Source organism: Carex rostrata, chromosome 2 (assembly GCF_964058835.1).
Source record: "Carex rostrata chromosome 2, lpCarRost1.2, whole genome shotgun sequence".
Taxonomy (NCBI): domain Eukaryota; kingdom Viridiplantae; phylum Streptophyta; class Magnoliopsida; order Poales; family Cyperaceae; genus Carex; species Carex rostrata.
In genome coordinates, this window is record NC_135919.1 from 9,695,814 (window position 1) to 9,836,155 (window position 140,342).

General features: G+C 34.7%; 9 protein-coding genes, 4 long non-coding RNA genes and 1 other non-coding gene across 17 annotated transcripts in view; 6 read left to right on the plus strand and 8 right to left on the minus strand.

Annotated features, from left to right (window-relative positions):
* LOC144573593 (transcription factor MYB3R-3-like) overlaps positions 1 to 3,850 on the minus strand; it is a 4,428-nt gene extending 578 nt beyond the window's left edge. The window contains exons 1-8 of the mRNA XM_078323380.1: positions 3,520 to 3,850; positions 3,195 to 3,393; positions 2,616 to 2,667; positions 2,446 to 2,503; positions 1,769 to 1,863; positions 1,537 to 1,640; positions 1,290 to 1,418; positions 138 to 1,001 (exon numbers count right to left, since the gene is read on the minus strand). Coding sequence (XP_078179506.1) covers positions 158 to 1,001; positions 1,290 to 1,418; positions 1,537 to 1,640; positions 1,769 to 1,863; positions 2,446 to 2,503; positions 2,616 to 2,667; positions 3,195 to 3,340 — 1,428 coding nt within the window. The 5' untranslated portion in view covers positions 3,341 to 3,393; positions 3,520 to 3,850 and the 3' untranslated portion in view covers positions 138 to 157. The remainder of the gene's footprint in view (positions 1 to 137; positions 1,002 to 1,289; positions 1,419 to 1,536; positions 1,641 to 1,768; positions 1,864 to 2,445; positions 2,504 to 2,615; positions 2,668 to 3,194; positions 3,394 to 3,519) is intronic.
* A 4,848-nt stretch (positions 3,851 to 8,698) lies between these two features.
* LOC144549590 (Pentatricopeptide repeat (PPR-like) superfamily protein) lies at positions 8,699 to 10,912 on the minus strand. Its single transcript, XM_078298372.1, has one exon. The coding sequence runs from the start codon at positions 10,901 to 10,903 to the stop codon at positions 9,392 to 9,394; it is 1,512 nt and encodes a 503-aa protein (XP_078154498.1). The 5' UTR covers positions 10,904 to 10,912; the 3' UTR covers positions 8,699 to 9,391.
* Positions 10,913 to 17,345: 6,433 nt separating this feature from the next.
* LOC144549600 (uncharacterized) lies at positions 17,346 to 18,363 on the plus strand. Its single transcript, XM_078298382.1, has one exon. It carries the CDS (start codon positions 17,433 to 17,435, stop codon positions 18,096 to 18,098), a length of 666 nt encoding a protein of 221 aa, XP_078154508.1. The 5' UTR covers positions 17,346 to 17,432; the 3' UTR covers positions 18,099 to 18,363.
* Positions 18,364 to 27,923: 9,560 nt separating this feature from the next.
* LOC144547647 (ATP binding microtubule motor family protein) lies at positions 27,924 to 33,796 on the plus strand. The gene is made up of 14 exons (XM_078296341.1): positions 27,924 to 28,246; positions 28,332 to 28,497; positions 28,913 to 29,113; positions 29,444 to 29,615; positions 30,775 to 30,980; positions 31,268 to 31,581; positions 31,663 to 31,714; positions 31,800 to 31,875; positions 31,949 to 32,157; positions 32,261 to 32,443; positions 32,563 to 32,619; positions 32,749 to 32,817; positions 32,915 to 32,953; positions 33,508 to 33,796. Exons 1-14 carry the CDS (start codon positions 28,071 to 28,073, stop codon positions 33,550 to 33,552), a joined length of 1,965 nt encoding a protein of 654 aa, XP_078152467.1. The 5' UTR covers positions 27,924 to 28,070; the 3' UTR covers positions 33,553 to 33,796.
* A 757-nt stretch (positions 33,797 to 34,553) lies between these two features.
* TRNAK-CUU (transfer RNA lysine (anticodon CUU)) lies at positions 34,554 to 34,626 on the minus strand. Its single transcript has one exon. It is a non-coding gene; the product is annotated as a tRNA-Lys (tRNA).
* A 6,930-nt stretch (positions 34,627 to 41,556) lies between these two features.
* On the plus strand, positions 41,557 to 47,508 carry LOC144573622 (protein ESMERALDA 1-like). 2 transcript variants are annotated; one of them, XM_078323403.1, is made up of 10 exons: positions 41,557 to 42,195; positions 42,814 to 42,883; positions 42,983 to 43,050; positions 43,155 to 43,243; positions 43,400 to 43,597; positions 43,703 to 43,901; positions 43,999 to 44,166; positions 44,272 to 44,439; positions 46,204 to 46,394; positions 46,763 to 47,508. In XM_078323403.1, exons 1-10 carry the CDS (start codon positions 41,827 to 41,829, stop codon positions 46,926 to 46,928), a joined length of 1,686 nt encoding a protein of 561 aa, XP_078179529.1. In that variant the 5' UTR covers positions 41,557 to 41,826; the 3' UTR covers positions 46,929 to 47,508. The 2 variants fall into 2 exon arrangements, with proteins under 2 accessions (XP_078179529.1, XP_078179532.1); XM_078323406.1 differs by having other exon boundaries at positions 41,569 to 42,195; positions 42,818 to 42,883.
* A 1,257-nt stretch (positions 47,509 to 48,765) lies between these two features.
* Positions 48,766 to 51,128, plus strand: SOS5 (Fasciclin-like arabinogalactan family protein). Its single transcript, XM_078323393.1, has 2 exons — positions 48,766 to 50,098; positions 50,894 to 51,128. Exons 1-2 carry the CDS (start codon positions 48,845 to 48,847, stop codon positions 50,894 to 50,896), a joined length of 1,257 nt encoding a protein of 418 aa, XP_078179519.1. The 5' UTR covers positions 48,766 to 48,844; the 3' UTR covers positions 50,897 to 51,128.
* Positions 51,129 to 63,844: 12,716 nt separating this feature from the next.
* On the minus strand, positions 63,845 to 67,338 carry LOC144573636 (ENTH/VHS family protein). The gene is made up of 4 exons (XM_078323414.1): positions 67,195 to 67,338; positions 66,780 to 66,902; positions 66,099 to 66,260; positions 63,845 to 64,401 (listed from the first exon to the last, which is right to left on the minus strand). Exons 1-4 carry the CDS (start codon positions 67,299 to 67,301, stop codon positions 63,996 to 63,998), a joined length of 798 nt encoding a protein of 265 aa, XP_078179540.1. The 5' UTR covers positions 67,302 to 67,338; the 3' UTR covers positions 63,845 to 63,995.
* Positions 67,339 to 70,173: 2,835 nt separating this feature from the next.
* Positions 70,174 to 92,125, minus strand: LOC144573648 (uncharacterized). 2 transcript variants are annotated; one of them, XR_013518054.1, is made up of 3 exons: positions 91,802 to 92,125; positions 91,249 to 91,426; positions 70,174 to 70,294 (listed from the first exon to the last, which is right to left on the minus strand). It is a non-coding gene; the product is annotated as an uncharacterized LOC144573648 (long non-coding RNA). The 2 variants fall into 2 exon arrangements; XR_013518055.1 differs by having other exon boundaries at positions 91,249 to 91,439.
* Positions 71,843 to 76,155, minus strand: LOC144573641 (uncharacterized). The gene is made up of 3 exons (XR_013518052.1): positions 75,628 to 76,155; positions 73,535 to 73,644; positions 71,843 to 72,101 (listed from the first exon to the last, which is right to left on the minus strand). It is a non-coding gene; the product is annotated as an uncharacterized LOC144573641 (long non-coding RNA).
* LOC144573640 (uncharacterized) lies at positions 80,744 to 85,058 on the minus strand. Its single transcript, XR_013518051.1, has 3 exons — positions 84,529 to 85,058; positions 82,436 to 82,545; positions 80,744 to 81,002 (listed from the first exon to the last, which is right to left on the minus strand). It is a non-coding gene; the product is annotated as an uncharacterized LOC144573640 (long non-coding RNA).
* Positions 92,126 to 94,026: 1,901 nt separating the features above from the next.
* LOC144549610 (60S ribosomal protein L36) lies at positions 94,027 to 94,989 on the plus strand. Its single transcript, XM_078298389.1, has 3 exons — positions 94,027 to 94,127; positions 94,213 to 94,368; positions 94,483 to 94,989. Exons 1-3 carry the CDS (start codon positions 94,116 to 94,118, stop codon positions 94,747 to 94,749), a joined length of 435 nt encoding a protein of 144 aa, XP_078154515.1. The 5' UTR covers positions 94,027 to 94,115; the 3' UTR covers positions 94,750 to 94,989.
* A 4,534-nt stretch (positions 94,990 to 99,523) lies between these two features.
* LOC144549621 (uncharacterized) lies at positions 99,524 to 101,900 on the plus strand. 2 transcript variants are annotated; one of them, XR_013509737.1, is made up of 5 exons: positions 99,524 to 99,822; positions 100,076 to 100,226; positions 100,435 to 100,500; positions 100,622 to 101,489; positions 101,723 to 101,900. It is a non-coding gene; the product is annotated as an uncharacterized LOC144549621 (long non-coding RNA). The 2 variants fall into 2 exon arrangements; XR_013509736.1 differs by having other exon boundaries at positions 99,524 to 100,226.
* A 30,482-nt stretch (positions 101,901 to 132,382) lies between these two features.
* WOX2 (WUSCHEL related homeobox 2) lies at positions 132,383 to 133,751 on the minus strand. Its single transcript, XM_078296361.1, has 2 exons — positions 133,394 to 133,751; positions 132,383 to 132,798 (listed from the first exon to the last, which is right to left on the minus strand). Exons 1-2 carry the CDS (start codon positions 133,749 to 133,751, stop codon positions 132,383 to 132,385), a joined length of 774 nt encoding a protein of 257 aa, XP_078152487.1.
* Positions 133,752 to 140,342: the final 6,591 nt, after the last annotated feature.

Consider the following 140,342-nt stretch of genomic DNA (forward strand, 5'->3'; position numbering starts at 1 on the left):
TTAATGAAGTTTCTTTTACTTTTGTTTTTGTACTATAATGTATAAAGATTTTATTTTCTAAATGACCTTTCAGTGTAACAGTGTTGTAGCAGTCTCAGTGCCTAATTTAGGCTAAAATATTTAATTCCGTAAAGTACCTGAGAACATCACATTATTACTAGCTCACGTCAATAACTGCTTCATTAGTAGCACAAGGACCGCTGCTGACATCATTATTGTTAGTAGCCTCGTCAGATGAAAAATCAAGCATCTTCTCCACCGATCTTAACACCGCTCTCCGTTTTGTGGTCCGTAACCTATAAGGAGGAGACACAAATTTACCATCCTCTCCCTCCTCCAATTCACCTTCTCCTGGGGTATCGCATGGCTCACTAGATACAGGCGTATTTGATGTGGGTGTATTCTCCCTTCTCCTTTTTCGAAGAATCGAGGGCGTATGTGGAAATGTCTTAGCTGCGCTACGTAGAATGGAGTGAATTGTTATTAGTGCATCTTTTGGGGAGGTATTCTCATCAGGCAGTGGGACCACTTCTGAGAAGAGATGAAATTGTGTAGTTCCCATGAGAGGTGGCACATAGCATAGAGAACCTAGTGTAGCTGGGTCATCATAACAATCGTTTTCAATTTGTGCATTTTCTGTTGGAACCTCTGGAACTGTACCAGTCTCATCTCCTTTGGTACCATCTGAGGAGGCCTTTTGGTTTTCCTCCAAATCCATGGTGTGAGATTCGATTGGTGAGGTGACTGGTGCTTTAGGTGGGAGGAGGTGACTAGAGAGAGGTGTGGCAGAGGACGTAGGGTTTGAGATGGGCTTGGGGGTTTCTTGGGTGGTAAAAACCAAAGATAATTTTGTGGAAGGACTTGGCCTAATGATCTCTTTTGCAGAAAGAGAAGAAGATGGTTTGACAACAGGGGTTGGAGGGAGTTCCCCTGTTTTGTCAAAGATCTCTATCCTTTTCTTCAAGGAGCTGTTCCAGTGGTTCTTTATTGAATTGTCGGTCCTGCAAATATTAATATAAATGCCTTATTGCACATGTTATTTTCCTTATTGTTGCAAGTCATATTCTCAGGTTGTCTAATTGTATTTGTATAAAACATGTTATTTGTTATATCCATCGATTTTTAAGAATAGCATCTGCCACCTGTACTGGTACAAATCGAAAATGAAGTAAACCTTCTCAGTAACTTGGGGTCCCTATAATTCTTTCTAGATAACATGTTTAAAAAAGCTTCTTCACGGAAACAAAATTTGGCACTTTGATAATGAGATAGTCAGAGAGAGAGCAAACCTCCCAGGCATAAGCTTGGCAATTTCGGCCCATTTGTTGCCATGCAAACGATGAGCATTAATCAATTGAAGTTCTTCATCTGCAGTCCAAGCATCTTTCCTTATCTCAGGATTTAAATGATTGTGCCATCTAAAAGTTCAACAAAAAGATGGAAATTAAACATCCTATTTTACAAACACTTCACAGTATAACATCATTTTTTTTCTAGTAAGAAAAAAGGCTAACCAGAATATAGTAAGTTCCATACCTCTCACGGCACTGCTTTCCAATTCGTCCGGGCAATTGCTTTGCTATAACTGACCATTTTGTAGGGCCATACTTCTCCACAAGCTCTATTATTTTTTCATCTTCCTAATAAAAAAGCACGAAAAAGAAAGATCACACACAGATTGTACCAGTAAAATTTCAAAATGAAAAATAAAGACAGAGAAAAATTTAGATACTACAATCAATGATGATTTTTTTAATAAGAAACAAACCTCACGATTCCAAGGGCCTTTAATAAGCTCGGGATTGAGAACCTTTTGCCACCGATGAAGGCATTGCACCTCAGTTCTATCAGGGAAATTTGATGCTGCAAAAAAAAGTTACATATAATGAACCCTTCAATAATTTAACATTACAAGTTTCCTCAAGAAAAAAACACAAATTAATTCTTGTCTTAATCACAGAATAAACCCATCTTCCAAAGCTAGGCATCATATCTACATGATTTGCAGAACTGATTTCAGTGCCCATTTAGTAGGTCTTCTTCCAGTATGTACTTACAGTTTTAAGTCTGATTTGAGGGTAATTGAGCCTAATTTGCACAAACTAATAAGGAAACATGTATATTTCCATATGAATACCTACTCCTTGAGGTTGGGATTAATACCAATTACCACTTTACCAGACTAAGACATGCACAAATGAGGGTCAGGCTCGACTTCATAGAGCTTCAATTGTACAAGTGATGTAATTGAGCATAATTTGCACAAACTAACAGCATTAGGAAACCCGTATATTACTGTAAATCACATATAAGTTGAGGTTTCAGATTATTATCAATTACAAGACCTCAATATCCATTGTCCAAATGAAGAAGTAATTGAAACCATAAGCTAACATGTGTAAAATGCAACTAAAATAGTATTACGTTTGTCAAAATGGATATTACCTATTTTCTTCCAACATTTTCCCTTGTTCAATTCAACTGCTTGCCTTAATGTCGCATCCTGGATTAATTAATGAAGGCTTAGTTAGCAGTAAAACAAGAAATGACCATTTACAGGGGCAGTATACACACATTACATAAATAAATAAATAAATAAAGTGTGATATACTAACCTCAGCAGGTGTCCATCCACCCTTTGCTCGCCTAATTGGTCCACTGGTTCGTCTACATAAGTAAGAATTTATAATTAGGTACAAACTCTTAACAAAACCAAGCTTATAAATGAATGTAAACATTAAAAGATTTTGCATACACAATGAACTACAGGTTGATTGACCATCAAGACACAATTAATATGTTAATATGGGAAATAAAAGAATCAAGAACAAATCATCGAACTCTGTTTATAAAATTTTCCTCCATTTTTTTTTTTGCTGTATATTACAAACTAAGCCATGTATGGGATTTATGATTAAACTGGTATTTCAGAGTAACAGGTATATAAAAGAAAAAACCCAATGAAAAAAGATAAATCTTTATTGGGATCTATTCATCAGATAAACTATAATTCAAACTATAATTATTTAGTAAAGCCATTATCAATCGTAACCAGTATCCAACATATTAAATAGAAGATTGGGGCATATTTGGCTATTAGCCTACTACCACTGGTAAGCACAATCCAGAGCCATATCTAAAAGGGGAATAAGAGAAAGGGATAGTTGAAACAAATCAAGTGAGATTAGAGTTACTTGTGTGAGGGGGTCGAATTTACAGGGCTAGAAACAGCTGGGGACATCTTAGCAAATCCATAGCTACCCTCAGATAGAGAAGAGCTCGAAGCAGCTGTTAGTTGCTTGTTCTCCACGCAACTGCTTTCTAATCTCGGAGTATCCATCACCCAAACCTCCTATTATTCTTTAGAAAACTACAACTCCATGCCCCTAAACCCTACAATCAGATCCGGAACAAATTGGGTGAACAACACGTCAAAAGAAAATATTCTAACGGCTAACTCAAGAAATATTAAATAACTGCTCTAGAACAACAAAAATCAAAGGGAAAAGAAGAACAAACCTTCCGCTTGAACAACTGTAGATCGAGAATAACCGAACCGAGTAGGATGAAAGAGCAAATAAAAAATTCAGCGGCGGTTGAAAGAGACGAGATCTCGAGAAACAAACAAATTCGACCGATTAAGGAAGGGATCCAAGGATTAATCGTTCGTATGGCGCGAATTGGAGAAGAAAGGAATTGAAACCCTAAAATTGAAGAAAGGTTTATTTTCTCTCTTTTTCCTCTCTTATTTCTGTCGATAGAGAAGGAGGCGTTCAAATAACCTCGCCCGTTGTAGAAAAGGGTTGAGAGAAGATGATGGGAGAGAGTATTATTTTCTTTTTCTTGTTTTTATTATTTTTGCTTTTTGTTTTTATAGGGAAGGATCGAAGCCAACACAGAAAAGGACACAATGACGGCGCGAAACGGAAGGAAAGATTTTATGTATCCATTTGTATGTATTGTTTCTGTATCAGTTTTAAAGATTATTTAAATCGATCCGCCTCACAGGTTTAGATAAAGACGTAAGACATTGGATAAGGTTTTCGAAGGGGTGACTCGCCAAGTTGTCCCTTGGGAAAAAGGAGAATAAGTTCCGTAGACCAGGTTTAATTTTTAATTTTTTGCACTGCAGTAACTGCTGCTGCAATCTCAATGTCTGATTTTAATGCATGATGATTCCTTAATTTCGATTAGTTATCGAGATGCACCATCATTTGTCAGTTATCTATAACTTAAATCCGTAATATTAGAGCATCTACATTCCTAAAATTCAATCAAGTTTTTAAATAACTGTTAATTTTTTTAGAAACTAAGGTCTCTAAAGTTTCTAACTTTTTATATTACTAAAATTAATTTTAAAGTTTTTATTAAGTCTTGTCAACAACAAATTAAAAAGAAGAAATAATTTGAGCCAATTATTTGTTTGGCATGGAGTTTATAAACAATTTCTTAATAAGAAACTTTACTGTATAGTTTCTAAATAAAAAACTCTCTAACATTTCTGAAATTGAATTAGAAATTACCACATCAGATTAAAAACTAATAGTTTTAGAAATGTAGATGCTCTAACGATGTACTAACAGTTTCTTAGATAATCATGATGTATAAAGGTGTATACTTTTAATGATGATCCAAGTTCATTCAACAACAGGTAATGGAAGAGGTGTAGAAGGTGGGAAACGGTCACTAACGGCGCAGCTGATGTTTGCACACGGAAAAGAGGTTTTGAACCTCAAACGGCACTCTTCTGTCTTCCCTCAACATTTTATGGCGAGGCGTTGCCAACCGTTAATCCTTTGGCGGTTTTATTTCAGCCGTCAGATCGGAATCGAGGGTTTTAATGTAACGTTGCGACAGCGACTAATTTAGCAAACTGCTAATTACGGTTTGATCAGCGAATGGGAACAAAATCTAATCTTACTTTTAAGAATATTATATTTCTCCTTTATTTTCTTTCTAAATTTATTTCATTTTTGTCCAAAAAGGAACAAAATCTAATCTTACTCTAATTATTACACAATAAATCTTTGACTTATTTCTCGTTAAATAATTTAGTAAACTAAATTTACCGTTGGGTTATATTTAGCAATGGATATTTTCTCTATAGCAAAAAATTTACAAATATAGTTCAGGCTATAAAAAAATATGTCAATCATTCCAAGAAGACTTAATCACTCTACCTAAGGGCATGTTCAAATCAGTGTTGTAAATAACGGTATGCAGTTATTGGACGGATAGGATACCGTCAAGCAATTAATCATAAATAATCAAGAATAATTAGAAATAATCGGCTGATTAATCGAAAAAATTTATGACAGTTTGGTTGCTGCCAACGACTAATCGGCTTAAACTGACGTTTTTTACAACACTGATTTAGATCACCAATTTTTCATGGAAATTAGATGAAAATTTAACCCAGTGAGATATAATTTTAAAGAGGTGTTGGGTTGATTGTTGTATAAAGAAAATTGGATTGATTTGCCCAGGCTACATCAGCATTTTCAATTTTTCATGGGAAATTTAATATTCACTTAGACTTCATTATTTTTTTTTTCCACGGTCCAAGAGCATTAATCACATACAATCTAAAGTTTAGACTTCATTATTTTTTTTTTCCACGGTCCAAGAGCATTAATCACATACAATCTACAGTAATATTAAAACAACTTTTAATGAAGAAATAACACCACCACGGAAATGAAGATATAACACACAATCTAGAGTTTATAATTTTCTATGATAATAATCCCCACAATTTAATCAAACAATTAATTTCCGTATAAATCCCATGTTTTTACTCGTGAACTTTTTAAAATTGAGTTTTAAGATCCCATATTCATATACGACACATGGGACGGATTCAAGGTAATTGGTGAGAAATCGACACAAAATACTGAAGTAATTTCATCCAAAATATTAAAAATTGTAATAATAATATTCTTTTACATATAAAAAAAAAAACAAATACAGTAATACCTAGCGTGTTAAAGTCAAGTCAATAATACCTAGCATGTTAAAGTCAAGTCAAGACAATTTGAAAATTGATCTTCATTGAATTCTTGTTGTCAAATTGCCTAATTTTAATACTCTAAAATGTAGAATTTAAGATCAAGATTAATCATCAAAGTACCAAATTATCTAATTGAAAAATTACCAAATTACCAAATTAAAGTACTTGACCAAATTAACATATTACCAAATTACCAAACTATCAAGAAGTCCTTAAAGTTCTCGGTTAATTACCAAATTATCAAATTAATCATAATTCACAAATCATAAAAAAAAAATTAGAAATTGATCATTTACCAAAGAAGAATCAGAAGGAAATTAGAGTCAATGTCAGGGAAGGAAAAGGAGAAGAGACGGGGCAGAGATTCGTCTTGGACAAAATGAGCGGTGGCAATGCAAAACTCTTTCTTCTTTCCAGTGAAACAAATTAATTGTATTATATTTTTCTACTGGCAAACTAAAGTGGAGTAGCGAACCACCTTATTTTTTTTTGGAAAATCAACAATTTTTCTGAGCGGAGAAGAGAACAGAGCATTTTTTTTTTCTTTTCTACAAACCAGTTTGGCTTGATTTTCTTTTGTTAGGCCATGAATTAAATTCAAGAGTAAACATTTTCCTATTCAAGAGTAGGTACAAGTATAAAATACTATTGGGCCTAAAAAATTCATAATTCAAGAGTAAACACTTAACTACTCCTGAGCCTCTTTGGACCAGCCACTGAATCATGTATTATCATGCCTTAATTAAATAGGCACAAGTATAAGATACTTCCGAACTTAAAAAAAAAATCATAATCCAGAAATAAACATCTACTTACTCCTAACATCTCTGGATCCGCCACTGCATCCCATACTATCCTGCATCAACCAAACAGATTCAGATGTTTATAATATTTGTGTATGAAAATTCTAAAAGTGTGTGAGAAAGTATTATTGGCTTGATAATTTTCTCATATTTTAAAAAGTGTGTGGAAGTATTTCCATCCATTTGCAATGATCTTTTTTTAGGGTGACACATAGAAATAACAATTTTAGGATTTTTTTTTTCCAAGAGAAAGCCCATGGAACAAGTCATTTCCTGCTCTTGCAAAAAAAAAAAAAACTAGTAGTGGTGTCACACGTGTATAATAAAGAAGACTTTAATATTTGAGAAGTTGAATGATGTCAATTGATCCATTTGCAAAATATTGATGAATAACTGCTTAACAATGAGGAAGCTAGATTTATAATTGGCAGAATACACAACCTATGTACATTTACACCTTGTTTGGATGGAGAGTAGAGGAAGGGAGAGAATGGAAAGAGATGAAATTTTTTCTTCGAATCATGTTTGGTTGAGAAAATTATATCGGAGATGAAAGGTTTAACCTTGCATGATTATAATTAATAGAATCGATGTCCCTCCTGATTTGGGGTGTTACTGATAGAAATAAATTTTATTGCAAATATTTTCAGAAAAAATTACACAAATGTTCAACTCTATATCTTACCTATATAATTATCATCCAAATTTTTTTTGTCACAAAACTACAACAGCCATTAAATATTTCATTAGCCTTCTAAATTTTAATCAATTAAATGAGTAATAAAAAAAAATTAAATTTATTTTTCTTCATTATTCATCTAAATATAAAAGGATTAAATATATTAATATTCCTTCCTATATATTCATTCCATTTCCTTCTATTCTTCACCTCCCTTCCCTACCTCTACTCTCCATCCAAACAAGGTGTTGGAATTACGAATGAAAGTTGGTTGATCAAAAGTATTTAGCGGCTACAATGCTGAATGCTACTGTTTCACCATTGCAGTGGCTTATATTTCTAATTTAAACATAATAGAAGCCCCATTTTTCAGAACTACAAGGTACCACAGAATAGTAAATGTCAATATATAGATTAATTCCATCGGCTAAGTAGGTCAATAAAACCTTTCACCTCGTGTAACATTTATTTTCGACATAATTTTGTCAACCAAACACAATTCAACGAAAAATTTTATTTTATTTCCATTCCCTCCCTTCCTCTACTCTCCATCCAAACAAGGACAAGGTGTTAGGAAACAATTTGGCGCACTAGTCAACTTAATTTTAAATAATCACTCAATTTAGGAAACCATGTTCTACAATTTAAATTTTTAAGAGAACCAGAATTTTGCCTGAATAGCTACATCATATTTCATTGGAGGAGCTATTTTGAGCTAATGAATTATAATTTTCAGCCTGACACAATTCTTTTGCGTTTATATAAATCTTATCCTTAATAATACTGTCATATTTTGGTTCAATATTGATTAATGCATCGTAAAAAAATGGACGGCTCTGTTTAATTTTGTAAAAAAAAATGCCATATTTTGCGGCTGTTATCCATGCATGCAGAATTGACCAACAAAAATTTGGCAATCTTTATTTTTTTATACTACACAATCTTTACTATCATTCTATTAATATTTCTATTACAATATCAAAAGCAATATAAGTAGGATACCTTTTTTCGATTAAATTGCACATTTGTTATTTTATTAAAGTTTTTCAATTAAATGGAGAATTAAAAATAAGGAACGGCTCTGGTATCTTTTGACAATTATAGAAAGTTCTACAAAAACAAAAACTCAAGGATTTTCTTTTCAATATAAATGTGGGCATGACCCTCAATTTTTACTCAAAAAAACACTCAAGGATTGTTGAGACAGTGAAAAAAAAAAAGCCAAAGAACAGCATCAGTACATGAAAGGCTACATCGATCTCAGTAAAATTGTAATATATCGCTGTATCTAGATGCATGCGGGTTGCGTCCGACGCCCATCGGACTCAAAGATTTGTGTGCATCACTTCAATATCCGTGCGTGTCTGCTTCAAGATTCGTGTCAATCTAACACACATGAATTTAAAGTGGATTGGACGGTAGAGGAATCCATCACACTCAAATTTGAGCCTGATATGCGTCAGATGCAAATTTCTCCCTATGTAGAGTCGTCAGAGATCACACTCCAGTATTTCCAAGACACATTGATCAGCTGCAGTGCTGGTTCCTCCGAAATTTTTTCTGAACTTCTCTCTCGAAATGGAAAAAATGTTGGACAATTAATATGTCTAATTGATGTAGGAAGCTTAGAGAGGTGGATAGTCTGTTGAGTAGAGGCAGAGAAGAGGGTGTACCAGACAGTGGCAGTGAACTGGTATAATTATCGTCAGAGCCTTCATCAGTACTACACTATAGAAGGGGCATGGATTGAAAAGGTGCTCAACTAATTCAAAGTAATCTCTGCACATGTGTAGAACATTTGATAATACTTGTAACAACCAAACCAGAATATCAGAATATAAATTGTGCCACCCAATGAACATAAATTGTGTTATCAGATGCCAAGTAAAACAACTAGCACTAATGCTCATTAGAAGATCCGTCAAGAGGTACTTGGCCAACAGAGATCATTAGTTTTGCATCAGATACCGCTTTCCTAACTGAGCTGCACGGTTCTAGGCCGCATGCTACCATGTCATCTAGTATAAACTCACCTTCTTGTGCCTTCCCTTCATTACATAAAGTACAAATGGTTAGACCATAACTAGCAGCACTCGGTTCCAATCCATTTTTTCTCATCTCCTTGAGCAACCTTTGCGCTCTATGCGAAGTTCCTTCCCTACAATAGCCACAAATCATGGTATCATAAACCAGATTGTTTGGTTTAAATCCCTTCTCAAGCATTTCATCGAACAGTTTATGTGCATCCTTCATATTTCCTTCTGCACACAATCCTTGGATCAAAGGACTATAAGTATAAGTATCCGGTTCTAAACCATCTCTTTTCATTGAACTATAGACCCTAAAGGCACTTGTCAGGTCATTTCCCTTTACAAAAGCATCAATTAAAATTGTACATGTCACTTTAGTAGGAGTCAGACCTCTTTCCTTCATCTCTCTATATATACTTGCAGTTTTTACTAAATCTTTGCCACGAGCAAATCCAGCAAGAAGCGTGTTGTAAGTTATCACACTTGGTAAAATTCCATTGGTTCTCATCTTCTCTAACATCTTCAAAGCATTTGACATCATACTTGCTTTACCATATCCATCAATAAGGAGATTAAATGTAACCAATGTTGGTTTAATTCCATCTCTATTCATACAATCCAACAATCCAATTGCATCTTTCATCTTCTTGCGTCGGCAAAAACCGCCAATCAATATATTATACGTAACAACATTACAGGAAACACCTCTCTCAAGCAATTCATCGAACAGCTTACGAGCAAGATCTAAATGGCCACTTTTACACCACTCATTTAATAGAACATTATATGTATGGAGAGTGGGCATAAGACCATTTCTCAACATTTCTTCGTATAATTCAAATGCTTCTTGCCTAAGACCAATTTTGAAAAAACCATTTATCATGACAGTATAAGTAAATTCATTGGGAACCAAACCTACTTGCACCATTTGATCAAATAAACACCTAGCTGCCTCTGAGTTGCCATCTTGAAAACACCCATGAATCAAACTCGTGAAAACAACCACATTTAATGCATAACCAGATTTCTGCATTCGACACAACAAACACATGGCATTTGCAATCAACCCATTTTCACAGAATGCACGAACCATTATACCAAAAGTATGATTATCCAATGGATTGCTGAATTCGAGGGCTGTGGTGAAGAGATGGTGAGATTCTGAGAAGAGACCTGAATTGAGTAGAGATTGGAGGAGAGTGTTTAAGGTGGTGGGGTCTGGGTTGAGATTTGATTGAAGAGATCGATGCATGTAAAACAAAGCGGGAATCAAGCGGTGACGTTGGATGTATGCTGAGGTGAGATCGCCTAGAAATGAGGCTGGATTTTGTATGGGTTGAGTTTTAATTGTTCGTTGCATCAGATCGAACAGTTTGGTCATCGTGAGAGAAGAGAAAAATAATGGTGGAATTGTTCTCTGTTTTCCTTTTATCTGTGACCGATTAGCTGACAAGTCTACGGCGCTAGATGTGCAGCAACAGGTGTAGCGGGTAATAATACCCGAATAGAACTAGGATGTTCTTAAGTTCACCAAATCCCTTGGTGAACTCAAGTCTAAAATATATCGAATCGGCTTTAAATGACAAATCTAAACCATTGAAATCGAGTTAGGCTGGGATGTTATGGATAGCATAGTGGCCTCTATGCTACGGCTCAATATTCGAGTTTTCAAAATCCAAATGGTCGATCCAAACTGTTCATCTTATTCTCCATATTAATATCTGATTGGAGACCAAATTTTACATTTTTCTGAATTTTTTTACTATTTATTAAGTATTTTACAAAATTGTTGATCCAACGGTGGCTGCACAAAACAGTAAAACCGTTGGATTAGCGATTTTCAAAGTGGCTTAATAAATAGTAAAAAAATTCAGAAAATTATAAAATTTGGTCTCCAAGTAGATATTAATATGGAGAATAAGATGAACGGTTCGGATCGACCGTTTGGATTTTGAAAACTCGAATATTGAGCCGTAGCATAGAGGCCACTATGCTATCCATAGCACCCCAGCCTAACTCATTGAAATCCGTCTATCTTATAAGTGATGCATCTACATGTGAAAATTTTAAATATTCGAATTAATTTAGTATAAAGTCAAGCGGTCAAAATTAGAAGGTTAATAAATTAATTTTAATGCATTCATTTTTTTTAACCTTTTTTGACCACTTGACTCTATGCAAAATTAATTTTAAAAATTTAAAAATTTACATGTAGACGCATCACTAGCAAGGTAGGCGGGTTTCAACGGTTTGGATTCATCATTGTAGCCGATTCGATGAATTTAAGACTTGAGTTTACCAAGAGGCTTGGTGTACTTAAGAACACCCTAGTTCTACTCATAATACCCTACGAATTCTAAGTCCAACACGTTAAGGCTGGCAAAAAAACTCGTGCCCCATGGCCCGCTTGGTATCCACTCGTGACTTGATCGATAACAACTCGTTCGTTAGTGGACCAAGTTAAAATTAGCTCGCTCGCCACAGACTCTGAGCTAGAATTAATGAGTTTGAGTTTGGCTTGGCTCGTCACGAGCCTGCTCGGTCATTAACGAGCTATTTAATATACGTAGTTTAATAGTTTAATCGGATCTGTTCACGTCAGATTGGGGATATTATGGTCTATGGATGTTATAAGCAGTGTTATGGTAATTGCACTTTGGATTATGCTTAAGTTGATTGGTAATTTTGTATGGAATATGTGTGAATTAATTATAAGCTACTAGTTAATTTGTATGAATTTGTTTGATTTGGTATGCATGAATTTATTTTGTGAATATGTTTGTATGAATTTAGGATTCTGATATTTTTTTATGTATGAATTTATTGTAAACTTAATTTATAGTAGTTGATTTGCTTACTTGCAGTTGAATTAAGAGTATTAATTCCTCAATAGTTAGTCATGTAAATATTATTTTGTTTTAGCCATAATTGATAAGATGTGTAATGAAAATTTAAGATAAAATATGAAAGAAAATATACAAATTTATGAATCTTCCAAGCTGGTAACGAGCTAGCTCGGCTCGCTCGGACAAGCCATGAGTCAGTCTTGAGCAGCAATTTCAACTCGGAACCTAAAATTCAAACTCGCTCGCTCAGCTTGATCCATAAACAAATTGATTGTGATTGAGACGTAACTCGCTCTTTAGCAGCTCGTTGTCACCCCTACGACACTTAGCTTTAAAAAAATTAAACAAAAGAGTAACGGTAGAATTATTTATTATAATAACAGTCTATCATAAAACTAAAGAGATGTAAATGTCGACGCACGCAACAAAGATGAAAAAGTCTATCATGTTTTTATCTGATGGAAAATAACTTGAAAATTTCCCCAGCATTGCCTGTTCTTTAATTATCTCGACTCGATGACAATTCGTAGGTTTCTACGGCCAATGCACGTTTGCCATGTGTCCATGTTACTTCCGTTGACTGCTAGGTTTCTCATTTCGGCCTCTTCTCCGGCGACCTCTTCTCTTCACGGAAGCATACTAAAATCAACGCCTTTGTATTATAGCTTGTTTTGATGTTCTACTAGCGGAATCGAGTTGATTCCTTTGTGAAGCCAAGCTGTTCGAGAGAGAAATCCCAAGAAAGGCAACCGGTTGAATTTCATGACAAGTATGTGTTGTTCCTTTCTCTTAATTTTTTCTTGAATTTTAATACATCGTTGCTCATATCCTCCGATCCTTTTCATACATTTTTGGATTAAAATTAAACAAGAGAGAATCTATTCTGTAAAGTGGATTGATGAGATTAGTTATAGATCAAAGGTTAAGTTATCATTTGTTGAGAAACTCAATTTATTTTATTGTCAAATCCTCAAGAAATTGATTTGGTGTGAAGTCATAACAGCAGGTGTGGTGTCTCTTTTGCAAATGATCTTTTTCTCAAACAGAATTCTTTCAAGTCAAGAAAGAAATTTATGTCCTTTATTAAGGTTTTTCTATTATAGATTTATAGCTGATACTGGTACACACTACACACTACACTAGTACCTTGTACCAGTCATGACTGGTAATCTGATTTGTGCCTTTCACAGTATGCCAACCAGTTGGCCATTAATATAATGCCTAACATTTTAATTCTGGTACTGGAATCTGTTATATTAATAGAATCTTATCATGCTGACACTTAATCATGTTTTTTTAGGAAAAGCAAATATTTTGTTATGAAAGAAAAGACCAGTTTAGGCTAAATTAGGGGTGTAAACAGATCGGATATTATCCGATTTTGTCCGGATCTGAATCTGAAAAATTATCTAAATTATCCGATCCGTATCCGTATCTGAAACAAACCGTATCCGTATTCAAAAAATTATAACGGATAAGGATATGGTAAGACTTTTAACTATCCCTATCTGACCGTTTACACTTTTAAACCACAACAAATGTGCTATATGTTCTTAAATTGATTTATTAAATTGCATATTGTACCAATAATTTATTAAATTGCATATAGATATATATTTTGATGAACAATATAAATACTATGACATAATTAGTGACTAATATTTCAATAATATAATAAATATTTTGTAACCAACACGCTAATTATGAAAAATATTTGTATCAATCTGATATTCGATCCGTATCCGAAAAATTATAACGAACACAAATACGGTAAGACCACTATCCGTTTCTGACCGTTTACACCCCTAGGCTAAATAGATTTCTCCATGTAACTTCTTTTAAAATAGGCTAATTTGTATTGGCTCCATAATTTTGAAAATAGTAATCATAGATAAATACGGAAATTAAAACATCGTAATAAATATCTCTAGAAAAATAAAGGACGAATTTCAAGATTAAGGAATGCCGATGTTTGCATACCCTATCTTGCAATAAATATTTTTTCCTTTGAGTATTTTTTTCCAAAAGATTAAATTTTACTGTAAATTTTAGTAAATAATATGACAATAAAAATTAGTTTTGAGTGCCACGTATAACAAAATATATAAATATTTTTCATTAACTATGCCAAATCATCATAGAGAGAAATTCAATTGCCTTTCCATTCTTCAGTCTAAAATCATAAATCATGCATCTTTAATTGGGATCATTTATTTTCTTTCTTATATTTGATTTAGAATATGATTTCCTAACTTACAATTGCTAGTATTCTAGAGGTTGGACCGCATTTTTAATGCCCTGACCCAGTACTTGAAGTTTATAGATCATGTTTGATTAAAGGGTGATGTAAATCTTTTATTTTACACTTAAGTTTTAAATGAGTTGTAAAAGAGAAGATGGAGTTGACACAAAATAAATTGAATTACTTTTTCAAGCGAATTAATTTAGTGCACAACTTCACATATTCTACCGAAATTTTTATTTATACATTCAAAAAAAAAATAAACCAAGAAAATCATGTGGAGATTTCGGAAAACATCCGGACCGTCAAATCAATCTGCGACCCCATTTTTGAGGGGAGGGGACGCAGATTGGCTTGGCGTCCCTCCAAATATCCAAAGATGTACGGTGATATTAAATATATTTAGGTTTTTGAGGGGTCTCTAAGCCAATCTGCCCCCCCTCCCCCCCTAAAAAAAAAATGGAGCTGTAGATCGATTTGGCCGCCCAGGTGTTTTTGAAAATCCTCATAATTTGAGGTGTTTTAGTTATTTTTTTTATTATGGTATAAATAAAAATTTCAGCATATTCTATGAGAGTTCATTGTCATAAATAGATATTTATTTCTTGATTTCTCTTTTTCAGAAAGATTAATTTAAATCATGAATTAAATTATCAAATACAAAAGCAAAACGTGAAGAAATAAAATAAAATAAGCTAACTTCATCTTCAATTTAAACAATCAAAAGAAAATGACCGTTCATTGTCATAGTAGAAAATTACCGTTCTATATAAAAGAATTAAAAAGAATCCCCAATATGACAAAAGAAGTACAATAGGGGCTGGATTTACAAACAACGGTCTTCCTTCCTCAATTTCGAAATTCACCTTTTATTTTCCTATTAATAACGATTTCGTTTCTCTTAAATAAAAAGTTGGCACATGCAGGGTTTTTTTTTTATAAACCATAATTAATTTAATTTTTTTATGAAACCAATATGATTATTTTTTTTTACAAAAATTATAAGAACTGAAATGTCATTTCGGTCCGAATCTTTTTTTTTCAGAACCAAAATGATAATTTAGTCTGAAGTATTTTCACAAGTTTTATAATATAATGTTTTCCAAAATCCGTGAAAACGATTCGGACTAAAATAGCAATTCGGTCTGAAAAAAAATACTTCGGCTCGAATTGGCATCTCGGTTCGTATAGTTTTTATAAAAACCAAAACAATCAAATTAATTAGTTTGGTAAAATTTATTTTTTTACTTATAGTTTCTAAAAAACATTCCATGTGGGGTGTATGACATGTTTAAAATTAGCCGATGTAAATTGAGTAATATTGTACGGGAAGAAAAGAAGTTGGTGAAGTTGTCGGCGCATTACCCATATGGACCCATTAAATTGTTTATAGAACACTAAACCACTTACCTCAATCTCATTATTTTATTTGAAGAATAGATGGTTTACATTTTTAGTAATCGAGATCTTTAGATTGTGCTCCAGGCGGGGACACAGAGGAAGGAAACGATAAATTCATTGTGTGGAGGTGAGAGTCTATGAAATCAGGCTAATCAGATGAGCTCACATGTTTCAGAAGAAGAGAATTAGAAAGGGAGCGAAGAGAAACGAAAGGGAATGAGTATTGTTTGGAGATGAGCGTCACATAGATTTTAGCAAAATATGTCACTTCTAAATCAGAGTATAGGTTTTACTGTTCGGAGAGTTTATTTTCCCCATTACCGTCCCTTCCTTCCCTTTAATAAGTTGTTCTCCCACTTATTATGAAGCACATCCATACTCTCACGTTGACAAAAATTACATATTAGAAGTAAGAGGAGGATCTAAATGCTTTTATTTATTTTTATCATTTATTACACTTTTATTAATATTAAACATTTTAAATACATATTTGTTAAAATAATATCGTTTAATATGATTTATTTGAATAATATCGTTAGATATGATTTTATATGTATATATAAAAATAATATTTATGAGTTTCATTTCATAAGAAAATGGTTGGTTGTTTTTCAACCATTGGTCCATCATCAGCTCGCCACGCTTTTCACGACCCTCCTCCTGGAGCTTGGGGCAAGCTATGCATAAACTACACAGACAGAGTTATTTTATGACTGTGATTGGGTTTTATTTCTAGCTTACTCCAACTTATTTTGTTTGAGACTAAAGGCTTGGTTATTGTTGTTTTATAGAAAAAATAATATAGATCATCTAATAATTTTATTTGAATATTTGAATATTAAATTTTAAGTAATTAAACTTTGTTTAATAAAGATATAACGAGACACAAAAATAAAACATTTGATAATACTCTTAAAGCAAATATGCTTAAAAAAGATGGGTTGAATTTTTACTATTTCGTCAAAACCCAAAACAATTAAAGTTTGGATTATATTACTTTCCAAAATCAGAACCTTAAAAAAGAGTCTAAGCATGAACCCAACTTTTGTCTTCTTTTGTAGGTGGTGTACACTAGGCATAAAAGCAGATGTGTATAACTTGATTCTTTGACACCTCTTCTTCCCACTAACTTATCCAAACAACAAACAACAAAGGAAAGATACAAACAATGGAATAGACAAGGAGAGGAGATCATTCCTTCTATCAATTTGATATATTTCAGTTTCACCACTAATAAAAGACCCACTGTCACACACACACACACACACCAAGTAGTTAGTTGGATCTGACAATCCACCTCATATTTCTCTCTCCATGCTCTCTTCCAGCTGTCTCTCTCTATAACCTTGACCCTCTTCAACTACCAGCCTTTCCCACTATTTTTCTCTTCTATTGTATCCCCCTAACAAACCATAGAAGCCATGTCAGAACAGAGCTCCAAAAATCAGAATAAAATTCAGAAACAAAAATCCAAATCCAAATCCAAATCAAGCACAGATCCTCAATTCAAGCCCAGCAAAGAGGTGAAAGGAATCAGATTCGGCGGCCAATTCATCGTCAAATCCTTCACTGTGCGGCGGGCCACCCCTCTTGAGCTGTTTCGCCTCCTCGACATTCAACCTTCGTATCTCTCTCAATGCTCTAGTCTCCCCTTCCCTTCTACCACTACATACCTCCCCACCAATTTCACAATTCTCGCTCACAATGCATGGCACACGTTGACGCTCGGCCTCGGTACCAAGAAATCAAAAGTGGTACTATTTGTTTTCGAATCAGAATCGATGAAATCGGCCGTGGATCAACTTTGGCCAAGCATGATACCACTTGGTGATGTAAACAAAAAGTTGATCCGAGGGTTGACGGGTAGCGAGATGGCACGGTTTAAGTTTAGAAAAGGGTGTTTGACAATTTATGTGTATGCCGTGAGGCGAGTCGGTGCAGCCGGGTTCTTGTGTGCCGATGATCTACGAAGAATTTTAGAGGCAGTGGTGGAATTGAAGGATTTTCTAGATCACACTGCCATGCTTGCTTTGCCATCTCAGAAGAGCATCTCATTTCAACAACCAGCTGTTAGAGCCGTTGCATAAACAAGTTAAAGCATTTGAATTGGTACCTGAAATTGGTGAGAGATGTAATTTATTTTGTGTTATTTTCTTGTTTAGAAGGATAGATAATTGACTTCTGATGTGATCTGCATTGAGCATTTTTGTAACTGTATAGTAGTGGAAAAAAAAATGATCCTTTTTGAGGGAATTGTTCTGTTTTTTTCTTTTTTAGAGTTTTGTTAGGATAGACAATTCTTTGAATTTGGTTAAATTGTGTAATAAACTAATAATTGTTTGGTTTTCTTAACTTGTGTAAATTAAACTTAATAGAACTCTTTGGAGATTGCTTTTATTAGATAATATTTTTTTCATAGATTTTCTTTGCTTTTTATATAATCTTTTCAGTATAGACAGTTCCAAACAAGTAAAAGTATTGTTAGTGATGGCACCTTAGCTTCTAAAGGCAAGCGAAAGTGATTTAGGCGTAGAAACTTTTTGACAAAGTGGGTATCATGGAAAGAGATGTTAGAATAGTGTGTATTTAATTTCATTTGTCAATGAATGCTTTGATTAATAAGGTATAAATGCCATAATTATAGGCGTAGATGAGCTGGTGGCATCTATAATTGAAAGTAGGTGAATCAAGATTCTTATAGAAGTTGGGGTAATAAATATGGGGAATCACTGTCCTCTGCGTTAATTTCTGAATCGTACTATCAGAATTTCAGATCAATCTGATTCATACCTATAACACACGGAGCTCTTTAATATTAGTGTGGATCTCAATCGGACGGTCCAGATCTTAACTCAAAATTTGAGTTTATCAGGAGGATACGAATTAGAAATATCTCAAAATATTTCCTTAACCTCTTTGGTAGGCATTAAAAGGTATTAAAAAAGTCACGGCACATGTACCGGTTATGTGCCGTAATTCGGGTGTCTCGTGTTATGATCATTTTTGGAAAATTTGATATGTCACGTAAAAGATTTGATAACGGCAGGTATATAATTATGCTAGTCACGTGTATAAATTTTTAATAAACTAATCTAAATTATGAAAAAAAAAATGTTAAATGTGACCAAACGTGACCAGTAATGTGTGGACATGTCACGTGTTGTGATCATTCATGAGTTGTGGCCATTTTTTTTTCAAATTTAGTCACAATACGTATAAATTTGACTTGATCACAGTATGACACGATACGGCACGTAATTAGATCTCTATTCTCTATTTTTTTGTCTTCCAATTTTTGTTATTTTCAGAAGCAATAAGTTATTATATAGCTCTCTTTCATATCAGTGAAGCACCAATAATTATGATAGGTAACAATATAAATTATTGATGAGAGATCACTTGATAATTATATATATTTACAATCTTAACAATTTGTAAAAGAAAAAATTAAAATTAAAATCTAATAAATGTAGGAACGGTCTATATGAAGCATATATCATGTCATAAATCTTGCAATGGTAAGATTTATTATATGTTTTGTCGTACATCAAATGACTTAAAAGTTAAGCGGTTTGCAATTAACGCTTATTTATGTATCTTCAAACAAAATTTAAATTGCATCAAATTTGATTGCTAGTCTGTTTATATGTCCAATAACATACCTACATGTCTAGGTTTAATCTTCAATTCTATTTGAATTTATTTGAAAAATTATCGACAACAGATCTTCGACATAAAAATTGTCGAGTGATCCCATTCAAGTTATTCAAGGAAAAGTTATTGTTATTTTATACCTTTTGTCAAGTTATAGAAATAATTTTAGTTGTTTTAATTTTATGTGAGAAGAAGCTGAAGAGCAATCAGTCTAGTCTAGGACGAAATTTTTATTTTTACCATTTATAAAAAAAATGACAAACTAAATAACTATTAATTTATGAAAATTTTATTTTTGACACGATCACAACAATAAATGATGGATATAAATAGAGTGTTTGCCACGTTAAATAGCGAACAACAACATTTTTCTTTACTAATCAAAGCCGCTGCAGCAGCAAAGTTATTTAACGTGGCAGGTACTCTATTTTTGTTCGCCATTTGATGTATCCATATTGCTTTTTAATTTTTTAAAATATTTATACAGATCATATATTTATTAAAAATATATAAAATTATTATTAAAACATACTAAAGTTCATAATATTTATCTAATTATAATAATGAATAATGGAATTATTTCCAATATATATATTAACTATATATTCAGATACAGATAATTGAATTATAAAACTATATTTGTATCCATATTCACACGGACATTCGAATATCAAATATTCACATCTAATTTTGTTCCATATCAAATACGAATCAGATATTATCCATATTGTTTTTACCCTTATGTGCATCAGAATACCTTAAAATTAATATTGTAATTTGTGATATAAACGGGAACGGACTTATGCACGATGAATGGGGGGTTAAATGACATCAATTTTTTTTTACTTATATATATATATATATATATATATATATATATATTTATATAATTTAAAGTAAAAATATCATGAGTATCGTAAATTAATTCAATTCTTAGCATAAAATTTTTATATATTTGACGTTATTCAAGTTTGATTCTCATAGTTTGAAAATCTGACTCAGAGAGCTATTATAATTCATCATTTTGCTCAACAGGAATTCAGATGAATGAGTGGAGAATATTTTTTTTTACAAAATTAATTAATTGTGAAAGAACGGGCAGAAAACTTGTTTCTTATTATTATTATTTTTTAAATTGCATTATTTAATGCCCGTTCAGAGATGGTACTCATAAATGAAGAATTAAATAAATAAACTTTTCCAGGGTGTTTTATCATTTTTTTTCCTTATACTTGAGGAGAGCTATTTCCAAATATTAAATAAATAAAGAGAAAAAAAAAAGAAACAAACAAGAAGAATAGCTGAATAGAAAAGGGTAGGAAGTGGGACTACTGTTTTTGAATAGAAAACAAGAAGAATAGAAAAGGGTATAAGAAGAATAGAAAACAAGAAGAATAGCTGAATAGAAAAGGGTAGGAAGTGGGACTACTGTTTTTGAATAACAAAAAATTGTAAAGAAAAGAAAGTGGTACTAAAATACAGAGAGATGGTGATGATAGCAAGAGGTGGAGACTGGGCCCCAATTATATCATGACAGGTCTTTTATGGGTCCACATTTTCTATGCAGATAAATTGTGGGCTCCTGGCTCCTTTCCCTGCTTCTCTTGTAAATATTATTTTAGTTATATTTATATATATTTTTTCGAATAAACTCCCATAGCACACAGGAAAATCACTTGATCTGAAAATTATATAACATCAGATCAAGTGATTTTCTACATATCTAAAAAATAATATTTTTTTTTAAATGTAAAATTTGGTTTGCGAGTACATATTCATATGGAGATCATGTTAAACGGTTTGGATCGATCGTTAGAATTTTGAAAATTCAAATATTAAGCCGTTGCACGGAGACTCTCTATGCTACGCGTAGCACCATAGCAAACTCCTTATAAATATATATATATAGAGAGAGAGAGAGAGAGAGAGAGAGAGATGGGCTATGGTGCATTGCAATGCATAGGCCATGGTGTGCATTGAACCATAAATCACAGATTCAAAGTCCAAATGACCGATCCAAACCGTTCATCTTGTTCTCCATATTAATATGTGCTTGGAGACCAAATTTTATATTTTTTGGAATTTTTTTACTATTTATTAAGCCACTTTGAAAATCGCTGATCCAACGGTGACTGTTTGGAACAGTAAAATCAGAAGCCACCGTTGGATCAGCGATTTTCAAAGTGGCTTAATAAATAGTAAAAAAATTCCAAAAAATATAAAATTTGGTCTCCAAGCACATATTAATATGTAGAACAAGATAAACGGTTTGGATCGGTCATTTGGAATTTGAATCAGTGATTTATGGTCCAATGCACACCATGGCCTATGCATTGCAATGCACCATAGCCCATCTCTCTCTCTCTCTCTCTATATATATATAGGATTTGACTAATATGCTATGGGTAGCTAAGAGGCCTCCCGTGCTACGGCTCAATATTAGAATTTTCAAAATCCTAACGGTCGATCCGAACCGTTCATCTTGTTCTCCATATTAATATGTGCTTGGAGACCAAATTTTACATTTTTTGGAAATTTTTTACTATTTTTTTAGATTTATTGAATATCGCTGTTTTTTATGGTCCAGATTTGTCTGAAAAACAGCAAATTTCAATAAATCTAAAAAAATAGTAAAAAATTTCCAAAAAAATGTAAAATCTGGTCTCCAAGCACATATTAATATGGAGAATAAGATGAATGGTTCGGATCGACCGTTAGAATTTTGAAAATTCGAATATTGAGCCGTACCACGGGAGGCCTCTTAGCTACCCATAGCACCGTAGCCAAGTCCTATATATATATATATATATATATAGAGGTTGGCTAAGATCAAAGTGGTAGTTCCTGAACTTTGGTGCTACCAATTCGTTTTTCAATTTTCAAAGTTCAAAATGTCGATCTGAACCGTTCAAGTTGTTCTCCATATTAAATTGTGCTTGGAGACCAAATTTTACATTTTTCTGAATTTTTTTGTTATTTATTAAGCCACTCTGAAAACAGCTGATCCAACGGTGGCTTCTGATTTTACTGTTTTGTTAAGCCACCGTTGGATCAGCGATTTTCAAAGTGGCTTAATAAATAGTAAAAAAATTCAGAAAAATGTAAAATTTGGTCTCCAAACACAATTTAATATGGAGAACAACTTGAACGGTTCGGATCGACGTTTTAAACTTTGAAATTGAAAAACGAATTGGTAGCACCAAAGCTCACGAACTACCACTTTGATCTTAGCCAACCTCTATATATATATATATATATATATATATATATATATATATATATATATATTTGTGTGCTATGGACCTTATGCAAGAGATATGACAGTCTAAGATAAAACCCGATCGTAGTTTATAAAGTTGGATAAAATTTACGCAGTCATTTGATCTGACAAACATTATCCGTTCAAATTTATACTATTCAAATACTCTCTAATTATTTCTTCTTCGATCAATTGGAAGAACTATTCTCAAATATTACCTCAGTGCAGTTCAGAAAACATTTTTTTGGCTTGAAAATAAAAGAAAAAATCAACTCATTAGATGAGATAAAAGATGGAATACTTTTTTCCGATCTAGATGAAATCGAACTCATTAGATGAGAGTCATGTACCAATTGTTAATGTGATAAATTGTGACAATTAATGAGATCAAACCTATTAATTGAGTTCTATTCATTTATTGAGAAAAAAAAAACAATTTATGTTACTTTTGTCAAATTAATTTTTTATTTAAAAAATATATATATTGCATAGAAAAAGGGGAACAATTCCTGGTACAACCCATTTATCTTTAGTCTTGTCTGGGGCCACCTTGCGGTCCCCAGTTAGAAAAAAATAGTGCAGATCAGAACTTTATAATTAGGGGTTCATGTGCGAACACTTATGTTTTGTCATGATTTGTCTAATGTCTTGATCCAAAATTGAGACTGACTGGTGATTTGGTCGTCTGTCGACACTGGATTAAGAAATTGTAATTTCTAATTCAAGCTTCTTAAATTCGTTTCAGTTGCACCAAACACTAGGTTTAATTGCAATATGCATAAAATAAGGCTATTACATGTAATAATAATAATAATATTATTATTATTATTACTACTACTACTAGTAGTCTTATTCTTATTTAAATTTAATCGTTGTTTTTCAAAAGTAGTAGTACAAAGAAGTTTAAAGTTTAACAGATAAAATTAGTTATTCGTTCCGTTCAAGATTTTATACAATAGTTCTTCTTAACAGTTGTTTTAACTTTCTTAATCAAATGTTATACAACTTTAAATACAAACTTACAAAACAAGAATTTATGGAGATTAATTAAGATCTTTGTCTCCTATAATAGGTATTTTGTCAAAATAGTATATATGAAACAAATATTAGAACATTAGCTCTTCAAAATTTGAAATTTTGTCCTGAGTAAGTTCCAATTATGCAAATTATGTACAAACTTATTCTAATTATACATGAATAATCCAAGTACAACTTAGATTTAAATTAAATACAACTAACTTAGCCACAAGTACTTTTCTGAATAACCAAAAGGTAGTAAATTAATATGATTTTAATTTGCAAATTGGAACTAACCTGAAACTACAATTACAGTGTAATTATTAAGTGATATAACTCATTTAGATGCTCATATTAACCAGCTAAGAAACCATATATTGCTAACTTCAAATTTGAAGTTTTTCAACATATATAACAACTGCTTCTTAGTAATACAAGTAAGAATTTGAAAAATAACTTTTTAACATTTACAACATAAAATATGATAGTATAACTAGTTTGCAAAATAACTTCTTTGTTAGTTTTCACCAATACCTCATAATTTTTTTTTGTATATATTAATTGATAAATTTTGTATATATACATAGATAAATAGCACTAACTTGAGATTGAACTTTTAATGCAAAAGCTTTATATATATTAGTTGAAGTATCATATAGAAAGTATTTTCTTTAACAGTAAATCATATTATTCAAATGAAACGAGCATGTATATATATTGCGAGAATGCATGTTACCACTTAACAAATGACGTATGCAAAATATTTTTCATTCTTTAAATTTAATTTTAATTATTCACTTCCATTCAATATGAAACCAAACAAGTATGCATGTAAGAAAGTTTCCACACCTAACATGTGACCACATTCAAAATATTCTTTGATATTTTGATTTATATTTCATCATTATCTTGCAAGCGATATTCTTGAATAATAGTGCCATTATATGCTCAACGAGATTAAATTTTAAGACTAGCTAGTTACATCACCGCATGTATTAGATAGGGGCAGAGTTAGACTTTCGGATTATGGATGTCAAACACACATGAAGATCAATTATATATATATATAGAGAGAGATGGGCTATGGTGCATTGCAATGCATGAACCCTTTTATGCATTGCACTCTAAATCATGGATTTAAAGTCCAAAAGATCAATCCGAACCGTTCATCTTGTTCTTCATATTAATATGTGCTTGGGGACAAAATTTTATATTTTTTGGAATTTTTTTACTATTTATTAAGCAATTTTGAAAGTCGCTGATCTGATGGTCCAGAAAATTTTACTGTTTTTTACTGTTCACAGCAAAACAGCAATTTTCAAAAATGCTTAATAAATAGTAAAAAAATTCTAAAAAATGTAAAATTTGGTCTCCAAGCACATTTCTATATAAAAAATTCCAAAACAGCAATCTTGTTCGGATCGGTCGTTTGGGCTTTAAATCCGTGATTATAGTGCAATGCATAAGGGGATTCATGCATTGCAATGCACCATAGCCCATCTCTCTCTCTCTCTCTCTCTATATATATATATATATATATATTTTTTTTTTTTTTTTTTTTGAAAAAAATAGGGGTCAAGTTTACAGTTTTAAATTATTTTACTGACAATTAATTATATAAAAAAAATCATATATAAATATAATTTTTTTTGAAAAGAAATGAGAGTCAATTAATCCATTTATCATTTCTCACTCCGCCTCTGTATTAGATAGAAAAGATTTTTAAGTAGAAGACGAAGGCCTATTATATTTCATTAATTAAGTAAAAAAAGGCACAACCTATAAATAATTAAAGGTACTTATTTACAGAAATTTTAAAAAATGCAAGAGGAGGTAAATCGACAAAATAAAGAAAAAAGACTTTTATTACATCAATGAATTAAATTAAGATTTCATTGCATTTAAAAATGTGTTTGGTTTGTATTTTGCTCACAAGAAACGATTGTTGCTCTTTAATAAGGCATCATTTGGCAATATATATTGGTGTTGTTTGGTGATTTTTATAAAGCGTATAATTGAAATCGAATAAATATGTGAAATGTGATTCAGGATCTCCACATTCATTTTTTATTCACAAACCTATATTGACACTAAAAAGATATATAACAAAAGAATCAACAAAATCAGCTAAAAAGATCAATATTTAGTTATAAAAGCCTATAAAAGGTTTTATTTATTCATTACTTTAAAATGTATTAAGTTCAAACCACAAAAAACATTTAATTTATTTCCAACATGTTGATTTTTTCTAATCCAAAGCAGTCAATATATTTAGACAAATCACAACAATGGATGATTAAATATGAAGAAATTAAAATTCAGTGATCAAAAACATTTTTTGCTCAAGTTCAACCTCCTATGATATTTAGGTCAAATTTTACAAAACCATCATGGGGAATGATGCTAAAATAAAACTTGTCTATCTTTCATAAAAGAAAAATTGATATCATAAAATCAAACGGCATGGAATCAAATTGAATCAATTTAGGTGGAAAAAATTAACGAATTTGGTTTCTCTTTAGTTTTACAATTTATTAGATTATTAATTTAAGATATACATGGATGTTTCATTCTGCATTATACAATTCAAATATATGTCATTTGACAATATACAAAATAAATCTAAGAATGATAATTAAGAAAGGATGAAAAAGTATTTTTAGAATAGTGCATTTGTTCTTGGCAAAAATAAAATAAAATAAAGGAGTAAAACTAGGGTGCTCTTAACTTTACCAAGTCTTTTTTTGAACTCAATTTTAAAACCCATCAGATTGGTTTCAAATGACGAATCCAAATTATTGAAATTTTTCTACCTTGTGAGTGATGTGACTATATGTGAAAATTTTAAGTTATGATTTAATTTAGTATAAAGTCAAGTGGTCAAACTTAGAAGGTTTATAAATTAATTTTAATATATTCATTGAATGTCTTTTAACCACTTGGCTCTACACAAAATTAATTTAAATTTTTAAAATTTTCGCATGTAGATGCATCACTAGTAAGGTAGAAGGATTTCAACGGTTTAGATTCGTCGTTTGAAATCAATCTGATAAATTTTAGAATTAAGTTCGCAAAAAAACTTGGTGAACTTAGAAACATCATAGTTCTACTCAAAATAAAGGGTATCATTTTATCTCCTCTCTTCTCATTTCTTCAATTACTTCTTTAAAACAACAATAGAGGAGGTGCTTTCTCCTGAACAAATAATTATAAAATATGCTTCTTATACTAGCACCATTTTATTGTTCAACATAATTGTATTAGGATGTCTTGTCCTAAAAATTATTCTAGCACCATTTTAGACGATTAATTTATATAATAGTTAACTAACTAATGCAGAATATTTTTATTATTAGAAGTAATGCTAAAATAAAAATTTGACAAATAGTTCCATTAAGCTCCATCTCTATTATCATAATTCCAGTAGCTTGGATATGCCAGAATTCATATCCTCTGCATTAACTCACCCTCTGTTGATAAATCTGAACCGTCCAAATAAAATCCACACTAATATTAGAAGTCGGTTGGCTCCGATCCTGATTAGACAGCCGATAACTCAAAAAAAATTTGAATAGCTACTTGATCAGAATTTTTGCATTTTCCAATAAAAATTAACGGTCCAGATATACTTAAAACATCATAGAATTCCGTGCAGTTTGAAATGGGAACTGATCTATTTAAAGGGCCGACCAGATGTTCTAATGTACCTCATAAGAAGGGGGCTACTGGGCCGCAGGTTATAGGAGTGCGTATCATCTGAGTCTGAGATATCTCATATTTTGTGTGACCGACGTGTCCGGTGTCTATTCGGGGAAACCGCAAGGGCCAGTATTATTTGAGCTTCGAGATTCGTGCAGAACGTATTTTAACGGTTTTGATTTTCCAGAAAGTCACGCAAAATATGAGATATCTCAGAGGATGCAAATTCGAGGTGATAGTTGCTGGGGGACTACTACCGCAACATTTAATACCTGATGCGTCGCGGATCAGCAGACCGCCTCAGTTCAAATTCGAACCTATTCCCCCCCAACGGCCATATCTAAACTCGCCACGCGATCCATCCGATTCTCTCTCTTTTTTCGTTTTGCTTTCGTTCAACCAAAACCGACACTTTCCCCAGTCTAATTTAATGGCGAATCAGCTCTCATCTTCTCATGTCAGGGTTGTGCTTCGGGTTCGTCCTTTTCTTCCTTCGGAGATCAATCCAGCTTCTGATCCAAAAATCTCTCAGATCCCATGTATATCGATTCTTGATCAGCAGATAACTGGTGAAGTTGCAGTTCGGCTCAAAGATCAGTTCTCCAGGTACTATCAGATCCAAATTATCTAATTCTTGTAATCGGTAATTTATTTCGGTCTCTAAATGTTCCTGTCTAAAATTTCTTTCTAGCCGAAATGAATGCTATAAATTGGATTCTTTCTTTGATCAAGAAGGCCGAGTTGCGCATATTTTCGAGCAGGAGGTCAGCGTACTTATTCCTGGTATCTTTCAAGGAATGAACGCAACTGTGTTTGCTTATGGTGCGACTGGAAGTGGCAAAACCTACACAATGCAGGTGGTAACTGAGTAATTTGAGATTTTTTTTTTTTAAGTTTAACAGCGCTCTATTATATACACAATCCAAGTGCATGAGACGTCCCTTTACTGCCCATTTTTTGCAACAAAATTCATCTCTGTGAAAGACGATCCTGTAATGTTAAGGACTTTAGATCTGCCATAATTATCACAGTATGTATTTGTCTGAAATTTGTAGGTTGTTCACATAAAACAAAATTTAGGTATACAATTCATTTGATACTTTCAAATGTTATTTTCATGACTTATTTCCTAATTGTGGGCATTCAATAAATTTCTTACCCATGTGCATGTCCTATGTATTTTATGATATCTTATGGAATTCATTTGACAATAAATCATTTATATATGTCTCATTTATTAGATTATGATTGGAGACATCTTTCTAGATATAGGGTACAGATGCGGAGCCTGGGATCATACCTTTGGTCATGTCAGCGATATTTTCTATGTGTGAGAACACAAAATACTCGGTTCAAATGTCATATTATGAGGTTTATTTGGATAGATGCTATGATTTATTGGAGCCTAAGGTTAAAGAAGTAATGGCTTTGGATGATAAGGATGGAAAGGTGCAACTTAAGGGTTTATATTGGGTAAGATCATATGTCATTTAATGTAATTTTTCCTAAGTATAAAAACGACATGTATATTGCCATGAAGTTGGAGATTAGGATGTTAACAATTTTTACCACATATAGTTTAACTTGCTCTTATTTTCCTTGTCAAGGCAGAAAAGGTGATTTTGCAATAATGACCATTGCAAAAGCTAAATGAAAAATTAGTAAGCCTCGAAACAGTAATGTGCTATATATTGAAGTTGTGATCTATAACTAGCTCTCTTGTCTTTTTCAATAGTCATACGAATGTGGTTTGTTATTTAAATAGTTCAACAATAATAATGATAATCTTATTATTTTTGATAGGCCTCTGTTAAATCAATGGATGAATTTTTACAAACTTATACAATCGGTGTGCAAAGAAGAAAGGTGGCTCATACTGGTCTAAATGATGTCTCTAGTCGGAGTCACGCAATACTTTCTGTTGCTATATCCAATGGTACTTCTAAAGGAAAGCTTAACCTTATCGACCTTGCTGGTTAGTTTACTCTTACTTTCTTTTTCCTTTTTAGAGGATTACTACATTAACAAGTTCTTATATTGCACATAGCTAGTAGGTTTCAGCTTAATTTTTGGTTGTACATCCTTAGAAGTTGGATTGAAAATATATTTTGTCATCATGCCTAAGCTCACGCTCGTTGTTTATTTTACTAAGCTTTAGGTCTTAGGCAAGATTTTATTTATATTTATGTAAAATTTTAAAGTTACCTACTTACCTACTTCTCTTTGTGCAATTACAAATATTTACTCTCTTTTTTCAATATAAAAACTCTCATATTTATCCTTCTAAAACTGCAAAATATAAATTTCCTCCTCCAAAATAGTAAACATCTTGATCCTTCTAAAACATAAAGACTTTTTATTTTTACCTTATAAAATCTCAAATTTACATATTTCTCTCTCTAAACTTACAAATACCATATTAATACTTGTAAAACATAAACTCTCCAAATAATTTACTCTTTTGCTCGTAATATAAAGCATAAACTCTCCAATTAATTTTAAATCACAAACTATTTGATTCTCATCTAACAATGTTAGGCACAGTAGAAAATATATCGATAGAAGAATAAACTAACTACATGTTAGGACACAATATTTGTAATTTTGTAATTTTCGAACACAAAAATTGCAGAACTCAACATTTCATGTTCTATATTAACTTATTTGCTCTTTTGTCTTTGTATTTCTTAATTGCATCTAACACTGATTGAGGAGAGAGATATGGAGGGGAAAAGTGAGGAAGTGTATAGGAGAATTTTTAGAAGGATATATATGATATTTCTAATTTTAATGGGAAAAATATATAATTTTGATGTTCTGGAAGGATGAATGTGACCGACTATGTGTTTTAGAAGGATACATACCTAATTGCAAATTTGGAGGGTCCGAGTATGTAATTTGAAGTATTAGAAGGGGGTACATAAAATTTTGCCTATATCTTAAGAGCAGGGAACTATTATAATAAATCTAGTATAAGGTAAAAACAAAGAAAGAAGAAAAATATTATCAAGAAGAAGGATATTACAAACATGACCAAAGATGTTTAAGCCGGGCACAAAATATATTGACAATGCAAAAGATTTCTTGTTTAATCTTATCTTTTGGGGATTAATCCAAACTTTGGATCGTGATAGGGAATGAGGATAACAGGAGAACTCAAAATGAAGGGATACGTATGCAAGAGAGTGCCAAGATAAATGAATCCTTATTTGCTCTGTCAAATGTCATATCTGCCCTTAACAATAGGAGGTCATACATACCATACCGGGAAAGCAAACTCACACGTATTCTTCAGGACTCACTAGGTGGTACCAGCCGAGCTCTTATGGTTGCTTGTCTTGTAAGTGTTCTAGACATGTTGATTTAATAGTGACGAACAATTTTGAACAATACAAATTGTCTACTGGGGTTGTCATGTGACCATAAGCGCAAACTAAAAGAAATAAATCAAGTCCAGGTTTGGAAATTGAATAATAAATGTTTGCCACAACATCAGTACACCTAAAATTCTGGTAATTATTTTTATGGCCCCAATTACTGAAGATTATAATTTTTGGCATCTACCCTGTAAATGTTTCGGATTATACTACTCCATTGTATAAACTGTATACTTTTATTATTTTTCAGAATCCCATGTCGTACCAGGAGGCAGTACACACAGTCAGCCTGGCAGCACGATCACGTCAGATAACAAATCACACAGGATCCTCCACAAAGCAGGAGACACCAAAAATAAAGGTCGATATGGAGGCAAAATTACGTGCTTGGCTCGAATCAAAAGGGAAGACTAAAAGTATACAACGATTGGACGGGCTTTTCTCTCCTACTAGGCAAGCTAAAACACCGTCTTCAGTTAATGCGGCAAAAACACAAGGTCTGCTACGGTCATCTCTTAAGAAACGAGACACTACAGAACGAGAGGGGTCGAGAACTAAGAAAAAGTGAGTACAGTATACTTTCATATGCTCTTCTTAAGTGTGTTAATTGACTAAAGTCTAATTACTATTTCCTTTGGATCATAGGATTTCATTTGATTTAAGAATTGAGAGTTCCTCTACTAAGGATGTGGAAAAGGTACATTAACACTTGTCCATTTGTTCTGAATTTACACTTTTTTCATTTGAACATATTAATTGACCCAAATATGAATGTAATATAGTGTGAAAGAGAAGAAGATGGAGGTCTGAATGGCAAAACTCTGAATAAGAATAGTTCGGTTTCCGAAGCTGCTATCTGTAAGTCAGTCACTATGTGTGTAAAAACAATGTAATTCTTCAGAACTCGAAACAAAAACTAATCTTGCTTCAGCTTCCGAATTCTTTCTATATCATTTTGCAGGTGCAACAACACCTTGTAGCAAGGAAAATTTACAATTGGCCCCTTCAAGCCCACCAAAATCGCCAATGCCTGATAACTCTGCTATAAGAAAGGCCCTGTCTCCAATTTCAGCAAACTGTGATCCAGACAAGAGCACAACTCCACTTCTCAAGTTTAATAAGCAAAGTTCAAACCTGAAGGTACTTATTGGTACCAGGCTACCAGCACTTCGTTATTGTATCTGCGTATTATTTATGTTTTAATATTATTTTATACACCAACATCCATCTTCTCAAATGACAGGAATCACTTGTTCAAGATTACCTGCTGCTTTTGAACACTGCTAGCAAGTTAGTGCTTGACCTTATTTCAATCTTATTTCAAATGTATGCTTATAGAAACGCCAAAATTTTCCTTTTCCATCCCTGCAAAACTGGTATAACCTATACATTTTTTTTGCTCCCGTTAGCAGTGCTTCTCAGTCTTGTGCGATTCATGAAGTAATTTAGTTTTCATAGAAAATATGAATTCTAGGATTTATAGACCACAGCATAGTTACTTTTAGAAGGTTGTTAGAAATCCTTTTCCATCATTTACAATAAAAGTCTAACTTGATATATCTTTTTCTCAATGACTACAGGGAAGAGCTTATACAGATAAAGGTACAAGAAAACCAAACTCTTATAATGATTCTCTGATTCTCTGGAACCCCTCTTTCCACTCTGAGTTCAAATTAGATGTCAAAATCAATTGATTTGATTTATTTTAATCGTGGCTGTTTTACTTTTCAGGGCATAGGAGAAAAACGAGCAGAGTACATACTCGAAGAGCGGGAGAACTCACCAGCGCCTTTCAAATCAGTAAGGCGATAAATTTCTCAGCTTTTAGATTAATATAATTTTGTATGTTTGAATATTTCTGAGTTCTCACATTTTGAAAACAACATCAATGTTACAGCTTGTAGACTTGGAGAGGATTGGATTGAGTTCAAAACAGGTAATGCTGCAGTTTTTATTCCCTTTTGAGCTCTAGAAATAATCTACTTGAGTTCTTGGAGTGCATAGGTTGAATTCAATGATAAAATAATGAAATACAGTTTTGAATTCCCATATGGGCCTAGATTCTTTTATTTAATCGATTATTTTGAATTTGGACTTGTATCTGTCCCGGGTTTGATCCACTGACATCCTAATATCCTATCAGCAGCTGATATCTGCAGGGGTGGAACTATGTATTTTACAAACCTTTAATCATGTATATTAAAATTTAATTTAATTTTAATTCTTCTTAAAGTTCCTATATAATTCATCCTCCCTCAAAAAATGTTAAATGTGTGTTTGTAACCTAGTAATTAGAATTCTATTTCGTGTTTGTGGAGACTTGGGTTCAAATCCGAGTAACTACACATATTATGCATTTTACATTTTGACCCCCTTTCTAAATTTTTTAGTTCCACCTCTGAGAATCTGTGATCGGCCTCAACAGTATTGTACATTACCAGATCATGTTTAGATCTTAACCTTTACTGATTCCCTGTGATGTATATCCAGGTTAGGGATCTGTTTCAGCAGGGTGCTCAGCGAATATTTTATTAAGAAAATGAGACTGCGCTTCGGGCTTATATTATTTATGAGTTGCACCTCGCCGCTTAATCCAGTTCAAGTTATTATATTGTACTATATAAATTGATTTATTCAAACCTGTGTGTGATGATAAACTTGCATGTTTCATGTGCTTGTTTTCAGACTATCTGAATTTGATTTATTTGCAGTTCTATTGCGTCTGTAAGGATTAAACTTATTTATGGAATGTGTATGTCATTTGCAATATTTAATAGCTTTTTTTCCAAATGAACCTTTTTGGTTTGTGCTTTTAAAAGGCAATTCCCAGGCATTGTGATTATTGTTAATAACAATCAGAATTGTTACATCTCTCATATAAATCACGTAGATTTGCACTTATCAAGCAAATTCACATCGTTGAAATATTATTATACACCCACGTGTACAATCGGAAATATATATATATATATATATATATATAGAGTACGGCTAACGCGCTTCCTCTAGCATATGGGCCGAAATGCTTCCGGTGAAAATTTGAAATTTCAAAATCCAAAAAGTCGATCTGAACCGTTCATCTCCTTCTACATATTAATATCTGCTTGGAGACCAAATTTTACATTTTTCTGAAATTTTTTACTATTTATTAAGCCACTTTGAAAATCGCTGATCCAACGGTGGCTTAACAAAACAGTAAAACCATTGGATCAACGATTTTCAAAGTGGCTTAATAAATAGTAAAAAATTTCAGAAAAATGTAAAATTTGGTCTCCAAGCAGATATTAATATGGAGAAGGAGATGAACGGTTCAGATCGACTTTTTGGATTTTGAAATTTCAAATTTTCACCGGAAGCATTTCGGCCCATATGCTAGAGGAAGCGCATTAGCCGTACTCTATATATATATTTTTTTTTTTTTATGAAATCCCGTAGTTAAATAGGAAAAAAAAAAAAATTTAATATCATAATCTGCACGAATTCTAATGGCTCTAAACAGGAGGAGGATACCATAATAATAATAAAAATTAATAAATCGCCCACCGTGGGGCTCGAACCCACGACCACAAGGTTAAGAGCCTTGCGCTCTACCAACTGAGCTAGACGGGCTCTCTGATTTGATTTGTTTGAGTATTATTATATTATTATTTATAATGCTTTCTCTATGCATTGATGGTTCAAGTTTGGAGTCTTTTGACGGTGTTTCATCACATTTCCAAAGTTTTGAAGTTGCTACCATCCAGTCAAATTATGGATTGATCGTAAGCTGGCTGGGTTTAATTTCCCTATGTTCTGCAAATGACAAATTTAAATATGAACGCTGTAGACAGTAGGCAAATACTACAAATGACAAATGTACCGTGTAATATTAATTTTCAGACAGCTGAAACTAAATCCGTCATATGTAAAACATTTTATTTTTCGAAAATAGTTCTGTAGTTTTTTCTGTTATAAACTTATAATTGAGTTTAGAATCATTATGCATCATTTCTTTTCTTTATGCCAATGAATCTATTTCGATCAATATACGGGTCCATATAATCATTAAAAGGCCTTCCGCTATCATTTTTAGACTTCAAGTCTTCAATCCATCTGAATTTCAAAAAGTTAAAATCATTCCATTATATCCCCCTGCACCCCTTAAATTCCTTTCAAAAGTTCAGATCATGTTTCGGTCCAGTTCCAAGTTCCAAAACATAAAATCAAAAATTTCAAACTAGGCTCGTAATAAATGAAAGCTCGGCCTTTTTTTAATGTTAAGGTCCTTGAAAACCCAAAACAATTATAACCACACCTCCTAAGGAATTCATATCCTCTACATTAATGGAACGTGCGTTGATCGATCTGAACCGTTCGATTGAATTGGATTGACTTTGATCCTGATCAGACGTCTGAAATGCATTAAACTCAACAGAAGATGCAGACTCCCTCCTAATTAAGCATAGTGACAAGACTCGCGAGAAATTTGCGTTTTATTCTAGTATTATTCGTTTTTTTATATTACCGAACTCCAAATAAAACGCAAAAAAAAAACATATAATGCGTTTTATTCACGAATAAAACGTGAGTAACGGATTATTCACGAGGAAAATGCGAAAAAACGAATTTTTTTAATTATTATTATTATTAATTTTTATTTTTTTTTGGGGGGGGGGGGGGGGGGGGGGGGTGGGTTGGGTTTGCTACTTTAATCTTTATTGTACCAAATCATTCCCGAATTATATCCGAATCATGAATTTTTATTTCCACCAAACCAAACCCGAACTATTCATTTGTCACTATGCTCCTAAGCATTAATACTTTTTATTCATAATATTACAAAAATAAGAAGAAAACAAAGATAAATCCGTAATATCATTTTTTCCAAAATGTTCGAAATAATAAGATCGCAATTATTCGTTGCTTATATGACTGAAGTCAATCTAATACTCTTCAGTTTGTTAGTATCCATTGCTTGTTAGTCTAATTTTAAACATTTTACAAAAACTAATGTTACGAATTTAATTTTTTATTTTTAAAATTTTATAAATATTAAGAAAAATAGCACTGAGCACAATATTTCTGATCTAGTGGTCCATATGATCCACAATACAATTCATCATAGTTTTGACCATAACATCACTTTCGAAGTTACATTAATTCAAAAGCGGATCTAAAACTTAGTCGGATGTGACTTAACCACTTCTTTAATTTCAAAATTTCAGTTTTATATATTGAAATTTAGTTAAATTTTACTTTTAAAGTTTTTTATATAGTCCAATCTCCTTCATGAAATATCAAATATTTACTTAATATTTAGCTGTTAGAGCTCTATCTTATTGGTATAGAAATTTGAGTTCAAATTCCATCTATCATGTATTGTTCGTTTTAAATTTCAGTCACCCTATAAAAAAAAAAAAAAAATTAGTTCCACCAAACACATTGATCAACCATTTTTTTTCAAAAGATGCAAATTACACTTGATACAGTTGTGCACAAAAGAAAAACGATGAATTATTACTTTCAATCAAAAGTGTAAATAGTGTTTATCGCGTCATAACGGAACGGTTAAAAAAGCAACGCTATAACACGATATAACGTTGATAGCACCATAACTTTCATGATAAAAAAAACACTATAGCGCGTTATTTATAACTTTGCTTTCAATCCAAACTAAATGAAGAAAAACATAGCAAGAATAAAAGAGTGAGAACGCGGAGGAGTAGCCTCGCCACTAATTGCGGATTATAGCTCAAGATCAATAAAAGGGTAGAAAAGCAAGGTCCCTGTCGGTTGTTGTTTATTCATCCTAGTTCGTAGTTCCTAGAAAGAAAGGTCCTCTTTTTTTATGCCCCATCGTTTCGATCCAAAATAAATAAGATCGGATCGGATCGGATCGGATCGTATATTCGTATGATGTTACTCCGAAGTCAGAAGAGATGTTTCAGCTTTTAATGTGTGATTTAATCTGTCGTTTACAAATTAAAAGATCCTAATTTGAAAAAAGAAGATGCATAAGAGAGAATGAATCCTGGTGCGGTGCATATTTCGAAATCAAATCTACTGTTCATTTTTTTAGGAAAGTAAGAATATAATTTTTTGAGTGAGTCTATGGTACTATGTATATTACGATTTGTTACTGTGTCACGGCTCTATATTTGAGTTTTCAAATTCTAACGGTCGAGCCAAATCGTTCATCTTGTTCTCCATATTAATATGTGTTTGGAGACCAAATTTTACATTTTTTGAAATTTTTTTTACTATTTTTTTAGATTTATTGAAAATTACTGTTTTTGGATGATCTAGAATTTTCAGATTAAGTGATTTTCTAAATATCTAAAAAAAAGTAAAAAATTTTCAAAAAATGTAAAATTTGGTCTCCAAACACATATTAATATGGAGAACAAGATGAACGGTTCGGATCGACCGTTAGAATTTGAAAACTCGAATATAGAGCCGTAGCACAGTAACAACCCGTGATATGCATAGTACCATAGACTCACTCAAATTTTTTTTTCTCCCAACAGTTCAATTTTTAAAAATTTTAATATTAATATTTCGGATTTGGAGATAAAATCTGTTTATTTTTTTCCTTCTCTTAAGAATGTATGAACAGTTGATTTTTTTTATTTTTATTTTTTATTTTAAGAAAAGCAGATTCTCATCCGTATCCTTCTGATTCAGCTGAAAATGTGTCAATGTATGTAGAATTCGTATCCTCTGCATTAACTCAAAAGAGAATATTTTGAGTTTATAAATCTCAACTGTGTGATTTTAAACATAGTCAATTCAAATTCTGCCTATAACACGGGGCTCTTTAATATTAGTGTAGATATAATTTAAACGAATCTTAAAGCATATTGGACGGCTGAGATTCATTAACTCAAAAGATTTCCTTTTGAGTTAATGCAAAGGATACGCATTCATGTATGTACTACTAGAAATACAGTTATACAGAGAGATTTTTAATTTATAGAAATTATAATAAAATAATAGAGAAAAAGGAAAAGAATACCTCAGAAGTTCCATACACATATGGATCAGAGAAAAAAATTCCGGTTCAAAGTATTGATTCAAACTTTGAACCGAACAAATTTCTTCCAGTAATTTTTTTTTTTTCAGGTTGTTTTGGATCCACTGTGGTCTATGGTAAGTGATCCTACTTCCCATTTTCTATGTAATGTCATTGTCCACATGTTGTACAATTATCAAAGGCCACATAAAATTCAAGACAACTGAAAAAAAATTACTCTTTTGAATCTGAAGAAAATTTTGTTGAAAACTGTGAAGACAAATGTAATGGGTCGAAACCCATTGAACTTTTCACGGATGAAAAAAAGGAAAATTGAAAGATACGGTTTTTGGCTTTCTCCAACTACCACTAATATTACCTAGATTAAGTCTCTTTCTAAATTTTCTCTCTTTTGATCAAATCCATCCACATACATTAGAAAATCTTATAAATTAATGTATGAAATTGTAAAAGAGTTTGAAAGAGAGTGTTATTGACTTGATTAATTATCTCTTATATTGTAAAGACTCATTATAGTAATTTTGCAGTGTGCTCCTGTAGTTTTCTCCCATAAGGTTATGTAAAATCTAATGTTTCTCTTTTATTTTACGTGCTTGATTATTTGTTGTGGTTGCTTTTCTTGTGCATTCGGTATTTTTTTCATTTAGCTGAATATTAGTGTATACCCACAAGGTGTTCTACAAAATTACACCTTTAACGCTTCCACGATGTCATTCTCAGCAATTTTTCTAGTTCATCTATATATTGAAATTTCAAAGTACTCTTTCTCTTACTATCTCTTATTTTGTAATATTTTTTATAAATAAAAAATTACAAAACTAGTAGGGTTTTGGAAAGGCTTGCTTACCTCTGATTATTATTTTTAAATATATATTTGTTGTCATTTACTTCTTCTTTTTTAAAAGTTGCAAAAAATATATGTGTTTAAAATAATTATTACAAAACTAGTAGGGTTTTGGAGAGGCTTGCTTACTACCTCTTATTATTATTTTTAAATATATATTTGTTGTCATTTACTTCCTTTTTTTTAAAAAGTTGCAAAAAATACATGTGTTTAAAATAATTATAGAATAGTGCCCTATCTTATTAATTTTGCATCACCCTTTATAATTTGCTGGCATCGCTACTGAGTCTTGACACGGAAGGAAGCATAGAGCACCGCTTTACGCCTCTATCTACCTCCTACATTAGCAACCACCTAATTAGCAGAGGCGGAATTAGAAAACTTTAATAGAAGTGACTAAAAGTTAAAATACATAATGTGGTGAGTGAGATTTGAATCCAAAACCTCTCAACTAGAGGATAAAGCTTTAACCACTAGACTACAAGTAAACATTTAGTTATTATTAAGGGTCTAGACTATATAGAAAGTTCTGAAAAATTAAAATTCAATTAAATTTAAATATATATAACTAAAATTTTGAAATCATAGAGGTGACTTAGTCACCTTTCCAATACACTGAGATCCGCCTCTGCACCTTAGCTACTAATACCTGACACCCTGATTGAGTGATATCTCACAAAAAATATATGGTTTGTAATGCAGATTTTTCTAGGATAATTGAATGTTCTAATATTGGAAATAAGGGTTTCACCATGGTGTTTTTCTTTTCAGATATATGAATTAATGAGCATTAAATGATGATATATTAACTATTATTGATCTATTATCGCTCCTTTATCAAATTAGTATTTCAGTTTTCAGATAAGAAAAATCAACAACGGAAAAGAACACCATTATATTTTTTTTTTTCTGTACAAGAGAAGTAAGCAAAATAACTCTAAAGAAAAAATTATTATTTGTTTTCTTTTATATTAACTAGTCATATGTATTCAGATATTTTCCAAAAAAAATAAATTGAAGTTAACATTAACCTGTTTTCTGCTATGATAAAACGCTAATTTGAGATTTATATTTATGAATTTTGCTGATTTTGTAATTAAAAAATGAAGCAAAAATTTCCCGGCTAAAATTGATTGTTGGTTATAGGATGAGTAATTAGCGCATACATTTTGTTTTTCTGGTTCAGTTTTTCTCATTGTTCGAACAATGAAATAATTTTATTTTTGTTTATGCTATTTGAATTACTTCGGAGAACTTGTGGCAAGAAAATAGAAAAACATACGAGTTTATGGGGACGAAAGATACACAAAAAAAAAAAGGTCTTTAAAAGAGTTCCACGCTTCTTTAATAAAATCACTAATAAACCAAACTATTTTCAAACTTCATGTGTTTTTTTTTTCTAACAAAAATAATATCGTTGTAATTATATTCAAAATTATTCTTAATTAATTAGTGTCACTTTAGTTGTACCTTGTACGTTACTTACAGGCTCATACAAACTCTAATCCTTTTAGTTTTAAATTCAGAAACAACAATACGTCATAGAAAATTATGGGTGGATGGAAGTTAGAATAGCTAGAATAGTAAAATTTAAGAACAGCGAATGAGAATAGAAAATAAATAGTGATTTTCAGATTAGCATAAAAATGGTGCTATTCGGATTAATAAAAATATTGTTTGAATTGTAATTTGGAATAGTGAATAGCTGTGACCGATAAAGTGTTAACAAGGTGCTAATTAAGAGAAAAATAGACAAGTGGGGTCTCAAATGAATTGTCACGACGTGGGGATAACAAAAGTTATGTCAAATTTATAATTTCGGAACTGTGTTACCGAAAATCCGACATAGAAGTATTTTTTTTTTCTTTCTCTTCACACTTTTGAACAGTAGCTATTCCAACATTTACAAGGAATAGAGAATAACAGCTATTCTAACTATTCCGAATAACAAAAATGTTGTTTGAATGCACATTACTATTCCGAATAGCCCCTAATCTAGAATAGTCCTCTATTCTAACAATTCTCATTTCATTTAAACATAGGTAGATTTAGTTTCTTTTACATTAAATTATTTATTTGATGCTGATTGCACATTCACGGCCTTAAAATAAATGTTTGAATTTGTCAGTTAGTCTACAATTATTCTTACGTACATAGTTTTTAAATTGTCTTATCAGAAAACAGGAATTTTTAATTTCTTTAACAAAACATGACAAAGAATGAAAGAATCGACGCAAAGAATTCCTCTTAGATTCATTATAATATTAGTGCCATGCACATCGTCCTCTCCAGTTCTACGCACTGGAGAGAAACAGGACACCAGCTCCCCCTTCTTCCTGTCTCTCAGCACGGCGGCACGGCGTCAGTACTCACTTTTGAACGAAAGATGGTTGTACAGCCGCGTGCTTAAAACTATTCAATTTCAACGAACTATACACTGATAAAACTTAAAAAGACTAAAAATTCACGAATACCAAAAACTGATATAAGACTAGTGGCAAACAAGTCCATATCCTCTGAGGTAACAGAATATTTCGATTTATATTTCTACCGTCAGATAAACTGGCGCAAGCGTAAAAGAAGATCTAACGGTCCATATTTAAACATAAAGTTTCTGTTACATCAGGGAAATTGAATTCAGTGCGACACTGCAAAGCATATTGTCCTCTCCAATTCGACACACTGGAGAGGAGCTGGCAGTCAGCTTCCTGTCTGTCTCCTTCGTCTCTCTCTCTCAATTCTTGAAGCCCACTGTCCCATTTTTCAACAAAAAAAGGTTGCACAGCCGCATACTCAGAACTATTCAAAACTCAATGAACCAATAAGTTACTAAATTTTGCGAATACCAATAACTGAATAACAAGTCAAAAAACCCTAACCCTCGATTCCAGCCCCAATATTTACACTTCTACATAGACAAATCAGCAAACCCAACTCCTCTCCAGCTCATCCGATGCAACCCAAGTTCAACCGCCTATTGAGCGGGAGTTCCACGCCATCTCCTCCCACGTCGCCGCGGCGTTCCTCGCCAAGAGTTCATCGGAGAACAGCCAAGCTAGGCGGCGCCGTACGCCCGCCTCCGCCTCGGAGTCTGGTACAGCGGGTGGCAGGGGCTGTGCTCTCGCTGCTACTGAGGAGGCAAGCGGTGTTTCTCTTCGCGCCACTGATCTATGTAGGAATGATGATTTTCTGTGTGGGGACGATCTCGCTTGAGAGCATGCCTCGAATCATCTCCAGGCCGGCGCCGGGCTCAGTTTACCGGAGCCCACAGCTGTACCGCCGATTGAAAGCTGACATGGATGCTGATAACTCCACTGATGCAGTATGTGTGTGTGTGTGATTCCTTTAAATTGTTTAAATGTTCTTGATTCAATTATCTGTAATTTTATTGTTATTTTGATTAAGTTGTCTTAGGTTGATTTGGTCTCCTTTAATAAAAGATTGCATCTTTAAATTGGCAATGTGGAGATCCTTTGATGTCGTTAGGTAAAAAAGATCCCTTTTGATATATAGAAAATTATTGAACATAGTGTTTTGGTGAATAGGATATTTCTCAATTAGGTACCCTCCATTGGCTGCCAATTTTTAATAATTAAGGTAAGATCGTGATTGTTGGATGCACAACTGTTTAAATTAGTATATTTGATTTAAGTCAAAACAATCTAAACTGGAAGAAGTTTGCAATGTGGATGATTATATTTTTTCTTGGAAATTAAATAATAAACAGTGCCAATATCTTTCTCTAATTAGGTCAAAGGGGATATAATATTACTTGCACAGCAAGGTAGGATAGAATCATGAAACTTACGCACTAAGCATCAGAAAATTCATGTTCTGTTTTCCCTTTTCTTGTTTTTCATTTACACCTTTTTATTTATGTGATGTTGCCCTTTTCGTGAGTACGTTTTTTGTTTTGTATTAAGTTCTGAAATTTGTGTAGCTAGCAACCATATGGAAGCACTCTTACAAAGGTGGTAGCTGGCGACCATGCATCAATATGAGCACCAATGGTAGTATAATTGTTGCTTTTTATCTCTGATATATTATTTATTATTTGTTATTGACATAACATGGTATATGATTTAACATTCGTCTGTCAATCTTAACAGAATTGCCTGAATCAAATGGTTATATATACATAGAGGCAAACGGAGGCTTGAATCAGCAAAGAACTTCGGTGTGTGTGTTTTTTTTCCATTCCTCACTTTTCTTAGCTGTTAATGATTTCTTTATTTTGGATAATACAATTGTTCTGATTTATATTTCCATTTCTTTATCCAGATATGTAATGCTGTAGCAGTAGCTGGCTTTCTTAATGCAACCCTTGTAATCCCAAATTTCCACTATCACAGCATCTGGAGGGATCCTAGGTACAGAATTTTTTTTTTAAATCCGCTATCGCGATCTTGTTGGTATCTCGGATACCAGATATGTTACTGTTATGTGCATTGGTTTATTTTTGTATAAGCAATAAATTGGTTGTCATAATTTTTTTGTTAATCTATTCTGATTATTTGTTTAAACAGCAAATTTAGAGATATCTATAATGAGGAGTACTTCATCCACTCTCTGAAAAATGATGTCCGCATAGTTGATAAAGTGCCTGAGTTTATAATGGAGAGATTTGGACACAACATGAGCAATGTCTTCAATTTCAAAATCAAAGCTTGGTCTTCCGTTGAATTCTACACCAATTTTGTTCTCCCCAAGTTAATTGAAGAAAAGTAAGTTTATATTTGACGTACCTTTCCTAGGCATATTTGTATCTTAGCTACTTGTTGTTTTTTTTTTTTAAATGAAGCTACTTGTTTTTTTTTTTTTAAATCCAGGCTGGTAAGGATATCTCCGTTTGCAAATAGGCTTTCATTCGATGTACCTTATCCTGTTCAAAGGCTGAGATGCCTTGCAAATTTTGAGGCTCTTCAGTTTTCAAATCCTATCTCTACATTGGCTGACAAATTGATTTCTCGTATGAGAGAGAAAAGTGCCAATGGAAAATATGTAGCTGTGCATCTTCGTTTTGAAGAGGTAACTAAATAAAATTTTCTGTTATTATTTTATTTATTTTTTAATTTATTTTCATCTAATTATGCAGTGGATTAATTTCCTTTGTGAACTCTTGTAGGATATGGTGGCATTTTCATGTTGTATATTTGATGGAGGCGAAGAGGAAAGAGAAGAAATGAATGCAGCACGAGAAAGGGGCTGGAGAGGGAAGTTTACTAAACGGGGCCGTGTCATTCGGCCAGGTGCTATACGTCTAAATGGAAAATGTCCTCTTACACCTTTGGAGGTAAACTATATGATTTCTTATAATGAATTTCCAATCTACTGATATAAAAATTATTCTCTTCTGTCCCTAAGACCCTAACATTATCTCTTGTTTACGATTCTTTAGGTTGGTTTGATGCTTCGTGGTATGGGATTTAGTAACAATACTGCAATTTATCTGGCTTCCGGAAGAATCTATAGAGCTGAGAAGACAATGGGTCCTCTTTTAGAGATGTTTCCTTTTTTGCAAACGAAAGAGTCTTTGGCTTCAGCTGAGGAGCTTCTTCCTTTCAAGGTATATTTGACTTCCACGTAGAATCCATATCCTCTGAGGTAACAGAATGTTCCTGTTTAGATCTGGACCATCCAATCAGAATCCGGGCCAATCTGGCCTGAGTTGGAATGCATGGGCCCCTTTAATATCATGTGGATTCTGATCAGATGGTCCGGATCTAAACAGAAATATTCTGTTACCTTAGGCGATATGAATTCTTGCATGTAGGGGTTAATGATGTCCGGTTGAAAACAGTTGTATACCAACCTGATTATAATTGGCTTGCATCTTGGTACGTTTTCAGGTGAACCCACCCATAAACTCTGACAACCTACCTCTTTCATATGTTTTTTTTTTGTTAATTTTTTGTATTTGTTTTTTGGTATAGCAATTATCACCACAGGTTACAAATTGATAAATGCTACATAATTCAATGGGCAAGCAATTAATATATTTAACTAATGGAAGCAAAATAAGTGCCTCAACTAAATGAAATCAGGATTTACAAAAACAAAAGTATGATGAAAATACTTGAGATTAGGAAGAACTGGATTTGGAAGAACTGCAAAGACTTGAGATTAGGAAGAACTGCAAAGACTTGAGATTAGGAAGTAGGATTTGATGGGAAAAACAAATTCAATAAAACTCTTCTTGTCAATGTAATTATCTATCATCCATTATTGCCAGTTTGAGAGAATTTTGTACATCACAAAGTGAATTATTTAAAGAAGTACATATGTTTGTTTTATGATGGACAAAGAATAAAGTAAAATGTATATATAAATCCATTATCTCTTACTGTTTTATGATAGGTTGTTAAGAAAGGTTTCCACTATCTCTTACTGTTCTAGCACCAACAGAAACGCAAATATTTACTAAACTTTTCTTGCCAAGGATTGGTCAACACAAGGGAAAGAAAAAAGAAAAGAGGACAATACAACTGGAAACTTAATAATTGGTGGTATTGAGGAAAGTGTATTTGCTAACTAAATGAACCGCAATATTTCCGTGTTCAGTTCCATATGATCCTTAATTAAAACAGAAATTTCAATACAGATGGCCTAATCTTTGTAAAATTGCAGTATTGATGTCTCCCTTGCAGTTCTTACTCATACATTGTTAAAAGAGGCTCGGTACTATGCATAGTGCACATTGATCTGTTCAATGAATTGATATCTCTAATTTCAAGGTTCAAATATTCGATCCGAACCACTCAACATGATCTCCATATAATAGTGTACTTGGAGGTCAAATTTTATATTTTATTTTTTTTACTATTTTTTAGATTGGTAGAAAATCATTACTTTCAGATGGTTCAAAATCTTTAGATCAAGCGATTTTCTACCTATCTGAAAAAATAGTAAAAAGAATTCTAAAATAAAATTTGGCATCCGAATACATTTTCATATGGAGATTATTTTGTGCAATTCGGATCGACTATTGGACTTTAAAAATGGGGATATAAATACATAGTACAATTGTACAAACCAATGTGCGCTACGCATAGTACCGTAACCTCACTTTATATTACCTTAAAGAAAACATGTACTGAGGGTTTTCTGCCTGTTTCAGTAAACCTAATATTTGTAATAGAAACAAATCTCTTTTTAATGCACAATTTGCCCCTAATTGTTTTGATGCTAAACAAAAATATCCTGTCCTGGTGGCAGTTATCCATGACAACTGTCTTTGGTAAAAGTATTCTGCACATCTGACACTTGTGGGAGCTTCTACGAGTTATCCAAAAAATTGCCATCTCTAATTTCTTTAAATTTTTGTATGCAGAATTTCTCATCAAGGATGGCGGCTATAGACTACAGTGTGTGTCTACACAGTGAAGTTTTTGTGACTACTCAAGGCGGTAACTTCCCTCAATTTCTAATAGGCCACAGGAGATATTTGTATGCTGGCCATTCTAAAACTATCAAGCCTGACAAGCGAAAATTGGCACTCTTGTTTGACAATAAAAATATCGGGTTTGCTTCACTTTTGATCTCTCTTTTTCTACTTTCCTATGTAGAATATGGTTAATTTAGATAGATTCTCTGTTTGCGACGCCTTCTTTGTGGTGCCCTTGTAAGAGGCCATATTCTGTAACACACCTGATGCAATCACTGGATTTGAGCGGTTGATCTGCATCAAGATCACACTTGCTTGAATCTCAATGCAGACAGATAGCTCAGATTCTGTGAAATAGTGGCATAGTTGATAGGATATTCAAATTCGTCCTTGGAGCTTTCAATATATATCAAACCAGTACTCGTTCTAAACTTGTAGGTGCATTTTGCCTCTTGATCTAACTTGTTTGATCATTATAGAATTTTTGTTCTCTTGTAATAAGCAGATGGAAGGCACTTAAACGGCAGTTACTAAGCATGAGAATGCACAGCGACTCAAAAGGAATAGAGATAAAGAGACCTAATGACTCAATATACTCCTACCCATGCCCTGACTGCATGTGCCGGTATAACAAAACTGAAGCCCTAAGACCACCCCCGCAAAGCAGATAGCATCAACCAAACCCTAATCAAAGTAATAGAAGATCCCCTCTGCAAAACTCCAAGCTGACTTAACCTAATATCTCCATTCAATTCATTCTTTGTGAATGGTGCACACCGATCAGTGTACTATCGACTCTGCTGAGGTGCGTGCAAGTCAAATTCATATGCAAATTTGATCTGACATGACATCCCAGCTATTGGTTTGTATAGAAGGAAAGAGAATAACAAGTTAACAAAAGCTCATGCTCTCAAAGCAGTGACCAGATGTATACTAGGAGCCATGCCAGTAAAAGCCTTTTTTTCTGTGTTTTTTCTTGTTGTCACAGGTAGGTTTTCCATGATTTTTTTGGTTTTTTGTTTACTGTTTCTATCATGTTACTAGGTGACTATCATGTTACTAGGTGACCATTCTCATTCTTTGATGTAATGCGGCATGCAAAATTATACAGGTGCAAGAGAGAATTAGAAATGAGCTCTGCATGACTGCATGTGTTGTTATTCTATTACTGGCACCTCCTGTGAAACCTTACTAACTTTTTTAGGTGCCATGTCCGAAAGAAATCAATTTCCAATACCTCGAGTTCATTAATTGCATCACTTTATGTTTCATTTTGTAGTTTATGATATACATGAGTTCATGATACTCCAAATCAGTGCATAGAATATTTTAAAAGTACCATATTCTAATCAAATTGACCTATTGTGCTATTAGTTCTTTGGTAAGATAAAACATGGTGATTTAATAACTTCTTTTTTAATTATACTGGAATAAAATAAAATAACACAGAATTCAATTTGACCCTGATCCAGACAAGTGGTCCCCACCGCACCTCGTTGAAATTTTCATGTTAAGAGCCGTTCTTGTTTACTTTATTTCATTTATTATTTAAGGCTACAATATTTGTAATAAAAAAAATTAGATAGAATAAAAACTCAATTGATCTTTCTATAATAGATTATGACATTTTCCTTTCGCTCCTACCGACTTAAAAGGTGATTCAAAAACTGCCATTGTAATATTTTTTAACACTTGCAATGTGATATGTGTTATATTGTGCCTAATTTTGCAATGTAACATGCATCTATCTCTGGTTTGTGAACTTTTTGGTTGATGCATCAATATTTGATGTCCTTTTTTGTTTACATACTGGTGACTTCAACACAAGTCGTTGCTTGTTTTGATAATTTGTCATCAAATAATAAACTATTTATTTCCTGTACATTGGAAAACAAAACAGTTCCGAACAAAAATAATACAGTAGGAAGCTGAAGTAAAAAAAAAAAGAAGAAGTAAAAGAGCGCTTTCTTCTTCTCAATGAAATTAGAACTTTTTAACTGGCGCTGGCACATGTATCTTTTGTCAACATAGACCACTGGATTTACTTTTAGGCTTTTAGCTGTATTGACTTTGATAGTTAACACAAATTATGAAATGGTTTCTTACTTTCTTTTTAGGTGCAGGGGTTACAAATTTGACCAATACGGAATTACGGATAGTCCAGATTTGGGTTCTCCTGACGAGGTGCACCTATTTAAATTATTTTAATTAACTATCCATTATCTAGCCTGCTTATTAATACTTAGAAGTTGGGATTAACTTAATTTGCTCCTTAAACAAACACAAGGAATCTCCTATTCAAGATTATTTAATTATCCGACTGTCTGAGTTGGAGAAATAGTGATTTTGTATTATTAAATCTATTCGTGATATTCTTTCTAATGAAATCACCAAAGTACACTCCTCCATACCTCAATTTCACCAAACCACCATAAATTTTTCCTGAAAGATAAAAAAGAATTTAGTAATTAAAACAAAAATCTTATTAGGCTCCCCCACACCATCTTCTTCCCCACCGCAGTCTCTCTCCCACTCACACTTTCAAGTGAGGGAAGAAAGAGTAGAAGCAGCAAAAGAATCCACCAAAATGCAACAACATTTCCTCCAAATTTCCCATTTCACCCCTATCCTTTTCCTTATTTCCCTCCTCCTACCCTTCGCCACATCAACGATCAATATCACCTCTCTCCTCTCCACTTTCCCCGATCTCTCTGGCTTTAACCGCCTTCTCTCTTCAACCTCCGTCGCTAGCGAGCTTGCTGGACGCTCCTCCATCACCCTCCTCGCTGTACCTGACCGGTATCTGTACCAATCCGAGATCGCCGCCCGTTCTGCCTCAGTCGACATAGCCGATGTGTTGCGGTATCACATTCTCTTACAATACCTCTCTCCCACCGACCTTCACACTGTACCGGCTTCTGGTAAGCTAATTACCACTCTGTACCAGACCACTGGCCGTGCCACTGCTAATTTTGGTTCTCTCAACCTCACCTCCATTGATGGAAAACCCATGCTTAAATCCCCAGCTCCTTTTTCTCCTTCCAATACCACTATCCTTTCTCTCATCACTACAGTTCCGTATAACATCAGCATTTTCACTGTGGATTCCCTGCTTTTACCATACGGCTTTGACTTGACGGCGTCTGGCTACATGCACCCGCCAATGTCGGCCATGAACATCACGAGAATTTTGATCGAAGCACGTGGATTCAATGTGGCAGCTTCCATGCTTGAAGCCTCTGGTGTGGCCGCTGAGTTAGAAGCGGATGAGCATGGGGCTGGAATTACTGCATTTGTACCAACTGATGAGGCTTTTGCTGGTCTACCCGCCACTGAACGCCTCCAGTCCTTGCCGGCGGATCGCAAAGCTGCGGTGCTCCGGTTCCATGTACTCCATTCCTACTACCCTCTTGGTTCACTCGAGTCCATTGTGAACCCGGTCCAGCCGACTCTCGCTACTGAGGATACAGAGGCAGGTAGATTCACATTAAACATTACCCGGGTTAACGGGTCGGTAGCAATTGACACTGGTGTGGTGCAAGCATGGATAACCCGGACCGTGTTCGATCAAAATCCTGTGGCAATCTTTGCAGTATCAAAGGTGTTGCTTCCTCGGGAGATGTTTGGGAAAGGACGGGGAGAAGGGGTGGTAGCTGCAGTGGCCCCGATGGCTGGTGGTGGGGCCGGGTCTGTTGGAGTGCCGCCGCAAGTGGCTGAGATGCCGCCGACAAGAATTTCATCTCCACCTGGGATGAGAGGTGAAATTGTATCAATTGCTGGTATCAAAACATGCAGGTGTGGATGGATAATTTCGTGTATAGGAGTTTTGCTGTCTTTGCTGGTATGAGATATGTTTTTTTTTTTTTTTTTTTTTTTGCCCTTTCTTTCAATGTGGTCAAGTTTAGTTTTTGATGTTATTTTTTAATTTTACGGTTCCTCTTCTCTCTATTTTAATTTGGTCGGTTTGTATCTTTATTGGTGGGTAAACTGTACAAGAGAAATTTTTAGGGGGTGGAGGGAAAATATGTAACACATTGGATCTAGGTGAAAAAAAAAATCTTTCTTACGTATAGAACAAAAGTTCCTTTTTTTTTGGGCATTACTATTTCGAAATAAATATATTTGAGAATAAGTCTTTAATAAGACATCACCAGTTTAAAAATTCGGCTGAAGAATTTTTATGGGTGTTTAAAATTGAGAGGTTTGATCTATTTTGTCTCAAAATTTAATGCACTTTGTTGTGATAAAGAATTTTTCTTCAATTTTATGTTTCGTAATGCAATTTTTTTTTTGTTTCTTCTTTTAGGCTTTTACCCTTTGATTTATCTTTTCGGGTAAGACATACAGCTAAAAAGGCAAAGGTTTCAAATTTTACTGAAATGGATAGCTAGTTCTTTTTTCTTCTCCGCTAGTTCAGGTCAAGATTCGAGGATTTAAAGTTTTTAAACATCTATAATAGACATAAATTTATTGCGATATCTAATGAAGATATCTGTCAGTAAACTAATACAATTGGGTCCTTTTAAATATTGGATATCAGAAAGCCGCCAATCTTTCAGTACTTTGTTTTTTACTGCTTTGCTCCTCCTGTCTGCGGTAACCTGACAGCGAGTGAGCTGACCCGAGGTATGTTTAGTGAGCTGGCCGGGAGATTGATGCCACCTGTCCGCGTCCTTTGCGACAAATTCTTACATGCACTTGGAGTATACACGGTGTTTATGTTCGCTTTTGTTATTTGGCGGGGCCTGCTTTTTCAGAGTTTCATAATCTGTGGTCCAGGCGCTCGTAGCATTTTCCAATCTCAATCTCCTGATTTATTGTAATCATCTCTAGTATTTTTTACCGGAGGTGTCCTTTTCTCATGAACTTAAATCAGATTCAAAATTTGGTGGAATTTTATTTTTCTAATTGTGATCAAAGCAGAATTTTGATGAGTCAAAGTCAAAGCGAATTAGATATCTTGTATTTTGAGTTTTGGTAATATATATGATTTGCACGTCGGATTACCATGAATTTTTGTTGAGCTTTATTTTTAGGCTATAGAGAATTTTTGTTGAGTTTTATCTGAGCCTAATTCAAAATATTTGTTGGATAGATTTTGAATAATGAATCTCCATATATGTTAAATTTATTAAAGGTTTACCTTTTTTACTCTAAAATAAGGGATTAAAAAATAATGTACAATAAATTTATACATAATTTCCGTGCTTTTTTTCTTTAATTACTCTACTGTTGATATCGTCGTTACTCGTTACTACACTGATACATCATGGGGCTACCCATGAGCTGGAGGATTCTGTACACTAAATTCGCCAATTTAGACATCTGACTGTAGACTGTAGAGTAGAGGACCTAGAGGCTTTCAATAGAAGCCAGATTTTCTGAGGCGCATAGAAACGTTACTAACTAATTACCGCGTGAAGAACTCTGACAGATGGTCTCCACAGAAAGAAAACTACTCTCCAAATTAAAACTGACTGGTGGGGTCTGACTGTTAATAAGAATTCCCCATAGATATTTGTCCAAGAAAAAACACTACCCGAGGATAAAAATATTGACAGAGCCAAGTTGACTTCATGCAACGTACAATCAATAATGACAAAAACAAAAATACATATGAACGTACTGAATAAAATCAAACTAGATCTGTCAATATCTTTGTCCGTACCAGCTCCGGGGATTCTAGTTTTTAGAGACTTCTGCCTTTTTCAGAGTCCTTTGTAGTGGGGCCAGTGAGTATGGGCCCACGGTTCTGATGAAACATATTTTGTATTTTTTTCAAAAGAAACGTGGGCTCAATGGGCCCAGTAGCCCAGCTGGATATTTTAGGTCAGATATGGATCGTTGCGCTTGAAATGGAGTCATCACGCTTTCATTTATAATCCCTTGCCATGACATGTGGGTCCAGGCTACATATAGACTGTCCGTAGAATGACATTTCATTTTGCGCGACAAATTGTATAGTTTAATTTTGCTGCGAAACAGCGAAATGTTTCCCAATGCTAAATTTGTCTTTATAATATGAGAGTCAAATCAGAATGATTAAGTGTGTGGCCAGATCTATTTGGTTTCCTTAACAATTTGCCTTTGCAAACACAACAATAATTGAAAACCCAACTGTTAAGATTACACTCGGTTCCAGCATAGCTTGGGGATCAAGCCGAATCCTCTGGAAGATATATCTACTCAAAAGAAGGAAAGAAGAAATTGAAGGATATTAATTATATTTGGTGAAATAGGCAATAAATAATATTTGATTATTTGTCATTAATTCTAAGAATTGGTTTCCATGTTTAGCATGATATACAAAATATTTTTGAATTGATAAATAGGCATGTAAGAGCCATGCAATTCTTGATAGAAATAAAAGAAATAAAAAATAAAGGAGGGAAGGGAGATTCATGGGAGTCTTGTGTTATTGAGTTGTTTTATTATTTTTTGATAGTTATATTATTATTTTTGAAATGGTATCAGAGCGTGGTTGCTTGGTGGTATAACTAGAGAAATTGTTGCCTTTCTTGTCTTTAACTTCAATTTCTTGTTCTATACTGCTCTAAGGAGCGATCCATACTTGGTAGAACAATGTCAGAAGCTGAATCCCAAGAATCGACCACCATTGCTGCACTGATTGAGCAGATGACGAGAATGATGACTCAAATGATAGCTATGCAAACTGCTGTCATAAACAATCCTCAACCGGCGACACAAATCATACCTCAACCTGTTGCCATGACCGAGGGTATAATTCATTCAAGTGCTATTGATGTAAAATTTGATAGCACAAAATTAAGGTGCACGAACTGTGGCAAAAATCGGCACACAAAGGAGCAATGTTTCGAAGTGGTAGGCTACCCGGATTGGTGGAAAGGTGACAAGAAGAAGACGTATGAGGAGAAAGAAAAAGGTGTAGCAGCAACAACTGTGGCTGCAGGCAGTCTGGTGACCAGCAAGCAGCAACTGGATCTGAACCAGAGCCAAGGCAGCAGCCAGGACCAAACCAATCTGGTCAACAGGTAGCAGTCAGAACTGAGTCACAAACAAAAAGAGAAGATCATTGTGAAGGTAAAAATGGTATTTTCAAAACTAGCATGGGTAAGTGTAATATCTCAAATTTGAGCAAAAACAAGAAAAATGAAGATTGGGTCATTGACTCAGGTGCAACTGACCACATGACACATGAAAAAACTGAATTAGAAATCATGTGCACTTCACATAAAACTGGAATTATTAATGCAAATGAGAAAATTTATCCTGTAGAAGGAGCAGGAGAAATTGTATTATCAAATCAAATAAGGTTGAAAAATACACTTGTGGTTCCTTCCCTTGCAACAAAACTGATATCTGTTAGCCAACTTACAAATGATCAAAATTGTGTTGTGCTTATGTTCCCTGACCACTGTGTAATCCAAGATATTCTCACGAAAAGGATCATTGGCCATGGTACTAAACGGGATGGGTTGTATTACTTAGATGAAGTCAAAACTGGTAGCAATTATATAGTAAGGGGAGATCATATATCTACGAAGAATAAAATTTGGGTATGGCATAAAAGACTAGGTCACCCGTCTTTTGGATACATGAAAAAGCTTTTACCAGATTTATTTTTGCATTTAGATCCTAAAGATTTTGTTTGTGAAACTTGTATCCAATCTAAGAGTCATAGAACAACTTATTATAGCAGTCAAAATAAATATAAAAATCATTTTGATTTGATACATACAGATGTATGGAGACCATCCTCTATAATTTCCAAATCTGGTTGTAGATGGTATGTTTCCTTTATTGATGATTGCTCCAGAATGACTTGGCTCTATTTACTTAAAACAAAAGATAAGGTTTCTAAAGTTATTCAAGATTTCTATAAATTGGTAAAGACTCAATTTGGGAAAGAAATAAAAACCATAAGGAGCGTTAATGGGACATGATACTTGAACCAGAGGGTACAAAATTTTTTTAGAGAAAATGAGATTATTCATGAGACAACATGTGTAGGAACACCTCAACAAAATGGCATTCCAGAAAGAAAAGACAGACATCTACTTGAAATGACTCGATCACTACTACTTGAAAATAAAGTACCTCATATGTTTTGGGATAATGCCCTTTCATTTGCTATATACCTCTCAAATCGTACACCCACAAGTGCAAATGATTATAAAACCCCTATCCAAGTCCTATCATCTCATGTGACCATACCATCTGTCTTAAATTTGCCTCCAAAAATATTTGGGTGTGTTGCTTATATCCATATACAAAAACCATTTCGCACAAAGTTAGAACATAGGGCTGAAAAATGTGTTTTTTCTGGGACTGAGAGCAAATCAAAAAGGTTATAAATGCTATAATCCAGGTACTAGAAAATTCTATACTAGCATGGATGTTATTTTTTTAGAAAATGAGTTATTTTTTTAACAAAATTCAAGATCCAATTCAGGAGGGCAACAGTCATGATGAACCGGACTTTGATCTAACTTTTTTATCCGATCCACTAGTAGCTGATTTAGGTTCAGGCCCAGCAGCTGATTCGGGTCCAGGCCCAGCAAATGATTCGGGTCCAGCAACAGCTGATTCGGGTCCAACAGCAGTGGATTCGGGTCCAGCAGCAGCTGATTCAGGTACAGATCTAGCAAATAACTCGGGTCCAGCAGCAGTTGACTCAGGTTCGAAAAATAATGAAGGTTCTGAGCAACAAAATCCAGCAGAAACAGGTCAGTTGGGTCATTCACCAAATGGAATTAAGCCATAGATAGATCTTATTGAGGCAATACCACAAGAAGATAACAACGAGGTATGTTATTCTGAAACCCAGCCTAGATATCCTGTACGTGTTAATCGTAGCAAACCACCAAAAAGATACATCCCGGAAGATGGGACGAGTAAAGAAATAACATATCCAATTGCAAACTACAACTCAACCGAAAAATTGCCACAACCATTAAAGAATTTTGCAGACCAACTATCTTCTATCGCCATACCCGAAAAAGTTGAGGATGCCCTTAAAAGTAAAGAATGGACTAGAGCAATGACTATAGAAATGGAAGCCCTAGAAAAAAATTGTACATGGAAAATAGTTGATTTACCACCAGGAAAAAGAACAGTTGGTTGTAAATGGGTGTATACAATCAAGTACAATGCAGAGGGGAAAATTGAAAGATATAAAGCTAGGCTAGTGGCAAAAGGGTATACACAAACCTATGGGGTTGATTTCCAGGAAACCTTTTCTCCGGTTGCAAAATTAAATTTGGTTCGAGTTTTATTGTCCTTTGCAGCTGACTTTGACTGGCCATTACATCCATTTGATGTCAAAAATGCATTTCTTCATGGAGACTAGGAAGAAGAAATTTACATGGAGCTGCCTCCCGATTACAACCATATTGGATCGGAAAACAAAGTGTGTAAATTAGAAAAGACATTGTATGGCTTGAAACAGTCACCAAGAGCATGGTTCGGAAGGTTCTGCAAGGCTATGAAAAACTATGGGTACAATCAAGGAGATTCTGATCACACCATGTTCTTTAAAATGACTGAAGGTAAAATTGCAATTCTCATTATCTATGTAGATGATATGATTATAACAGGCGATGACAAAGTTGAAATTGAGAAGCTTCAAATGAATCTCTCAAAAGAATTTGAAATAAAAAATTTGGGAGGTCTAAAATACTTTATAGGGATTGAAGTATCACGATAAAAAAAGGTATATTTCTCTCTCAAAGAAAATACGTTCTTGATCTCTTGGCCGAAATTGGAATGTTAGATTGTAAACCGGTTAGTACCCCAATGGAACAAAATGTGAAGTTTGAGATTTGTCCTGATCAATGTCCTACGAAAAAAGAAAAATACCAAAGGTTAGTTGGAAAATTAATATATCTGTCACATACTAGACTTGACATAGCTTATGCAGTGGGAGTAGTAAGTCAATTCATGCAGAATCCAAGTGAAGATCACATGGGAGCTGTCACACGTATCTTACGATATCTGAAGGGGATACCCGGGAAAGGAATCAAATTTGAGAAGAATGGACATACAAATATTGAATGATATACAGATTGTCACACTCCGCAGCCACGGGTCGTAACAGTCCCCCGCCGTAAGCATACAACGCCGTGTACGCTTACAAGGCAATTAACAATTCAAACAAACAACAAGTAATATAAAACAAGTTTCTAATATATAATCAGAGTACACAGTCTGGACATAAAATAGTACAACAAAAGTATCACATCCGGATACCAACCATGAGGCCTACCCTAAATCTACACAACAAAACATATCTAGGGTCATGAAGTGGTAAACTACTAAGGCCTACTACTCTCGTGCCTCTCCGGAATCAGTCGCACCAGTACCTGTATGTTGGGGTTTCGCGGTGCTAACCAAAACCCCTTTTAGGCTTAAGGTGCGGAATGACCTTAGAACAAAAATTTCTACAGCCAACTCAAGCTCAGGATTAAACGGGGTATGTCAGGAAACTTTCCAAGGCGGTCCACCTTCAGTATTCCTTTTACAGATCTACTCCATGATTGATTTCTAAAACTTTAATCTACTTACCAATTAAATAGATTAATATAACACATTTATACCTTGTTTCCAAATCACAGTTGGAATGCAGACCGAGCGAGTAGAGCCTCACCAGGGAAGGAATCGACTCGGAGTATCACACGTGTGATACCTCTATCGGTTATCCACTAGGACTAACCGGAGAGCGGTTTATTTCTTCTGCCAGAAATACCATAAACCGCGGAATTATGCTAAAACACTATTCACAGGGAAAAGACGAAAACCCGTAAACACGAATTTTCCGTTGCTCAGTTTCATCAATATGTAAAACTGACATACCGTGAAATTCGATAAAACACTATTCATCGATCCCGTAAATATACTCCACAACAACCCGCAAGATTATACGTCAACTACGTATAACTTTCTTTTCTCAGCCGAAACACTATTTGGGAGAGAAACCGAGAAAGAGAGAAAATATCGATTCGATTCTGCACGAAACGATACAAGTGAATTAGCAATTTTCTCTCTACCCCTCCACCCCTATTTATAGTGTTTAGGGTCGGTTGCAAAAGACCAAAATGCCCTCCAAGTTCGGCCTATTTACAAGGTATGCCATTGACACCTCATCCTTTTATATGTGAAATGACCAAAATACCCCTTCCACACCCTTCCACACTCTTCTCCATGTTTCTACACATGCAAGGTGGCATAGGTGTGAAATGACCATTTTGCCCTTGTGGATAGGATTGATGACATGCCATCTGGATAGGATTAATGACATGTCATGCGGATAAGGACGAATCTGAAAAGACCCGAATGCCCTCGGCCCGAACACAAATAATATTTGTATAATTATTCTGAACAATTATATATATATTTTTCTTGCGGTTTGTTGTTTCGGTAATTTATACAACGTGTCCTGCACATTTATAAATTAACCGGTTAACTTTTATACAACGTGTCACACACGTTTATAAATTAACCAATGTTTTTGCTTGTTATTTTTACATAACATTTATAATTTAATTATAACACGTATAATTAATTATAACCATCTTACTATTGATCATAACCAATTTATAATCCATCACAATAAGATTCTCCGATTAACTCCTATATGGTGTGACCCAATAGGATCTGTGTTATGTTGGTAAATAGAGTTAAAACTGTTTTAACTTCTATAATCATGGGTGGCATCTGGCAACACATCATGACCATCCAATTACACAGATGATGCTGTACTGTACAATATCACGATCCAGTAAACAATTTACTTGTGTCTGTTCTTCTGTCTCATAGCTATCAGATCAGTTTCAAGGTAGATGTGTGTCATCCTTGCTAACTGAATCTTTTCTTGATCTTGAGCAGATTATCAAATATAATTACTCTTGTAATTATACCGCTAGCAGATAATCTTACTCTATCAAGGGGCCCAGTGATGCTATAGCTCGTATAGAGATACGAGGGACAAATAGTATTCTTGGTAAACTATCACTTCCTCAGCTAAGCTATACATATGGAAAAGCTACCGTTATGACTGCTTTTTACGGACAGCGGTAGATAACAATCACACATACATATTTCTCAGTGGGAACGATAAATACCTCATATTTTACAACTTGACACTGAATGAAAACATAAATGACACGAACACAATTCTATTTAATGTTTCATTCGGGGTCTGTCAAATACCATGTTCATAGAACATGTATCTATGTGATTAAAATGACATCTCGTGTCAGGTGGTTTGTAAAACTTAACCATCTTTTAATCCACATACTGACCTTATCGCGGTAATTAGTGTTCCTGCTAATTACCTTGGTCATTAACTTTTTAAGAGTATATATTATCTATATTATGGAGTTTCACAATTTCAGTCATGAACTCGAAATGATCCATAAATTCAATAATACTGAAGGCAACAAAATGATATTAATCATCCAATTCATGAACAAAGCTTTATGATAAATTATCGTATTATTGACTTCTAGATTATTACACTAACACTGTAAAGTAACCCGAAGGGTGGGGGTGAGAATAAATCCTCAGTGCAAAATTTGCCACATTTTAGATTATTGGACTTGCAATCAAACTCCATATTCAAAAATGAAACCCAAACCATAACAATTCAAACAGATATATATATTCATAAATAACAGAATGCCAATGCTTGACAACAATTAATCCAATTTGAATCACAGTTTACGGAATTTCCAAGATGAATTTCAAACACAACACATATTTGGCTTAACTCGACTCATTAGGGCTTGTAGCAAGTACAGATGTTCTTTCGAGCTGGACCCTTTATGAAACCCACATCTGTAGGGTTACTGACACCTACAGATGGCCCACCGAGCTGGATCCTTTATTTGACACCCATCTGTAATCGCTTGGCTTAACCGTTTATTAAGGTCTGGTTTAAGTCACATAAAGAAAATTCTCTTTAGAATCGTTTCCAATATTCGCAATATTCAATTGACCTTCCAAATGCATTAACACGTAGGAAAATGCCACCGAGCCATAGACGTTACACACTAGTCACCCACGATTCCAATCCACACATCATACATAATCACCCTCCCTCGTCCCAACCGGTACTGGGAAACATCGAGGGCCGTTCACCTAAGGCCATTAGGATCCTGGGAATTAAAGCCAGCATACAGCCCGACTTTGCAAATTCATTGGATCCAAGTGCTTAACTTCGTAAATCCATTCACATACATATCAAATCGTGGTGACTTTCAATCAAATCAGATCATAATAGATCGACACAACCTACAACCATACTAGCATGCAAATCACTCAAGTCACATCAATTCGAGTTTAATTTGATTGGGCTATGCAAATGCTTTACACAATTCAATGATGCAATCAATCAGATATTCAACATGACAAACAAAAACACAGTTTAATTCCTGAAAATAAAGTATCAAACAAGTCCAAGAATCCCGCACCTGGTTACGACGAGCATACCGCTTAGTTAAGGATCGGGCGTCTCGAATTGCCTCGCAACGTCTTGCTCGATCGAGCCTACACCTATATTACGCGTATACTAGGTTTAACATTGGTTCATGATCGAGGAGTTTACTTGAGTTGTATTAGGGCTCATACCTTAACTAATCTCCTATCCTTTGGTACCAATTCGTTCGGTTCATTATCTCTTACCAAAATCCTCTAAAACCTCACACAATCTCATCTAGGTCCTCTGGACCTTACAAACTCTCAATTGGGTAACAATTCACTTACTAGTTCACCAATTTGGTTCTCGTGACAATTCGATTTACCGTTTGGTTAAACCCTAATTTGGTCAAATCTCAAATTAGCCGTTAAATGTTCTAGAAATTCAAGATCAAGAGGTAATCCTTCCGATTACAAGTCTAATCGGTCGGATTAAACAAATCAATTCACGATTATGCCCAATTTCAGTTTTGGCACGAAAACCCTAAAAATCGAAATCCAAAATCGAGCTGAAATCGGGAAGGAATCGGCAAATAAACAGTTAAAGAAGCTCAAGGAGCTAGTCTACAAGCAGTTCGAACACAAATCTCGGGTTTAAAACGAAAACCCGAGAAATCGAGAAAATTCGAGATTTAGAGAGAAACGGGAAGAGAAAAGAATACAGAATAGGAGAGCTAGGAGAGATCCACGGGCGCTTACTCGGTTCCAGCTTCAATTTCTCGCAACAATCGGGGGTTAGAGAGAAAAGGGAAGCTCTCTCACTCTTTTTCTTCTCTCTTGGCGAAAATCACAAAATAATGGGGAAAGGGGCGGAGGGGAAGAGAGAGAAAGAAAGAAATTTTGGGCTTTTATGAAAAGATACCCTGAGTGCGGACGCACTCAATTCAGTGCGGGTCGGTCACCCGCACTCAGCACTTAGAACAGATTTTCAGCAGTTGAAAATACATAGAAAAATACACGAGTGCGGACACACTCATTTTCAGTGCGGGTCAATCACTCGCACTCAATACTTGGCAGAATTTCGGCAGCTTGAAAACACAGAAAAGAATACTCCAGTGCGGACGCACTCAGTACTTAGTCAAATTTTCATAAAAACGGCACTGAACAAGAGAAATGTCTGAGCGTAATGCGGACGCACTCAATTTTAGTGCGGGTCGGTCACCCGCACTCAGTACTTAGACGGATTTTGGAAAGAAATTCAATCAACACAGAAGAATACTCCAGTGCGGACGCACTCAAACCAGTGCGGACACACTGAGAAGAGATTCAGAAAACAACTAAGGAAAACAGAATCCAGTGCGGGTCAGTCATCCGCACTCACCACCAGTGCGGACGCACTAGACCTATAAAGGTTCAGAACTTCGAAATTCCGACGCGGTTTCGATTCATACTTAATTTACTTATTTAGGGGAACCTTGATTAAGGTTTAAACTTCCATTTTGTTAGCACGATTTTCGATTCTTGCCTTTAAATCATTAAAAAATAATTGTAAAAGTTTCGTAACGTAACACAGATGTAGATTGGGCAGAAAATATCATAGATAGGAAATCAATATCGGGTTACTTTACTTTCGTTGGGGAAAACTTGGTAACATGGAGAAGTAAGAAACAAAATGTGGTCGCCTTATCTAGTGCTGAAGCCGAATTTAGAGGCATGGTGAAAGGGATTTGTGAACTATTATGGCTACGAAAAATGATCAATGAATTAGAACTGGGAATGGAAAATGAGATGAAGTTGTATTGTGACAATAAGGCTGTAATTTTCATTTCACATAATCTAGTGCAATATGAGAGGACAAAACATATAGAGGTAGACAGACACTTTATTAAAGAAAAATTTGATTCTCACATTATTTCTCTTCCCTTTGTTAGATCAACAGAACAGGTGGCCGATGTTTTAACCAAAGCGGTAGCGACTAAACCATTTGAAGAAATGCTGGAGAAGATCGAAATGGTAGACATTTACGTACCCTCATGAGGGGGGTGTTAAGATTACACTCGGTTCCAGCATAACTTGGGGATCAAGTCGAATCCTCTAGAAGATCTATATCTACTCAAAAGAAGGAAAAAAGAAATTGAAGGATATTAATCATATCTAGTGAAATAGGCAATAAATAGTATTTGATTATTTGTCATTAATTCTAAGAATTGGTTTCCATGTTTAGCATGATCTACAAAATATTTTTGAATTGATAAATAGGCATGTAAGAGCCATGTAATTCAATCAAGAAAGAAAATAAATAAAAAATAAGGGAGGGAAGGGAGATTCATGAGAGTCTTGTGTTCTTGAGTTGTTTTATTATTTTTGATAGTATCATTCATACAGATCTTTTTACATAAGATTTGCGCGCTGCATGAAGCCAAAACTGTTATGTTAAAATATTTACCCTTTGAGAGGCCTCTAATAGGACTACTTAATGGTCAAACCTGATTTAAGAAATAACGAACTGCCAACAATCAACTAATTATAATAAAAATAAAAATAAAAATAAAAATAAAACTTAAAATTAATGTAAGCTAATTAAAATTCCATAGTACACAACGAACAAATGATGAACTGTGGTTATGATAAAATTATAATTTGCACAATGAACCAAAATTTACGAACAAATTGTAAGTTAATTCACCGGATGCTGCTAAAACGGCTGAACTTTTCAATTTGGTCCAAACTGGATGACAGACTCATGCTGGTACGAATTCCATGATGTCGTCTTGAAATCGCACTAAACGAAATATAATGTGCCTGTTGTTTGTTGTAAAATAAATGAGGTTTATAAGTATGGACCTTACATTAATTTTGATAAAAATCTAAAAACATGAAGTACCAAGAAAGTAATAATCAACAGCAATAACTGAAAATATCAATGTTCAGTACCAAGCTGGAATCAGTGTCAGTGTACCAGTACCAGTGTATTGTCTATGCTAATTGGTAGTTTCTCTCCTCCTCATGGCCTTTTGACCGAATCATTCCTGGCAGGACCACAAGTAAATGTAATGGCGTTTTTAGGCAATGCAAATGCAATCATGGAAACACAGGTCACCTAGTGTCAGTGTACTGGTACCCGCTTGGCGCTTGGTTGTTATTCTTATTTTCTACTATTGAAAAAATATGTAAAAAATGACTAGTGTTGTATTATTTCTTCGGAGCCCCTCGACTTTATCCGATATTCTATTTGTTTACTTAACTCTGGTTTTGAACTCCGATTTTCAGTTTTAAATAGATACCAATATTCCAATTTGAATAAAAAAAAATATTGTCTACAGAAGATGGAGGGATTAAACAATAACAGGTGATAAAAAATGAATATATAGTGAAAATGACTGGCCTCTAACTTTTTACTGTCGTTTAGTTTTGTCGGATAAAAGACTGGACTGATCTATAGCTTATAACTTGTTGTTCTTATTTTTCTACTATTGAAAAAAATATACTTGGTAGCTACTGCCAAGTTTAAAAAAGAAAAGAAAAAAGAAATATGCAAAAAGTATTTCATCGGAGCCCCTCGACTTTATCTGATATTTTATTTGTTAACTTAAGGAAATTAAGCTTCTCAAATTACATATTCGCTACAAATTCTTCAACCGAATTTCGAACCAATGACTTTCCACATAGAAAGGTGCATTGCTCTTGTAACTATATCAAAGCTGGTTCTCTTCTCCATTGGAAGTGTGTTGTGCTTTTTTTTTTAGGGTAAGGTGGCTTAGTGCTGTTTTAAATTTTGATTTACCTTATCATAAAAAAATGTTATCAGTAGTCATCTTTTGTCTGGAAATACGAATACGAATACGGATACGGAGCGGATTCGGAGCGGATAATGCTGATACCGTATCCGCCTTTCAATGAGCGAATACGAATACGGATACGGATAGTAAACAGATATCAAAACTCAAAACCAAAACCGCCTTAAATGGATACGGGTACGAAGCGAATAGTCTACAAATATAAATTCAAATACGGATACAAAACGAATAATGGTCGGATAATTAAGATATATGAACTTTTAAGATACAAATACTAATTAATAAAAAAGTTGAGATAAATAGATTCATGTTCAGATCCGTTTATCTATACAAAAATAATAATCACTGGAGGTGGCTGTTGGTCCAGTAAATGAAGATGATTGAGTGGAAAGAAAAAAACTAAAATCATCTTTGTGAAGTAAAGCTGAGTTCAATAATACATCATATATGCATGTACAGTAACAGTAAAGGTAAAACGACTCTAAAAGTAAGTGTTGTGTTTACAAATCAAATTTAAAAGTCTAAGTATAAAAGGTTGAGCAAACCCTAATTAATCATCTCTAGATCTCGGTGCAAGTGCAGAAGTGACTCCTTGTTCTTGTGCTCAAAATAAAAAGGATGATCTGTAGCTTGATCAAATTCTGATTGAGCTTTTCTCTTTACCAGTAAATTAGAAGAAACCAACCTCTCCATTTCATCACTTTTGTTTAGATCTTCTCTTTCTTTTCCGGTGTAATTTTCGTATTGCGAGTTACTTCTGCCGAACAATTTCGGTTCATGGTCCATTTTGCCGTTGCTTGTTGATGGCTTGTTTCTGTTCAAACTTCCAAATCCTTTGATTCCATGACTTAATCTCCTTGCCTTTTCCCTCTCCTCTTTGAGGAAGGTCCCTTTCTCTAGTAGCTTGAGAACCCTCTCTGATTTGTTTTTTACAGTTAAGCCCCAATTAAACCTGAAATTTGAAAACTCATAAGCAATTATTATCACTGATTTGTTTTTTTATATGTTGGTGAACAAAGGTGGTATAATATGATTAAAGTTGGGGCAAAAATATTGACATTGTGCGCACCAATAATAATATAGTCAAAATGCGTTTAAAATTGTGTCTACATTATACACATACCACTGTGTGTTTTTAGTTTGTTGACAGCTGAATGTTTTTTGTTTACTTTTATGTAACAACTGATTTGTAACTCTTTAAATCAATAAAATAGCCTACGGGTTTTACTGCTAAAAATATTATAGTCAAAATGAAAAATAAAAATAAAACAATGACTCGTGTGCTGTACGAAATCAAAACAATGCTCCCAATATCTTTACCTAGTGTATTAATGGTCGGGTGGGTACGGGTACCCCGGGTATACCCGGGACAGGTACGGGTACGTCTCGGGTACGGGTAGGACGGGTAGGACGGGTATAAGGGTAAGGGTATGTCGGGTATATTTTTCAAAAACCATACCCTACCCGTCCTATACCCGTACCTGTGTACCCTTGACGGGTAGGACGGGTACGGGTATTTTTTTTTTTTTCTGATTTTTTTGTTTTCGTTTTTTTTTTCCTGTTATTTTTTTTTTCTGTTTTTGTTATGTTTTTTTTTTACTTTAAAACAATAAAATATAAATATAAATATAAATATAAATATAAATATAAATATAAATATAAATATAAATATAAATATAAATATAAATAAAAAAACAGAAATTAAAAAACAGAAATTAAAACATAATTTTAAAAACAGAAATTACAAAACAGAAAATAAAAACAGAATTTTAAAAACAGAAATTAAAAAACAGAAATAAAAACAGAATTTTAAAAACAGAAATTAAAAAACAGAAATTAAAAAACAGAAATAAAAACAAAATTTTAAAAACAGATTAAAAAACAGAATTTTAAAAACAGAAATTAAATTGAATTTGGGGGGGAAATTATTGGGTCGGGTATAAGGGTACGGGTACGGGTAAGGGTAGACGGGTACCTGGGTAGGGTAAAGTCGGGTACGGGTAAGGTCGGGTACGGGTATGGTCGGGTAGGGTATGGTCGGGTATTTGTCCAAAAAAACAGGTCCGGCCCTTTTTTTGCCCATACCCGTGTACCCGAGTACCCGACCCATACCCGGGCTTGGGCACGGGTACCCCGGACGGCGGGCACGGGTGGGTAGGGTAGGGTATACCCTTGTCGGGTATAATTAATACTCTATCTTTACCCTTAGTTGCCCTTTTAAAAAAAAAAAGGTACTATGAATAATGTTGAGAATTTTTCATTAAAAACAATATAGGGTAATTCATTAAAAAAAATATTTCAATAGAAAACAATAACAAGCAAGAAGATTTTTATGCCATTTGTTTTTCACAATTTGAACCATTGATCCTTTTCTTCTTTCCTAGCGATACTTCTACATAAAATTTTAGGTTGTTTCAAACAATATCAAGAGTGCATAAATGAATAGGTTGAGTTGCTACTAATTGATGAACTCTACTGCGTTCAATTTTTTTTTTTATCTCTAATCTTGTAAAAGAAAAGTTCCACAAATAATAATATTTTACATGGATACATCACTAGTGAAGAAGAACAAGATCAACATGTTAGATTTTGATTATTATAAGAAAATTATTGTAAAAAATAATGTGCCATCAAATCATAATATGTTACCCCTTTTCATCTATGTATTGGAGTATAAGCATCTCTTGTATAATTCCAATTTCTCCCTTGAACTCAAGTGCAATACTCTTCGGTCCATGAGTTAACAGATGATCCAGTACTACCAAAGAATTATATGCTTCCCTCCAATGCTTCCTTGTAAATTTTGATAGCCTAATTTTGAAGGAAACATAGTTCATGTCAAACTTAATAGTTGCATGGCAAATCACCTCTGAAATTTATAGGGTTACAAGTTCATAAAAAAAAACACAATTCAATAATAGAAAACAATAATAAAAAAAAATTGCAGAGGATACTGGGTACCAAATAGTTTGATAGTGGTACTTATATATGGAATCGGAGGCGGAACTAAAGCATTTAGATCGGAGCAGTTGAAATATAAATTTTATAATGTGTGATAATTGAAATTTAAATCCGTGTTTTTATAATTATGAATTAAAATTCTAACAACTAAGCTATAAACACATATTTAGTATTTTATGAGGGAACTAAAAAAAAAAAAAATCAAAAATTCATTTAAATTTCAATAAATATATAATTCAAAATTTTAAAATCATGGTAATGAATAAGCATCCTTGACTTGTCTGTAGATCTGCTTCTGTATGGGACTGATCCACAATTGATGAGATAAAAAAAAAAATCAGATAATAATATAATATACAAAATATTAACCTTTTGTGCAAAATATCTATGATTCTGAAATATGCATCAGAATCAAATGCAGAACGAGATATAAATCCCATTGTCTTTGCATCAGGTGGGCATGAGCTTTCACTGGTCACTTCTTCTACCATTCTATACATTAAACACATAACCAATATATCAAAACATGTTATCTATTAAATTTAAAATAAAAAGGGAGGAACATTCAACAGTTTAGGGCTAAAGCGGAACTATTTATTTTAGTTCTATTATTTTCAATTTAAATTTGAATTTTTAAATTTGATTTGCTTTTCAAATTTTGAGTTTAATTTTTGTGTAATTTTTACTAGCAAAATAGAGGAATATTTTATGCCAGAAAAAAAATGTTGTTTATTCTTCGGTTCCATTAAATATAATAAAAGAAAGAATAATAAGAGAGACTAACAATTGCACCGGGGTGACATCGGTAAGAACCAAGCGAGCAGCGCGTATCTTCTCATTTAGGTAGAAAGAAGCCTGTTTCTTCAAGTCATCAAAAAATGGAGTTCCCATTGCAAAAGTACATGCTATTAATCAGAGAAGGGGAAATGGATCAGATGAGGTTGGATCAGGATATTTATAGAAAAGAAAAACAGAGAAGGAAAAGATACTTTGGAAACCGTACGTAAGGAAACCCAACTACTCCACTAATTTTTTTATCCAATATTTAGTAGTCAAATATTAGAACAGAAGATGGAGTAGAACAATGGTGTTCTTAAGTTGATCAAACTTCTTTGTAAAATTAACTCTAAAATCTATCGAATTGGATTCCAACGACGAATCCAAACCATTGAAATCCTTCTAGCTCACGAGTGATGCGTCTACATGCGAAAATTTTAAAATTTTAAAATAATTTTATATAGAATAAACTGGTCAAAATATGTTCAAAAAATGAATGCATTAAAATTAATTTATAAACCTTTTAATTTTGACCACTTGATTCTATACTAAATTAATTCAAAACTTTTAAATTTTCATATATAGACGCATCACTCATCAGGTAGAAGGATTTTAACGGTTCAGATTCATCGTTTGAAGTCAATTCAATAAATTTTAGAATTGAGTTAACAGAGAAGTTTGTTCCTAATTACACTCCAAAAGATGATCATTTGCTTCTAGACAAATATATCAAATATGTTTATTGGATAAGACAAGAATCTTTGATGTCATATACAGAGGAGTTGGAATTCTTTTGGGATTATTTATTATTTAGTTGTTTAGTTGACTAATTCCTTAAATGTGCTAATTTATTTTTAAATTATGTACATAATTGAATGGTCTCCATTTGGTCTTGTGGGCTGATTATGATTTATGACTTGCCTCTATATATATTTTTCTGAAGTTAAATTAAACAAAGGGGATTGCTATTCTAAGCGCATAAATTCTACTTTTGAGTGCTAAGATAATACTTTTGCTTTAAATCCAATTTTACCCCTTAATAAATACCTTTTTATTATAATTCTAATTAATTCTTGCTATCAATTATGGAAGGATAACTCATGAAGCTTTTTGTTTAAGTAATTCCTGTTATTAACATCTGGCAGCAAGGTATTATCGCGCACTATAGCACCATTATAGCGATTTTGAACCATAAAAACTATGGTGCTATCAGCGCTATAGTTATTTCGCGCTATAGCGGCGCTATATGGCCATAGCACCATTCTTTTAACCATGCCGCTATGACACGATAAAGGCTATTTAAATCTTTGCCTGATAGTCTCTACCTGAATATCAAGAAAAAAAATTCCTGCCATTAATTACTGCCTATCAGTTAGGTACAACTTTACATTGATTCAAATTTTCAACCGTCCGAAAGAAAATTTTTTATAGGTAATTAAATGATGAATAAATTCATTCATACTAGTAAAAAAATTAATGGTGAACAAATTTTCTCTATTTGATCGAACGAAAATGATCTGAATAAAAAAATATGATCAAATTTTGTTAGTTCCAATATGTGTAATTAAAATTATGAAAAAAATATAATATATTAAATTATGAAACTTCCTTAAAAGTTAATAAACATTTTGTAATTTTTGTAAGTATTGTATTTGTAAATTAAATAGATAATTTCATTTTGTGGAGATCGTTTATTGTCATGTGATGGGTATATTTTTATTTTTTCAATTTTTGTGTCCTTTTGTAGTCCAAGGTAGAAGTAGTTAGATTAATTATAATTTGAAGAATCGCGAGTATGCCACTAGTACATACCTTAGTTCGAACATATTTTGCTACCAGTGTTACTCATATGAAACAAAGAGGACACTGAGGTGTTACAAAATAAAGTATGATTTAGTTTCAAGAGATCTCTCTCTTTCTTTCTTTCAATTTTCTTTTCCTTTTAATTGTAATCATGATCATATGAATAAAAGCCTAAAATAATTACATTTTATTAATGAATCCATAAATATATAAGATATGTTATTTGTATTGTTAAGTCTCAAATGTTTCCTTTGATAACAATAACTTTAAAAAAAAGATTGGAAGAAAATTTATTAAGGGCAAAATTGGTACAAAAGAGAAAAAATTCTCTCAGCTCTCAATAATAAAAATCTTGCATTCAAAATAACACTCCCCTTAAACAAATGAAGGTCTGACCTCATTCATTCTTTTCACTTAACTAATGCACCAAGTTTCCTTTCTTTTTTATTTTTGAAATGGAATGACCTACGGACTCTGTAATTATAAGAGCTTCCAATATAGGCAAGTAATTATGCTTTGCTTTGCTTCTATATTGCCTTAATAAGGGGAAAATATTTTAACAGAACAATTTTAACTTCATGCAGCGCACGAACCATATGCAGTACTGTTTTGATTCTATAGTCCATGTGCTGCATGAAGCCAAAACCACTCTGTTAAAATCTTTACCCGACTTAATGTCAATTTCGTTTCAACAAAAATTATTAAGAAACTAGGCGAATGCCTCGCGATGCTTCGGCAAATTTTTTGAGATGGAGAGAAAAATGTATATAATGTTTTTATATTTATAGCAAAAATTTATAAGTTTTGTAGATCTCTAATAAAATCTACACAACAAAAGTAAATTAAGTTATATAGATAATTGGTTTTGTAGCCTATAACAGAAATGATTAAGTTGCTTTTGTAGCCTATATAAATTTTCACAGTTTTTGTGAAAAAAATGTCAAAATAGGATTTAAAAGACCATTTTTTAAAAAGTTGGAGTTGTACGTTGCTAGCTTGAGTAGACACAGATAGCTTCTCATATTATATTCTTTGTTTTTGCATTGGTTCTTGAAACAATTCTAGTGCTCAAAATTAGATCTATCCTCCTGTTATTGCATTGATTTTATAGCAGTAGATCTATCCTCCTGTTATTGCATTGATTTTATAGCAGTTAACTCACAAATGTTTTCAAATAGGTAAAAATAATAAAAGGAAAGCTTGACGTTGTTGTTTCCCTTTAGACCTTGTAATCTTCATCTTTGCACTGTGTCTCAGTCTTCTTTGCTTGCCCCTCTCAATTTTATCTTTTATCATATAGTCCCCTAAAATAAAAGGTAATATATGAATTAGGTACTGGTACGATTAACTGGTGAAGATGTGAATCAACTCCAGATTAATAATCTAATACTCATTTGGTGGTTGGAACAAACATTGCATCATTTGATAGAAAATAAGGTCCAATACGAACTGTGGAAGCAAAGCTTCTTATTATATTGTAATTACATGCTTCAACTTGTTGAAATTCTTTGTGTGCAATCTTGCATTTGTAATTAATGAATGAAACAATAATTTGCAGATTTAAAATATCCACTTATAAAAATTCTAAAACATAAACAAACAACTCCCAACTGATTGCAACAGAGAAGCTATTAGAGTAAAGCTTTCAAATCAATTGTGTCCCTAACCTAGCTGCAGTAAGGTATTAAAACACGGAAGCGTCTAATTGTCCACAGCTTTTTGTCCACCATTTGTCCACAGCTTTAACTAGCGCGAATACTGTAAAATTACTTCTACATGCTGTATAATTATACAATATATCACATAAAATATATTAGTTAATCACAAAACATCTAGCAACTATTTGAAGTGGTCCCATGATAGTTAGAAAAAGATTGCAACTTGCACAACATGACAAAATAAATGTACTTTCAAACTGTACTTTCGGAAATTACAGTTATAGGAAGTTATTGGCAGTTAGAGTTAGTTATTAGCGGTTATTGGCAGTTAGAGTTAATTATTAGCGTCCGCACTGGGTTGAATCTTGTATACTGTAAAATTGAATCTTGTATACTGTAAAACTGAATCTTGTATACATTAAAATTTTTAATTGAATCTTGTACACTGTAAAATTGAATATTCTACACAGTAAAATTTACAATTGAATCTTGTATACTGTAAAATTGAATCTTGTATACAGTAGAATTTTCAATTGAATCTTGTATACTGTAAAAATTAAATCTTGTATACAGTATAATTTTCAATTGAATCTTGCATACTGTAAAATATATACTGTAAAATTGAATCTCGTATACTGTAAAATTTTTCAAATAATACTGTAAATTTTCAATTGAATCTTGTATACTGTAAAAAGACAGTTAGATGGTAGTGAATAAAGTTGTGGACAAATGGTGGATAAAACCCAGTGGACAGAAACTTTTTCTCTTAAAACACAGCGGAATAGTGGTTTAAAAAGGCCCGACTCGGGTACACCCGACCCTGCCCGCCCGTACCCGATACCCGGGGTACCCGATACCCGATACCCGAGCCCGGGTGTAGGTCGGGTACGCGGGTAGGCGGGTATGGGCAAAGGACGGACCGGACCACTATTTTTGGACAAATACCCGAGTATACCCGGACCGCCTTGAACCCGTGCCCGCCCGGACCGGACCGGGAACCCGGTTTACCCGTACCCGTGCCCGTACCAGTATACCCGTGTACCCTACCTGTTATACCCTACCCGTATACCCTACCCTTATACCTGACCTGTCACACCCCAAACCAGGAATTCTGGATTAAGATGTGATCAACCTCGCCTCGTGCTTAATTAATCATTAAGCACGCAAGGCTAACCATAAATAATAACTCAAACAGCAGCGGAAGCAAATATAATATAAATATCAAGCATCAGTCACATAGCAAATAATTAAACATACACATACATAACATATAATTCGATCCATCTCGGATCCAAATAACACTATCTATAGAAGGGGGTACATGATCTATCGAGCTCGTATATATAACACAGTAAATACGAGACTCGTAAACCAAATCAAAAGTCTAACTCTAGCTAATCAAACGATGTGGCCATCGGGGGCAACTCCTGCTGCGGATCGCCAGATGCTGTACCTAAAACCCACGAAACAACTTGTGGGTGAGCGACGAGTCGCCCAGTATGTGACCCAGAATTATCCCCTCAGGGATCCTCTACGGTCAAAGCACTTTTATTTATAAAATGAATACAATTAAGAATTTGCACATGTGTGAACCTATATTAATAGCTAAAAGAATTTATAATGCTTCTGAGTGATGCCATGATGCGATTATTCTATTATGCCAACATGCGAAATAAACCCAAAATAAAATCAAAGTGTAATATCGGATATAAATCAAGTCGGAATCCAGTACTCCTTGCACTGTGTGCCCAAATACAATAATAATAATAATAATAATATGGATAAAGTAAATCACCCCGTGCCGTGCCAATAGTATCAAAAGAAATCGAATAGTATAATCCAAGGACTGTGATCAGAGTGCAATGATACACGATGCCTAGTGACATCGAGCATTGCTCCACAAGAACTGCACACTAGCCGATGGTTATACCTTTACCAAAAAGAATCTGAATAATATAATCCAAGGACTGTGATCAGGGAACAATGATACACGTTGCCTAATGACATCGCGCATTGCCCACAAGAACTGCACACTAGCCGATGGTTATATCAAAATCCGGTGTGTCATCTCACCTAGACGATTCATAAGCCAAACATATCCAATAGGAGAAATCATACAATGCAAGTCGCAAAAATATCATCACCAGGGCCACAGAACTCGAGATCGGAACTGTGCCCTCACCCGCCACACCAAATCACCAAATCCGCCATGGAACTCGAGATCGGAACCATGCGGTAGCGTAAAACAGACCTACACAGAACTCGAGATCGAAACTGTGCAGTCTCAAGTAATAAAAATGCCACCACGGAACTCGAGATCGGAACCGTGGTGGGGTAATCCGTTCTAGGCATGTAGCTCCTAATGTAGGCGTGGGAAACATCCTGAATCGTCCGTGCCACAGAACTCGAGATCGGAACTGCTCACGTCAAATAGCAAAAATGATCGAAAAATGATATAATCAAGGTTTATACATATAATATAGTCCTAAAGCCATCCAAGGATCAAGTGACCCTCAGCTCAGTGGCTGTCGGGCCGTCCCATGCCAAGTGACACCAAGACGGAACGAAGTCACTCGGCTCTGCTCAGCTCTCACCAATGCATGCGTATGCACGTAAAATAATAATATAGTCTTCTACGAGAAGAAGACAGCTAATAACCTAACATTCTAATAAGATATATATATAATATTATTTAATTACTCTACTCTTTAAAATACAGTAAATTCGAGTTTTTCAGGGTTTATGCAATTCTACCTACAGTGCAGAAAGGATAAACATGCTCTAAAGTTTTAATACAACTACTTAAAAATAAAGTGCGAATGTCAGGTCAGATGGAACGACTGGTAAGAGTACGCCCACGAAAAGAAAAATTCAGATATCCCACACCTGAGGGGGCTGGAGTCTCTGTCGCTAGTAATCAGCGTACTCCGCGTATGCTCCGATCTGCGGGTCAGTCGGATCGGCCCACGGGTCGGGCTCGTACGGAGTTCACTGATCTGTGATCACGTAATTTAAACTAATTAAAATTCTACGCTAAATTTATTCTAACCCTCGTCCCAATTAATGCGCAAGTTAAATTCTTGATTATTTCAATTTTATAAAAATTACCGATTCAGTCAGTCTGACTGAACCGGTTAATCAAATACTAGTTATTTAGTCTCATGCCATCGCTTAACATTAATCTAATTTTATAGTTTCGTCATATATTGATCATTCACTTTGATCTAAATTAATCTAATTTAATCCTAAAATGGTTTATATTTCTAACAATTCAATTGGAAGATATATTGCTTGTAAAAATTCTAACATTGAATTCTTCGCAAAAATACTTATCATGAGGTTAGATAATTTAAACGGGTTCTACTTAATTAATCTATTCTTATAAAATTATATACTTATATGTCACTAAATTACATGCTAAATAATATTCATGTACCACATGGTGTTATAATGAAAATAGTATTTAGTTGAACTTATACACATGTATTCTAAAGTAGTTATTAATGTACATAATTTAATCTTACGTTTATATTATCACCTACCGTTTTATGTCTTGAATTAAACTTTATAACACAACTTTTATATAACTACGGGTTGAGTGTTTTCTTATTTATTGTCTACTGATTAGTATGAAATTTTGAATTTATTTAAGTACCTTGGTTCAGGTTCATACACTTTAAAATAATCTAAAATAATATAGTTACTTAAAGTTCCTATTTCTCTTTACACTATACTAGTATATGACTTAGTTATCTACATCTAAGATTCCGTATATTTTTCTAATTTGTTATTTTATATCATGCAAATTTTGGATACGATTACCATAGATATATATGTTACATGTATCATATAATAATTGTGGTCTTAAATAAATTGTTAATATATATATTAGACATTTATAATTAATACATCTTTACATACAAAATATATATAGGTGATTTAATATAATTTCATAGAAGAGAAAAAAAAATATTCATCTAGGTATTAACAAACTACTAATTACTTAGCTAGTCACCGAATCATTTTTCAAGAAAAAGGAAACATGTTTGAATTTCATAATTAAAATTTTCAAATCTAGTTCCGGACTATTCAAGAAAATTTCACTTAAAAGTTTTATAGATCTACAAGAAAATATCCAATTTCATATTACTTATCCAATTAGTAATCAAAAGCCCAATTCAATTAAAATTAAAAATTCTTATTTGTTTCGGTCCAAATCAGCGAACAATCCCATTTCCTTTTGTCTATTTTTATAATAGATTAGGTGTATTAATTATATTAGTTTAGCGATAATTACACGCTAAATAATACAACTGTTACTTTCATTTTTATTTTGTTTACAATTTGAGTTACTTAAGTATATAGTTATTTATCAATACTTGATCACTTGTATTATCGTTTCTAAATAATTATCCGTGCTCACAATTTATCAAATAAACTTCAAAACTATTCTTTCTTTTATTCAAATTTATGTTTGAAAACATTACTTAAGTTTTATACATTTTGCACTAGTATTTCTATGAAATTCTCATTGGAAAAGGCTTATCATACAACTTTTTACATCCTGTCACAAAAAGGTCCCTAGTCAGGGACTGTTTTCTAAACAAATTAATTTTTCTGTCACAGTTCAGTCCCTGAACCCTGTCAGATCCGAAATTTTACACTACAAACCCTGTCATTTACCAGAATTGACCCAGAGCTGTCAAAATACTGAAAATTTACAGAACAGACCCTGGAACGTTGCAGAATTACTCTATAATGCTGCAGAAAGCTGGAAGCTTACAAAACAGCCCCTAACAGTACCAGAATCATAAAATACTGGTACCAAACTGGTACCGGTTACAATTTATATCAATAGAGGCACACGGTACAAACATTAAAACAAAGAAAGGTTGTCATGAGGATCATTTCCTAACCCGCATACGAAAAACATAAAATTTCACATTTAAAAGAAGCAACTAAGTAATTTAGAACATTACCGAATGAAATTTCAGATTCGATTCGTGCTTCCGACTCACGTCGTGGCGAAGGTCGGTAGTCATAGTCGGTTGTTGCCTTCTCCACCTTGCTTCTAGCCTCGCCTCGAGATCCATGATCGTACGTCCTGCTGCCCCATACTGCTTGAGTGGTAACATCCAACAAGATTCAAAACGAGAGAGAAGAGATGGAGGTTTTCGTGGTGAAGCCGCAGGTCAGCGAGGAAGGGCACGGTTTAGGGTTTCACGGGAGGCAGGGGGCTGGTGGGGGCTTCACGGACAGAGGGAGAGGGGAGAATGGGGCGGGGTTTTGTGGCTGTGTCGCCTCAGTGGCCGAAGAGAGGAGAGGGGAGGGAGATGGCGGAAAGAGAAAATGAGAGGGCTGTGGGGTGGTTCTCACGGACAGAGGGGAAAAAGAGGAAGAGAAGAGGGGGTTTGGCGTGGGGTTCACGCACAGACAGGGAGGGAGAGGAGAAAGAGAGAAAATGGGTTTTAATAATGGGGTTGCTTTAAGATTCGTGCTGGATAGAATCCAATGGTCCAAATAATTCCAAACTTCAATATAGTTTCATTTAATTGGTTTAAGTTTTGTTTCTTTCATAAATTCAAATCGAAAGTTCGTAAATTTTTGTAACTATATTCGCACATAAAATTCGTATATTTATTTCTCAATTTAAGATTCGAATAATTTGATTTCATTTTATATAATTATGTATATTCAATTAATTATCTAAAAGTTCTAAATGAACGGGTTTTATAAAATCTATATTTTATTTGTACGAATATTTTCGTATAATTATACTTTTATTTGGAATTCAATTACTTATTTATTCACACGAATCTAATTAAATCAATTTCTTCTTTTCTAAAAATTCAAAGAAATTGTAGCGGATTTTTTCTAAGTTTCTAATTTACGGAATAATTATAATTTTATTCCTTGTGCTATGTTTCATTTTATTTTTAAATCTCTAAATTCTAATATACATAATTTCATACATTATTTATATTTCGAAATTTTAGATTCGTTTTAGTCAATCAGAAAATTTCTGAACGATCGTTAAGTTAATTAAAATTTTTATTTAAGCCAAATGATCGATTTAGTAATTTAATTATGTTTTAGAATTTCGGAATATAACATTCTCCCCCCCTAATAAAAAGTTTCGTCCCGAAACGAAAGGACTATTCTATCTAGATGAACAATTTCAAATAACTTTTTGCAACTAGTTTTCCTTGTTCGTTTGTTAGTAGTAGGACCTTGTTCTTTCTGGTTTTGTCACGATCTCATTCCATTCTAGTTATACGTAGATACTCCGTTTCACTTCGGTCTTCAAGTCAATTATCTATTTTACTAGGAAATAACTAAGATTCTAAGGTAAGCATAAGATTAGGGAGGAAATAAAATTTCTTAGTTGAGTAGTATCACATTGAACAACCAGATGTGGTAATCAGGTTGGAATTTGAAGGGAATCGGTGACAAATTAAGAACTCTAAATGAGAACATATATTTAAATGGGATATGAATTTATGACAAAGAATCATATAATATAAGTAGGTTTATGAGAGAATCAATCTAGCCAAATTTATTTTTAATAACATATTTTAAATCCTTTTTAGAGAACTTTGGGGGTACATATCAAATGAACAACAAGTGAAGTTGCATAGAGTCCACATGATTTAATCGTACCATGAATTACAGTGCATTGGTAACGAGGAAGGTCTAAACACAGTAGGAACAATAGATGCGAAATTTGGATTTTTTTTTTTTTTTTTTTTTTTGAATTAGAATTTAAAATTGAGAAATAAGGGTACTCAATTTCGGAAATGATGGTGAAATTTTCTTTTGGGTCTTAGCGAGAAAGGGTCCTTCAGAAATTATGATAGGACTTTGATGATGTTGTAAGGATGGAGAGGGATTGAGTGATTCTAGATGTACAATAAAGTATAAGTTGATCGAGTAAAGTAGGAACTAGGTCAAAATTCCTTTAAGGCAATCCATAGTTACACGAGGGTTCAGGTGTGAGAAACGAGCTTTCGACTTGGGTATTAAATTTATGATTGAGGTTAAGTTAACACGGTACATTATCCAATGATCAGGCTTAGCTTCAGGCGAAATATATAAGGAGAATTTAAGGGATCTTAACCAATTTTTAGATGAGTTTATGTTAGAAGGGTTTAGGTAAATCTAAGGGAATCAATTCGATTAAGAATTGGTTTAAGTTCATAGAATCAATTTGATGTGGAGAAAATTTCATCGGACGTATTGAGTCGAGAGGACAGTTTATATTATCTAAAATCAATTGGTTTAATGATAGGCAAATCCATAACTTATGTATTTTAAGAAATAGTTAACCGCTACACGAGTAATAAAGATTGTATCTAGATAACAAATTATTAATTAATGACTATACGGGATTACTTAGTGGCACAATGACAAGAACATCGTGCGCGGTCTATTCAAGATAAGATTGTTGGCATGGCATGTAATTGGAAATTATTTGATATGTAAATTCACAGGATATAGGGTAAGAACTCAATAACGATACGGGTGTATATATAACAGAGGGCTAACAAGTTAATTAAGGATTCATACTCGAGCAACAACTTAAATTGTGATTTAAATTTTCTTATGTCCAAGATTTAAGTAAGGGAGATTGTTCGGCAATTGGTCGAGATTCCATTACAAATATAGATGACCACATTTTTAGCGAATGGAGGGGATTTGGGTCAAATTGGATCAATTTAAGTGGATAGTATTAGAGATAGCTAAGATGTGAGCAGTCAGTTTGAAGTCAACTTGGATAAATAGAATCAAAATTCATGAAGACACATTTCAATAGCTATATTAAGCAAGGCAGACAGACATTTGAATTAGAGTCCAATAGACGAGATGAACGACAAAATTCATAAGAGTGATAATTATCTAAGAGTCAAAGTGAGAATTGAGATTTGAACTAGAGGGTAAATTCATGACTAAGTTCCCAACGGATTACTAATGCTTCATTCGCATAGAAGGGTAATTTCATGTTAATTAATTTAATTTAATACTATGAATTTGAATTTAGTTAAAATAAGCTTTAACGGGTCGAGCAAATGAAATGAAATTACATAGAATTTAATTTGTCCATTAAATGACACAGCTCATAGGATTGATAGTGGATATAGAAAATCGATAACAACTTGGGATCTACAATAATCACATTATTGTGCATATGGTGGTGACAATAATTTATTTTATATTTTATCGAGAGAAGGTTCCTTGGAAATTTTGAGAAAAGTTTCAGGTCTTGACAGCGTACTTGAGATCCAGGTGATTTGTTAATGATTTAAGGTTTCAAATAAGAATAATATTACATTAAATTGTTTAGATGACAGGAACAACTATTCTGCTCGGGATTACCTCAAGGAGGGTCCATGTGATAAATGGAGAAAAATTAACGGTTGATGGCGTAAATATGACTTAAGTGTTTTGTTAGTTTCCTAGAGTTTCAAGGAGTGATTTGATATTTAGAAAAATGATTTAAGATTCAAATCGATTTGGGAGGCAGTTACTGCATTGGTGCTTAAGTATTGAATACGATATAGATAATCAAATCGGAGTTAACTAGTTTACATTGAATCAACCTAATTCAACAATTTATGGTAGGAAAAAGGATTTCGATTCTTATTAAGTTGTCCTTGATAAATCAATTAGACAGGGTCAAGAAAATTTTAATTAAGTAGATGTCAAACGATTGGATGATAAGAAATTTTGTAATTTATTTTTCAGAGAAGGGTTTAATCATATTTATAATCAATATAGGTCGTAGCTTGTTAACGAGGTAGAAGTAAACATACGGATTAGAAAGTTAGAGGATCCTAAAATAATTTCACTTAAGGCCCGCTCGGAAATTCTAACTGAAATTTTTAAGAAAATATTTAAAACTAGTAATAAAATAAATTAAAATTAGGGAATTAATTGGTTTCCTAAATTTTCTAGAGTCGCAAAACTAACTTCCGTCAGTAGTACGTAACTTCGTAGGGAGTCGTTACCTTTAACTCAATATCATGGATGTAATGTATGCACTCCATCCGGAACCATCATCTGGCCTGCTTGGAGCACGAATGAAATTAGAATCATTGTCCCTAGCTTCCTTCCTCGAAATAAGAAGGATACGTCGTTTGGACGGTTGAATCGTAAGATCTGACTTTCACCCTTTTTTTTCTATAGCGTGGTGCGTGGTAACCCATGCTAGACTAAGCGGGATGTCGAAGTCTCGCGTATCTAGTACCGTAAGGTCCAGGATTAAAGACGCGATTAATTATTAATCTGTTGGTAATACCGATTGATGATTAGACTAGTACGTTAGTAGTCAAAACAGGGCGCTAGCCACCGAGAGTTCAAGGTGAGGCTCCGACGGCTGAGACACGGTCCTATGTCACCGCAGATTTTATTTCTTAAATTTTCATATGATAATTTTGAACATTATTTTATCTATTTTTAAATCTCATTAATAACTCTAAAATCTAAATTAACAAATTTTAATCGTAATATAGAAATTTTCCACTTAATGAAATTAATAATTGAAAGTTCGCCTCGACTAGGTTCTTAATGCTCCCAGAATTTAATCACTTTATATAATTTAGTTTACTGCATAGATCATCATTTAATAAACTAAAAATTGTTATTTACCCATAATACCAAGTATTTATTTGCTAATCATCGATTCAATTTCGGAGACTATGACGGTCGTCCATCATGTGACTAAAAAGTAGAGTAAATACTAAATCATGGTACGAAAGATAGGGGACGTATAAAAAGAGAGAATTTCGATCATAAGTATCTATATGCAAGTTTTTCGTTTGAAAGGTATTGCTCAAAGTGCTTTGACTCGTATATTTTTATATATATGTATATACATATAGATATATTCAATCATTGGCATGTGACTATGCTTGGTTTCGGTTTTCTTCGAGTGATACCCAGCTCAGCCAATAAGGATTACGGTAAGCTGAGCTCTGATACCACCCTAAGGATGTCACACCCCAAACCAGGAATTCTGGATTAAGATGTGATCAACCTCGCCTCGTGCTTAATTAATCATTAAGCACGCAAGGCTAACCATAAATAATAACTCAAACAGCAGCGGAAGCAAATATAATATAAATATCAAGCATCAGTCACATAGCAAATAATTAAACATACACATACATAACATATAATTCGATCCATCTCGGATCCAAATAACACTATCTATAGAAGGGGGTACATGATCTATCGAGCTCGTATATATAACACAGTAAATACGAGACTCGTAAACCAAATCAAAAGTCTAACTCTAGCTAATCAAACGATGTGGCCATCGGGGGCAACTCCTGCTGCGGATCGCCAGATGCTGTACCTAAAACCCACGAAACAACTTGTGGGTGAGCGACGAGTCGCCCAGTATGTGACCCAGAATTATCCCCTCAGGGATCCTCTACGGTCAAAGCACTTTTATTTATAAAATGAATACAATTAAGAATTTGCACATGTGTGAACCTATATTAATAGCTAAAAGAATTTATAATGCTTCTGAGTGATGCCATGATGCGATTATTCTATTATGCCAACATGCGAAATAAACCCAAAATAAAATCAAAGTGTAATATCGGATATAAATCAAGTCGGAATCCAGTACTCCTTGCACTGTGTGCCCAAATACAATAATAATAATAATAATAATATGGATAAAGTAAATCACCCCGTGCCGTGCCAATAGTATCAAAAGAAATCGAATAGTATAATCCAAGGACTGTGATCAGAGTGCAATGATACACGATGCCTAGTGACATCGAGCATTGCTCCACAAGAACTGCACACTAGCCGATGGTTATACCTTTACCAAAAAGAATCTGAATAATATAATCCAAGGACTGTGATCAGGGAACAATGATACACGTTGCCTAATGACATCGCGCATTGCCCACAAGAACTGCACACTAGCCGATGGTTATATCAAAATCCGGTGTGTCATCTCACCTAGACGATTCATAAGCCAAACATATCCAATAGGAGAAATCATACAATGCAAGTCGCAAAAATATCATCACCAGGGCCACAGAACTCGAGATCGGAACTGTGCCCTCACCCGCCACACCAAATCACCAAATCCGCCATGGAACTCGAGATCGGAACCATGCGGTAGCGTAAAACAGACCTACACAGAACTCGAGATCGAAACTGTGCAGTCTCAAGTAATAAAAATGCCACCACGGAACTCGAGATCGGAACCGTGGTGGGGTAATCCGTTCTAGGCATGTAGCTCCTAATGTAGGCGTGGGAAACATCCTGAATCGTCCGTGCCACAGAACTCGAGATCGGAACTGCTCACGTCAAATAGCAAAAATGATCGAAAAATGATATAATCAAGGTTTATACATATAATATAGTCCTAAAGCCATCCAAGGATCAAGTGACCCTCAGCTCAGTGGCTGTCGGGCCGTCCCATGCCAAGTGACACCAAGACGGAACGAAGTCACTCGGCTCTGCTCAGCTCTCACCAATGCATGCGTATGCACGTAAAATAATAATATAGTCTTCTACGAGAAGAAGACAGCTAATAACCTAACATTCTAATAAGATATATATATAATATTATTTAATTACTCTACTCTTTAAAATACAGTAAATTCGAGTTTTTCAGGGTTTATGCAATTCTACCTACAGTGCAGAAAGGATAAACATGCTCTAAAGTTTTAATACAACTACTTAAAAATAAAGTGCGAATGTCAGGTCAGATGGAACGACTGGTAAGAGTACGCCCACGAAAAGAAAAATTCAGATATCCCACACCTGAGGGGGCTGGAGTCTCTGTCGCTAGTAATCAGCGTACTCCGCGTATGCTCCGATCTGCGGGTCAGTCGGATCGGCCCACGGGTCGGGCTCGTACGGAGTTCACTGATCTGTGATCACGTAATTTAAACTAATTAAAATTCTACGCTAAATTTATTCTAACCCTCGTCCCAATTAATGCGCAAGTTAAATTCTTGATTATTTCAATTTTATAAAAATTACCGATTCAGTCAGTCTGACTGAACCGGTTAATCAAATACTAGTTATTTAGTCTCATGCCATCGCTTAACATTAATCTAATTTTATAGTTTCGTCATATATTGATCATTCACTTTGATCTAAATTAATCTAATTTAATCCTAAAATGGTTTATATTTCTAACAATTCAATTGGAAGATATATTGCTTGTAAAAATTCTAACATTGAATTCTTCGCAAAAATACTTATCATGAGGTTAGATAATTTAAACGGGTTCTACTTAATTAATCTATTCTTATAAAATTATATACTTATATGTCACTAAATTACATGCTAAATAATATTCATGTACCACATGGTGTTATAATGAAAATAGTATTTAGTTGAACTTATACACATGTATTCTAAAGTAGTTATTAATGTACATAATTTAATCTTACGTTTATATTATCACCTACCGTTTTATGTCTTGAATTAAACTTTATAACACAACTTTTATATAACTACGGGTTGAGTGTTTTCTTATTTATTGTCTACTGATTAGTATGAAATTTTGAATTTATTTAAGTACCTTGGTTCAGGTTCATACACTTTAAAATAATCTAAAATAATATAGTTACTTAAAGTTCCTATTTCTCTTTACACTATACTAGTATATGACTTAGTTATCTACATCTAAGATTCCGTATATTTTTCTAATTTGTTATTTTATATCATGCAAATTTTGGATACGATTACCATAGATATATATGTTACATGTATCATATAATAATTGTGGTCTTAAATAAATTGTTAATATATATATTAGACATTTATAATTAATACATCTTTACATACAAAATATATATAGGTGATTTAATATAATTTCATAGAAGAGAAAAAAAAATATTCATCTAGGTATTAACAAACTACTAATTACTTAGCTAGTCACCGAATCATTTTTCAAGAAAAAGGAAACATGTTTGAATTTCATAATTAAAATTTTCAAATCTAGTTCCGGACTATTCAAGAAAATTTCACTTAAAAGTTTTATAGATCTACAAGAAAATATCCAATTTCATATTACTTATCCAATTAGTAATCAAAAGCCCAATTCAATTAAAATTAAAAATTCTTATTTGTTTCGGTCCAAATCAGCGAACAATCCCATTTCCTTTTGTCTATTTTTATAATAGATTAGGTGTATTAATTATATTAGTTTAGCGATAATTACACGCTAAATAATACAACTGTTACTTTCATTTTTATTTTGTTTACAATTTGAGTTACTTAAGTATATAGTTATTTATCAATACTTGATCACTTGTATTATCGTTTCTAAATAATTATCCGTGCTCACAATTTATCAAATAAACTTCAAAACTATTCTTTCTTTTATTCAAATTTATGTTTGAAAACATTACTTAAGTTTTATACATTTTGCACTAGTATTTCTATGAAATTCTCATTGGAAAAGGCTTATCATACAACTTTTTACATCCTGTCACAAAAAGGTCCCTAGTCAGGGACTGTTTTCTAAACAAATTAATTTTTCTGTCACAGTTCAGTCCCTGAACCCTGTCAGATCCGAAATTTTACACTACAAACCCTGTCATTTACCAGAATTGACCCAGAGCTGTCAAAATACTGAAAATTTACAGAACAGACCCTGGAACGTTGCAGAATTACTCTATAATGCTGCAGAAAGCTGGAAGCTTACAAAACAGCCCCTAACAGTACCAGAATCATAAAATACTGGTACCAAACTGGTACCGGTTACAATTTATATCAATAGAGGCACACGGTACAAACATTAAAACAAAGAAAGGTTGTCATGAGGATCATTTCCTAACCCGCATACGAAAAACATAAAATTTCACATTTAAAAGAAGCAACTAAGTAATTTAGAACATTACCGAATGAAATTTCAGATTCGATTCGTGCTTCCGACTCACGTCGTGGCGAAGGTCGGTAGTCATAGTCGGTTGTTGCCTTCTCCACCTTGCTTCTAGCCTCGCCTCGAGATCCATGATCGTACGTCCTGCTGCCCCATACTGCTTGAGTGGTAACATCCAACAAGATTCAAAACGAGAGAGAAGAGATGGAGGTTTTCGTGGTGAAGCCGCAGGTCAGCGAGGAAGGGCACGGTTTAGGGTTTCACGGGAGGCAGGGGGCTGGTGGGGGCTTCACGGACAGAGGGAGAGGGGAGAATGGGGCGGGGTTTTGTGGCTGTGTCGCCTCAGTGGCCGAAGAGAGGAGAGGGGAGGGAGATGGCGGAAAGAGAAAATGAGAGGGCTGTGGGGTGGTTCTCACGGACAGAGGGGAAAAAGAGGAAGAGAAGAGGGGGTTTGGCGTGGGGTTCACGCACAGACAGGGAGGGAGAGGAGAAAGAGAGAAAATGGGTTTTAATAATGGGGTTGCTTTAAGATTCGTGCTGGATAGAATCCAATGGTCCAAATAATTCCAAACTTCAATATAGTTTCATTTAATTGGTTTAAGTTTTGTTTCTTTCATAAATTCAAATCGAAAGTTCGTAAATTTTTGTAACTATATTCGCACATAAAATTCGTATATTTATTTCTCAATTTAAGATTCGAATAATTTGATTTCATTTTATATAATTATGTATATTCAATTAATTATCTAAAAGTTCTAAATGAACGGGTTTTATAAAATCTATATTTTATTTGTACGAATATTTTCGTATAATTATACTTTTATTTGGAATTCAATTACTTATTTATTCACACGAATCTAATTAAATCAATTTCTTCTTTTCTAAAAATTCAAAGAAATTGTAGCGGATTTTTTCTAAGTTTCTAATTTACGGAATAATTATAATTTTATTCCTTGTGCTATGTTTCATTTTATTTTTAAATCTCTAAATTCTAATATACATAATTTCATACATTATTTATATTTCGAAATTTTAGATTCGTTTTAGTCAATCAGAAAATTTCTGAACGATCGTTAAGTTAATTAAAATTTTTATTTAAGCCAAATGATCGATTTAGTAATTTAATTATGTTTTAGAATTTCGGAATATAACATGACCCGTTTAAAATTTGAAATTCAAAATCCATTTCCCACCGGTTCAAGTCCCATCCGGACCGGTCAAATCGGACCCGACCGACTGGACCCACCCGTGCCCGACCGGACCGACCGGATTTGACAAATTTTTTTTTTTTCTGTTTCTTTTAAAATTTAAATTTTATCCCTCCATCCAATCAAATCTCTTTAAATACACCCCTCTTCCTCCCTTCATTTTCACATCTCCATATCCATTCTCAAATTCTCAATATCCATATTCTCTCAATCTCAAAATTTATTATTCTCAAATTTTAAATTTATTGTTTAAAAAAAAATATAGTTCTAAATTTAATTCCTTCAACAAATACGCAAACGGAATTACGAAGGTATCGAAATTACGAAGTTCGGCACCTCCCGCAAGATTTTTTCGCGAGATTTAAAGGTTACATTTATTTCATGTTAGATTAATTTATTTTTGTAGAGTAAATTTAGTTTATGCTAGATTTATTGAATGTTAAATAATTAGATTTGTTAGATTTATTTTATGTTAAATTTGTTAAGTAAATAGATGTGTTAGATTTATTGAATATGTTACATTTATTTAATTTATGTTAGATTTGTTAGATGTGAAGTAATTAGATTTGTTTTGAGTAGGTTAGATTTTATTTTTGAAATTCGGATTTATTTTTAATAGGTTAAAAAAAGATGTTAGATTTATTTTTGTGAATATGTGAAGTAATTAGATTTGTTTTGAAAAGGTTAGATTTTATTTTTGAAATTCGGATTTATTTTTAATAGGTTAAAAAAAGATGTGAGATTTATTTTTGTGAATATGTGAAGTAATTAGATTTGTTTTGAGTAGGTTAGATTTTATTTTTGAAATTCGGATTTATTTTTAATTTCTGTTTTTTAATTTCTGTTTTTAATTTCTGTTTTTTAATTTCTGTTTTTAATTTCTGTTTTTTAATTTCTGTTTTTAATTTCTGTTTTTTAATTTCTGTTTTTAATTTCTGTTTTTTAATTTCTGTTTTTAATTTCTGTTTTTAATTTCCGTTTTTAATTTCCGTTTTTTAATTTCTATTTTTAAATTTCTATTTTCTGGAATATGTGAAGTAATTTATGTTTATTTTTTTCAATAGGTTTAAAAAAATGACAACTCCCCCTCATCGCGACTCGGGGGAAGATTTTGCTTCGAGATTGTCGGCCTCACTTTTTGGCCCCGCTATGCCACCGCCTAATTATTCAGAAAACTATCCACCTAATTATCTTGATAGTTCTTCCTCCCAAATACCACCACCTAATTATCCACTAAATTATCCACAAGATTATCAAAGAAGGGACCAAATGCTACAAATAAATTATCAACAACCTCCCCAAATGAGTGCACCATATTATACAAATAACGATCCAAATGCATACATTCCACAAGAAACACTTCAACCGACAACACTGTATTCATATGGAGGCATGGGCTCATCTTCTGTAGCATCGAGTCAATTCACTAACACTATCCCTATATGAGGTACTCCTTCGACAGCTGAACCTAAAATTCAAGAAGAAGTTGTCCCTCCTTCGACAAGTGCCCCCCCCCCCCCGCCCCCCCCCCCCCCCCCCCACAAGAACCAGCAGGTAAGAAGCATAAAAGACCTCCTCCTGAATACAATCAAAAGTGGGCGAGATGGTACGATATTACCAGAGATAAGTATGGGATTATGAAATATCTAGATTGTCTGGTAAAAGGTTGCGGTAAACATTTTGAGTATAAACAAGCTAATGGTATGACTAGCTTTAAGAGACATGCCGAAATGCACGAAAGAAAGGGTGAAGAGCCATCTGAAAATGTTGAACCAAGAGAAATCCAAACCCTTATTAATGCGGATGGTACCAGAACCAATCCAAAATTCGATGAAAAAAAATGCTTAGTGAATTGGCCCGGTACATTACCCATAAGGAACAACCAATAAGTATGGGTGGTTGCATGAGTTTTTCCCGGTTATGCATTCGGGGGTTAGGTCAACCAATGTTCAAGAGGGTCCATCATAACAAGATGGTTGGTGAAATAAAAAACCAGTTTATCTCTAAAAAAAATGAGCTAAAAACTATATTTGCACTACAAAACAATAAGGTCTCAATTACATCCGATATATGGACTGCCGGTAAACATGGCCTTGGGTACTCTTGTGTTACCGGGCATTGGATCGATGACCAGTGGGTATTACAAAAAAAAATATTAAGTTTTATGGTGTTGGATTTCCCGCACACTGCAAATGTAATTTTCAAATCCATTACTGAGGTTTTAGAAGATTATAACCTTAAAAGGGGGTATGGTTAACAAGATTTTTTCTATCTCATTCGATAATGCTAGCAAAAACATAGCTTCCATTGAGATTTTTAAACGCTCACTAAACCCGATCATGAATGGCGCAATGTTTCACCAAAAGTGTGCTTGCCATATACTTAACCTCGTCGTGAAGGCGGGTCTTAAAACACAAGCCGTAAGCCTATTGATAATTAAATTTAAAAATGCTCTCAACCACATTGTTTCAAACCAAGAAAGAAAACAACGGTTTGCGATCATGTGTGCCAACTCTCAACTGAGCAAGTTGAAAGTACCATGGGATATAGATACCCGTTGGAACTCTACTTATAGGCTGTTGAAACGATGCATTCCTTACCAAGCTGTTATTGGTGAGTTTTTGAGAAGCTCCACCCCCGAGGGAATGCAATTGCAATTGGAACTCACCAATGAAGAATGGGAGCAACTACAAAGGCTTGGCAATTTCCTAGGAATCTTTTTTACAGCAACCGTCGAACTATCCTGCTCGTACTCACCGACGTCATTTCAGTTGCTCAAACATCTCTATGGGATCTCCAAGGTGTATATTAGATTGGAAGAAGCTGAAATCCACGATAAATCTCTCACGCCGATTATAGAAGCCATGAAACAAAAATTTCTCAAATATTGGGAAGATGTACCCCTCCTGGCCATTATCGCAAACTGTCTCAACCCGGCATACAAGAAGCATATCACTATTTTAGCAGTTCAAAGGTACAAACAGAATCTACATTTAGACTCAACCGGGGTGGAGGCATACGTGAATTCAAATTTCGATGAGATGTTTAACATATACAACTCAAGAATGAGTAGCAACCAAAACCGCCCGTCTTCGTCCCGTGCCGGCCCTAGGTATGAATATAAATATACATGTATTTTTAATCTTTATTATTTATAATATATACATTATTTGTCCACTAATTTTTTTAATTTTTTTAATAGTTCTACTCCCAGGAGCACTAGCAGTGGTGGATTGTTAGCAGATTTTCAGTCAGAGAGCCAACCGCAGACATCCGCAAACGAGCTAATGTGCTATTTTGCGATGCGCAACGAAAATGAAGATGGACATGACATCATGAGATGGTGGAGGCGGCATGAAATGGCCTATCCAACGCTGGCGATGATGGCCCGCGACGTATTTGCCGTGCCCGTGTCAACCGTCCCTTCCGAAAGTTGTTTTAGTTCGGCGAACAGGATCCTCTCCGATAAACGCAGTAAGTTGGGTCCACATGTTTTTGAGAGACTTGTGTGCTTGAAAGATTGGATTCAGGCTGAAGAGTGCAAGCAACATACGCATCAACAAGCATCATCATCCGAAGTCGACACTGAAGAAAGTGGTACCGAGGCGCGACACGAGGCTAATTCGAATTCAGACGGTGCAGAAGAGAGCGAAGAATGGTATAGGAATGCGAACTTCTAGATAGGTAGTGTCGGTATAAATTTCGTACGTCTTTTAATCTTTATGGTTATTTCTTAAATTATAAATTTCTAAACATTTTAATTAGTTTTTAAATTATTCATTTTAAAGAAAAATTACTAACAAAAAAAAAGTTAGAACTTCGCCTATGTTATTTTATATAGCCGGTCCCAAGCCCGGAATAAAGGAGGAGGGTAACTTTTATTTTTTAATCTATTGTTTTAAAATAATTCATAATTATTTTTAAAGTAATTGATTTAAGAAATTTTTTATTTATATTTTATTGTTTTAAAGTAATTGATTTAAGATATTTTTTATTTATATTTTATTTAACCCATTGAAAATAAATGAACGTTTCCAAAATATATTATTAATTTAAAATGAACGTTTAGAAAATATATTAACAATTTAAAATGTAAACTAAAAATTTCAAGATATAAATAAATTATGAAACTATATAATTAGAATGAGAATTTGAAAATAAAATAAAATGACTCGTGTAAAGAAATAAATAAATACATTTGTACTTAGCCGAATAAATATATAAATTTTCGCACGAATAATTTTTATATATAAGTTACAAATTTTATTTATTTAGAAATTATAAAGACGTGACTTGATAATTTTATGTATATATATTTACACTATTTGATATTGAACTGTTATGTCTATTAAGATTTTAAAACTCGAATTATAAATACGTATTAATATTCGTACAACACCGTAAAAAAAACAGAAAAAAAACAGAATGAGTAGAAAATAGAAAAAAAAACAGTTTTGAAAAAAAAAAAACCGGACTTTACACTATTTGATATTGAACTATTATGTCTATTAAGATTTAAAAAGTCGAATTATAAACATGTATTAATATTCGTACGACACCGTAAAAAAAACAAAAAAAAACAGTTTTGAATAAAAAAAAACCGGACCGGACCGGCCCCTACCCGGACCGCCCTGCCAATGCGGGTACCGCGAGCAAGGGTATAGGACGGGCAGGGCATGGTTTTTCGAAAAGAAACTCGAGGATGCCCGGTCCATGATACCCGTCTACCCGAGATACCCGTGCTCGAGCCTTGCCCATGCCCGAGCCCGGGTATGCCCGGTCCGTCCGGCCCGGCCCGATAATTAATACACTACAACGGAATAGCAGCACAGTCACTGTCCAATCTCATTTTATTTTCTACAAATTACTTTTTTCCAATTGAAAACCATCCTGACTTTGTGACTCTGATTGAGTTTCATTTCTAGCCTACCCCAACTTGTTTGGGACTAAAGACTTGGTTATTGCTTGAAAACCTTTAGCGTATACACAGAGAAAAACATAGTTTCACCTAACCAAATCAAGCTAATAATCTAACTCTCCCTGAAGAGATGATTTTTCAATCTCAGTTGTTAGCATTAAAATAAATGAAAAAAAATCTGACAGGCTTTAACTATCTTTCAGCAAAGTATATTTCATAAGATCTCAGCCTAGTCAGATTTAATGAAGAAGTACAAACATTATTAACTGAAAAATCTTAGCAAATCTCGTCACCAAATCAATGTTTTCATTATTTTATAACAGCTTAATTGTATCCATGAACTTCCCTTTTATATATTTTTTTTCACTTTCAACTATGATTCTGTGAGGTCGTGTACGGTGTAATATTACCAACTAAGTCTTTATTTAATTGAAAATCAATTCCAACTTAAATTTAATTGATACCTAACTTTCATGTAGATGCAAATTACATTGTTGACGTACTCATCAAATTCAAAGGAACTCAATCAAGAACAAAAAAAAAATTTAAAGGGTACCAAATATACATGGAACCATATAGAAAGTCTGGGAAATAAAAAAAAAAAAAAACGAACCTCTTCATTAAATAGAGTGCGAGCAAAGGCCCAAATCAGAAACAAAAAATGGAGGATGAAAAAAATACGTAAAGGCGGAAGCAGTAGGTTTGGACATTCTAGAGGCCTTGTATGGGTTGAAAAAAAATACTTGAAAAGCTGTAGCAGAAGCAGTAGTATCCAAGGTTGAGTGGAGACCCTGTTACAAATTGCTGTTGTTCAAAATGATTGAGTTAGTAACGAATAAACATATTGAATAATGTGATGGGCAAATTAAGTAAAAAAATATTCTTGATTCATAAACTTTGTTTTTTGGATAAAATTGAAAAGGTAATTGGAAAGACTATTAGATTTTTTTCATCAACTGCAAGTATAGCAAGTTTTCCATTTATAACATAATTTGAAAGTCAAAATTTGTATATCTATTTAGATTATCCCGAAACTTCAAATTAACAATTTATTAATTTATTTACTGTGAAAGAGGTGAGCCTCGCATTGTCTCGATAAAATAAGCTAATAAAGTGTAAGCAAGTACATATAACCACTGCCACAATAGATTTTAAGTGGGGCATACCTGGGAAGTTTTCAACTTCTTTAGGTTGAGACGGTGCCTGTCAAATCAGAAACAAAACCAAATCAGTTTCTTTCTTGACTTTGATTCGAGAATTGGCTAAAAAGCTGAGTATACACTTCCTGATTATTTAGGGTTGAATTCCAACGGCAATCAGATTCACAAAGGCGGTGCTGCTAAGTTTGGGTAAGCGATCAATATCTGAAAGGCAGAGCTGTTAAGTTTTGAGTAGCGATTGGAGTCTCTCTCAGATAAATAGCGTCGCGTGGAAGAGAGAATAGAGAGAGGAGAAAAAAAATTGGAAGAGAGAAGCAACGGAGAATATGGGAAGAAAATCTTTGGAGGAGATGAAGAGAAACGGAGGTTCGAGAGAGGAGAAAGAGAAAGGGAAAGGTTCACGCCTTTGGCTGAAAAGTGGGACTCTGTCAGTGAAACGTTTCGTTAATCTGGATTCTGAGGACCACATGTCTGTGAAACGGCAAAGTGACTGTTCACTCACCCCATCCAAAATTAATATATAAGATAGATGAGATGAGATTGTCACAAAAAGGAATCACAGATAGAGATATTATATCAAAAGATAAAATAAATTATACAAGTAAAAGATTGTCATTTATTTAAGTCAAGTAAAAGAATGAAAATTTTGTCTATATAGTATTATTTTTTATTTGACCGCCTAGAAATGAGTTCAAAAAAAGTATTTTAATTGAAAAAAATACTATCAAATACTATACAACATAAGGTTAAAATTATTAGTTTTGTGCTCCAATCATACTCTATATCTCTATCTTTGTTTTCAAAGTTCAAACAGTCGATCCGAATCGTTCAACATAATATCCATATTAAAATATGCTCAGAGACCAAATTTTATATTTTTTGAAATATTTTTACTATTTTTTTTAGATAGGTACAAAATCACTGTTTGTGAATGATCCAGAAGCAGTGATTTTGTATCTAAAATAAATAGTATGCATTTTTTAAAAATATATAAAATTTGGTCTCTAAACACATTTTAATATAGAAATTATGTTAAGCGGTTCAAATCGACTATTAGAATTTACAGAACGAAGATAGAAATGTGAAATATGGTAGAGGTACAAAATCAATAATGCATTTTAACCCAACTCCATTAAAAGTATAAACATTACAATAGATGATGACGTAACAAAGTAATTATTTAATTTTGTACATTGAATTAGATATATTCTATACATTGTTGAATATTTATTAGTACAAAGTTAAATAATTTTAATTATAAAATTAAATTTGACAATAGGTAATTGTTGAAACTGCTTGTTGTATGTACTTATGTTTCGCTCCTTCAGAAGTGGTAATCTTTAAGACCACTGTTCTCCAAAAAAATAAAACATAAACACATATAAGCTAGATCAAAACATTTTAAGATAAAAAGATAAATATTTTTAGTAACTTTTTTTAAACTATTGTGCAATAAATTTGGTTTGGCTCCTTCAAAGGAGGTGTACCGCTCTAAAGAAGGCAGAAGTCAAAGTAGTACTTGTGATGTTATGAATACGCTTTGTTTTACTATATATGTTGGTCGAATTTCAACAACAAATTTTACATTTTTTTTTAACTTTTTACTATTTATTAAATCACTTTGAAAATTAGTAATCTAACGATGACTTCTAGTTTTACTGTTTTGTTAAGTCACCGTTGGACCAACAATTTTTAAGGTGACTTAATAAATAGTAAAAAAAATCAGAAAAAAAAGTAAAATTTGGTTTTCAAACACATTTTAATATAGAGATCAAATCTAACGATTCGGATAGACCTTTTATAATTTTGAAAATTAAAAAATAATTTAGTTGCACAGGATTTCAAAAACAATTAATTTAATATTAGCCAACCTCTGTATATATAAATTAAGAGTGATGGTAGCTTCTAAATTCTAATCTTCTATAAATGTTTTTCTGAAAACCAAATTTATTTCATTAATTTTTAAAAATAGTATCTTGGTTCAACCATATTTCACGTGTAAGTATATATTTCCGCAAACGAACAAGTGACACGAGAAAAACCTATACTAGGTCATAATTTGAGAGAACCACATTGGATCTAGATTTAAAAAAAAAAAAAAATGAACCCAAAGGCAAACACGGGTTTCAAGGTAACTGTCGTGGTTTCTTTTCCTTTTCTCTGTTGTAGTTGTTTGGTCACTCTCTCCCATGATTTCCTTTCCTCTTTTTACACTAAAGCCGGTCAATTCATTACCCTCTTTTCTTGACTCAAACCATCTTACCTATTTACATGGTTCCAATTCATTCTTTTCTTTACCTTTTTCTCTCTCAACAATCCAATGGCCTTCCAGGTAATTCACATCTTGTCTAATATTTCTTGAGATTATTTGATTTTTTTTTTTTTTTAGTTCAGTGTATGTGATAATTTTATTACAGGAGAACAACGGTGGGTGGCCACTGGGACTAAGAGCACTAGATTTTAGAGCAGGATTGATTAGAAATGGAGATTTTTCTGGTTCTATTTCTTTCAGTACTCTCTTCACTGCCTCTGACAACCTCTCTTCGGTTTCTTCATCAGATTATGGTACAGAGGTAACATTTTGTCAATATATAATATACACAATTTTATGTGTTAAAACATGAAGAAAAGAAAGTACAGAAAACATGATCTACCATATATCAAGAAAGGGTTTTTATGCACTGCAGCTGTTTCCATCGGTTGCAACCGATCGAAGCAGGACGCTCGGAAGCTTCATCGGCATTGCGAGTATGCTGGAATTTTCAAACAAACCAATCAATTTGAGAAACACAACAACTAAAAGAAGCCTCAAGATCAAGGATCTATTCTCTCTTTGCCTCCGAAATGATCTCGATGTAGATGCTGTCGCAAAAGCACCTTCGCTTGGCCGATTTCTTGAGATGGAGAGGAGAGCAAGGAATACTCAGAGGAGAACAATAGCAGATTATCTTTGATGTTTCAAAAGAATAATAGCAGATTAATTTGGAGGCAACATTTTATTTATAGTTTTTTCTTGGCCAGCAGACATTAAATTTTGAATTGTCTGTTGCTGAAACTATTCTCAAACCTTGTTTTATCCGATCTGTTGTTTTCCCCTTTTCTTTTTAATACCTATTTTGGTCTGTTTCATTTTTTTTTTTTCTGATACTTATTTCTGTACTATTTTCTCTTTTTATGCAAAATCAATTTTTATTCTTTGGAGATAAATCAGCCCAACGTGGGATATGGATTATATTGATGCATTCAGAGGCGGACCCAGCATGTACCGTCAGGGGCAGCTATTTTTTTATAGGATTTTGAGTTTTAGCGGTGATCTATCAGTACTGATCGATTTTTTCTCGAAATATTTTTTATTCCCCTCTGGATGTTTAATTTATTATTCAAGTTAAATTTATTGTTAAAATCAAAATAATTTTCTTGAATTATGATTGGTAATTATAATTATAAGTTAAAGCATCAGAAATTATAAGTAAGAGCATTGAAAAATATAAGTAAAAACATTATTTATTTATCGAGTGTCCAATTAATTAATGAGTTTAAATTCAATTAGTTATTTATATCCGATTCGATAGTTTTTTAATTAATGTATTTAAATCCGATTCGATATTTTTTTTGCCTCTTCTCTGACGAAAATTCTGAATCCGCCCCTCAATTCGGATCATTACAGTACCGCAAGTAGAATTACAAAATTTAGATCATTTTTTAATTGTTGCACGAAACTAAAAAAATGGCCCCTCTATGTGTAAATATTCACGAAACTAAAAAAATGAAATGTGTGAGGGCCCGATGCCCGATGTCCAATCAGAACCGTTCAATCTAAATAACATTTGGGAGAACTTATTATATTATATAGGGAGAATTTCATGTATACCCTTCGAAAACTTAGAAATTACGTATTTCCCCCTCTAAATTTGATAATATCATATTTACCCTTCTAAATTTTATAAACTCACAAATTTACCCAACTTATTGACTTTTCTATTACAACTCATTTTAAATTTATCAATTACCTATTTTACCCTTATTAAAAATCCTCCCACCCCCTCCCATTCCCACCGTCCCCCCCTCTCTCTAATTGACGAATTCTAATTGGCAAAAAGCTTACTATCCTTATCAAAGCTGTTTCTTGATTTTATTTACTTTTTCGTTCTCTCTTCTTATTTTGGGTCTTGGCCTAAACTAATTAGCTACGAGCATGTAATACTTTGACCATGAAAATGTTCTTATATAAATTGATTTATTGACTATCTTTTACTCATTTTCAATAATCAGTTGGGGCTTTGAATTGATTTGTGACTTTCTTATCGCTTCAAATTACATCTTAGTTGTACTAATCAGTATTTATGGTTAGAACAATTGATTTAGCTCAAAAAAAAAATTAATTGAATAAGCAGCAAATGTTAGATTGAAGAAAAGAAATGCCAAAATTTAAAAGAAAAACAAGAACATCAAAAATAGCTCAAATTAAGTGAATGGTTTTTTTATGAGAAGCCCTTAGGCATGCATTGAAAATTAAAAATCAAATACACTATTAAATCCAAATGTTCACTTCTAATTAAATCAAAAAATTGAAATTAAAAAAACAACACCTAGTTAATTAAAACAATTGAAATTAAATGGGAAATCTAAGATTAACCTACTACAATTCTAAAATATGTGAGAAAGGTACATTCTGAATTATGTGGAAGTGCTCCGGACTTAGAGCATATTGTCCCTCATAAAAAAACGAAAAGAAAAGAAAAGAACCGAACTGCATTATATACCCAAACGACCATGAACCGGTGCTAGTAAAAAGTGTCTTACGTAACAGCAAAACTATACTTACTAAAAAGAGAATGAAAGAAAGGTGATCAAAGACTAAAAGAAGAAAAACACTAGATCAAAACACATCTTAAACAGATAAAAAAAAACAGAGTGGGAAACGGGGAGATGGAGAGGGAATGGGGGAGGGAGGATGTTTTAATAAGGGTAAACTGGGTAATTTATAAATTTGAAATGAGTTGTAATAGAAAAGACAAAAAGTTGGGTAAATATGTGAGTTTTTGATATTTAGAAGGGTAAATATGATATTATGAATTTTAGAGGGGGAAATATGTAATTTCGAAGTTTTTGAGGGGTATACATGAAATTCCCCCTATTATATATTATTAAAGGGCAATGGGGTGTTACTGTAGCTAGGAACAGTAGCATCCACTCCCTGTCGGAGTGCGTATCCTCTGAGATATCTCAACTTTTGCGTGACCTACGTGTCCGGTGCCTATTCGGGGGTGATGTAGGGGTCCATATTTTGTGTGCTTTGAGATTCGTGTAGAACGTCCTTAAATGGTTGGGATTTTCCATAAAATCACGCAAAGTTTGAGATATCTCAGAGGATATGAATTACTCTCTGCCGTATGATGCTCAATATATGTCTGAGATTATTTTTGATGATGTCATCCTGCGTAATCACCTCAAAATTTCTCTTCCCACCGTATTTGAAGGTCTATAGAGCAGTTCAATTTCCTCCATCGCTCTCTCTGTCAGCTCCAAGACACGTGTCCCTCAATTCGAAGCCGCGTCTCACATGTACACTTCTTATTTCCCTCCCCCGCCGCCAACATCAGCCTCACTTTCTACTTCCTCCTCTTGCTGCTCATCTTTTCGCCCTTTCCTCTTCTTCTGTCACTACTCTCTTTGCTCCGCCTCTCTGCAAGCGAGCGATCAAACGCCAATTAGAGGTACTTTTTTCTTCCGAATAATTCCTTTAATCCTGCTTTGCTTTCTTCTTTCGTCATTATTATATGACGTCCTTCAGCTGGAATTAGCCAATGTACAGGTACATTTATCTCTATTTTTGTTTCTAACACTTATGTCCCGTTGATTTACCAAAAATTAGTACTAATTGAGCAGCGGTTATCCGATGAATTCCATCAAATAAGATTTCAAATGCATAAATCCTCAATGTAACAAATTACTGTGAGTCATTATATTGGGTCCTGGCCTAAGCCAAATATACCTCCATATCATTCCTTTTGTATTTATTTGAAAGCATCTCTCAATTAAAAAAAAAAAAAAGCACTATCTGCTTGCAGTCTTACACAACAGAATTTGCTTTAAAGGTAATCAATTTGATTTGAAGGATTGATACATGAAACGTTCTGACTGTTTCCAGTAGATATTATATCAGGGTTGACAATATATTACAATTCCTGCGAGTATTTGTTCATGCAGATTAAAACAAACAATTAGTTTGAGAGCATCAACAAAATATGACATGCCAGGACACAGGAGATTCACTAAATTTATTCTGAGATGCTAACTTCCTCCGTATATTGTATTTCATTTAATTCAACTGGTTCTACTTTCAGAAAACTTTCCAAAGGTGACTGAAATATAGGTTGAGCAACGCATCTTCTTACAACAAGAGGATCCTGACAGGCCTACTTAGCTCTACATAAACTCCAGTGGAATAGTCATGGTTTGTCGGGGACCTGTCAGTACTATTTGATGTCCTGTACCATCAACATCAGCAAGTGAAATTATGACATAAATGTTTGGGGCAAAATTCATGAAGAAATATCCAACAATTGCTGATACTCAAGACATACTGGTAAATACAGGCCCTATATTATAGTCACTTGAAAGCTTAAAATATCTAACCGTTACTGATACTGACTAAGTTTCATTTTCATTTTCGATACTCATTTGTATTATAAATATTCAAAATATCTGAATCCTGTAGAAATAAGGGAATGGGAATGCATATACATATTTATTGTCGTAGCAGATGCCAAATAAGATTATAATCATATTTAGATCCATAAAATAATTGAATTAGTGCTGAAAAACAAAATATAACAACAAAAATAAAATGACCAATGCAAATTTGAGTTTTACTTGGTGCCATATAAACTTTTAAAAGGACTAAATCGAATTAGGCTTCTCTGTGTAAACATTTAAATTTTAGAACTCATATCCTACCATACACAAATGAAAGACTGAGGCTATGGTACTATGCATAACACATATTGACCCATGCTACACACTCAATTTTTGGTTTCAAAGTCCTAACTATCGATCCGAAACTATTCTAACACGGTCTCCATATGTACTTGTAAACTAAATTTTACATTTTTTAGAATTTTTTTACTGTTTTTTAGATGGGTAGAAAATCACTATTTTTGGATGGTCAGCCTATATCACAACTTCTCTTTGGGTGAAGGAAGTCATTGCTGTTTATATAGAGTTTTTCAGAAATTACCTAAAAGGAAAAGCATAAAATTAACATACATGTAGAAATGGCACTAGAATGGTTTCTTCCCATCATGAGGTACCAATTGTTGTTTCAGAATGGAAGGCTTTTTGGTACCTAAATCTGATACGTAATTGGGTACTGCAAATTATATTTCCAACCGAGACTTTGAGAAAGTTAACACCTTTATTTTACACATGAGAAATAAGTGGCAATACCCAAATCTGGTACAACATGATAGCAGAGTTTGGTTCTAACAATAGCTATGTTAGAACTCAATCTTGATAATTTATGAATATAACCATCACTGATATAATTTTCTTTCAACTAACACGACATGTTGCTGTTTTAATTGAGAAGCTTTAGTTTTGTTGCTTCTTTTTTTAAAAGATCTATTGCATCACCCTACAGTTATAATTTTTTGGTAGTTTTGACTGATAATTGTGTTCTACACTTCTACTCATGCTGGCATTGAATGGACTGATGTTGTTTCTACACTTCTACTCCCACTAAAATCAAGTAATCAACCTTTTCTTTGATCTAATCTCATGGGCATTGCCGAGACCCATCATAGGTGAAATACTTTGTTCTAAGTTTCTTTATTGTGGTGCTTTACTTTAAGTTGAGTTCGATCGAGGCTCTAATAATGTTACGTAGTATACAATGGGTTGATACATGTATATAATTCAGGGTTTTCAAGGCACAATTTATAGAGAGGTTATCAAAATCATGCGATGACATTTTTAATAAGTTTGTACAAGGTGGGTTGCACAGCTCTATGAGACTTTGCAAATAGGTATGTATTTTCATTTGATGAAAATAGCCTTCCAAATTTCAAATGAGAATATCGGTTGGTGTGGGGCTGTGTGTGTAAATTGTAATGACATGTGGTAGAAATAGTTCTAACAACGCACATCTTTTCAGCCTTTTGTCATCAATCTATGAAAATTTAACGAAGACTAAATTACCAAATGAGCTTGCTTATAGTTAATTGTTATGCTTATAATTTTCTATTTTGTGACCTTTGTTGAATATTATTGAAATTGCAGTTATTGTACATGAGCAATGATTGCAGTAACAGCACATGACTCGCGCAACTTTGATTTTGCCTCTAAATATGAATTACCAATAATCGATGTTGTCAGACTGACAGGTTGTACTTCTGATCTAAGAGGAGCTTATGCTGACGAGGGTATAATGGTACAGAACATTCCAATTATACTCTATATAAAAGTTTGCACTCAAGTTATTAACTATACCCCTGACAGTAACAAGTATCCTTTATATGGACATATTTTATTAGTTTGTCTTCTTCGAATTTTTATTAATTTTGGACCCAATACTGATATTGTATTACTGTTCTTATTTTATTTTTTTTGATTGTAGTATTACTGTTCTTATTGTATAGGTAGCTAGCAAATCCCCGGCAGTTGATACTATTGTTCTTACCGAGAAAAAATGGTCATGACTCTCGGTACACTTTTTGTACTAATCTTTTCTAAATACTTCGTCTGACTGTATTTTCTACTTCCTCTATTTAGGTTTTATTTCTCTATTTTTAAGAATTCTGACTGAATTGGATTTCATTGACGCAGTTGTATGAGCTTATATTTGAGCCCAGCTCACGACTTTTCAGCCTCTGCGAAGATTTCAATAAGAGTTTGAGCTTATTTGTTGATGAGAAGACTTCATTACCAGAGGGAAGATTATATTGGAGGCATGTGTACAATGCAACTGTGGGAAGATTCAGGAGATCGCCTAGATTTAGACTTTCTGATTGATTTCAGTTTGTACATACTTATTTTCAACTTTTTTTTGTAATTTTCAGATGAGATTATTAGCATGTCCAAGAAGAAAAAATTCTGCCAAAGGGGAGGAGTGCCACACAGCTCCAATAAGCTTACATTTCGATAGTGTTATTTATCTTATGATTCCATCATCTAATTGGTAAGGAAATATATTAATCTTATGATTCCATATTAAAAACAGTCTTCCAAATTGGTGGGCCACCTCCGAAGGGCTTCAAAGCAAGACAATTTACAAACTCCAGTTGGTCAGGTCCAGTAGCGATACTGTTCATTTATATTTTTTCCTCTGATTTGCATTTATATGCCTTAATAAGTTTCTTCTGCCTCTAGCAAGAATTATAAGCAAACATTTTCAAGCTTGTCTGTCTGTTCATTATTGTGTATAATTTGGTTTGGAATTCAACTGACATTTTTGCTGTGTTCTTCCAGTCCTGAAATTTACTCAAAAGTTGTCAACTACTATTTTCTTACTGTATTTATTTCAACCACAAATTAAGTATTACACCTGAAATTAAATCTTCCAACTTCATAAAAACAAAAATAATTTCACACAAATCTTTCCTCAAATGTTCACTTACCCTGGTCTTTCGGAAAAAAATAAACATAAAACATGCATTGTATATCTCATCTACATGAAGACCAGATGGAATTATAAGTACAAGAACAAATATCCAAGTGATTGTTCTCATCTTCGATTTTCCTTATTTACTTACTATTATTTTAATTTTTATATGATACAATACTCTAAAAAAATAGTGAATGAGCCATCTTACTTAAAATTTAATCTCTTTCAATAAATAAAATGTCCTCAAGAGTTAGAGACTCAGTTAATCGAAAGCCAAACTGACTGCCGAAATCGATTGAAACAATCTATCCACTCTGGTATAGCTGTTCATACTGGTACCAAACAAGTAGATAATGAGAATAGCATTGACATTAAAACATCGTATCTTCTCAGTATCTCCATACTGACTGGGGGAAAAAGATAGTTGTACCTCAATATCTTCTTAGATGCAAACTTTCATATTTTGAAGGGCTGATATGAAAATTTATTTGCAACTCCAATTAATGCGTGGTGCGTTAACTAGTAATTTTTTCCTTAGTACAAGTGATATTTATATTATATAATTACATTAATAATTGTTGTCCATATTCCAATTGATAATAATTAATATCACATTACAGTTTCTTCTTATATTTTCGTACACCCCTTCTATTTGGTTTTTACTTAAAATATCAAAGTATCTTAAACAATCTGAATTGTACAATTATGAATCTATTTATTGTTTACTACTTCCCATTGCGCATATATCCCCACAGTTTACTCATTGTTTCTTAATTTAATTGTTGTCACCAAAAAGAATATACAATAAGATTTATATGCATATATAATAGTCACTTTGTCCATGTTAACTTAATCAATGTATTTTCCGAAAAAAATATATGTCAAACAAAGAAACAAAAAATTTACCACCTATATACCAACAAACAATAACAAATTAAATAAATTGATAAGCAGTTCGATCTGTTGAAAGGTCTATGTCATCACCGACATAGCCTTTAGATTAAATTATTGAGGTTACTTCTCTTGCTAAATAAATTCTTTTAATTAAGGATATCTTTCCTCTTTTTATTAATGGTACAAAATAAATTATTGAAATCTTGCAACTGCATTTTATGTCCAGTAACTAGTAAGAGATAAGCGTGCGCATATAGTTGAACCACAAAAGGGCATTCTAAACAGGAAATTAATCTGTTGTTATTTCAAAAGAATAACAGGAATTTGTTATTCTGATGCCAACCGTTTAAATTTTTTTATACGTAAATTTAAAAAAAAAAAAAAATTCATACACGATCTAAATAAAAATCAACGTTGGGATCTAAATAACAGGTTCATACCGCACATTTATTTATTTCCTTCTAAACAACATGTGATTTAAGATATCTTTAACAGGGAATTTAAATTTAGATTTGTATATAAACTCTTTTTATTGAGTACGGTTGGGGTCAAATTACCCAACTGCTAAATATCCATATGGAATTTCTTTATTCAGATTTTGAACGTACAATCTCCCACACAAAAGACATCATCTCTGTCAATATACCAAATGTTTGTTCTAAATTTGTATATAAAATATTATTATAATACAAATTGGATTATTAAGTCTTTCTTTAAAAAAAAAATTACGATACCTTTGGTCGTCTAGTGACCTTCTTTTGAATGGAAAGTCGCAGATTTGAAACCCGAATAAAAAATCTCTAATAGATATTAGAAACAGTTGGATAACTTAACTTCCAACTCTACTCAAAATAAAAATTAATAAAAATCTTGTGTCATCATTTGAAACCTAATAGTAATTACTCTACTACAATAATCTGATAGGCCTAAATTATATACATATTCGATCTGATTTTTATCACGAAATAACATCAAATATCTTGTATTTTGAATATAAAGTGAATAGAATACACCTAGGATCAAGTTACTGCGTTTGTTTGGTTTTAATTTGCAGAAAATGAAGAAAAACCGAAGAAAAATGCCCAGTGCGGACGCACGGTTTACGATACGGCCGCACTAAGTAATTAGATGGATTTATGGACGCACGCCAATTTTAAAAAAGTATAATAAGGTATTCGTCAAAAATCCGTGCGGACGCACGGATATCGATGCGGATGAAATCTGAACACACAGAAAAAGTTCGAGCCTAGTGCGCATCTCGATGCAGCCGCAGTGCGGATGGTACTGTAGCAGTGCGGACGCACTATAGCAGAACGCATAACTGGAGCCTGAACTTAAAACGGCCATAACTTTTGACTCGTAACTCCGATTAAGGCTTGTGATCACTTTTTGGAAAGCTAGAGAGAAGATCTACAACATGAAAAATCAAATTTCTCCCAGTGTGGATGAGATCACCCGCAGTGCGGCCCGGAGCACCCGCACTGGACCCCGCAGAAAGCCAAAAATACACATTTTCAACATGGTTTCTATTTTTGGCGCAACCTGGACACGTTTTTACAGTCAAACATGGATAAGGCATCATGAGAAACAATCCAAATATAGCACCCACTAACTCCACTTCCTAGCCTCTTAATTGGGCATGGTCCTTGGCTATAAAAGAGGGGGTTCATTCTCCATCCATTCTCATCTCTTTCCATCTTCCACACACATCTCTTCCTCTTTCATTCTATCTCTATACACACAATACTTAGCGATAAATTCTGGAGAAAAGGAAAGCTTTCAAGCAAGAAGAAGAAGGGTTTCCTGAGCAAGAAGTCGGCAAAATTGAATGCTTTGATCAAATAAAGGGTGTAATCATTTCTTTATTTCATTTCTTCTTACTTTGCCAATTTTTGTAATGGATCTCTTTATGAGTGAGTAGTTCTCTCTCTAGGGGTTTAGGTCAATGCATGAACTTGTTTAATTGTATCTTATTCGGTTATTTGTCTTTGTTATGATTGTTTTATGGGATTTGATGTTAATTTCTGTGATTTATCATTTGTGTTAATTACATAATTAGTACTTGAAATCGCAGTAGTCCCGCTTTGGTATCTCTTTGTCAAAGGATCCAAAGAAGTTAGGACGAGAGGAGAGTACCAAATTATGAATGCAAATACCCTAGGTTTGGATTAGGATCTAACCAATTTGTAATCTAAGCCGGAACTACAGAAATTAAGGTTAGGAATTTGGTGAAGTACCTAACCGTGAAGGCAAACCCTAATTAGGACATCTCAAATCAAATCGGGTATTGGTATGAAGGACTTAATCGTGAAGTATCAATATTTGAGGAGAGGAGAGACTAACAAGAGCTCAATGGTTCTAGGTAACTAGGGTGGGGGACTTCATCGAGAAGTTCGAGTTACCTTGGACACGTTATTAATTCACGAAAGTGACCCTTAATAACATATTAGGTTAGAAACCTCATCAAATCATACATGAACTTAAACAAATACTGAATAGATAGAGTTAGCAAGGGATTGTAGACCGAATGCCCCTAGATCTCCTTTACTTGAAAGCAAATCAATTCCTTTCTTTTTCATTCATTTACTCTTATTGTTTTAATTCCTCTCTTTAGGGTATTGAACCCAAACTTAGGATTAATTAGAACAAAACCCCCCCAATTTACTTTTATTGCACTTTACTTTCCTTTTATTTTCTGAAATTAATTAGTAAAGTTTAAACTAAGTATTTATCATACTCCTTGTGGATCGATACCCGACAATATACTACTTTGATAGGATTGTGCACTTGCAATCTGAACCAAAAGTGTATTTAGGGTTAAAAGGTACATCTCATTGTACTGAAGCTTTTTACCATACCATTTGGTCGCATCATAATCCTATGTTAAGTATCATTTAAATTCCTCAGTTAAAACTTGAAACCTCAGGCTCAGTACACCTCATATCAGACAAGCACCGACCTAATACACCATAAGTACCCTCGGTACACGGAGCTTGGGAACCGATCAACAATTAGTGTTTGGTAAATGCCCCCGGGGGCCCAACCCGGACCGGTCCGCCCGTGCCCGTGCCACGGGTATGCACGGGTACACGGGTACATGGGCACGGGTATTAAACGAACCGGACCCGGTTTTTTGGAAAAATGCCCGTGATAACCCGGACCCTCGTACCCGTAACCCGTACCAGTGACGCCCGTGCCCGTGAACCCGTGCGCCCGTGCCCGTGAGCCCGTGGCAGATTTTTTTTTTTTTTTTTTTACTTTTGATCTAAAATTCAAAATTTAAACTCAAATTCCCCCCCCCCCTTCCCCCCATGCCCCACAGCCCCACTTTCTACCCGGACCCCTACTCGTTTTTTTTTTTTTTAAATTCAAATTTTAATCCCTCCAAACAAAATTCTATAAATATACACCCATTCCTTACAAATTTTCACATCTCTCTCAATATTTTCATCTCTCATTTTCTCAATCTCAATCTCAATATTTTTATTATTCTCCAATTTTAATTTTATTGTTAAAAAAAATATAGTAGTTAATTTAACAAATACGCAAACGCAAACACGCAAACGGAAACAGAATTACGAAGGTATTCTCGAAGATTTTCCCGCGAAATTAAAAAGGTAACATTAATTTTTGGTAGATTACATTTTGGTAGATTAAATTTTGTTAGATTGAAATATTGAATATTAGATTTATTTTTGTAGAGTAATTTAAAAATTAAATTTGATGTTAGATTTATTTTTGTAGAGAAATTTAGAATTTAAATTGAATGTTAGATTTTGTTTATGTTATATTTATTGAATGTTAAATAATTAGATAGGTTAGATTTTATTTTTGAAATTCGGATTTATTTTTAATAGGTTAAATAAAGATGTTAGTTTTTTTTTTGTGAATATGTGAAGTAATTTGATTTGTTTTGAATAGGTTAGATTTTATTTTTTGAAATTAGGATTTATTTTTAATAGGTTAATAAAAGATGTTAGATTTTTTTTTTTTTGAATATGTGAAGTGATTTGATTTGTTTTGAATAGGTTAGATTTATTCTATTAAGAATGAGTGCCAACACAGCGGAATCTCATTACACGAGCTCTCAGCCCGATTGCAGAGCCCTCAGCGGAATCTCGTACACGAGCCCTCCCCTACGTCCGCTCAAGAGATCTCGAGGAACTTATGAAAGAAGAAAACCCCGAGAACCTTCATGAAAAGTCCCAACAACGTACAAACAAAGAACCGGTAGAGTTTTGCAATCCCTGTTACTAATATGGGAAGAGGAGTGAGATGTTCTGTTGCGCGGAATGTTTGCAAGCTTTCCACCCTTCCTGCATTAGCGCCTACCCGACACGCACAAGGGAGGATATAAGGTTCAAGCATTTTATATGCCCACCCTGCGCCTTAGACAAGTCTAAGCGAAGCAGGCAAAAAAGAAAACGAAAGAAGCAGTGGAACTCTGATTCCGATTAGGATTATCTCAACGTTGTATTACTTTTATTTTCAAACGCGACCTATCAGTTGCTAGTTGTAATTTCCTTTACTTCAATGTTATTTTTCCTTCATTTATCTCAATTAATTTTTTACTTTCAAAATTGAGTATTTATGACTTTAATTCACAACAAATGAAATTTTTATCTTTTGATTTTCTTATTTTGTCTTGTATATATGTATTATTTATTTTTATAGGAAAGATATAATTACATAAGCAATTAAAATGTGTTAATTATAACAAAAATTATTGAGTTAAAAAACAAATATAATTACTTATATTTCAAATGGAGAGTGAACAAATAAATCATAATTTTTATAGGTTATAAAAATAGGTTATAACCTATTTTTAACAAATATAATTACTATGTCAAATGAATTTTAATAGGTATGAATTTGGATTTATAATTGATTGATTTTCAAAGAAAAAAAAAAACAGAAAAAAAAGAACAAAAAAACAGAACAAAAAAACAGAACAAAAACAGAACAAAAAAAAATAAAAAGCGAAAAAAAAACAGAAACAGAAAAACAGAAACAGAAACAGAAAAACAGAAAAAAAAAACAGAAAAAAAAACCAGTCCGGACCGGACCGCCTGGCCCCCTGTACCCGGACCGTCCTGCCCCCGAACCCGTGACGGGCACGGGTATTAAACGGGCAGGGCAGGATTTTTGAAAAAAAAAAACCGTGATGCCCGACCCGTTGTACCCGTGTGCCCGTGACCGTGGCTACCCGTGCCCGTGCCCGGGTTTTGCCCGGACCGCCCGGCCCGGCCCGTTTACCAAACACTATCAGCAATAAGCCAATAACAGAAAAAGGCATATCCGAAATATGCTCATTTAATCATATTATGAAATAATTATCTGTTAAGTCAAGAAAATTAGTTGGTAATAATTATGTCATTTTATCTATCATACTTATTTAAAAAAAATCCCGTCTTCATCCGACGCTGTAGAGAGTTGAGAGTTTCGGATCGACTGTTCGGATTTTAAAACCGTAAAAATTAATTTGTATATATTACATAGGATCAATTTCTTCATTTTGTGAGTTTTGAACCCATAACCTCCTACATGGCAGTCATATGGCTTTACCACTAAATTAAAGACAGGTTTTTTATAATTTTGTTATAAGCAGGGGCGGATCCAGAGTAGACCGGGGGGGGGGGGCAACCCCCCTAGATTTCGAGTTTTAGTGGTTATTTATCAGTACCGATCAACTTTGCCTCCCGTGGAAAAAAAATTTCCCCTTTGGATGTTTGATTTTTAATTCGGATTAAATTTAGTGTTAAAATCAAAATAAATTTCTTGAATTATGATTGATAATTAGAATTATAAGTTAAAGGATCGGAAATTATAATCCAGAGCATTGAAAAATATAAGTCAAAACATTATTTTTTTATCGAGTACCCAATTAGTTAATGGGTTTAAATCCGATAAACTATTTAGACGATTCAATATTTTTTTTGTCCTCTCCTGAGTCCGCCCTTGATTATAAGGCTACTAATTATAGTTAAATTAATAAATACAATAATAGATAGTAGGTGGATGAACAGCTCGTATTTTATTCCCGACAAATTCTACTGCTTACAAACGACTTTTAGAACAATCATTTAAATGTGCTTCGTCCAAAAGATTCTGCAATTAAGAAGAAATTAAAGATAACTGATGAGCACTATTGCCAAGCACTAAATGTAAATTAAATTAATTTTTATTTGTGAAATTCTATACTTGTACAATTAAATTTTTATTATTTTTAACTCTCCCGTCAGCAATTGTTACATAGAGCCGATTTTTTTTAAAATATCAAAAAAAAAATTATTTTATTAAAAATAATCAGGGTCCAACTGAAATTTTAAAAATACCAAAACCGCGGATTTTTTCGGCGACCCGAAATTTTTCCGCGACCCAGAATTTTTATTCCGGACCGCGGAAAAAATCCGCGCCCCGAATTTTTTTTTTTTAGATTTTTTATTCCCGGGCGCGGATTTTTTCCGCGGCTTGGATTTTTTTTTTTAGAGTTTGGAGAAAAAAAATATCCATGGTTTGGTTTTTTTTTAATATATGTATATGTATATATATATATAGAGGAGGGTTCCAATGCCTCATTTTTTTATACCTTATCATACCTCAAATTTTATATCTTCATTTTCTTCATATTCAAAGTCTAAATTGTCGATCCGAACCGTTCAACATGATATCCATACTAAAATATGGTTAGGGATGAAATTTTATAATTTTTGAAATATTTTTACTATTTTTTAAGATGGGTAGAAAATCACTGTTTTTTGAATGGTTCAAAAACAGTGATTTTGTACCTATTTTAAAAAATAGCAAAACAATTCCAAAAAATATAAAATTTCATCTCCATGCATATTTTAGTATAAATATTTTGTTGAACGGTTCGGATCGATAATTTGGACTTTGAAAACGAAAATATAAAATATGAGGTATGAAAAAAATGAGGCATTGGAACCCTCCTCATATGTATATGAATACGTGTGTGTGTGTGTGTGTGTGTGTGTGTGTGTGTGTGTGTAGAGTTAGGCTGGGGTGCTATGGATAGCATAGTGGTCTCTATGCTACGGCTCAATATTTGAGTTTTCAAAATCCAAACGGTCGATCCGAGCCGTTCATCTTATTCTCCATATTAATATCTGCTTGGAGACCAAATTTTACATTTTTCTGAATTCTTTTACTATTTATTAAGTATTTTACAAAATTGTTGATCCAACGGTGGCTGCACAAAACAGTAAAACCGTTGGATTAGCGATTTTCAAAGTGGCTTAATAAATAGTAAAAAAATTCAGAAAATTATAAAATTTGGTCTCCAAGCATATATTAATATGGAGAATAAGATGAACGGTTCGGATCAACCGTTTGGATTTTGAAAACTCGAATATTGAGCCGTAGCATAGAGGCCACTATGCTATCCATAGCACCCCAGCCTAACTCTATATATGTATATGTATATGTATATGTATATGTATATGTATATGTATATGTATATGTATATGTATATGTATATGTATATGTATATGTATATGTATATGTATATGTATATGTATATGTATATGTATATGTATATGTATATGTATATGTATATGTATATGTATATGTATATGGGGTCTGTCTAAATTGTTGCTGGCAGCATTTCGGCAGAGGTGCTGCCGGGGCTATATTTAGCCGTGTGATGTCCAAACAACAAATCCAAACCGTTAGATGTTTAATCTATATTATAATCTACTTGGAGACTAAATTTTACATTTTTTTGAATTTTTTTACTATATATTAAGCTGGTTTGAAAACCGCTGATTTCAGTAAATTTCTGCAGCATTGAAATCAGCGGTTTTCAAACCAGCTTAATATATAGTAAAAAAATTCCAAAAAAATGTAAAATTTGGTCTCCAAGTAGATTATAATATAGATTAAACATTTAACGGTTTAGATTTGTCGTTTGAACATCAAAAAATAGAAAAAACAGTGGCAGCACCGCCGGCAGAAATGCTGCCGGCAGCAACTTAGCCACAGCCATATATATATGTATATGTATAATATATGTATATAGGAATATGCTAGCATGCTATGCATAGCATAAAGCCCCTCCATGCAACGGCTTCGATTTTGAGTTTTCAAAATCCTAACGGTCGATCCGAACCGTTCACCTTGTTCTCCATATTAATATGTGTTTGGAGACCAAATTTTACATTTTTTGGAATTTTTTTACTATTTCTTTATATTTATTGAAAATCCCTGTTTTTAGCAAATCTGGACCATAAAAAAATAACAATTTTCAATAAATCTAAAGAAATAGTAAAAGAATTCCAAAAAATGTAAAATTTGGTCTCCAAACACATATTAATATGGAGAACAAGATGAACGGTTCGGATCGACTGTTAGGATTTTGAAAACTCGAAATCCAAGCCGTTGCATAGAGGGGCTCTATGCTATGCATAGCATGCTAGCATATGTTAGTGTAATAATCTAGAAGTCAATAATACGATAATTTATCATAAAGCTTTGTTCATGAATTGGATGATTAATATCATTTTGTTGCCTTGAGTATTATTGAATTTATGGATCATTTCGAGTTCATGACTGAAATTGTGAAACTCCATAATATAGATAATATATACTCTTAAAAAGTCACTGACCAAGGAAATTAGCAGGAACACTAATTACCGCGATAAGGTTAGTATGTGGATTAAAAGATGGTTAAGTTTTACAAACCACCTGACACGAGATGTCATTTTAATCACATAGATACATGTTCTAAGAACATGGTATTTGACAGACCCCGAATGAAACATTAAATAGAATTGTGTTCGTGTCATTTATGTTTTCATTCAGTGTCAAGTTCTACAGTATGAGGTATTCATCTTTCCTACTAAGAAATGTATATGTGTGATTGTTATCAAACGCTGTCGGTAAAATGCAGTTATAACGGTAGCTCTTCGGTATACATGGCTTAGCTGAGGTAGTGATGGTTTACCAAGAATACTATTTGTCCCTCGTATCTCTATACGAGCTATAGCATCACTGGGCCCCTTGATAGAGTAAGATTATCTGCTAGCGGTATAATTACAAGAGTAATTATATTTGATAATCTGCTCAAGATCAAGAAAAGATTCGGTTAGCAAGGATGACACACATCTACCTTGAAACTAATCTGATAGCTATGAGACAGAAGAACAGACACAAGTAAATTGTTTACTGGATCGTGATATTGTACTATACAACATCATATGTGTAATTGGATGGTCATGATGTGTTGCCAGATGCCGCTCATGATTATAGAAGTTAAAATAGTTTTAACTCTATTTACCAACATAACACAGATCCTATTGGGTCACACCATATAGGAGTTAATCGGAGAATCTTATTGTGATTGATTATAAATTGGTTATGATCAATAGTAAGATGGTTATAATTAATTATACGTGTTATAATTAAATTATAAATGTTATGTAAAAATAACAAGAAAAAACATTGGTTAATTTATAAACGTGTGTGACACGTTGTATAAAAGTTAATCGGTTTATTTATAAATGTGCATGACACATTGTATAAATTACCGAAACAACAACCGCAAGAAAAATATATACAATTGTTCAGAATAATTATACGAATATTATTTGTATTCGGGCCGAGGGCATTCGGGTCTTTTCAGATTCGTGCTTATCCGCATGACATGTCATCGATCCTATCCAGATGACACGTCATCGATACCGAAACAAACAACCGCAAGAAAAATATATATAATTGTTCAGAATAATTATACGAGCATTATTTGTATTCGGGTCGAGGGCATTCGGGTCTTTTCAAATTCGTCCTTATCCGCATGACATGTCATCGATCCTATCCAGATGACACGTCATCAATCTTATCCACATGACATGTCATCCTTATCCATTCAATGACATATCTTGTAAATAGGCCGAACTTGGAGGGCATTTTGGTCTTTTGGCAACTGACCGTAAACCCTATAAATAGGGGTGGAGGGGTAGAGAGAAAAATCGCTAATTCACTCATACCGTTTCGTGTCGAAACGGATCGGTATTTTCTCTCTTTCTCGGTTTCTCTCCCAAATAGTGTTTCGGTTGAGAAAAGAAAGTTATACGTAGTTGACGTATAATCTTGCGAGTTGTTGTGAAGTATATTTACGGGATCGATGAATAGTGTTTTACCGAATTTTGCGGTATGTCAGTTTTGCATATTAATGAAACTGAGCAACCGAAAATTTGTGTTTACGGGTTTTCGTCTTTTTCCTGTGAATAGTGTTTTGCAGAATTCCGCGATTTACGGTATTTCTGGCAGAAGAAATAAACCGCTCTCCGGTTAGTCCTGGTGGATAACCGATAGAGGTATCACACGTGTGATACTCCGAGTCGATTCCTTCCCTGGTGAGGCTCTACTCGCTCGGTCTACATTCCAACTGTGATTTGGAAACAAGGTATAAATATGCTATATTAATCTATTTAATTGGTAAGTAGATTAAAGTTTTAGAAATCAATCATGGAGTAGATCTGTAAAAGGATTAAATTGGGTTTTGATGCGAAAGGAATACTGAAGGTGGACCGCCTTGGAAAGTTTCCTGACATACCCCGTTTAATCCTGAGCTTAAGTTGGCTGTAGAAATTTTTGTTCTACGGTCATTCCGCAGCTTAAGCCTAAACGGGTTTTGGTTACAGCATCGTAAACCCCAACAGCATATTCCTATATATATATATATATATATATGTATATATGTATAGAGGTGGGCTACGGTGAGTTGCGAAGTAAAGCGACTATTTTACTTCACGCTCATATTTTGTGATTTTTAAGTTCAAAATGTCGATCCGAACCGTTCATCTTGTTCTCCATATTGAAATGTGCTTGGAGACCAAATTTTATATTTTTTGGAATTTTTTTACTATTTATTAAGCAATTTTGAAAGTCCCTGATCTGATGATCCAGAAAATTTTACTGTTTTTTACCGTTCACAGCAAAACAGCAATTTTCAAAAATGCTTAATAAATAGTAAAAAAATTCCAAAAAATGTAAAATTTGGTCTCCAAGCACATTTCAATATGGATTAAACATCTAACGGTTCGGATCGGTCGTTTGGACTTTCAAAATAAAAATACGGCGTGAAGTAGAAACGCGTTTTACTTCGCAACTCACCATAGCCCATCTCTATATGTATATATCTATATATATATATGTATATATGTATATATCTATATATATATATAGGGTCTGTCTAAATTGCTGCTGGCAGCATTTCGGCAGAGGTGCTGCCGGGGCTATATTTAGCCGTGTGATGTCACATTATTAGACCTATTATATTGACTTGTTTCCATACAGAAAATGATATTTTGAACCAACAAATAGCACCTTTTACATTGAATATCCCTAGAATGTGGTACTGCTATGTTTTGGTTCCTACTTTGCAGGAATCAGGTGAAATCAGGCAAAAGGCAGACTTCAGGAAGCTTTGATGCGAGTCGCATTCACCTGGTGCGAGTCGCATCCAAGCCCAAAGCGACCTGCGATGCGACCCTCACTGCTCTCTCTTGAAGACCATCTGATGCGAGTCGCATCAACTGTTGCCGCCCAATTCAAATTCGACCTGATAAGCTCCAAGTCAGATCTAATGCCTATATAAAGAGGTCCTAAGCCAGAAATTGGAGAGCTTTTTCCCCCTCTACATTCCAGAACACAAAAAGAGCGAAGATCAAGAGAGAAGAAGGAGATTGGAGCTTGATTGAAGAAGAAGATAAGGGAAGATTTCAAGATCCTCTCCAATCTACTTTGGATCTTCGAGCTCCATCATGATTTGCTTATTCTCTCTCTCTTTTATGCTTTCTTTTGCTATGCTTGAGTAGATCTCTAGTTCTTAGGGTTAGGATGTAATCTCTAAACCTTTTCTTTGAGTTGAATGATGTTTTGATCTAATGTTGAACTTGTGTGATTGTTGTTTGAGTATTCATCGTTTGCTTGATTGTGATTTCTTGATTGATTCTTGATTGTCTACTGTTAGATGTCTATAGCATCTCTTCTAGTAATTAGGCCTTGATGTATCTTGCAATTGTAATTGAGCACTTGAAGTAGATCTAAGATCAATAGTAACCGAGAGGTGAAATTTCTATTATCGAGAGGTTATAGATACTTCTAGTTAACCAGACAATCAATTTAGGATAGATACCAGTAGGCGAGAGCCACAGGTTGAAGCCTCGCACAAGAAATCAACTTAGATACGAACTCATGTCAGCTCTGCTCGAGGGCCATGCGACCCGCATCAGAGATGATGCGAGTCGCATCACACAGGTCGCATCAGAGATGATGCGAGTTGTATGATAGGTCCAGAGAAGGAAAAGTTTGAGATGAAGTCTGAAACCCTAAGAACGCCTTTTATAATTGATTCAAAACCAAATCTTTTAATCGCTTTCATTTACCTTTAATTGAATTGTCTTTTGAAATTAGGAAACATAAACAAATCAAACCCAATTCTTCAAACTTCTAGTAACTAACTTGGATTTGTGAAAGTCTAGAATTGAGTTTAACCGTCCCTGAGGATCGATACCTTATTTTACTACACGGATAGGATTGTACACTTGCAATCCTAGACGTGAGTGGATTCAAGATTTAAAACAAGTACAATTAATTGTATTTGGAACTTTGTAAGCACACTCTGAGAAGCGAACAAGTTTTGGCGCCATTGCCGGGGACGGCTATCAATTTTTTTCTAGATTTTTGCTTTTCTTAGTTAATCTAGATTTTAGTTTGTATCTTTTCTTTTGCTTTACTTCCTTATTACTAAAAACTGGCTTTCATCCCCCCTCCTGCAGGTAAATACAAGCTGACTTACCAACTGAGGAGCAGAGGACCACTCTTTGACGAAACACCTCCAGAAGACACAGTTCCTGCTCAGACATCAACTGAAGCGACCCGCACAGAGGTTGACGCGACTCGCATCACAACTGAAGCGACTCGCATCATTACTGAGGCGACTCGCATCACAGAGACAATGTCAGAACATCCGAGCAGGGAGGACAGGGATGCAGAAAGAAATAGAGAAAGAGAAGACTTGACCGACCAGTCTGACGACGACATGGATGTCTTCATGCCAAGGACCTTGCGAGAGTTCAATGTGCCTAGGGCTGGAGATGTGCGAGGTGCAATCCGGCTGCCACGCATTCCAGGACAACAACCCAACTTCAATCCGGGAGTTGTCAACATGGTGCAGCAGAACACCTTTCATGGACTCGACCACGAGGACCCGCACTCCCATCTCCAAACATTCCTCGAGTACATCACGACCATCAAAACCAACGGTGAGAATGCTGATTACACCAAGCTTGCTCTATTTCCTTTCACTCTTAGGGACAAAGCAAAGAAATGGTTAGGATCTTTACCTAGGGACTCAGTTTTGACTTGGAGGGATTTGTCCAAATTGTTTCTGACCAGATTTTTCCCTCATAAACGAACTGCCAAGGTAAGACATGACCTGACCAGCTTTAGTCAAATTTTTGATGAACCCCTGAATGAGGCATGGGAAAGGTTTAGAGAACTGCAGTACTCTTGTCCACACCACGGTATACCAGACTGGCTCTTGATCCAAACGTTTTATGACGGCTTGAACGAGAGCACTCGTGCTTACGTCGACGCTGTTGCTGGAGGAGCGCTGATGTCAAGGGAGCCTTTAGAGGCTATGAACTTGATAGACAGCATGGCGCAGAACCAGCAATGGTCCGGCCGTGACAACTCAAGACGAAGAGGAGGCCAAGGAGGTAGCCAAGGAGGTGGCAAGTACGAGGTAGATCACATCACGGCTCTCACCGCTAAGATGGACGCCATGCAGAGAGCGATGGACAAGCTCAGCGTCAAAGCAGTTGAACAGCAACCTCAAGCATGCGTCATGTGTGGTGATGAGAGACATGCTTACGAGCAATGTCCATTGGTGCAAGCTGATGAGGAGAGCGAGCAGGTCAACTCCATCAACAATGAACCTTCCTTTTTTCCAAAACCTCCCTTCAACCGATCCTACTCCAAGGATCCAATGGAACAACAGAATTGGAATAGGAATCACAACAACCCTGCGCCTTTCAACAATGCTCCCAGGCCCCCTTTCACCAACCCCACCAACAACAATAACTCCTTCATCAATCCATCATCTGGCAACAACTGGAACAATTCTTCTGGAGGAAGCAACAACAGAAACTTCTACCAAAACGCCTCCTTCCCCAATCAGAACAACCGAGCACCTCAAGCTGGCCCTTCCAGACCATATGTGCCTCCCTATGCGACGAACTTCACACACGAGCAAGGGAAGATGAACCAGATGATGTGGGAACAAATGCAATCGATGGCAACTCAAATGGCCACCCAAAGCAAATTGTTGGAGCAACTGAGTCATATCGTTACTTCTAGCCAACATCAACCTGGCAAACTGCCAGCGCAGCCAGAATCAAACCCCAGAGGAGAAGCTAAGGCGATCACACTGAGGAGTGGGACCCAGTACGATGAACCAGCTTTCCCAACTGATCAGATTCTAACTGATGCGACTGGCACCACCACTGATGCGACCGGCACCACTACAGTGCGACTCGCATCGACACCAGAAGAACCTGTGGATGCGACCCACAATGGTACAGTGCGACCCGCATCAAGAGAGTCTGACAAGTCTGACAAAGAGAAAGGGAAGGGAGTTGAGAAATTGGCACATTACAGACCACCTGTGCCCTTTCCCCGACGATTAGCTGAGAACAAGTTGAACGCACAATTCGCAAAATTCACTGAGGTGATCAAAGGCCTACAAATCACGATCCCGTTCACCGATGCCTTGACTCAAATGCCCTCCTATGCCAAGTTCCTGAAGGATATTCTATCCAATAAGCGAAGCTTGGGGGGAAATGAAACGGTGAAGTTGACAGAACAATGCAGTGCCATTCTGAAGAACGACCTACCTCCCAAATTGGACGATCCAGGTAAGTTCTCCATTCCTTGCATCATAGGAAAGGCGACAATCAGGAAAGCTCTCTGCGATCTAGGAGCAAGCGTGAGTCTCATGCCACGCACGATCTACGAGCGAATGGGGGTAGGTGAGCTCAGACCCACGCGAATGACTTTACAGCTAGCTGACTCCTCGGTACGGTTACCACTTGGCGTTGTGGAGGACGTACCAGTGCAAGTTGGTAAGTACTTTGTACCTGTCGACTTTGTGGTCATGGAAATGGAAGAGGACAAAGAAGTCCACATCATTCTTGGACGTCCTTTCCTCAGAACAGCAGGCGCAATCATTGACGTTTCTCGAGGAACGCTGACCTTGAACTTCGGAGGAGAGAAAGTGTGTTTTCAAATCGACCGCGCCATGAGGTATCCTTCAATCGAATCTTGTTTCCGAGTAGATGTGCTCGAAGAATGCCTAACAGATTTGGTAGAAGATTACCTTCTTGAGCGGACCAATGAGAGTATGAACGAACACTTTGAATTTCTTTCTGAAATGCAAGGTGAGACGGGAAATTCAGAAGCATGTGGAGCAGATGTGAAAGCAGCTGAACTGGGAGAACATGGACGCAACCTGCATCAAACTCATGCGACCCGCTTGGAGCATGATGCGACTCGCATCAAAGCCCAGGCAGAGAAACCCACTCTTGAGCTCAAATCTCTACCAGCCAACCTCAGGTATGAGTACCTTGGACCAGATCAATCTCTTCCCGTTATAGTGAACGCAGAATTGAGTCCCGAACAAACCGCCAAGCTTTTGGAGAAATTGAGACTTCATCGAGGCGCGATTGGGTATTCGATCAACGACTTGAAGGGGATCAGCCCGTTCATCTGCTCACACCGAATCTTCTTGGAGGATGATCACAAGCCATCTGTTGAGCACCAAAGACGGCTCAATCCGAACCTGAAGGAGGTAGTCAAGAAAGAAATTTTCAAGCTTTTGGACGCCGGTATTATATACCCTATCTCTGACAGTAGGTGGGTGAGCCCAGTCCACGTGGTGCCAAAGAAAGGAGGGGCAACAGTGGTAAGAAATGAAAAGAACGAGCTGGTCCAAACCCGTGTGGTGACGGGACATCGCATGTGCATCGACTACAGGAAGCTGAATGCGGCCACACGCAAGGACCATTTTCCTCTGCCATTCGTTGACCAACTCCTCGAACGACTTGCAGATCACTCCTATTTCTGCTATCTGGATGGTTACTCTGGTTTCTTCCAGATACCGATTCACCCACAAGACCAAGAAATGACCACTTTTACCTGTCCCTACGGTACGTACGCGTACCGTAGGATGCCATTTGGTCTGTGCAATGCACCAGCAACCTTTCAGAGAGCCATGATGGCCATCTTTTCAGACTTCATTGAGAAAGAGGTTGAAATTTTCATGGATGACTTCTCGGTGTATGGAACATGCTTCGACATTTGTCTGACCAACCTGTGCAAGATCTTGCAGAGATGTGAGGAAGTCCATCTCATTCTGAACTGGGAGAAATGCCACTTCATGGTCCAGTCAGGAGTCGTCCTTGGACATGTCGTGACCTCAAAGGGCATAGAAGTCGACAAAGCCAAGATCGAGGTGATCGAGAAACTAGAGATTCCAACGAGCGTCAAAGGAGTTCGAAGCTTTCTTGGACATGCTGGATTCTACCGTCGATTCATCAAGGATTTTTCCAAGATTGCTAAGCCATTGACCAATCTGCTCATCAAAGAGTCTGACTTTGTCTTCACTGAAGAATGCGCCAAATCTTTTCGCAGCTTGAAGGAAGCTCTCATCTCAGCACCTATCCTGCAACCACCTGACTGGTCTCTTCCCTTTGAGATCATGTGCGATGCGAGCGACTACGCAGTAGGAGCTGTTCTTGGGCAGAGGAAGGGGACGATGCCGTGTGCCATCTACTACGCTAGCAAGGTGCTAGACCCTGCCCAGATGAACTACACGACTACCGAGAAAGAACTTCTTGCTGTTGTGTTTGCTCTTGACAAGTTCAGGTCGTATTTGGTTGGTTCAAAGATCATCATCTACACCGATCATGCCGCGCTCAGGTACTTGTTGAAAAAGCAGGACGCAAAGCCTCGACTGATAAGATGGATTCTTCTCCTGCAAGAATTCGATCTTGAGATCAGAGACAAGAAAGGAGTCGAGAACACAGTAGCTGACCATCTTTCCAGACTTCACTTGGATGACGAGTGTTCTGCCGACTTGCCAATTGATGATTCCTTCCCCGACGAGCAACTATTCTCAGCTTCAACCCTGAATCACCTTGATGCGACTCGCAACCCTAGTGATGCGACTCGCATTCATCATGATGAGACTCGCATGAGAGTCAATGCGACCCACTTGAGCAGGTATCCAGACCCTTGGTATGCAGACATGGCCAATTACCTTGCCTCTGGGATCCTACCAAACGCCATGACTTACCAGCAGAGGAAAAAGCTAAAATCTGACGCAAAATTCTATTTCTGGGACGATCCCTTTCTTTTCAAGTTAGGGATCGACAGCATCCTCCGACGCTGTGTACCACATGAAGAGACACGTTCCATTCTCGAGCACTGCCATTCATCCGCCTATGGCGGACATGCCTCGTTCTCCAAAACGGCCGCCAAGGTTTTACAATGTGGTTTCTTCTGGCCATCTCTCTTTCAAGATGCGAAAACCTTGGTGATGTCATGTGACAAGTGTCAGCGCACTGGGAACATCACTAATCGCAATGAGATGCCTCTAAACTCCATTCTTGAGGTCGAAGTTTTCGACGTGTGGGGCATAGATTTCATGGGACCATTTCCAGCTTCATGTGGAAATGAGTACATTCTAGTTGCGGTTGACTACGTTTCAAAATGGGTCGAGGCAGTGGCCTGTCGAAGTGCTGACTCAGACGCGGTGAAGCGATTATTCAATGATGTCATCTTTCCTCGCTTTGGAGTGCCAAGAGCTGTCATCAGCGATGGAGGGAAGCATTTCATAAACCGTCAATTCAACAATCTCCTGCAGCGACATGGAGTGACGCACAAGGTCTCCACCTCTTACCATCCTCAGTCGAACGGCCAAGCTGAAATCTCCAACAGGGAAATCAAATCTATCTTGGAGAAGACCGTGGCAAGAACAAGGAAGGATTGGTCTTTGAAATTGAGTGACGCACTCTGGGCCTACCGTACAGCATTCAAAACACCGATTGGGATGAGCTCTTTCAAGCTGGTGTATGGAAAGCCTTGTCATCTGCCAGTTGAGATTGAGCACAAAGCGTTCTGGGCCACTCGAGCTATCAACATGGACTTGTTAGCAGCTGGAGAGAAGCGTATCCTCGATTTGCACGAATTGGAAGAAATGCGTCAGCACTCATACGAGAATGCGAGGATCTACAAAGACAAAACCAAACGAATTCATGACAAGCGCATCATGTCTCGCGACTTCAAGGAAGGCGATCTGGTCCTCTTGTTCAATTCCAGGTTGCGACTCTTTCCTGGGAAATTGAAAACCAGATGGTCGGGTCCGTTTGTAGTACGAAAGGTGCACCATTTCGGCGCAATTGAAATTGGGAATGACGCATGTGGGAATTTCAAAGTGAACGGTCAGCGTCTCAAGCACTATGTAGCAGATCATGACTATCAGGAGCGGGTTGTTCAGGACCTCTCCGATCCCATCTCATCAAAGGATTAGCACAACGAAGGTCGAGCTTGAGACCTGAAACAAGCGCTTCTTGGGAGGCAACCCAAGCTTTTTTCAGTTTACTTTTAGTTAGATTAGTTAGCTATTTTTCCTTTTTACCGAAAAGAATTACCAACTTCCACTTGATGCGACTCGCATCATCTCAGATGCGACTTGCATCACTCGATGCGACTCGCATCCCACATGATGCGACTCGCATCAATGCGAACCGACGCAGCATCAAAAGGGTGCGCCCAAACGACGCGAGTCTCACCATGTAACCCTCACCCGCACCCCCTGTTCCTTTCTTCTTCCTCTGCCCAGCGAACCCCACCTCTCCTTCTTCTTGTTCTTCTTCGTTGCGACTCGAATCAACTCCGTGCGAGCCTCAACCGAACCCTCAACCCAAAACCCTAGCCTCTCCCTTCTCTACCCGCCGGCCTTCACCTCCTCTCCATCGATCACACCCATCTCCATCTCTCCCTGCCGAAACCTCCTTATCACTTCCCTTTTCTCCATTGTCCTCTTCACCACGATCACAACCCTCTCATTCTCTCTTCTTCCGCCTCTGCTAGATCGCCTCTGCCGCCAGATACTAGCCAGTGCGACTTGCATCGCTACTCAGTGCGACTCGCATCCCTCCCAGTGCGACTCGCATCACCTCAAGGCGACTCGCATCAACAACAGTGCGACTCGCATCACAGCCATGTCAGATGCACCAGATTTTCCCACATTCAACGAGCGTCGCACCAAGCATAACTTTGAGCGACGTCAAGCCGAGCTCCGCCGACAGAGGGATCTCCGTATCCAACAGGGGATACCGGACCCTACTCCCTCTCCTTCAGAGTCTGAGGACCACGACTGGTCTCAGCTAGGCGCCAGTTCAGCTCGCACCAGTGGTAACTCCTCTCACTCTTCTTCTTCTCATTCTTCTCAGTCTTCCTATCACCCTTCTCCCGCACAAGCAGGGGCTGGGTTGGGCACTATAGAGTACAACTCTGATGACTCTGACCCCATCTCGGGTAGGGAAATCCCCCGAGCAGCAGACTACCCAGCTCCTCACTTCACTCTCTCCAGCCATGGTATGCTGGAACGCTTTCTCTACCTCAGGCAGCGCACTTATGAGAACACGTGCAGAGTCGATTTCGACACTTTGGATGCCTTTGGGGTTCGCGAGGAATTCCTTCGTCTCACTGGAAGGATCGGGTTCACTCCCGCCTTCTGGGCAATCGAGCGTAACTGCTACACCGAGCTTACCCTCGAGTTCCTCTCCTCTCTCAAGCTGCGTCAGGATGTGCATGGCAACTACTACATCAAGTTCCAGATGCTCAACCAGACGCACCGGCTCACTCTGGTCCGACTCCGTGAGTGGTTCGGATTTGACATTGCGTGGGGTTCGACAAGGCTCATTTCTGGCGTCTGATCACTGGGATGATGAGTGCCACCAGTGCCCAGTACCGCAGCATTGCCATCTCTCACCCGGTACTGCGGTGCATCCAGCGCACCATCGGCTGCTCTATCTTCGCACGCGGGGAGACTGCAGCCCGAGTCAATGAGGAGGACCTTTGCCTTATGGACCACATGCTCCATCCTGAGGCTGAGTTGGTGCGACCGGACCTGATGTTGTTCATGGTCCGTCACTGGGTGGATCTCCAGCGCAACACGAAGGTGGGTGGCGCTGTCCGCATTGGCGCCTATGTCACCCTGATCGCTGATCGGCTGGGCATCTCCACCGCAAGCCTCACTCTATCCACTGGCCATCTCACCCTGGATGCCAGGGCCTACGAGTGGGCCACTTTTCTCAAGATTGAGCGCGGTCCTGCTGGCCACCGTTCTCGGTATTTTTGGACCTTGAAGGGTCATGGCTCGCATCTGATGCCTCTCCGTCTTGCACCCTTATCCTTTGAGGATGAGAGCACATGGTTTTTCACTGAGCCACTACCAGACGTGCCAGCACCACCTTCTCCGCCTATCCAGACCACTTCTCCAGCCCAGGAGGATGTCGCCATGCCAGATGTCCCTCGCTCTCCTGCCCACCCTTACACTTCTCCTATGCACCTTCCTGATTCTACATTTCAGGCAGGCACATCCACCTTCCAGGCAGGCCCATCTCCCTATCATGCTGGCCCCTCCACTTCATATGCTGGTCCTTCCTATCCACCACCAGTTCCCTCACCCACTATCCAGGATATCTACAGCCTCGTCTATGACATGAGGTCTGAGCAGGGTGCCATTCTCTATGACTTACAGCGCCGGGTGGGAGACATTGAGGATGTTCTGCGCGATTGGAGGTTCGACCCCTCCGATGACTGAGCAGGTTTGTTTTTCTTCTCCCCTTCCCTTTGCTTTTTCCTAGAGTCTTGAAGCATTGAGGACAATGCTCAGACTAAGCTTGGGGGGGTGACTTTAGGATTTTTAGGATTTATTCGTTCTTACTTAGGCCATGTTTACTTGTTTATTGCATTTATAGGTAGGAATTTGTGTGATTGTGTAAATTGGAAACTTTTTGAATAATTGTTGGTGTTGATCAGGATGACCCTAGGAGATTCGAACTATCCCATAATCGACCAACAAACTGATGAGGACGAATGTTTTGACCATTTGTAATAATGAAAACTTGAAATGTATTGAGAAACTCATTTAGAAATTGACTTGTGCCTTCTCAAATAGGGAAATGGGGGTTATTGATAAAGAAAGTTTGGGATATCATTTGGTATGAATGAATATCAAAGGATGTGTGTATTCATGATATGTGCAAAAGAATTAAAATATAATAATAGATGGAGAAACCAAGAGTACTGGCAATAAGTCCTTTTTAGGGCGCCTTTGAGCTCATCTCCTAAATAAAAAATAAAAAAATAAAAAAAAATAAAAAGAAAAAAAAAAGAAGAAATGAAAAGACGGAGAACATAAGAGTACTGGCAATAAGTCTTTTTAGGGCGCCTTTGAGCTCGTCTCCCACTTAGAAAAGAAAGAAAATTTTGCACATATCAACACGCGAAGTCTGCAACTTTCTGATCTAAGCTTGTTCCAAGCTTGGGGGGGTTGAAAAGGGAAAATCTCCACAAATGAGGACAATAGTTAAATAGATAAATGATAACTTGATTGATTCAAATGCTCAGCTTTACAAGTATTCAAATATTTCAGAATTTGAAGTTTGGTTGGTCGATTTGTGTGGAGAATCAAGGTTAAATAGGAAAGTCCAAGTTATACCAACATGATTTTTAAAGTTCCCAATTGAAACAACTCATATAAATTCTTACATTTAGGAAACTCGCATTTAGAATTTAGATTGGTACCAATGTTTAGATTTTTGCTTGAGGACAAGCAAAGGTTAAGCTTGGGGGAATTTGATGTCACATTATTAGACCTATTATATTGACTTGTTTCCATACAGAAAATGATATTTTGAACCAACAAATAGCACATTTTACATTGAATATCCCTAGAATGTGGTACTGCTATGTTTTGGTTCCTACTTTGCAGGAATCAGGTGAAATCAGGCAAAAGGCAGACTTCAGGAAGCTCTGATGCGAGTCGCATTCACCTGGTGCGAGTCGCATCCAAGCCCAAAGCGACCTGCGATGCGACCCTCACTGCTCTCTCTTGAAGACCATCTGATGCGAGTCGCATCCAGTTGATGCGAGTCGCATCAACTGTTGCCGCCCAATTCAAATTCGACCTGATAAGCTCCAAGTCAGATCTAATGCCTATATAAAGAGGTCCTAAGCCAGAAATTGGAGAGCTTTTTCCCCCTCTACATTCCAGAACACAAAAAGAGCGAAGATCAAGAGAGAAGAAGGAGATTGGAGCTTGATTGAAGAAGAAGAGAAGGGAAGATTTCAAGATCCTCTCCAATCTACTTTGGATCTTCGAGCTCCATCATGATTTGCTTATTCTCTCTCTCTTTTATGCTTTCTTTTGCTATGCTTGAGTAGATCTCTAGTTCTCAGGGTTAGGATGTAATCTCTAAACCTTTTCTTTGAGTTTAATGATGTTTTGATCTAATGTTGAACTTGTGTGATTGTTGTTTGAGTATTCATCGTTTGCTTGATTGTGATTTCTTGATTGATTCTTGATTGTCTACTGTTAGATGTCTATAGCATCTCTTCTAGTAATTAGGCCTTGATGTATCTTGCAATTGTAATTGAGCACTTGAAGTAGATCTAAGATCAATAGTAACCGAGAGGTGAAATTTCTATTATCGAGAGGTTATAGATACTTCTAGTTAACCAGACAATCAATTTAGGATAGATACCAGTAGGCGAGAGCCACAGGTTGAAGCCTCGCACAAGAAATCAACTTAGATACGAACTCATGTCAGCTCTGCTCGAGGGCCATGCGACCCGCATCAGAGATGATGCGAGTCGCATCACACAGGTCGCATCAGAGATGATGCGAGTTGTATGATAGGTCCAGAGAAGGAAAAGTTTGAGATGAAGTCTGAAACCCTAAGAACGCCTTTTATAATTGATTCAAAACCAAATCTTTTAATCGCTTTCATTTACCTTTAATTGAATTGTCTTTTGAAATTAGGAAACATAAACAAATCAAACCCAATTCTTCAAACTTCTAGTAACTAACTTGGATTTGTGAAAGTCTAGAATTGAGTTTAACCGTCCCTGAGGATCGATACCTTTTTTTACTACACGGATAGGATTGTACACTTGCAATCCTAGACGTGAGTGGATTCAAGGTTTAAAACAAGTACAATTAGTTGTATTTGGAACTTTGTAAGCACACTCTGAGAAGCGAACACATAGCATGCTAGCATATTCCCATATACATATATTATACATATACACATATATATACATATACATATATACATATACATATATTATATGAGTTAGGCTGGGGTGCTATGGATAGCATAGTGGCCTCCCGTGCTACGGCTCAATATTCAAGTTTTCAAAATCCAAACGGTCGATCCGAACCGTTCATCTTATTCTCTATATTAATATCTGCTTGGAGACCAAATTTTATAATTTTCTGAATTTTTTTACTATTTATTAAGCTACTTTGAAAATCGCTAATCCAACGGTTTTACTGTTTTGTGCAGCCACCGTTGGATCAACAATTTTGTAAAATACTTAATAAATAGTAAAAAAATTCAGAAAAATGTAAAATTTGGTCTCCAAGCAGATATTAATATGGAGAATAAGATGAACGGTTCGGATCGACTGTTTGGATTTTGAAAACTCGAATATTGAGCCGTAGCATAGAGGCCTCTATGCTATCCATAGCACCCCAGCCTAACTCTATATTATATTATATATACATATACATATATACACACACATATATATACATATACATATATTATACATATATTATACATATATTAAAAAAACAACCAAACCATGGATATTTTCTTTCTCAAAACTCTAAAAAAAAAAAATTCGGGGCGCGGATTTTTTCCGCGGCCCGGAATAAAAATCCGCGGTTTGGGTATTTTTAAAATTTCAGTTGGACCCTGGTTATTTTTAATAAAATAATTTTTTTTTGGGTATTTTTAAAAAAATCGGTACATAGAGCAACAGAAACAACAGCTAATAAAAACACTTAAAAAAATATTCCTTTAAAAAAATCTATCTGAATAAAAGCTACGCTACATTTGAAGAAGTAGAATAAAAAGTACCAATTCTTTTCAAAACAAACAAAAAAATCCATAACTAATGCAATGCTCTCATTAAATAAGTTTGATCGAATGATCACTATTGAATGTAACTCACAAATGTACCACCTGAATCTGAATTTCACCTCGGACCGTACGATCTGCTTTGGCACGGATATTAAGAAAAACCCAGTGTATTTTACTTCAGATCGAAATTAATCTGAATTCTGATTGGATGATCCAAATCCAAATTCAAAATTTGAGTTATCTCATAAGATCCGAACTAACCTACGGCCAGATAGCTATGTAGGGGTGTAAATGGATTGGATACAGACTAGGGGTGTTCAAATGGTTCGGTTTATTTGGTTTTGAACCGAACCGGTAAGATTCGGTTTAAATGGTTCGGTTGTTCGGTTGAATTGGTTCGGTTCGGTTGATTTTGTGACTTAGTTCGGTTTAAATGGTTCGGTTCGGTTTTGATTTCTCAAAACCGATTAAACCGAACCGACCGATTTTATTGATAGGATTAAGACTTCTAGTATTATTTTGGTTCATTAATCAAAACCGAAGTTTAAATTGGTTCATTAATCAAAACCAAAGTTGAAATTGAGTATTATAGATGTATTGAGTTTTGATTTTTGAGAAAGTTCGGTTCAACCGAACAAACCGAAGTTTAAATCGGTTTAAATGGTTCGGTTTTAATTCGGTTTGCAATTTTAGTTCGGTCGGTTCGGTTGGATTTTCAAACTTCGGTTTTAAGTTCGGTTTGATTATTTTAGTTCGGTTTAAACCGAACCGACCGTTTGAACACCCCTAATACAGACTGGACAGTGCTAAAATCGTATTTGTATCTATTTTTATTTTGCGGTTACAATACGGATCAAATATTAGATAGATATGGATCAGATATTAAACGGACAATATCAGATATCCGTTTTTTATAACGGTGAATAAATATTTTTTTTTTCATAATACATATTAAACTATATGGTATATATTTATTATTTGAATACAGATAATTAAAATTTAATTAAAATTATATTCGTATCCATATCTATATTCGTACATATATTCAGATATCGAATATCCGTATCTAATTTTTGAATACTGGCGGATAATATCGAATCCGTTTACAAACTAGCTATCTGACTAAAAATAATTTTTTGCGGGCCTCGTATACGGACTCAAATATATCCAGAGTAACTCAGAAGACAATTCCAATATAACAGTTCTGTTACCATAAGGAATTTCTTAAAATTAAATGAATAGCCCATGGACCAGGGACCAAGGCCCAGGCAGTGTAAACAATTGTCAAATTCAAGAAAATGATCTTCATAGAATCAGCCCAGCCAAGCCCATCGCAAATCCCGCCTAAAGCGAGGAATTCGTAGAGTTCAGAAAACGCCTCTTTAGGGTTTGATTTTCTAACGACTGAGATTCAAGTCAAAGACTCCTGTTCGCGCCGTACTCTGCCTCATTTTTACTTGCTCGAGCAAGGTTTGCCCTGTGGATGTAAAAAATTCATGCCGTGATCGAAGGCTTCACGGCACGCGTGTTAGTCACGAGACGTACGTATTTTCAGAGTTATCTTAAATATAAAACAATGGAAATATCTAAAATGACTATTACCGAGAGTAAGATGATAAAAATTGTTATTCCTGACAGTATCGCTATTTCCTATCAGATAGGAGTATCCACGAGGATACCGACACAATTAATCATTTGTATTAACACTATCATTGTTTATTGGAGAGTTATCTAACAAGAGCTTTGCTTCGACCCATGTGGGCCACGTCCCGTAGATAATATTAATTGATTTAATGATTATATTTTTCAGACTTTTAGGTCTGCTGGAACTAGACCTGTTAATGAGCAGTAACTCGCTCAAAACTCGGTCCGGCCCATTCATTCTTTAATTAGAGCCCGACTCGACTCGATTCAACTTTGAAGAGTAAAGCCCGACTCGGCTCGGTCCATTGGACTCTATAGGCTCGGCCCAAACTCGGCTCGGTCCATTGGACTCTTTAGGCTCGGCCCGAACTCGGCTCAAACTCAATTATTTGTAATATATTTCAAAGGTAACAACAGAACAGCACAAATTGAATATGAATTAATTATTCCGGAGCCACTTGATTGTAAAATTTCCTTTGATAATTGGGGGAATAATTTGAGAAATGCACCAACAAGTAAATGCTTAATTAAAGTTGCAACGGTTAAAGAATCAATCATACATTGGTGCGCATTAAGAGGCACTAATAAACTTGCTTCATATTTAAAAAAAAAACCAAAAAAAAATACAAAAGATTTTACATAACGGGAACGTATATACACCTCAGACTCAAAACTGGGACCACTTGTTTAATATTTTCCTGTAAGGTACCAGTATCATGGTACCAGTGAGGAAAAAAATCATGGTACCAGTATCATGGTACCAGTAAAGGAATTTTGAGTTGCCAGTATCACTAAAGGTACCAGTATCATGGTACCAGTAAGGAAAAAAAATCAGGCGCGCCAATTGCAAATATTAAATACTTATGCCTTGATGGCTACATTTAATTAGGTTATTAATCCGTAATACATCAATCATAACTTAACATTATGTACCAGTAAGGAAAAAAAATCAGGCGCGCCAATTGCAAATATTAAATACTTATGCCTTGATGGCTACATTTAATTAGGTTATTAATCCGTAATACATCAATCATAACTTAACATCCTCTCATAAGATAATTGAGCATTAGAGATTAATTTCCAAATAGTGACATACCCAACTTACAACAAATAGCTTCTGATAATTAATTATATAAACCATTAACAAAGCCCAACCAAAGATGCATCGCCATGATCTGACGAATTGGAGTAAGGAAAAAAAATCTTACGATTGGTGAGGAGAGAGGCATCGCCATGATCTGACGAGGGAGACGGTGTGCAAAGAGAGGCGAGCAGAAGAGATAGCGATCTGGGGAGAAGGAGAAGAAGAAGAGGCGAAGAAGAGGAGGTTCTCGTGAGCAAAGAGGCGAGCAGCTTGGGAACAAAGAGGAAGGAGACGGTGTGCGATTCGGGCTCAATGGGCGGCTCGGATCGGATCAGCTCGATTAGACTAGGGATGACTTATTTCGAGTTCGGGTTCAACTCGAATTGAACTCGGCTCAATTTGACTCATTAAAGAATAAAACTCAAAGTCCATGGGCCGGTCCGACTCGTTTAGCAAGCCTAGCTGGAACATATGAGATATGACAAGAATAAATGAGGTGCAAATATGACTTGGTCTTTGGCGTTTGACAGAGATTTAATAAGAGATCAGATTATTGACTCTGTAAATTCTAGGATTTGAGCCCTTTGATCTTTAATTAAGCTGCAGGAAACACTGTGTCTACTTATTAGGTTTGCCAATTTTGTCACAGATGGTTCAAATTGCTTTACAATAATATAATATGTGTTATTGCTTCAACATAAACCAGCAATTATTTTCCCATAATAATCATTTACAGCTTTGGTTGTGATTGGTAACATAGTTCGAAAAATCGGCCGATTCCGAGTCAAATCGGCCGATTGAACTCGGAATCGGACGGGACCGGACCGATTTTTGCCTGATTCTCAAGTTTGTGCGATTTATTCCAAAAAAATTGGATGAACAGTGACAGAATCGGCCAATTTTCCGATTTTCCATCCGATTTAAAGCAAAAATATTTTCAATTTCACTAACATGTGCCGATTCAAGGAGAGAAAATCGCGCCAGAGGTGCACCTTTGCCATTTGAGCTTCAATCGCACCAAAGGAGAGAAAATCGCGCATGCCAGCTTCAATCGTGTGAGGAGAAGGAAAATCGCGCAGACCATTTGACTCAAAATCGGGCAGAGGAGAGAAAATCATGTGAGGATTGAGGAGAAGCAAAATCGCGCAGGAGGAGAAAGAAGAAAGAGAGGGATAGCGCGGGAAAGTATACTCTGCGGAGTTTTTCCGTGCAGAGCTTTTAATCTGATCGGTTCGTTTCGAATCGGACGGACTAGATCAGATCTTGTCCGAATTTTAAAAAAACTCAAAATTTGGTGAACCCTTAATCCAGTCCGTCCGATCCGAAACGAATGCACCAGATTAAAAGCTTTGCACGGAAAAACTCTGCAGAGGATAGCGTTCCGGATAGCGCAGGGGGCTAGTATTATTTGAGCTTTGAGATTTGTGCAGAACTTATTTGAACGGTTTTGAGTCAAGTTCAACAAGTCACGCAAAATATGAGATATCTCAGAGGATGAGAATTCGGTGCCGGACCCGAAATTTTTATTCAAATGGTTTTAATCCCTTCCTTTCATCAATTCAAAAATCAAAGTGTAGGATGAGTTTAAGATTCGTGTTGGAATTAAATCCGGTCCAAGCAATCTAGAACTTAATATGTATTCATTTAATTTATTAAAAATTTGTTTTCTTTCAAATTTCGAATCAAAGATTCGTAACAATTTATAATGTCGTACAAGTATTATTACGTGTTTATAATTTGATTTTTAGATCCGACTAATTAAATTTAAAGTAGTATATATATATATATATATATATATATATATATATATATATATAGAGTACGGCTAACGCGCTTCCTCTAGCATATGGGCCGAAATGCTTCCGGTGGAAATTTGAAATTTCAAAATCCAAAAAGTCGATCTGAACCGTTCATCTTCTTCTCCATATTAATATCTGCTTGGAGACCAAATTTTACATTTTTCTGAAATTTTTTACTATTTATTAAGCCACATTGAAAATTGCTGATCCAACGGTGGCTTCCCAAACAGTAAAAATCAGAAGCTACCGTTGGATCAGCGATTTTCAAAATGGCTTAATAAATAATAAAAAAATTCAGAAAAATGTAAAATTTGGTCTCCAAGCAGATATTAATATGGAGAAGAAGATGAACGGTTCAGATCGACTTTTTGGATTTTGAAATTTCAAATTTCCATCGGAAGCATTTCGGCCCATATGCTAGAGGAAGCACGTTAGCCGTACTCTATATATATATATATATATATACACACACATAATTACCAAATCAATTTATAATTCCTAATTTAATTACTCTTAGTTATAATTCAATTATTTATTTATTTATTTACATGATTTGATTTATTTCCTTTCTTAGTTTCACGATTGCAACAAATTTTAGATTTACCGAATATTTATACTTTATTTATGGTGCTATATTTTATATTATGTTTTTAACCTCCAATTTTTAATGTACGAATTTGATTCGTTTATATTTCTAAATTTTAAATTTATTTTATGTTACTCAGATAAATCTGATCGTTCATTAATCTAATAAAAAATTTAATTAGGCGAAATGATCAACTTAATAATTAAATCATGTTTTAAAATTTTGGAATATAACACTTAATTAACATAATTTTTTTACAAATTATTTTTATCATTTTTTTCCTATTTTTTGGCTACAAAACAAGGCTTTTGCCAAAAATACCCGAGTTACCGATCCGATTCTTTCTATTCCGGCCGATTCATCCGATTCTGACTCGGCGGTCAAAAATCCGATTCCGATTCCGATTTTTTGAACCATGATTGGTAATTTGAAGCACTCTTATCATGATAAAAGGAGTATTTATTGATTTTAATAATTAATACTTCAATTTGTTAATTACTCGTCAGTTCCACTACCAAGAAAATAATCAGCTGGGAATCAGCAAAAAATATTTAATTAATGCTTTCTTAGTTCTTAGTTCCATCCAAGTTTAATGCATGTCTCTAACTAAACACTGCATGCAGCGATCGATGATCTGTCCATACCAGAAATATAAAGTTCAACCAAAAAGAAAGGAGACACCTATAAGTCTATAACTTAGCACAACTCAATTAGAATCCTCCATTGAAATTTTACCCATTAAGCGCCCCTAAGAAATCAATCAAGAACTGATGCTCACTGCCAGCCTTTTCTTCTTCTTTTTCTTCTTCCTCTGATGACTTGTGCGAAGCAGATGCAGAAGCCGATGTCAGGTAACTTTCCGACCTCTTCACAGATCTTCGGTTTGCCGGGTGCAACGGGAAGAGCTGCAGAGTTTCGCGCCCTTCTGCTCCATCGTCAGCATTTGAAACTGAGGCATGATTGTGGCAGCATTTTGGGGGCATATCATGTGTTGGAAATACAGTACTTGTGCTCATTTTAGAAGATTCTGGACTGAACATTGCAGAATATAGGCCTTGGGCCTGGGCCTGGGCCTGTGGATGGAAATTGAAGCCCCCAGCTTGTGGTGCAGCGTACAATGGCCTAAAAATGACTGCAAAGTAACAATCTATTTTTTATGGAAGAAAAAACATATTTATATTTGCAAAAATTATGAAGTGTGGTCATTCTTGATAATACCTTCGTATAAAAAAAGATGGACAAAGGACAACAAAAGATAATATATGACATATTAGCAGTCAAGCGTGTGTCCAGCACGCACAAAACAGATGCTTGTGAGAAATAAAAAATAATGTACCAAACTTAACCCTTTACCTAGTGTAATAAGTGATGCCGCCTGATCTCATTTCAAATCTTTGAATAGTGTTCAAGTTTATGTGCATGTAAGCTTATTGTATTTCATTTTGACCCTAACAAATTGTAGTGTGTTGTAGGTCTTAAATAGAAAGCAATATTTGGAGAAGAAAACAATTAGTATCATAATTTTCAAGTATAAACTAATTAAGCAAGCGAACTAACTTTGCATGAATGAACATCCATTTTCTCCCTCGGCCCCTCGCATGCATGAGCAGTATTAATTATTGGATAATATACAGCAATGTATCATATATTAAGCCAACTAAAACATGGGGAAAAAAAACAAGAAGATCTGAACACAGCAGGATTTTTTTAAACGATTAGAGAACTCGAATATATACACTCACCAACGCCATTGCATGCTACTGGAGGAGAAACTACAGCATTTGGCTGAGGTACTGGAGCTACCGGCGACAGAACCTGGGGAGATCTCTGGAGAAGTCTAGAATAATAAGCAAATGTCTTTTGCTTCTGCTTCTGCCTTTGCCTTGCCTTGTGATTCTGAAACCAGTAGAAAACATTTTTTCCTTCTATGCTTCCAAACTCCCGTAGCTTCCCTGTAATCTGCTGGATCTGCTCAGCACTCGGTGTTCGTACTCCCTGTTTATACAAATTCTCTAGCATGGATATTTGTTCTTTGGTTGGGTTCCATCTTATGCTGCTACTGCTATTGTTGGTTGATACAGAGTTCTTTCCTTCCTCCATGGCTATGCTCGATCTCAAACAAACTAGTTTGGTTTTGGTTTGAAGGAGAGAGATGAGATTGGTTTTTATTTATGCATGCATGATGCATATGATATATTGGAATGAGTTGTGATGTGACTTATGAAGTGGGATTTGTTTTGTAGTGAAGGAGTATATATTAAGAGTCAAGGAGCGTGAAGAGAGAGAGAGAGAGACAAAGAGAGTCTAGGGTTAGGGTTTGACATGCGTATGGATTTTGGAGCAGAAAAGCTCTGAAAACATGGTGAGAAGCGGCTGGCGACGGCCAGGTGCTGCGTCTCTCTGTATGGCTCTCTTTTGGTAACAATTCTCCCTTGAACTCGTTTTTCATACACCCATTCTTTGTATATATCATTGGACCTTTTTCTAAATTATATATAATACTTGTTTATCTGTCATATTGGCATCTTGATAATTTAAATTTTTGAGTAATATATTTTGTTTATATATATTCTGTCCAGGCATCTACAGTTCCACACACACACACATATATGTGTGTGTGCAGGAGTACTTGTATATAGTACCGTTTTACTGTAGACCAGGTGTAGCACAAAATATATAAGGTTGTGACTTGATCTAATGTAGCATTTATGAATGAATTATAGGCCACTAGGATTTTAGACCTTTGTTACCTCGGGAATGAAAGAAATTCTTTGCAAAAGCCATTAATTAATTGGATTCTGTGAGAGATTTGATTTGTTTGTTTAGCCATCTATAGTATTGGTCGTATGAATGTACCTTGCATGTTTCTATTTTCTTGCTAATTTGCGTCAACTTCATGTGAAGAGAGCTTGCCTTTATCCATGCAAGCACCAAGTTATTTGAATATTATTTAAAGAGACATCAGTCACATCACAGCACAGCACTATGTATGATCAATTAAAAGATTTGCAAATCATGCCTAATTAAGGCTCTGTAAATATAATAACCAAGGCAATACGCGATACCACGTTATTGTAACTTCTTGTCAAAACCAAAAATTTGGATAAAGATTTTAACAGAGTATTTTTCGTTTCATACAGCGCACCAACTACAGAATCAAAACAGAGCTACATATGGTTCATGCGCTGCATGAAGGCAAAACTGCTCTGTTAATATCTTTACCCAGAAATTTAGACAATTTTCTGTTTGTTTCCGGTTGTTGCTTATTAATTTGTACATCATTTTTGGCACCTCGTTAGAGATAGTTTATATCGTAGTTAATTTGTTCATGAATAAAATGTAAGATATATATAGTACATGAAAATTGAAATTCCTTCATGGAATGCATTAAACATTGACTGTTCAATTTTTTTTGGAATTAATTATGAATATTAAATGCAATTCATGCTATCATTACTCAGTCGACACTTACATTATTGTTGGCTTAAAATCCCTAGATGATGTTAATTTGTTCCTTTCTCTTCCCAGCTAAGAATATATATATATACATAAATGAGGAGGGTTCAAATGCCTCCATGTTTTTGTGCCTCCATCATGCCTCCATCTCTCTCCATCATTTTCAAAGTTTAAACAGTCGATCCGAACCGCTCAACCTAACCTCCATACTAAAATATGTTTGGAGACCAAATTTTATATTTTTAGGAATTTTTTTACTATTTTTTTAGATAGGTATAAAATCAGTAAATCTGAACCATCTAAAAACAGTATTTTTGTACCTATCTAAAAAAAAATAGTAAAAAAATTCCTAAAAATATAAAATTTGGTCTCCAAACATATTTTAGTATGGAGGTTAGATTGAGCGGTTCGGATCGACTGTTTAAACTTTGAAAATAATGGAGAGAGATGGAGGCATGATGGAGGCACAAAAACATGGAGGCATTTGAACCCTCCTCTACATAAATATATACAAGATACATTTACTCCGTGTTCACTACTAGTACTTACGTACCAACCAGAAATTTATTTTGCTATTTAATTTGTTGTTCCTTTTTAAGTCTAAAATAATGTTTTTGAACTATTAAGAAGTCAAATATTATTCAAAAAATACAAGGAAATAAGATTGTTAAGTGGATTCCGGTCACAAATAATAGAGCGTCAATAAATTATATGTAATTTCAGTCACAAATTATAAAAGTAGACTCCACCGAGACACTGTTTCGGTGGAGAGGAGAATTGTATGTGTTTTTGCATACAACATTTTTACACTGTATACTCCTCCACCGGAGCATTGCCTCGGTGGAGTCTATTAATTTACGTAACTTTCACTTGTGTGGTGCTTGTTCCATTGAATAAATTTGTATGAGGTCTATTTAAAAAAAAATCTCAATCTGATTTCCAATTAATCAGTCTTTGATTTTTGTATAAGAGAGATTTATTTTCGATTAGACAGAATGTTCACATGCAAAGTATAAGTCCTTCTCAAATTAAAGACTACTAGTACATATGGAATCGGAATTTTGTTTTTTTTATTATTAGGATCAAATTAGTTACAAGAAAATCAATCTGGTACAAATGTTGAAAGTTTAATCGAAGTCCAAATTGTATTTTTTTTTAAATAAACAAAATATGTAGATACATTTAAGGATTAAAAAGCAGAAAATTTTCTAAGTTATATGAATATTGTTGTTGAAAGGATGAGTATTGGTCTATGTATTGCTGATTCCGGTTGAATTTTATTTATAATCTATTTTAAATTTATTTGGAATTAAAGATCATGAAGAAAAAGAACCATTGGTCAACAGCAAGTTATATTGATGCAAATAGCATATATCCAAATCATGTCTGCCAAAAATAGGAAATTCAAGTTATTATAATAGCACGAAAATCTTGCTTGTGCTGTCTGGAGATTGCATGGGAATTTGGAGACCTCGTCAAAGATTTAAAAATTGGGATAATGGGAGATATAAAAATTGAAAATTAAATTAATACCAGTAAAACTAAAACCACCCAAAATATACACCAAAACGGTGATAGAGATGGAAAAGTTGACGATCGATCGGCTACTTGTATGGTAATCAGCAGAAGAGAAACAAAAAAGACAATGCCAGGTGTCAGAGAGGGAGAGAGGGGGTTGGTTAGAGTAGGGGCAGAATAGGGGATAGGGTAGGCATGAAATGAAATAAAATAAGAGATAAAAGTGAATGATTGTGTTTGGGAAAATGGAGAAATGGTTCAATTTTTGGCTGTATGCTACGATGATGCATACATGGAAAGGGATTCTACACGACATGGTCGTCTGACTTTTTTTTTTTTTTTCCTACAAGAATGTCACAAATATGTGGTAAATACGATTTTATTACCTATTTAAGTTCAATTTTATTCAGGATCGAGCCGAAGGCTTATTATTTTTTTAATATTATTATTTTTCTAATTATTCTAAAGATGAGCTAAATCTCGAATGTCTATATTTTATTACTTATTTAGTACAAATTGAGTGAAAAATATATTTGTTAGAAAGCTTTCTCAATCTTTTATTTTGTCATGTTAACAATTTGTATATATTGAACTTGTCAGTCACTCGTAAGGTTTAAAAAAAAAACAATTGTATATATTAAATAGTTTTCATTTCATTTAAAAAAAATATATAGCCTTTTTTCAAATACAGGGGCGGACGGCAGACTTACTATACAAGAATGAAGGTTAATTGTCCTCTATTTTTTTTCCCCAAAAACTAGTACTAAAATTATACTTTTCTTATATAAATTATGGTAAAATAATTTATGTATAATTTGAAGGATTTCTAGCATTTTAAAACTTTTTTTAACCAAAAAAATAATAATAAAAAGCTCACATGTAACTAGGGGTGGCAACGAACCGAATCGAACCGAACTTACCTTAGGTTTGAGTTTGGTTTGAATTAATTTCGAACCGAACTTGGTTTGATTCGTTTCGAACCGAACCCATTTCGAATCGAATTAATTGCGAACTACACATTTTTCGAATCGAACCCCATTCGAATCACGAAATAAATTATTTTTTAGCAGCCCTAGTTATACCGGTAGTTTATACATTAATTTTTTCTCGCGGGACAAAATTCACATGACTTCCTTTTACCGGTATGAACTATGAAATAAGTATTTTTAAGTTGAAAAATTGTTCATGAAAAAATACATTAGAGATGACTTTCCTGGTATGAACTATGAGAGACGACCGAAGAGAGAGGAGGGACAGTCATCTAGGCCGGAGAGAGTGACAGCCGGAGAGACAGCCAGTCGCCGAGAGTGTCGGCTAGATTTTAGAGCTAGAGGGAGAGTGAGTTAGGGAGAGGTGGAGAGAGAACTAGATTATTGAGATTTGAGAGCGAGGGAGTGTCGGCTAAGTTAAATTATGATTTTCTATCTTGAATTTTAATTTCATCAGGTAAATAGATGGTTGGTGATTTTATGAGATTCGAATCACAAAAAAATCACGAACCAATTTCGATCGAACCAGGCTAGGTTTGAGTTTGGTTTGAATTAATTCCGAACCGAACCTGGTTTGGTTCGTTTCAATTCGAACCCATTTCGAATCGAATTAAACTCGAATCAAACCCGAATTGAATCATGAACCTCGAATTTTTTTGCCAGCCCTACATGTAACACTTATTATTTTATATTATTTCTCTCTTATTCACCATTCTTATTAAAAAAAGAAAATTGAACCCCCATTCCATGAATTTCTGACTCCGCCCTTCCTCAAATATGATAATTAATTTCGAACAACATATGTGTTTTTGTATAAAGATAGAAGTCTAGCCACTTAACTTTAATTATTTAAAAGTTCTTTGTTATGGGTTTTGAACATGCACCGTTTATTCTCATTTGTGTATAATTTCCAACAAAATATATAGTTATTCTAGATTAAAAAATTGAAATTCTAATTTCTATGATTTATAGTTTGAAAAATTATTTTCTGTTTTAACAAATCAAAATTATTTGTCTCACCCTTCACTACTTAATATTAATTTATTATTAGCATTTTATTGTCTAGAAATATAGCATGGATCAATCTAAATATATATAGGATAGTATACACGAGAATATCGTCATGGATACTCCTGTCATTAATACTAGCACGCTTAGAAAAAATATTTTTATGTCAGTGTACCCTCACAGATAGTCATTTTTTACCTTTACGGATACTATCTCATTTTTGTAGTATATAGCTTCCAGGTCTCAATTATATAAAATTGATTATTACTATTTGCCTCTTTGAAGCTTTTCTCAATTGAAGATATATATTCTAACAAGTTCATGCTTCTTGTTGTTTTTTTCTTACTATAAATGACAAGAATTCAAGTCGTAGAATTACATGTCATATATTAAACCGGCCTTATAAATGATCAGTGTATTGTACATTTTAAACCTACCAGATCAATTAAATTTGCACAAGTCTTGATAAAAATAAAATATTGCACAAGAAAAAAACATTGGGACAGCCGACAGGAAAAATGTCGTTGTGATGAAAATAATTAGGTTTAGGGACTAATTAGCCTCACAATAATTATCATGGGTTAAATTAAGAAAAATAAAGAGTGACCATTTTTTGTGAACAAAAGGCATCACTACTTTTTTTTTTTCATTTTAGAAATTGACCGTTGGAGCTAAAATAGGCACCCGTTAGGTTTTTTTTCTCTTTTCCGATTATATAAAGGCAGCAGCTTTGTAAACCTTAGAGATTCAGAATAGTTAATAGTTTAATAAAAAAAATCCTATTCATCATAATACTTACGCATTTACTCTAAAAAATATTCAACACGTATTGTTTAGATTCTATATTTTGTGCATTGTATGAAGCCAAAACTGCTACGTTAAAATCTTTACCCGTGCGGATTTATTAAGTTTAATGTTAAGACTTGGCGAGAAAGAAGAAGTAGCATAATTAGCTATAAAAATATCCTAGAATTGTTGTATCAAAAAGTCGAGAGTTCGATTCTCTCTCACGACTTCGCAGCCTCTTCGAAGCTTTTAAAAAAAAATGTTAAGACTTGGAGAGTCAAGTTCAGTACGTAGGTCAAAGTGAAAGGCCGAGATTGCAATAATAATTGGGCCTCAAATCTTCACCACATCAATTCTAATTAGAATTACTGGCTCAAGCAGGCCGGGCTTTTTATTCAAGCTGTAACAAAATAACCACTAGGCCATCAGCTTGTTCATATTTTGTTATTAGGGATTTTTTTTTATATATGTATGGAGGCTAATACACACCATACATTGAAGTCACAAATTATTTAAATACAAAGAAATCATTTAATATAACTGTTTTTGTGACTTGAGATTTTCAATAACAAAAAAGTTCCTTTCTCCGTTACTAATAGCAGGCCCATGCAAATTTCCTTTTTTTTTCTTCCCTATGATCTTCTTGTAGCTTGTGTTGCTTATTACAATTAACCATGTGTATTTTTTAGGATGATCATAGATATCCTTTTCTAGTTTGCTTCTTCTTCTTTTTCAAAAGAAAAATAATGTTGTAGAATGTTTCAATTGAGATGCTTTTCAGTGCATACGAACCATTTCTAACCGGATTGATACTTGGATTAGTGAAGGTTTTGATGTCAATTTCAGATAAGATATAGATATGAACCATTTCTAGATCGGATGGAAACTTGAATTAGCGAAAGTTTTGGTGTCAGTTTCAGATAAGATATATATA

What these genes read in the sequence shown, in the direction of transcription:
- LOC144573636 (XM_078323414.1), bottom strand. Translation starts at nt 67,301, where the DNA reads ATGGGAACTCCATTTTTTGATGACTTGAAGAAACAGGCTTCTTTCTAC. An exon ending in ATAGATATTTTGCACAAAAG is followed by an intron (nt 66,261 to 66,779) that starts GTTAATATTTTG and finishes CTTCAAAATTAG; the next exon opens with GCTATCAAAATTTACAAGGA. An exon ending in CAATACATAGATGAAAAGGG is followed by an intron (nt 64,402 to 66,098) that starts GTAACATATTAT and finishes TTCAAATTTCAG; the next exon opens with GTTTAATTGGGGCTTAACTG.
- LOC144547647 (XM_078296341.1), top strand. Translation starts at nt 28,071, where the DNA reads ATGGCGAATCAGCTCTCATCTTCTCATGTCAGGGTTGTGCTTCGGGTT. An exon ending in GGTTTCCGAAGCTGCTATCT is followed by an intron (nt 31,876 to 31,948) that starts GTAAGTCAGTCA and finishes ATCTTGCTTCAG; the next exon opens with CTTCCGAATTCTTTCTATAT. An exon ending in AGCAAAGTTCAAACCTGAAG is followed by an intron (nt 32,158 to 32,260) that starts GTACTTATTGGT and finishes CTCAAATGACAG; the next exon opens with GAATCACTTGTTCAAGATTA.
- LOC144549600 (XM_078298382.1), top strand. Translation starts at nt 17,433, where the DNA reads ATGTCAGAACAGAGCTCCAAAAATCAGAATAAAATTCAGAAACAAAAA.
- LOC144549610 (XM_078298389.1), top strand. An exon ending in CATCAGATTATGGTACAGAG is followed by an intron (nt 94,369 to 94,482) that starts GTAACATTTTGT and finishes TATGCACTGCAG; the next exon opens with CTGTTTCCATCGGTTGCAAC.
- SOS5 (XM_078323393.1), top strand. Translation starts at nt 48,845, where the DNA reads ATGCAACAACATTTCCTCCAAATTTCCCATTTCACCCCTATCCTTTTC.
- LOC144549590 (XM_078298372.1), bottom strand. Translation starts at nt 10,903, where the DNA reads ATGACCAAACTGTTCGATCTGATGCAACGAACAATTAAAACTCAACCC.
- LOC144573622 (XM_078323403.1), top strand. Translation starts at nt 41,827, where the DNA reads ATGCAACCCAAGTTCAACCGCCTATTGAGCGGGAGTTCCACGCCATCT. An exon ending in AGCATCTGGAGGGATCCTAG is followed by an intron (nt 43,244 to 43,399) that starts GTACAGAATTTT and finishes TTGTTTAAACAG; the next exon opens with CAAATTTAGAGATATCTATA. An exon ending in CCCAAGTTAATTGAAGAAAA is followed by an intron (nt 43,598 to 43,702) that starts GTAAGTTTATAT and finishes TTTTAAATCCAG; the next exon opens with GCTGGTAAGGATATCTCCGT.
- WOX2 (XM_078296361.1), bottom strand. Translation starts at nt 133,751, where the DNA reads ATGGAGGAAGGAAAGAACTCTGTATCAACCAACAATAGCAGTAGCAGC. An exon ending in AGTAGCATGCAATGGCGTTG is followed by an intron (nt 132,799 to 133,393) that starts GTGAGTGTATAT and finishes CATAAAAAATAG; the next exon opens with ATTGTTACTTTGCAGTCATT.